At 40.4% G+C, this 144,179-nt stretch overlaps 1 long non-coding RNA gene across 1 annotated transcript; it reads right to left on the reverse strand.

Moving 5' to 3' along the window:
• Nucleotides 1-41,169: 41,169 nt before the first annotated feature.
• LOC119945280 lies at nt 41,170-106,349 on the reverse strand. Its single transcript, XR_005456164.1, has 3 exons — nt 106,247-106,349; nt 44,802-44,915; nt 41,170-41,313 (listed from the first exon to the last, which is right to left on the reverse strand). It is a non-coding gene; the product is annotated as an uncharacterized LOC119945280 (long non-coding RNA).
• Nucleotides 106,350-144,179: the final 37,830 nt, after the last annotated feature.

A 144,179-nucleotide genomic window follows, 5' to 3' on the forward strand; every position in this document is an offset into this window, starting at 1 on the left:
AGGCCCTTTAATCAGGGAAGCATTTTGTTTTAACTGTGATTGCACTGATGCCAACACAGGCATTTAGCTGAAAATGCTCCAAAACAGCAGGGGGCAGAGTACAGAGTGAATATATTCAATAATTGGATACTTTGTGATTGAAAAGCCAACTCTTTAAGCAGAATTGCTCTGGGAGACCTTAGAGTGCCTTTCGCCTCCTGTGTTTGCTTGTTAGGCTGTTTAAGTAAATTAACTGCATCTTTTTTTCTAGGTGAGTAGAGAGAGGCAATTGACTTGTCGAACAGTTAAATTCAAGAAAGTAATATACCTTACAGCAGATTCCAATCTACTCAGAATAGATCACAGCTCTGAAATTTGTAAACTGGAAAGCTTCAATAGGAAGCAAACCAAAAATAATACACAGCCCTGTAGTTATGTCCTCTAGGCAATTTTAATTGTTTGCTCTTTCCATTAAGCCACACTGCCTCATCATTTTGTGCAGGTAGTTCTTGAAAATATTAAGTACAATTGATCCTGTAATCAGTCCTTTGGCAATTACACTTCATCCTTCTCCATCCAAAAAGCAGCTCAACCCTCTCCTTGGCTGCTTTCAAAGCTCAAAAGCTGAGAGATCGTTTTCCGGCATAGTCTCATCTTCCAAATGTAAGAATTCTAATGATTTGTGGGGCTTAAAACAGTTGACATGCTAGATTCATTGGTATTAACAATCTTCTCTCTCCACAATTATCTCTTCCAATAATTATCCACATTAAAAAAATCATTATTGTACTGTGATTCTCATGTCAAAATCTCATTTGTAATATGTTTGGTAGGGTGGTCACGGCTTTGTCTGTGTTCTCTTCCATAGACTAGAGTAGGTAGGAATCCAAGAAGTGTCCTAATGTTGGCCCACATGTTCTCCAAATTAAAGCATATATTTGTTTGCAGTTTATTTTAAACTTCACCTAAGTGTTTCCATGATAGCAAAACTTGGAGATAGTGTTCTCTCCAAGCATTTGTCTCCCAAAGACCTTACATGGAACGAATTCAAGTGCCTCCCTTTAGGAGTCCTTTGTATCTAACTCGTAACCTATGTACAACACAGAGAAAACCAAGTTGAGGTGTCTTCTGGTATCTGGTTCCATCACATCAAAACTTAGGAATATGTGATCTTTTTCTAATATAGGAACAATTTTTAGCCGATGGGGCCAAAATACACTTGGAAGGAGCATCAGAAGAGGCAGTGCACAGATTTAATACATGAATATTCATTAGCATCAGGTCCAATCCAGATGGCCTAAAATATTTTATTTCTCATTTTAGCGAGCAAGGCTTTTCTTGTACTCTGTGTCCCTCTAAATGGTATTCTGCATGTGAGTGATATTCACTTTCAATTCAAATTTTCCTGAGTGACCAAGAAATAATCTAGTTAGTATTAAAAATGTAATCGATGGGTATTTGTTTAAAAATGTTGACAGGGAGCACTTTTTAAGTTAAGAAAGTAATGTGTCTTCTCCTGTGTCAAGTATAGTGAGAGTAGAATCTGGAAGCCATATAGTGGGAAGGTGTATTTAACACTTCAGTTACTAATGAAGTCAACTGATTTCATATGTAACAGAATTGCAGGCTTGATGAGTAAATTATTTTCCCCAAGTCTTTACATAAGTGATTGTATTATTGAGTTACTGTAAAACTTCAGTTCGCTCCAAAGGAAACTTCTGTTGCTGATATTTACAGCTACATGAGTATGTTTTCAACCATGAAAGGGTTGGCCTAAATCTGTCTCTGTAAAATAGATGTGGAAATGTCAATTCCCTAGTGTTAATAGTGTTTTCTGACAATGAAGTGAATTCACTGGGGCTGCCATGGAACCTATTGTTCTAAAATTCAGTCGGACACTTATATAAATTAGTGTTCTGGCAGGAATAGCACTCAGAAAAGTCTCTGTGGATCTGGTCCTATAGGTTTCATTACATTTGAGAACAGCTTGTTTCACTGCAGCAAGACAAATTGTATTTATGAAATGATACATTGTGTTCCTCACACCACTTGTCATCTTACTGTGAGGAGGCATTGCCAAAAGGCAAATCAAATTCTTTCAAACTGATTTGTTTCCACAGACTTCATGTCAGGTTAGTAAACCTGAATTTGTAAATTCTGCCAGAACTCTGGAGGATATCTGTGATCCACTTAGTCTTTGAACTTTTTGAACCATGCAGAGAACTAGAGGTTTTCTGAGTATTACTTTTCTCATTTCAATGCTCCCAAGACACCTGTCAGTTAACAATCACTTCAGCATTGGTATTAAGAACTAGTTCTCTTATTGCTTTTAACTACTCTTCTTCTTTTCTCAATGTATTGATAATTTTTTTTTGGATAATAGTCATGGTAACCATTCATGGTATTTGTTGAGCAACTACGACATGCAAAGCACTTCTGGTAGTAAAACAGAAGCAAAATGCTCAAACCCTACCCTCGTGGAACTAATATTTTAATAGGGAACACACTGATTATTTACAAATAGGTAAAGAATAAGGGTATTATTGGAAGTTTCAAGAGTATGTAAATCTAACTAAATATGTATGAATATAGCTTAGGGTTGGTGTACATAAATTGTAAGGGTGGTGAGTTGACATGACTTGGATGTTGGGGATGAATTGATCAATTATTTATTGAGTGCTTATTGAGTGTGGCGTACTTCACTAAGCATCTTGGAGAGTTCAATATAGTAGACATGATCCCTTCCCTCATGGAGCCTCCAATCTAGAGGGAGGCAGACACTAAAATAAATTACCAGTTGGGACAGCAACCAATCTTAAGGATAGTACACAAGTGCGGGTGAATGAGGGAGGTATGCACATAAATGTTTAAGGATTACGGACTCAGGTGGAAAAGAGGGTGGGGAGTTGAGATGTTAATCAGGAAAGGTTTCCTGAAGGAGATGTGATTTTCAGATTTAGAAAGAAATCAAAGAAGAATCTGAAGATAAGGCACTCAAGTTCTTGAACTGATAACTGAATGCAGTGTTTCTAGCTGTAAGCTTCTCCCCATGACTGGAAACTCTTGGATGGGAAATATACCTGGTTTTGTACACCTTTGTAATTTCTCTCAATTTCTTTTACAGTGAGGGATAAAGAACAGGCACTCAGTTGACGCTCTTGATCATGAGGAATTCTGGAGCAGTAAATGTTGGCTTTATTCTCAGGTCAACAAAGGTACCATTTAAAATCACATTCTAACCTGATCTGTGTTTGGCATAGCTGTTGACTTTAATCTGCTGATGATGTCTTCACTCAGTATTCCTCTGCTTTCTGCTACTGTGTTAATTTTGCTGTTTTAATCCTTAATGAAAAGAACTAAAGTTAATTTGATGTTTCTTGAAGGTGATGGAGATGATGATGATTAGCTTGGTCCTAACTGTTGAAGTGGTGGGGTGGGGAGTGGGTTGATTGATTCTATGGTGTGCTTAGTAGAATTAGGATGACCCTGTGATGCTAGACTAAACAAATGAATTGCCAGGATATATTATAGAATGACAATAAGAATCTTTCAAATATAAGTGGACTACTTATTAATTAATAAGATGGCACAGTATAAGAGGTATCAGCAGCTGTCTGGGATACAATTGAATGAATGAATGGGAGTCCCAGAGGATATGTGGATTGCATCTGTAGTGAGCTGAGACACCCAGATTAGGAAACCATGAGGAAATCAAGATTATCTGTGTTCCAATTCCATCCATCACCACTCACCTTCCTGTTTACCTTCCAGTCCCTTGCCCTCAAATTCCCCAGGAAAGAGGTTGGACAGAGTCAGAGTGAGAGGTTCTGGTTTGCCAGTTTTCAGCAGCCTCAGCAGCCTTCCAGCCAAAAATGCCTCATGACAAAACTGACTACCCAGTGCTCCATTGTGAGCAATTGGATACTGATTTATAGTGAAATGTCAATTCAGAAAAATGATCCCGTGCTTGAGCAAAGCTAGTATTTTATCAGGAAACAGGCCTTAGTTCTTTCCACTGTGAATCACCCCCACCAAAATTAGCATTGTGTCTGGAAAGCCTGCTTTTCCTCAATTGAAAGGATTCCTTGTCTAATTTCATTGCAAAATTTGAATTTATAGAATCGTAAAAAATCCATTTTATAAATCTGAATGGTTGTTTTCTTTGCCAAGATTCCCTCCATCTGTCACCACCTGGGAGTCCAGTCGGGAGTGAGTTTTCTTGGGATTTAAAGATTCCAAAGTCCAACTCACGGGAGGGCTTGTTCCATGATCTTGAATAGGTTCCACTGCGGCCTGGGGAAACTATTATTTAAAGTGTCTCTTAATAGCTTTTGGAATCAGTATTCATCATATCTTTTTCTATAGGAATTGAGTTTCTACCTTCCCTATCAAGGTATATTGTCTCCAGTTTTCAGGAAGGCCAAGGTTTGTGAAGATAAATGAGCCAGGATTGCTTGATTGCTATTATGTTCAAACTCAGAAAATGATGAAAAGCATTGTAATATACTGCTGAAATTGGTGTAGAAGAAGTCTCAGGTTATAATGCCTGAGTAATGAAAGGTAATAGGGAGTTATTTGCAACCATTGCTCCTAAATGGAAAGCAATGATAACTTATTGTGAGTCAATGAAGAAAGATGATTAGAGTTTGTTGCCTTTTAGAAAGGTTCCACATTTGAAGAGGTTGACAGTACCAGAGCTGGCTTCAGATGATATGTCCATGAAACAACCGTTTCAGGGTACAACCTTAGCTTATGATGGTGATGAAAGACTTGACTGAGAAGCGGCATTATGTAGTGGATGGAGCACGGGCCTGGAGTCTGAAGGTCATGGCTTTTGATCCCAGCTCCACCAATTGTCTGCTGTGTGACCTTGGTCAAGTCACTTTACTTCTCTGGGCCTCAGTTAGCTCATTTGTAAAATGAGGAGTGAGATTGTGAGCCCCAGCTGGGACTGGGAGTGTGTCCAGTTTGATTTGCTTGTATCTATCATAGTGCAGTGTCTGGCACATAGTAATTGCTTAACAAATGCCATCATTATTATTGTGTCCTGCCCTTCAAAAGTATCCTCCTCCTGGGAAGAAGGTGGACCTGGGAGTGGGGAGAATCCTGGCTCTACCACTTGCCTGAAGTTTACTTGTATTGATGTCTGTCTCCCCCCCGACTTTGAGCCTGTTGTGGGCAGGGATTGTCTCTCTCTATTGCTGTACTGTACTTTCCTAGTGCTTAGTACAGTGCTCTGCACACAATAAATAAATATGATTGATGAATGAATGGTGACCTTGGCCAAGTCACTTAGGGGTCAGGGTTTTACTCCTGCCTCTGCCACTTGCAGAGGCAGCGTGGCTCAGTGGAAAGAGCCTGGGCTTTGGAGTCAGAGGTCATGGGTTCAAATCCCCTCCACTACTTGTCGGCTGTGTGACTCTGGGCAAGTTACTTCACTTCTCTGGGCCTCAGTTCCCTCATCTGTAAAATGGGGATGAAGACTGTGAGCCCCACATGGGACAACCTGATCACCTTGTAACCTCCCCAGTGCTTAGAACAGTGTTTTGCACATAGTAAGCACTTAATAAATGCCATTATTATCTTTTAGACTGTGAGCCCACTGTTGGGTAGGGACTGTCTCTATATGTTGCCAACTTGTACTTCCCAAGCACTTAGTACAGTGCTCCGCACACAGTAAGCCCTCAATAAATACGATTGATTGCCTGAAGTGTGACTTTGAGAAAGTCATCTAAGTTCTCTGTACCTCAGTTTCCATAGTTACACAATGGGGATTCTATACCTGTACTCCCTCCTACTTAGTCTGTGAACCCCATGTGGGCAGAAGCTGTGTCTCACCAGCTTGTCTTCTGTGTGACCCAGTTCTTAAGCAGTCTAGCTTCATGGAAGCAACATGAGAAGCAGCATGGTGTAGTGTATAAAGCACAGGCCTGAGAGTCTCAAGGTCATGGTTTCCAATTTCAGCTTCATCACTTGTCGGCTCTGTGACTTTGGGCAAGTCACTTGACTTCTCTGTGCCCGTTACGTCATTTGTAAATTGGGGATTGAGACTGTTAGCCCCACATGGGACAGGCACTGTTTCCAACCTGATTTGCTCATGTCCATCCCAGGAAGGAGTACGTGCTTAACAAATGCCACAACAAATACCACAGTTAAGCACATAACAAAAGCCACAATTATCATGATTATTATTGTTGTTATTACTGTGGGAAATCAGCCCTGGGAGGTGATTTCAATGGCTCTAGACTAAGGGGTGGCATAGGGGAGAGTGTGAGGGGTACCATCAGTGAAATGTGCTAGGTTACAAAGTTTGCACTTGTAAAATTTCTGAATGACATATATTTTACAGTATTTGTTAAGCACTTACTGTGTGCCAGGTAATAATAATAATAATGGCATTTATTAAGCGCTTACTATGTGCAAAGTACTGTTCTAAGTGCTGGGGGGGGGGATTAGGTAATCAGGTTGTCCCACGGGGGGCTCACAGGCTTCATCCCCATTTTACAGATGAGGGAACTGAGGTCTGGAGAAGTGAAGTGACTTGCCCAAAGTCACACAGCTGACAATGGCAGAGCCTGGATTTGAACTCATGACCTCTGACTCCAAAGCCCGGGCTCTTTCCACTGAGCCACGCATTGCCAGGTGCTGTACTAACCTCTGGGGTAGATACAAGTTAATAATATTAATAATAATGATGATGATGATGATGATGGTATTTAAGCGCTTACTATGTGCCAAGCACTGTTCTAAGCACTGGGTGAGATAGAAAGGTAATCAGGTTGTCCCACTTGGAGCTCACAGTCTTAATCTCCATTTTACAGATGAGGTTACTGAGACACAGAGAAGTTAAGTGACTTGTCCAAAGACACACAGCTGATAAGTGGCAGAGCTGGGATTAAAACCCACAACCTCTGACTCCCAAGCCCATGCTCTTTCCACTAAGCCACACTGTCAAGCAGGGAATTATCCATTTCCCACATAGGGCTCACATTATCTATTCCCGTTTATCAGATGAGGGCCCTGAGGCACAGAGAAGTTCAGTGACTTGCCCAAGATCACACAGGTGCCAAGTAGTGGGGGGCCGAGTTAGAATCCATGTCCTCTGATCCCAGGCGTGTGCTCTATGCACCAGGCCAAACTTCTTCTCTATGTCACACTCATGTGGATGAAGTTTCATCCCATGCAGGAGCAGTTACTCTGGAGTTCCACCAAGGTTTATTGTAATTTTGAACTGAGATCTGTTTGTCAATCAATGACATCCATTGAGCATTCACTGTGTGCAGAGCACTGTACTAAGCACTTGAGACAGTACAATATGACAAAGTTGATTAGCTCCCTGTCCGGAGGAGGGTCCAGTTCTTCTGGGTAAGTCAATCGGGATCAATCAACAAGAAGCAGCATGGTCTAGTTGATAGATAGAGAAGCAGCGTGGCTCAGTGGAAAAGAGCCCGGGCTTTGGAGTCAGAGGTCATGGGTTCAAATCCCGGCTCCGCCACGTGTCAGCTGTGTAACTTTGGGCAAGTCACTTCACTTCTCTGTGCCTCAGTTCCCTCATCTGGAAAATGAGGATTAAGACTGTGAGCCCCATGTGGGACAATCTGATCACCTTGTATCGCCCCAGTGCTTAGAACAGTGCTTTGCACATAGTAAGCGCTTAACAAATACCAACATTATTATTATTATTATCATGGGCTTGGGAGTGAGAAGGACCTGGGTTCTAATACCGGCTCCACCACTTGTCTGCTAGTTGACCTTGGACAAGTCCCTTCACTTACCCATGTTCAGTTACCTCATCTTCAAAATGGGGATTATTACTGTGAGTCCCATGTGGGACGTGGCCTGTGTCCAACCTATCTTCCCAAGTGCTTAGTACATTGCCTTGCACATAGTAAGCATTTAACAATACCATTGAGGGGGAAAAAAAGGTGGTATGTATTGAGCAATTAGAATGTGAAGAGCACTGTAGTAAATACTTGGAAGAGTACAATACAGTACAGTTGGTAGACACACTCTCTGCCCACAGTGAGTTTAAGTCCTTCAAGATAGTCCAGTAAACTGGCACCATATCTTGCCACTTCACATTGTCTAACTAGTTTAAACACGAGAAGCAGTGTGGTGTAGTGGAAAGAACCGGGGCTTGGGAGTCAGCCCAAGCTGACTCTAATCTTGACTCTGACACTTGTCTGCTGTGTGACCTTGGGCAAGTCACTTCACTTCTCTGGGCCTCAGTTCCCTCATCTGTAAAATGGGGATGAAGACTGTGAGCCCAATATGGGCCAACCTGATTACCTTGGATCTACCGCAGTGCTTAGAACAGTGCTTGGCACATAGTAAGCACTTCACAAATACTAACATCATCATCAGTAATGTTAGTCGCTGGCCTAAAGACAAGGGGGCAGAGCTGGGGAAAAAGGAGGTGGGTCATTTGATAAGCCCCATTCCTATCCCTTTTAGAGCCACCTCTCTGCCCCCCTCCACTGATGTGATCCCTTTGGGGAGCCCCAGTTCACCCCCTCTTTGTCCTCTGTAGGGGTGGCAGTGAAATGGCACTTCCCTATTCTTCTCCCCCAAGACACACACACACACACACACACACACACACACACACACTCTCTCTCTCTCTCTCTCTCTCTCTCTCTCTCCTCTCTCTCCTTCTCCCTCTCCCCCTCTGTCTCCCCCTCCCTCTCCCCCTCCCCTCTTTTCTGGAGGAGTAGTGGCAGCTTGGCACTTCCTGAGTCCCCCTTCCACCTCTTCTCTGTACACTGGAGGGGTGGCGATGACCTAATACCTCCTGATATCTCCCCTCCCCTCCACCTCTTCTCTGTCCTCTGGCAGTGTGGTACGTAAATGACCGCCTCTGGTTCCTCCCTTCTTCTTTTTTCTGCTGTCTTGAGAGGCAGTGGTGACACTCCCTGATTCCTCCTTCAGCCTCTTCTCTCTCCTCTTGAGGAGAGGCGGCCACAGCGACATGATCCTCTCAGATCCCACCACCCCAGGGCCTCAATCTTCTCAGATCCCACCACCCCAGGGCCTCCCCTCGCTCCAGGATGAGATGAGTGTTCCCAGACAATGGTGCTGGGGGCGAGGGAGAAGGCTGATTCAGATATTTATTAAAAACCATTACCTCTATCTCTCTATTGATCTCCATGTCGCATTGTGATTTCGCTGCATCAGGAAGTTCGCCATTCCTCCAATCGATCAGAACCTGTCTATAGGAACATGTCAGAAGTCGTGGCTCATGATACTGTGGTAAATGAACCCTTTCAACTGGATGGAGGTTGATGAGATACAGACGGCAGGGGATGGTCATAATCCAGTCAAATACAGTAAAGCCAGTGTAGAGTGCAGTATTTTCTGACACTGTAGTTCTAGTCGTGTCACGTAGGTGCATTTATTACATTAAGTGTCTAAAGAATTTGAGAGCTGACCACCTCTCTTGGTTATGTTATATTCCCAGATTTAAAGGCCGGCCTCCTTTTAGAATTTCTTGTTTTCAGAGATCTCTTAATATTTGAACTTAAATGCTCATGAAGATATTAGGTATTTAGAAAAATGACATTCCCTACGATACCCACATGGTTGTGCTATTTGTCACTTCTGCAAGCACTGCTCTTGGGGAAAGAACATTAATGCGTCAAATAAAGCTGCTGTCCGGAACTGACATAATCCCTTGAATTATTGTTGCGGGAAAACCAAGGGGATGTAGATGGGGATATTTTCATGAGCTGCTAAATCTAAAAACTCTGATGTTGGGGTTCATAGTTCAATAGGGTCTCCGGTGGCTAATTTATTCCTGTTTTTCTCTCTGTTACATTAATTTTACTTGTACGTATCTATTCTATTTATTTTATTTTGTTAATATGTTTGGTTTTGTTCTCTGTCCCCCCCTTCTAGACTGTGAGCCCACTGTTGGGTAGGGACCATCTCTATATGTTGCCAACTTGTACTTCCCAAGCACTTAGTACAGTGCTGTGCACACAGTAAGCGCTCAATAAATATGATTGATTGATCCGGCATACCAAATCCATAAAAAAGTATAGAATATTAGAATTCTGTCTCTATATGTTGCCAACTTGTACTTCCCAAGCGCTTAGTACAGTGCTCTGCACACAGTAAGCTCTCAATAAATACGATTGATTGATCCAGCATACCAAATCCATAAAAAAAGTATAGAATATTAGAATTCCTTCCTTAATTTTCTTTAAAGATTTTGTGTGCATCTTAAATGAAAAAAGGAAATGAGGCAAATTTCCCAGTCTCCTATTAATCAGTTCATATTAGTTCCAAAGAAGAACAAATCAGATTCAGAGAAAACATGATTTTTAGAAATTCAGTACTGGTCTGTTGAAGAATTAATTGGTTATGAAGTGTTTGCTTAAGTATTATTATCCATTATTGGCATCAGAAATAGTAAAATATTCTAAAAATTTTCTAATAAAAGTCTAGTAAAATATTCAAACTGACACCAGAGGGCGTCCATTCCCTTCTGCGTAGTTCTCTGCAAATCGTTCCATAAATCCTTATTCATATTTAGCTGGGAACAATAAATAAGACTAAGCAGTATGCATTTCTAACAGATTTTGTGGCTGAAGTGTTGAAATTTGGAAGCATGAATGTTACGGAGCACCGTTGCAAAGGGTATTGCAGAAAGAATAAACCTTTAAAAAATGAAATAAACATATTTGGTTTCAACTAAATTTGTGATTTTTGTATGGCAGATATCTCACTTATCTTTCTAAAACTTGTAATTTGTACGTCTGTCTGTGGGGGAAGAAGGGAGTAAAACTAAATAATCTTATTCTGAAAATGTCTGCAAATGTAGTGATTAAGGTTTTTATAACTATAATCCAATTCTTTCTCACTTATATCTCACTTATCTTTCTAAAACTTGTAATTTGTACGTCATCTGTGGGGGAAGAAGGGAGTAAAACTGAACAATCCTATTTTGAAAATGTCTGCAAATGTAGTGATTAAGATTTTTTATAATTATAATCTAATTCTTTCCCTAAATTTCAGCAATATTTCCAAAATGAACACAAATATACTTAATCATGGATAAAAGGTAACATGCTTTAAAAGAATTATTTTGATTGCATACGGGTACATAGTGGCTGTAAACAGATGATCGAAAACAACCTTATTTTAAGAGGTGAAAATATTTTGAATAAGCAACCATCTAATTTCACAACTAAGTTACTACTATTTTAAGAATTTGATTTGGGTTTCATTTAAAAGTGTATCTCCAGTGAGCTAGCCTTATTTATTCTAGAATTCAAACCAAGCTTATCTCCCAGTATTGCAGAAGTTGGCCTGTTCTCCTTGAAATAAAAACCCCTTTAATTGCTAAGCTTATAAAATATTACTTTAATAAATATTTGATGAAAAAATGTTTTATCTATTCATTAGGCTTTAGAGTAATATATGCTCATTAGGTAAAGATGAATAACAGTGTTTAATATTCTTTGTTTACAACAGGCAGTCACGTGGAAAAAGATATGAATATGTAAGTTGACCTTCACATTTTGTCTGTTTTAACAACATAGATGTCTCCCTCATATATTCTGCAGTTTCATTTCAAGCTTTAATTAAAACAATTAAATCCTCCTTCTGTGGCAGCCATACATATACATGATTGACAAGCCTCAATGCCTTTTTCTGATTTTTTTTGTTGTTAATTTTCTCCTTATAAAACTGAAAAGAAGCTTACAAAATCATCTGTAATTATACATCACATAGTCAAAGGACAGCTTCCGGGTCAATATACTGGTATCCTGGAGTGCTCTGTTATAAATCCTTTATTTGGCGGAATTAAAGTTCACAAAAGAAAACTGAGCAAATAAGTTATTTGATGAAAAAGTCTTGAAGTGATATAATTTGCATGTAACTTTTTTCTGCGATTCAGTTTTATGAGTCTGATAAATTAAACCCTGTGTACTGACAACTAAATAGATAACTCAGGGGAATTCCAATTTAATGTATTTGCTGATATAGTATTCACACAGTTTGTTCAGCAAGTGCCTTCCACTGAAGGCATGTCAGTGCTACTGCCATAAGGATCTCCAATGTATTGATATACTGCTTGTTTGCTACAAGGAGATATTTTATTCTTTTTAAAACAGTCTTGGTGTTTTTATAAGGCAACATCTACAGTAAAAGCTATCTGGTAGGGACCTTTCATATAGGGAAGCATCCACAAGGAGCAGCGTGATTGGGAGTCAAAAGGTCCTGAGTTCTAATCCCACTCTGCCACGTCTTTTGTGTGACCTTGGACAAATCGCTTCACTACTTTGTGCTTCAGTTTCCTCCTCTGTACAATGGGGATTAAGACTGTGAGCCCCATGTCTAAAACAGAGCTCCTTATCTTCTCACCCAAACACTGTCCTCTCCCAGACTTTCCGGTCACTGTAGACAGTACCACCATCCTTCCTGTCTCTCAAGCCCATAACCTTGGTGTTATCCGTGACTCTGCTCTTTCATTCAACCCACATGTTCAATCCGTCACCAAATCCTGTTAATCAATCAATAGTATTTATTGAGCGCTTACTGTGTGCAGAGCACTGTACTAAGCACTTGGGAAGTACAAGTTGGCAACATATAGAGACAGTCCCTACTCAACAGTGGGCACACAGTCTAAAAGGGGGAGACAGAGAACAAAACCAAACATACTAACAAAATAAAATAAATAGAATAGATATGCACAAATAAAATAGAGTAATAAATATGTACAAACATATATACAGGTGCTGTGGGGAAGGGAAGGAGGTAAATGCTGTTAGTTCCACTTTCACAGCATTGGTAAAATCTGCTCTTTCCTCTCCATCCAACTGCTACCACATTAATACAGTCACTCATCCTATCCCTCCTAGATTACTGCATCAGCCTCCTTGCTGATCTCCCAACGTCCTGCTTCTCCCCACTCTAGTCCATAATTCACTCCACTGCCCGGATCATCTTTTTTCAGAAACGTTCAGGACATGTCACCTGCCTTCCTCAAAAATATCCAATGGTTGCCTATCCACCTCAACTCCTCACCATTGTCCATAAAGCACTCCATCATTTTGCCTTCTCCTACCTCACTTTGCTCTTTCCTTCTACAAACCAGCCCGCACACTTCGCTCCTCTGGTGCTAACCTTCTCACTGAACCTCAATCTTGCCGCGAACACCTGGCCCACATCCTACCTCTGGTGTGAAACTCCCTCCCTCCTCAAATCCGTCAATTACTCTCCCCCACTTCAAAATCTTAATGAAGGGACATCTCCTCCAAGAGGCCTTCCACTTTTCCTCATCTCCCACTCCACCTGGATCAGTCTGACTTGCTCCCTTTGCTTTTCTTTCCCTCTCCCAGCCTCACAACACTTATGTATATATCTGTAATTTTATTTATTCATATTGATGTCTCTTGTATTGATGTCTGACTCCCCCTCTCTAGAGTGTGAGCTCATTGTGGGCAGGGATTGTTGCTCTTTATTGTTGTACTGTACTTTCCCAAGTGCTTAGTACAGTGAACACTTAACAAATACAATTGAATGAATGAATGACAGGGATCGTGTCCACCTTATTAACTTTTATCTATTCCAGCACATAGTAAGCGCTTAACAAGCGCCATAATTCTTAATTATTATTAGAGAGAAATGCAATTGTTAGTAACATTATTGGAAACAGATGGGGGGTGTTGGGCATAATAAAGTTGCTTGCTGGTTGCAAAGTTTTTTGCGAATGTCTTTGTACAGAAATATGATGTTTAGTTGCCTGAGGGGTTTAGAAGACAATTTAAAATATGTTGGTTTTATCTTTATTGAATATTTGGAATGTTTTAAGCTGTAATCAGTTCAATAGTTGGCGTCAAAGGAAGTCAGGAAAATAGAATCATTTTAATCAGTGAACACTTAACAAATACAATTGAATGAATGACAGGGATCGTGTCCACCTTATTAACTTTTATCTATCCCAGCACATAGTAAGCGCTTAACAAGCGCCATAATTCTTAATTATTATTAGAGAGAAACGCAATTGTTAGTAACATTATTGGAGACAGATGGGGGGTGTTGGGCATAATAAAGTTGCTTGCTGGTTGTAAAGGTTTTTGCGAATGTCTTTGTTGTACAGAAATATGATGTTCAGTTGCCTAAGGGGTTTAGAAGACAATTTAAAATATGTTGGTTTTATCTTTAGTGAATATTTGGAATATTTTAAGCTGTAATCAGTTCAATAGTTGACGTCAAAGGAAGTCAGGAAAATAGAATCATTTTAATCAAGGGGGACAGCTTGCATCTTGTTGCATTTAAACTGATGTCTTCTTAGTAAGTAAAAACAGTGGTAATCTCATTCTCTCTCTCTCTCTCTCACACACACACACACACACACACACACACACACACACACACACTCTCAAACACTCAGTGGTATTTTTCGAGCACTGACTATGTGCAGAGCACTGCACTAAGCTCTTGGGAGATACAATGTGCACATACAAATAAAACGACTTGATTTTTTTTTCTTCCATTCTTTTCTAAGCAAAATCAGGTGTATTTTGAGTAAACATCAAGTTCTGATCAAACTAGAGGAGATTTGTCTCAAGTTTACAGGCTAACATAAGACAGCAGAACTTGGCATGAAAACAATCCAAATTTTTTTACCTTTTTTTCCACCCACAGAAGGGTTTCTGTTACTGTATGGTGCTACAAAAGCTAACACATATGCTAACTCTATGCTAAAGAGTTGCAAAAGCTTTTTGCACATTTTATCAGCCCTTAAAAACTGTCAGAATTTCAGTTTTTCTTGAACACTTATTTGTTTAAAGAATCATCTACTTCCTGACTCAGACTTTGAGGCTGCTAAGGCTACTGCCTACGAACTAAGTCCATTTTAGGCTAATCCCCAACACCAGCCAGTGTGTCAGATTCAGTGAAAATAGAAGAAATCCTGGGGAAATAAGTGGTTACTTATTCGAGTGCTGTAGGGCATTGAAAGCTTACCAACAAGGAGAAATATTGCAATCCTGGAGAATTGATATTGATCTCCGAGGCTGAAATTTAAAAGCAAAATCCAAGGAAACCCAAGTTTATCCCAACACTCTCTCAAGATTGCCAAGCAGCAACTCTACAACCCGATTCCAGAAGGTGTCAGTAGTTTTCTCTTTTTGAAGGAAGACTGGATGAAGTAGCTTTTAAACAAAGGTATTTGAATACATTGTTCCATCAAAGAAAGCCTTATTTTTTATGTTAGTGAGTCCTCACTGAGGTAGAGTTTTTTTTCTTAGTAAATTGCTTTTTCCTAGTTCATGATTTTAATCCAGATGAGCAAGATTGAATTCTTGTTTGGCTCTACATAACTACATATATTCTAGAGCAGAGGTCAGTGACCTTTCTGTGTGTGGCCTAGTGGGACGATCAATCAATCAATCGTATTTATTGAGTGCTTACTGTGTGCAGAGCACTGTACTAAGCACTTGGGAAGTACAAATTGGCAACATATAGAGACGGTCCCTACCCAACAGTGAGCTCACAGTCTAGAAGGGGGAGACAGAGAACAAAACAAAACACATTAACAAAATAAAATAAATAGAATAGATATGTACACGTAAAATAAATAAATAAATAGAGTAATAAATATGTACAAACATATGTACAGGTATATGATCGCTGGCCTGGGAGTCTGAAGACCTCGGTTCTCATCCCAGCTCTACCACTTGTCTGCTGGGTGACTTTGGGTATGTCACTTCATTTCATTTCACTTCATTTCATGAGAAGCAGCGTGGCTCAGTGAAAAGAGCACGGGCTTTGGAGTCAGAGGTCAAGGGTTCAAATCCCGGCTCTGCCAATTGTCAGCTGTGTGACTTTGGGCAAGTCACTTAACTTCTCTGTGCCTCAGTTCCCTCATCTGTAAAATGGTGATTAAGACTGTGAGCCCCAAGTGGGACAGCCTGATCACCTTGTATCCCCCCAGCACTTCGAACAGTGCTTTGCACACGGTAAGCGCTTAACAAATACCATCATTATTATTCCTCTGTGTCTCAGTTCCCTTATCTGCAAAATGGGGATTCTGTATCTGATTTCTCTCCTATTTACACTGTGAGCCCCATGTGGGACTTGACTCTCTTGTATCTATCTACCCCATCGCTTAGTACAATGCTTGAAACATAGTAAGTGCTTAGCAATTATTATTATTGTTATTATTATTGTGATCATCATCAATCATATTTATTGAGCGCTTACTGTGTGCAGAGCACTGTACTAAGTGTTTGTGATGCCAGGATACCTCTGTCATGTTGCCCAACTCCTCCCAATCCATCTAGACTACAAGCTCGTTGGGGGCAGGGAATGTATTTGTTGTATTATACTCTCCCAAGAACTTTGTACGGTGCTCTGCACACATTAAATGTTCAAAAAATGCCATTGATTGATTGTATACTCGCCAGGAGTGGTAAGTAAAGTGAGAGAAGGTATGGTGTGATGGGCTAGTATTAGTTTCTGTGCCCCCATCCTGAGCCTGTTTATCCCAGTCTCCCACTACTGGGGCTGAGGAGGGAGGTGCAGTTACCGGTAACATTAGATGTTATTTACAGTTGTAATACAAACTTCATTTCAGATTGCTGGTAGACACTATGCTAGCTGAGCCCTCTTGTCCCTCAGGGACAGTGGATGAAGAGTGAAAGAGGTCTCAACATAACAGATAATACGTTCATGCATGTTGTAGCAACCTAAATAACACTATACTTGGCTAAGCTTAAAAGTAATAATAATAATTGGTGTGTATCTGCTACACACCACATTTCATCTCTGGTGTATGGAGAGGGAAGATATTTCTCTACTGGATCAAAAGTTGGGACATTTATGAGTAATTAGAAGGAGACGGCAAAGAGATTACTGCATCAGCCTCCTCTCCGATCTCCCATCCTCATGTCTCTCCCCACTTCAATCCATACTTCATGCCGCTGCCCGGATTGTCTTTGTCCAGAAACGCTCTGGGCATGTTACTCCCCTCCTCAAAAATCTCCAGTGGCTACCAATCAATCTGCACATCAGGCAGAAACTCCTCACCCTGGGCTTCAAGGCTGTCCATCACCTCGCCCCCTCCTACCTCACCTCCCTTCTCTCCTTCTCCAGCCCAGCCCGCACCCTCCACTCCTCTGCCGCTAATCTCCTCACTGTGCTTCGTTCTTGCCTGTCCCGCCATCAACCCCCGGCCCACGTCTCCCCCTGGCCTGGAATGCCCTCCCTCTGCCCATCCGCCAAGCTAGCTCTCTTCTTCCCTTCAAGGCCCTACTGAGAGCTCACCTCCTCCAGGAGGCCTTCCCAGACTGAGCCCCCTCCTTCCTCTCCCACTCGTCCCCCTCCCCATCACCCCGCCTTACCTCCTTCCCCTCCCCACAGCACCTGTATATATGTATATAAGTTTGTACATATTTATTACTCTATTCATTTTACTTGGACATATTTATTCTATTTATTTTATTTGGTTTATATGTTTTGTTGTCTGTTTCCCCCTTCTAGACTGTGAGCCCGCTGTTGGGTAGGGACCATCTCTATATGTTGCAAACTTGTACTTCCCAAGCACTTAGTACAGGACTCTGCACACAGTAAGCACTCAAATATGATTGAATGAATGAATGAGAGACAATATGTAGTGATGTTTTCTTTTTGTTTTGTTTTTAAACAGAGGGACAAAGAATAGGGACTGTCTCTATATGTTGCCAATTTGTACTTCCCAAGCGCTTAGTACAGTGCTCTGCACATAGTAAGCGCTCAATAAATACGATTGATGATTAAGACCAAGTGCGTGGTTGATAAAGTCACTAGGGCAAAGTCTGAGTAAAGGACATCAGGCATAATTGATGAGTAATGTGATACATTTCCAGCAGCTGAATGAAGAGGTTTGATATCCTCCAACTACCTGTTTGTTGTTGGTAATCCATTGAGTACTTTTGATATTCCAAGCATGAGTTGGAAGGACAATTAATTTGAAACCAGGGTTAACAAATAGCTAAAAGCGAAGTCAATAAATTAATTAAATCATTCTTGTTTGGACTAAATCCAACCTTATATCAGAAACTATTTTGAATTGCATTTCTAATTTGAACTGTGCTTGAACCCTGAACCATTGCTTTGCTGTAAATTCTGTATTAACACTACCAGGAAACTAGAAAAAAAAGAATTGATTATCTTTTTAAAAACAGTTCCCACATACTTTGTGAATTTATTTCTGCAAAAGAGTAAAAGTAAGTTCATGAAATAGGCTGTCTGTTTTGGGTATTATATGCACTAATAACCATAAAAACAGTTTTATTGAAAGGGATCCCCAAAGTACTGAATTTCTACCACCTAAGAGAAGACCCTTATATATATATTTTGGGAACTGCTCATTTCTTTGTTCCAGAACCTACCTGTTGTGGTAGAAGAAAACTGGTAAGTAGAAGGAAGACAGCTATCAGAGTGTGTTGATGTGGATGATTTGAAGTTTTTGCTAGATGCAGAGAAATACTACTAGTAGTTATAGTATCTATGTGCTTTTGCAGAGCTCTGTACTAAATAAATGCTGACAGAAACTACATAAGTGGGAATTAAACAACATTCCTGTCCCTCATAGGGCTCACTATCTAATAAAGTGGGGAGAAGGCCCACTGCTCACTGTCACTCTTCAACTGCTCACTCTCCACTGGTTCCTTCCCCTCTGCCTTCAAACATGCCCACGTCTCCCCTATCCTAAAAAAACCCCTCTCTTGACCCCACTGCCCCTTCTAGTTATTGCCCTATTTCCCTCCTGCCCTTCCTTTCCAAACTCATGGAATGAGTTATCTACACTCGCTGCCTCTAATTCCTCAATTCCAGCTCTCTCCTAGACCCCTTCCAATCTGGCTTCTGTCCCCTACACTCCACTGAAACTGCCCTCTCCAAGGTCACCAATGACCTCCTTCTTGCCAAATCCAATGGCTCCTACTCTATCCTAATCCTCCTCGACCTCTCAGCTGCCTTCGACACTGGACCACCCCCTTCTCCTCAACACGCTGTCCAACCTTGGCTTCAAAGACTCTGTCCTCTCCTGGTTCTCCTCTTACCTCTCTGGCCATTCATTCTCAGTCTCCTTTGTGGGCTCCTCCTCCCCCTCCTAACCCCTTACTGTAGGGGTTCCTCAAGGGTCAGTTCTTGGTCCCCTTCTGTTCTGCATCTATACTCACTCCCTTGGTGAACTCATTCGCTTACATGGCCTCAACTATCCTCTCTATGCTGATGACACCCAAATCTGCATCTTCACCCCGTTCTCTCTCCCTCCCTCCCCTCAGGCTCGTATCTCCTCCTGCCTTCAGGTCATCTCTATCTGGATGTCTGCCTGCCATCTAAAACTCAACATGTCCAAGACTGAGCTCCTTATCTTCCCTCCCAAATCCTGTTCTCTCCCTGACTTTACCATCACTGTAGATGGCACTACCATCCTTCTTGTCTCACAAGCCAGCAACCTTGGTGTCATCCTTGACTCCGCTCTCTCATTCGCCCCACACATCCAATCCATCACCAAAACCTGCTGGTTTCACCTTCACATCATCGCCAAGATCTGCCCTTTCCTCTACCAGATTGCTGATTCAATCTCTCATCCTATCCAGACTGGATTACCGCTGATCTCCCATCCTCCTGTCTCTCCCCACTTCAGTCTATACTTCACTCTGCTGCTCGGATTATCCTTGTACAGAAACACTCTGGGCATGTCACTCCCCTCCTCAAAAATCTCCAGTGGTTCTTTGTCATCCTTCGAATCAAGCAAAAACCCCTCACTCTTGGCTTCAAAGCTCTCCATCACCTCAACCCCTCCTACCTCGCCCCCATCAGCCCCCCCCCCCGCCCTACCCCTTCCCCTCTCCACAGCACGTGTGTATATTTGTACATATGTATTACTCTGTTTTATTAATGATGTATATCTACATATCCATAATTCACTTATATCAATGTATAAATATATTGAATATTTTCCCATCCCCCTTTGACTGTGAGCTCCATGTTGGTCAGGAACTTTGTTTGGTCTGCTTATAGTGTATCAACCCTGGAGCTTAGTACAGTGGATGGCTCATAGTAAGCACTTAACAAATTCCACAAATTCATTCATTCATTCAATCTTATTGAATGCTTACTGTGGGCAGAGCACTGTACTAAGCGCTTGGGAAGTACAAGTCGGCAACATACAGAGACAGTCCCTACCCAACAACGTGCTCACAGTCTAGAAGGGGGAGACAGACAACAAAACATGTAGACAGGTGTCAAAACCATCAGAAAAAATAGAATTAAAGCTCTATGCACATCATTAACAAAATAAATAGAATAGTAAATATGTACAAGTAAAATAGAGTAATAAATCTGTACAAATATATATACAAGTGCTGTGGGGAGGGGAAGGAGGTAGGGCGGGCGGAATGGGGAGGAGGAGAGTAGAAAGGGGGTTCAGTCTGGGAAGGCCTCCTGGAGGAGGTGAGCTCTCAGTAGGGCTTTGAAGGAAGGAAGAGAGTGAGCTTGGCAGATGTGTGGAGGGAGGGCATTCCAGGCCAGGGGTCGATGGCGGGACAGGTGAGAATGAGGTACAGTGAGAAGGTTAGTGGCAGAGGAGCGGAGGGTGCGGGCTGGGTTGGAGAAGGAGAGAAGGGAGATGAGGTAGGAGGGGGCGAGGTGATGGAGAGCCTTGAACCCGAGAGTGTTACACACAAATGTTATTGATTATTACTGTTCAAAGTGTATTGAATTGCAGTTAAAATGTGTGCAGATTAGATGACAGCTAATTTAAAGTTTCTCAGTAGCCAACCTCTGAGAATTTTTTCTTTAATTTCTCTAAACAAGGTGAAATCAGTTTTGTGTTTTACCCTCTCAAGAGTCATGGTTTGGAAATTATATGAATCAATCTTATAAATTCCAATTTATCTTAACTTTCATTTGAACCTGATAACAGAATGAAAACCTGTTTGGAGATTCTCATTTAAATATGCCAGATCATTACATAGACATTTAAGCTATCAAGCATAATAAGCTTCTATCAGTTTATTAGAGAAGCAGCGTGGCTCAGTGGAAAGCGCACGGGCCTGGGAGTTAGAGGTCATGGGTTCAAATCCCGGCTCTGCTGCTTGACAGCTGTGTGACTTTGGGCAAGTCACTTAACTTCTCTGTGCCTCAGTTACCTCATCTGTAAAATGGGGATTAAGATTGTGAGTCCCACATGGGACAACCTGATCACCTTGTCTCCTCCCCAGCGATTAGAACAGTGCTTTGCACATAGTGCTGCACCTAGTAAGTGCTTAACAAATACCAAAATTATTATTATTATTGTATCTCCCCCCTTGTACTTAGCACCTAGTAAGCACTCTTATTATCATTATTGTTATTGTTCACCTCTTCAGAGTAAAACTCAGATTTTCTCTTGATACTGCAATTAGTGTTTCTACATGTTAATAAGTAATTTTGGAGAGGCAAAATGCTCTTCTGCTTTAAATTTAATCTTTCCATTCCGCAATGACTCCCCAAGCAAAATACAAGGATTTATCCCTAGAACAGGGCTACTCCCTTAGGGAACAATCAATAATTGTGTTCAGTCTGACAGAGAAAGTTAATGGTCCTACATGAATAGCAAAGAACCCCTATCTTAAACTTCTTACCACACTGAAATCTTAATGAAGACAACTAGAGGTCATCTCTTGCCAATTCATTATGCCAAACAGCACTTGATGATTGTCACAAAAACAGACAGGAAAAAAAAGCCATGACAATACGTTGCATCTCCCTGGTTTGAGGCCATTTACTTTCCTTAGAATCAATATAAGCCTGCATGGTATAGAAGTAGTCAATAACTACTTCCAAAGTCTGGCTGAGATGCTTGCTGTAAATCCTGCTTCTTGCTTTTTGCACTGTAACAAAATTTGCCATGCTTGACAACCCATGGCCTTGAGCTCAGTGGTGCAGAGACCACTCATGAGATTAGAAAATCTTCCTGAGTATCTTTCCCTGATGCATAGCATTTTATGAAGTCCAGGGAGGGCAAATAACTTTCCTTTATGGAATAAAGGCATCCACTGTAATGTTGATTTCCAAATGCTTGCACCGCATTAAATGAACCGTGAAATTTGAGTCGAGGATTCGAGCTGAATGCAGCTCCTTAAAGTTATGTGTTATATATTGATTACAATGCCATATTTCTAAAGAAATGCTTTTTAAAGGGTATTTTATCCTATTAAAAGCCCAACAGAATCAGTAAGTCTTTTGTTGGTGACATTGATGTGCTTTGGTCTTCTTATCAACATTTAAGCACTACCTTTCAAGTAGCAATTCTTCCTCTGGCTTGCCATAAACAAGAACAGTCTCAATCTCAATTGAGAGCACACTCTTAACATAAGTTCATTTGGGGAATAGATCTAGAGAGACTTTCAGCATCCATAAGTGGTACGTCGGGGGAGAGTACACAACATTTTAGGGGATGCTTATCCTAGTGTGTGGTGATACATAAGTGGAAGTAGAGATGGGAAAATTAAAACGTAAGTAGGAATGGTCCCTTGGAGGAGATAAAATTTCCAAAGCGTTTTGAAAATGGGGAGAATAATGGTATGCTGGGTGTGAAAGGGGAGGGAATTCCAGACAGCAGGGAAGGTGAGAACAAGAGGCTGAAGGCAAGAAAGAGGCGAGGTTGCTAGTTTGGTTTGAGAAGCATGAAACATGAAAGCTGGATTTTAGTAGCAGGAGAGTGAAGATACCTACTGGGAAGAGTAGGTGTTCAATACATTCTGTAGATGAAAAGGATTTTGCAGGGAAGCTTCAGTTCTCTACAGAAAACCTAGGCAGTTTAGCAAAGGATAAAAGAAGAGTTGTCCTTTCCTAGCCATCCTTTCCTTTCTCCTTGTCCCAGTGGACAGCAGCGTGTAGATCCTGGCTACCCTAAATGGAATTCCATGCATCACCAAGTCAATTTATTGCTTTCTCATTGTTTGCACCTTCCTCCCATTTCAACCTTACCTAGAAAGAAATGAGGGGTTTTACTGATATTTAAAGCAGCGACAACAACAAAAAAAAATCAATAGACTTTTTAATCCCTGTATTCCAAATTATTTTCTGACCTGTGGTTAATGTTGCCAGCATCTTTCCAGTTCTGTTTGTTTGACTGCATAATGACATGTCACATGATGAAAGGCAGTAGACAGTATCAGACATGACACCTGCACAATGTAATATGCATCCATTTGGTAAACATGAAAAAGCTTTGGGTTTTATATTTTTAATAATGTGTTTTATATTCCTTTCTTTACTTTAGTGTAATCTCTTTCCTTCTGTCTATCCCCCTTTAAAAGGATTTGAATAAACCAATTTTTTCTTTGAGGAAAATGCAAATTCCTTTCCCTTTGTCTCAGTGCTGGTGTTTTGCACTGAATGTTAACATTGCAGCCTTTTAATTTTTCATACAGTAGGTGGAATGAGTAGCCACTTACTGATTTCTGATGAATAAAGTGTCTTTGAGGCAAAATGCCACCCACATGCAATTGTCTTCTGCTTACAACTTGATCAGTTTCTGATTGATTTGTCATTCAGTGGCAGCTGAACTCTGAAGTTTTTTTTATAAAGATTTAATTCATGGAAGTCACATTTTTGATTGACACTAATATTTCATACTCACTTCTAGTAGGAACAGATGCATCTCTTTAAAATTAAAAAAAAACTTTAAATTTTAATATACCTTTTATTTTGGACCAATTTAGGTGGTTATTCACTAGGGCAGACATTTGGATTGGTCTGAATGGCACGTTTATTCTTGAAAGTGTATAATGGGAACTATTGCCCTCTAGAAGGAAAATGATTTCATTAATATTTCTTGGCTAAAGTGCATTTAGATGTGTGTTGATGTATACCTTGAAAACAATAGTACATGATTTAATACTAATTTCAGCAAATAGGAATTTTTCCTCAGGTTAAGAAAAGGTTTACAGTTTTCTGGTTTTTCTGAAGATTTAAATAAATCAAGACATATTTAGTGAATTCCTCCCCATGTCTTTCCCATCACTGTAGACAACAACACTATCATCCCTATTTTACGATCCCATGAATTTGAAGTCATCCTCAACTCATCTCTCATTCCACCCACATATTCAATCTGTCACCGGTCCTTTGGGTTCTAATTATACAACATTGCTAAAATCTGCTCCTTCCTCATCATCCCTCTGCCGCTAACCTCCTCACTGTGCCTCCTTCTCACCTGTCCTGCCGTCGAGCCCCGGCCCATGTCCTCCCCTGGGCCTGGAATGTATATATGTTTGTACAGATTTATTACTCTATTTTACTTGTACATATTTAATATTCTATTTATTTTACTTTGTTAATATGTTTTGTTTTGTTGTCGGTCTCCCCCTTCTAGACTGTGAGCCCGCTGTTAGGTAGGGACCGTCTCTATAAGTTGCCAGCTGGTACTTCCCAAGCACTTAGTACAGTGCTCTGCATGCAGTAAGCACTCAATAAATACAATTGAATGAAAGAATGAACTACAAAATGGAATTCAGAAATGAATAAAACAGCTGCCACATTCTGTTCAAAAGTTTGAAATATAACAAGGACAAAGGCCGGATAATGAAATTGTTTCATTTAAGTCTCTTTATCCTGATTGTTCAAGAAACTGAGCATTTACAGATTGTTATTTGTGTTATAGAAAAAAAGCATGGTAAATAAACACTAATAGTGATCTCTAAGAAAACAAAGATAATTTTTTTCCCATCAAAATAATAATTTTGCCAAAATTTCCTGCAATGAAAGATGCATTAATGAACTGAAACAAATTACTAATCAAAACAAATTTTACCATTCATTTATCCAACAGAATGCCAAAATTGAAGGAGTTCAATTAATATAGTATAGTAGAGGGAGTATAGTAGAGATAGAAGACATGATTCCTCCCCTCAAGCAGCTTGTAATCTCAAGTTCTTAGTGCCTACAGAGTGAGGAATTATTTGTTTTCCTTTACTAAACACCCCTTTTATTTTTCACCAAAAACTGCCCCTTGCGTTCAAAATGGCATTAGTTGTGAGATTGTAACTCTCTGTCAGTGTGAAGGGGAAAAAGAAAATGATGGAACCAATAATTCTTTAAACATGAATACATATGAAGACTGACTTTTGGTTCTGCTTATCTGGTTCATTCTGATTTTTGCTTTGCCTCTTTCTATCACAATCTTCCCAAAGCTTGTGTTTTCAAAGAAGAGTAGAACAGTGCTTTGCACATAGTAAGCTCTTAACAAATGCCATCATTTTTTTTTTTAATTTAATGACCCCACTAATATTTCAAGGACAATAAGTGTGTGTTGTGGGGCTGGGGTGAAAAGAGCAAGATGGCTAAATAACAGGAAGATTTGGAGGAATGAACTAGAGTAAGTTGGTTGATATGAGAGAGAAATGTATATATAAGTATATATGTATGCTCAGATTATTTTTTTTGTAGGTTTTTCATTTGTTCCTTGGGATTTGTTTGATTTAAAAAAATCTTAAATCAGTATTGATATGAAAAAAAGAAAAGAAAACAAATTATTTCTTACCACCCATAAACTTCAGGACCGTGATGAGTTATTTTTGTCTTAAATTCACTGATGAGGAAAATTAGTGGAAGGATATGAAAAGGAAGGAAAAAAACTCATTGTGAAGTAGCATGGAAAATAATTAATTGGTACAGTTTCATTCACTTATGTGCAAGCCAGTGCATTGCAAAGAAGAATTAAGATGAGCGAAATTGCCTAACTAGGGAGGTTATAAGTGCTGGTTTCACTAGAAAGCAAAGCTTTAGATTAAGTGATTTGGAATAATGCCATTATCCCTGAGCAGGAAAATCTGGATATGAAGTTTGATTCTTTGTCCTTTATCATGAAAAGGTGCTTGCAATTTTGTAACTTAAATCAATCCTTTTAAAGAGGATTTCTAAATGAAATGAACGATCAATAGATAATAATGTTGTTGTTGGGAAGGTGAAGAGCAGAGGTCCTTGATTAGACATGGTTATTGCTGCATCTTGTTCTTCTGATGTGGAAAAAAGACAGTGGAATGTATGAAGTAAAGAATACTGAAGTGGTAAAAGGGTCATTTTTGCCCTTGACTGAACTAAAAACCTGATTACGTGGAAGAATAATTGATTGGGGTTTGAAATTCTTGGATATCTCTTTTTCTAAGGATCTTTCAACAGATTCCTGAGATCTTGAAAACAGTGAAGAATGTGAAAGCCCAGATGGGGGAAAAATTGGATTGCAGACAGAAGGAAAGTTTTGCTTATAACAGTGATTTTGAGGGGTGAGGTATGTTTGTTTTCTCTAGTGGAAACCCTAAGTTCTGAGAACTTGTATTCAAACATCTGCTTTGAGAATAATGAATGCCGGACTTGTTCCTTCAGTCTAGAGAAGACTCTTCCAGATTCTCAAACCCACGAAAAAGAACAGGCATTAGCTGTATGGCCCAGTGGATAGAGCTCAGGCCTGGGCATCAGAAGGACCTGGGTTCTATCCTGATTCTGCCAGTTGTCTGCTGTGTGTGACCTTGGGCAAGTCTTTTAACATTTCTGTTCCTCAGTTCCCTCATCTGTGAAATAGGGATTAAAACTGTAAGGCCCAAGTGGATTGTGTCCAAATTTGTATAATTGTGACATATGTTAGGTGCTTCCTTTCTGCTAGACACTGTACTAAGTGCTAGGTGGGTATAAGCAAATCAGATCGGATACAGTCCCTCTCCCATTTGGGGCTCACAGTCTCCATCCCCACTTTACAGATGAGGTAACTGAGGCACAGATAAGTGAAGTGACTTGCCCAAGGTGACACAGAGATATGTGGCAGAAGTGGGATTAGAACCCACGACCTACCGACTCCCAGGCTGGTGCTCTATCCTCTACGCCATGCTGCTTGTTCCTACCCCAGTGCTTAGTACAGTACTTAGCCAATACCAAAAAAATAATAATAATAATCATAAAGGCACCATACTACCAGGGCTAACTTTTTGGAAGGCTGACCTGCTCTGTGTAGCCCTCATTACGTTAGGGGGGTTGTGATGTTTTTACTATATTAGAAGTTGCTTGTCAAGGTAAAGGTAGTTCAGGGAGAGATTATGCATCAAGGCAGGCTTAATAAAGATTGCCAATGTCAAGAGAAGTCCATTTTAGCTCATGATGGCCTCACTGAGATCTTGACCCTCATGTTCCACTGCTTGTATTGTTTTGACGAGAATCTATCAGTGTTGTCTCCTTTATAAGGAAACTTGCTTCTCTCCTACAGTGGTAATCATGTAGGTACGTTGGCATAGTTGCCAGGCCTAAGGGGACAGAATGATAATTCTTGTTTCTGCTTTTAATCCACATCCTTGTGCCCTCCCTTCCCAGCTCTTCGAGGATCCTGCCTTGTCTTGGCTCAGGGTGGCTGTCTAAAATTTACAGGGAGAGAGGAAAAACTAGCAGCTTTCTTTTTTTAAAATGAAATCAATCCCAAAACTGGCTTCAGGGAATAAGCTTTCACTAACTGCAACAACTGCTCACTGGCCTCCTGGATTATGGCACTATAGTAGAGCATATGTACTATGCTTCAGTCAGTTCAGCCATAAATGGGAACTACACAAAAAGAACTCATGAATGCACCTCACAGAGTTGCTGCAGCCTTGACCCACCTACACGCTTGTCGGACTTTCCCCGTTGGAAAATCCACTGGTAGGTCTGAGAGAATGCCAGTGGTGTTGTGGAAATCCCTATCCCTGAAATCGATTCTTTAGGGGAAGATTTCAGTCCTGAAATCTCTAGGTCAGGACTTTAAGCACCATTCTCAACAGGACACTCTGCAGTACTCTTTCACCCTATGAGCCTAGTTTTTCACTCCATTCAACAAGTTTTATTAATATCTTATTCCAATACTTAGCTTCTAATTCTCAGTAGTAATGTGATCTTCTATTTATGTGTTCTTTCTCCTCCATAAGATTGTAAGCACCACAAAAGTGGGGATCACATGCAAAAATTTTTTCTTAACCCCAACTCCATGTGCTAGGCTGCCAGGCACCCAATAAAAATGACACTGATACATTTTCACATAATTTGTAAATCAACTTAAGATTTCAGTGAAGAAAGAGGCCCTGTTAAATGTTAAAATTTAACCTGGCATAGAGGAAAGTAATGGGTGTGATAGAGGACCTGGGTTCAAAGCCCTCCTCTATCAATTTCCTGCTGTGTGACCTAAGGCAAGTCACTTAACTTCTCTGTCCCTCAGTTCGCTCATCAGGAAAACAGGGAGCCAATACTTGTTCTCAGTCTGTGAGCCCCCAGGTGGGACCTGATCATCATGTCTACCTGAGTGCTTAATACAGTCCTTGGCATGTTGTAAGTGCTTAACAAATACCATTATTATTATTATCATCATCATCATCATCATCATTATTAGTTCCCAGCCCCAGAAAATAATGTAGTCACATTATTTAAAAGGAGAAATGGGATTGCTAAATGATGTGTTTCTCTGTGAGGAACGCATACCGCGGAGCATACATGCAATGTGCTCCTTAACTGCACTTTCCGTGAAAAATTCCAAGATTCATTCACTCAATCGTATTTATTGAGCGCTTACTGTGTGCAGAGCTCGGTACCAAGCACTTGGAAAGTAAAATTCGGCAACAGATAGAGACAATCTCTACTCGACAACGGGCTCACAGTATAGACGGGGGAAGAGCTCCTGAGTTATTCATTTTTAATAAATTCTAAAGTTTTTGTTCACAGGATTTTCTAGAACAGTTAACTTAGCTCTTAGTAAGAAAGGATTTAGAAATATATTGGAAGACTCTTCAGTAATCAGAACTTTTACATAAACCCAACTTTTACATCTCCTTTTTTTTTCTGTTTATGGTGCGACTGTTGGGTAGGGACTGTCTCTATATGTTGCCAATTTGTACTTCCCAAGCACTTAGTACAGTGCTCTGCACATAGTAAGCACTCAATCAATACGATTGATGATGATGATGACTTGTGGAAAATTTTAAATTAGAGAATCTAAGGAAACAGAGGTATTGCAAACATTTAAAAATGCAAATAATCTTTCCTTTATTGTCAGTATGTTCATTACTTTTTCAAAATTTGTTTCTAATTAGAATTAGCATTTTTTAATTATTAGAGCGATTGGACAGTTTGCAAGTTGATGGATTATGTCAAAATAAAATGTGGTGTATTAAGTTTAGCATTTCATGACACTTCCCAGTACGCTTTTTGGGGAAAAAGCTTTCTGTGATCAGAGGCACAATTCTTAAACTCTCGCAGGCCATACTTAAACAGAGCTCAAAAGAAGAGGGAAGTGTGTAAATTCAGTTTTTGCATAAAGATTTTTCAATATTGAAAAAGAAAGGGAAAAAAGTGGTGTTCTGGAAGACTGTGAACCTAGTGGATAGACCATGGGACTGGGAGTCAGAAGGTCATGGGTTCTAATCTTGGCTGCTCCACTTAACTGCTCTGTGTCCTTGGCCAAGTCATTTAACTGTCTCAGTCCCCTCATCTGTAAAATGGAGAGTAAGACTGTGAGCCCTATGTGGGACAGGGACTGTGGCCAACCCAATTATCTTGTATCTACCCCTGCTCTTAGAACAGTGCCTGGCACATAGTAAGTGCTTAACAAATATCATAATTATTATTATTATTTTAAGGCCAAGCAGCCAGGAACCAGATATGTAAAGCAGAGGAAATGTTAATCCCTTTTGTCCGGAGGAATGCCATTCATTTAACACTGGCAAGCTATCATTACAGTGATATGAAACTACTAATTTACCTTTTGTAGGTAGGTAGCAGATTTATATTTATTTTTCAGGAACATTCACAAAAGTTTGTCCATTCAAGAACAAATTTTGCCCTTTCTTCCATCATATACAGCCTTTAACTCTGAACATGGAGAATGTCACTGTTTGTACAAAGTGTTCTCAAATCATATGTAAAGACAAAATTTCATCTTTGCTATCTTACCCTCTTCAACCTTGTTTTAAAGGGTTTTTTTTTTTCCTTAGGAGTGCAGTGTTTATCAGATCCTTTCTTATAACTGCATCATTTTGCTATCAATTGGAGTTTTTTTGAGCCAGAGAAAGGCGGAGCTAGGTGGACAAGTGCTCCAGGCCTTTGAGATTGGGGCCCTGGCTAGTGTAGGAAACTGAGGCAACAATGGGGCATCCTCCTATCCCTAAGAGTATCATTACTGTCAGTTCCAGGCCACTGCTTCTTCTAGGCACAGATCTGCAAGCCTTAAGGAGATGGGAATTTCCTCCTCATTCACATGCTACAGACCACCTCTCTCCCCATCTTCAAAGTCTTACTACAATAACATCTGGGTTGCTATGAGTATTGCTTAGTGTTGCCCAGGACTTCCGTATTATGCCAGTCAGTGATATCTATTGAGTGCTCATTGTGTACAGAACATCATGTATACTCTTAGGAGAGTAAAAAGCAGACACGTTCCCTGATCACAATGGGTTTGCAGTTTAGAGGGCAGTTTAATAATCTTCTATTTTTTTTGTTTTTAAATGGTATTTATTAAGTGCTTACTATGTGTCAGGCACTGTACTAGATGCTGGGGTAAATACAACTTCATCAATCCTTGTCCCACTTGGGGTCGGAGTCTTAACCCTCATTTTATAAATGAGATAACTGAGGCCCAGAGAAGTATGGAAGGTCACACAAAGGCAAGCTTCAGAGCTGGGATTAGAACCCAGGTCCTTCGGACTCCCAGGCTCTGCTATCTTGTCATTTGGTGTCGTTTTGTTCGTGGATTACGATAAACACACTTTGCCATCAAGCTTTGTCTACAAATAAAGCTTTGCCTTCCTGAATGTTTAGTGCAAAGGTTTTGTCTCTTCTCTCCCAAATGCTTAGTACATTCCATGCAGTAGTTGCTTAATCAGTACTATTGACTGATATGACTTACGTTTATCACAGGCTAATTTTTGATCCCTGGAAAGATTACACTTTGCGTCAAATGGCTAGACTAATGAAGAAATGCTTGTTGCAACCCTTTGTGAGAATCAGTGTCATTAGGATAATCAAATAGCTGTTTAGATGGACTCAAGTGGAGTAAGTTAGAAGGGTTACTGAAACAAATCAGAGATCCAGTGAAGGCACTGTTGCACTGTGGAGTCAGTGGAGAAAACTGTAATATGTGGCCATCAGGGACAGAGTTCCATGTCCAGAGCTATGTGGGAGTTTTCTTCTTTTTTTTTTTTTTAAAGCAAAAAACTGTAAATAGCTAAAATAACAAAACAGCGAAAGGCTATCTCTATGTACAGTGTGGAAGGGATTATTGGGGAATTATTTCATTTGCAAACAGCGATCTGGATGAAATCTCACTGTCAATTCTGTTTTCCTTGAACAAGTATGATAGTTATGCCAATAATACCTCAGCACAGCTAACCAATCTAACCAATGTAATTGACTGGAGGCTCAATAGGGGTCATTCTTGGAATAAAATAAGGTTATGTATTAGCAGGGATTAGTATTTTGCAGACCATGTAAACAATATTAAGTACTGATTAAATATATTTAAAAAGTCTCACTTTAGAATGTCTCTTTCCCCAGACAGCTACCCAGAAAAAAAAGTTTTTGTTTTTTTTAAATGGACACCATCTGCATTGTATTTATTCAGGTTTAATAGGACTTCCCTCCTCATTAGATTTCGCCCATGCTTTATTGCTTAGTTTTCAGGAATTTTGAAAGACTACTGTTTCCACATCTCGATCCATGACTTGAATGTGCTATCACAATGTTTTAGTAATTTTAGTATGACATACAAAACACCTTATAAATATTTTGAAACATCTGTTAAGCCAATTAAGAGGTTCATATTATTATTGTGGTATTAAGCTGTGACTGTGTCAAGCACTGTTGTAAAAGCTTTCGTGTGTGTGTGTGTGTGTGTGTGTGTGTGTGTGTGTGTGTGTGTGTTTTCCAAAGATTAGAATATGATCCCATCCCTGCATGGGAATGTGGCTGAAAAGACTTACTATTACAGTAACCACGTTATTTTGTTTGTAATTAAATACCAAAGTCACAGATGGTAATTATTTTAAGGTCAACACATTCAAATGCTAATCAATAGTATTGAAATTACGGCCATATGACAGCAGAGACCTAAATTAAAAGAGATTGAGATTCATTCATACTACCTTCATCCTGAAAAGGTTACAAGAATCATTTCAAACTCTGTTCGATAAGGAAGAAATCTGAAAAACAATTTAATTCCATGCAATGACCTAGAATAGAATTCTTATTTGTGTTTGATCCTCAGTAATGTGGATACACTGATAGAAAATGAAAACTATTTATTTTTGCATTGACTATATCACTATCTAAAGTGTATTCTATTCTGTTTTGACATTATGCATAAATAAATAAGAATAATTAGGATCACTTGTTCCAGTCCAGACAGCATCCTTCAGCAATTATGCAAATCTGAATCCATTTGTTTCTAAGACATTTATTTTTGAAATAAATGCTCATAGGGTTTTCCTTGCAATAGCCAAAATACGAGAGGAAAGTCTTAATTGCTGAGCGTGAAATATTAATTGAAAACTTTCTTTGTGAAATTTTAAGGCTTTTCACCGTTTGTCTTATCCTGGAGCTCGCAAGTTCCTCAGTGGAGAATCAAAATATAAGCCACAGTGTTTTTTCATATAGTGATTCCTTTCTACGCCCTTGGGGACAGAAAAGAAGGTAAAGGGAAGACAGTGATCAAAATTACTCTATTGATCGCTCAACAAATTGCATCATTTTTGATTAAAATCATTTCCCTTTCACCTTCTGGGTAGTAGTGTATTGGGAAACCAATTAAAGAATAAAACACATAACCTCATGCTTAAGGGAAGGAACTTTAGGGAAGCCCTTGTTTCCCTGGGGTTGAGTGAGCCAAGATTCTTACAAGTGTTACAGTTAGTATTGAACAGGGGAAGAAATTTTCAGATCACCTTGGTCTGTGCTTTTTTGCTGTTTTAACTCACTTTCAGGGTTGAAAATATTAAATTTCTTTTAGTTGGTAGGTTGTTACTGAATCATGTGTACAGATTCTGGATTTCTTTTAGATTCAATTCTGTGACTTTCCCTTTAAGATTGAGTCGCTCAAGTCATAACAACATGATGCACCACCATTTTGGACTGGGTGTACCATGAAAAAATTTAGAATCTGAAAAAATTCAGGATTTATCCTAATCCCCTAACTGAAAAACTGGTAAGGCTGAATGTCGAAAAATAAGAAGAAAAATTCCAAAATCTTATTGTCATTGTAAACCACCTTTGAAAATATTACTTCACCGAACTACTCCTCTAAAGCATTCACTCTGACTAGGAAAATCTTTAAAATTCCTTGGACTAGTTATAACCTGTCACATGTCCCTTCTCCACACCTATTTACTATTTCATTTAGTTGGCTAAAAGCTTGAGTATCAGGACATATTCAGACATAATTTTGATGGGAAAACTTGAGATGGGGAATAGAGGCTTGGGGTTTGGAAGTAATGATATATTTTCCCTCCAGTGTGCTTGTCCCTAAAATGAGCCAATTCAATTTCAGTGTCACACGTTTCAGATAAGCAAATACAAATCTAAGGCCCCATGAGAGTAGTTGAATTGAGAGTATACTGTGAAGGAAATTAAATGCGTTTTGATAATCCCAGTGATTTAATAGTGTTTTACATTCATAAACCGACAAATTAAATAGATGCACTTTGCTGGTTCTTCAGTAGCTTATGGTTTAAAAGCATTGTTAATGAACCTCACTAATTTCCAAGATAGTGCAGCAAATTGTTGCTATGATAGAAACATAACAGATGTAATAATAGCAATAATATCTTTAAAATAATTGATTTTAAAAGAAACCATTTCATTTGGCTAAGCTATTCAGCAGGATTTATGTACACTGGGTTATGGTTAATTAAATTGCACTCCTAAAATGAACCCTGGGGTATTACTATTCTAACACTTAAAAAAAAAAAGTAGTTAATCCTGCTGGACTCCAAATCATCTGGCCTGCATCCTGGGGAAAAGCATTTCTTGGTCTATCTCTGATGTTTTTAAGTACAAATTGCAGTAATTTGCTGTAACCACATCTATGCAGTATCACCAAGATAAATATTTTTAAAGCATGTGATATCCTACTGCACTGCATTTGGGTTAGGGATGACTTTTTTTCTAATGGCATTTCTTAAGCGCTTACTTTGTGCAAAGCACTGTTCTAAGTGCTGTGGTGGATACAGGTGATCAGGTTGTCCCATGTGGGGCTCATAGTCTTAATCCCCATTTTACAGATGAGGTAACTGAGGCACAGAGATGTTAAGTGACTTGCCCAAAGTCACACAGCTGACAACAACGAAGCCGGGATTAGAACCCATGACTTCTGACTCCCAAGCCCGTGATCTTTCCAGTGAGTCACGCTGCTTCTCATCTTATTTATCTTATCTTGATAAATTAAATTGATAAATTGATAAGATTGATTTATCTTGAGCAGAAATTTTAGAAAGACATTATAGCCAAGATAATCTTTCCATACACACAGGGTGTGCCACCCCTCCTTTGTCTTTTCATCCTCCGAACAAGTACGTAGAGAAATCATTCATTAAAAGAATAGTCTTGGAATGCATGGACAATTCCCCTTCAGACTTGGTCATTTGTCCTCCTTCTCCTTATCTGTGCCCAGGTATAGTATTTAGAAAGCAATCTCTTGAAATCTTACTTGATATCTGTTGCCTTATACTGACCAGGTCTATAAAAAATGATAGTTTGATTATTATTAATGATAATAATAATAACAGTATTAGGTTTGCTGATAAGTTACCATGACTGCGAACCTACAAGTTAATTTAAGCGTCCATCCATTCAAATACTATCTGCAATATCATAGTAATGTTCAATCACAAAATGGGGGCCAGATGTTAGCAGCGGGACATTATATTTTATTGAGTGCAAGCAGCAGGGTGGCAGCTAATGAGGACATCATCAAGTAAGCAGTTAAAGGTCAGTCTCAAAGGTTCCTTGCCCTCTCTTTCCTCCTTTCCTTATTTTCCAGCATAAAATAACTGGGGTCTGTCTTGGTTTTATCTACCACTTCCTCTACTCCAAAATCTGTCTTTTTATCATCAATCATATTGAGCACTTACTCTGTGCAGAGCACTGTACTAAGCGCTTTATATCATGATCTTCATCAGGGTATCCCATTATAGCTTATGTTCCTCAATACCCAAAGCTTCTAAATTATTCCCAGTGCTACAAGTCAGTCAGAATTGGCCTAAACAGGGCTCTAATAGCAGAAAAAACACAGCATATGGGTGGTGAGGACTGTGGAATTGGCAGTTGAGGGATGGGATGGCCTCGGCCCCCATGGTCTGCCCCAATCCCGGCTGTCTCTGGAAGTCAACCACCTCAACCGCACAATTTAATGCCACTTTGGCCTGGACAGCATTGCTAACATCTTCTTTAGTGGCCGACTGGCCACCTGACTTTCTCTCCCAGAACTCCCTGGGTGTTTAGAGACAGTGGGATTCAGCCTTATTGGTAGATTTTAAAATATAATTTCAACATTTGGTCATCCCTCATCATTTTTACCATTGAATATTACATTTCTTTCTGTGATTTGGACTACGAGCTATTCATGTTTTATGCAGGGACTCTGTACATAGATAATATTTTTGAGATTAAGTCCAGGAGAAGAATGTCATGGAAGTTCTTACAGATTCACTGGAAGCTAGTCATTGTATGCTGCAAAGCCTTTATACATTTATTCACATGTTATTTTGCCCTGTCTTCTAGGCTGAAATGGGTTAGTCATTATTTTGCTATCACTAGAACTACAGCCTAAGAAGTAATATGGTCCTGATTTTAATACTGATTATCCCATTGTAGAGAATTTACATGTGTCTCCCTTCTTGGAGCACAGATCTTATTTACTATGTATACATCAAAGGAGTGCTTTGAATAATAATGAACAGTCCATGATTTTCAAGCTTAGTAGGTATTCAAAATCTATCAGATGTGGAGGTAAGATACCCATGTAGTTATTATGGATTCATTTCTTTAATGCTGCAAAACCATGTATTTCCATTGAATTTAGAAAAGAAATGACTAACAATTTTATGTACCAAAGATTCATTTTATTTTAATTTTTGCTTTAGAATTTAGTAGCAATCTATTTTTTAATTTTCTAATAGTTTACTATGGCTTTTAAACACCACTGTAATTCCTAATCTAGTGGGATTCTCTAAAGTGCATGCTTAGAACAAACCTTTGTCTCCTTAATCAATTTATTGTTTAAGGAATCATAATAATGCTCATACCTGGGTTTTTTTCCTTTAAAACAACAAACCTAGTATTGCAGCATATCATTCAGGAATTAGTATATTTGTATCAACTAGGGCATTTTTTAGGGGTTTCATAGCTTCACAAATGTATAGATAATTAGAGAAATGCACATGTTAAAATTTGATAAACTTGATGTGTTATTAACTAGATAGTCATAATTTTTCATCCAGGCCCATGCTTTTTCTGCTAGGTAACACTGATTTTTCTTTGCCAAAAGAAAGGGAAATACTCAGAGATCCCTGAATAGCAGCATTAATGTTCCCTTGAGTTGTAGCAAATGTTTGATGAATCACAAGTATTTGGAAATTTTGTCTTTTTCCCATAAGAGATTTGGTTGTACAACTCTGAGCATCTTCAAGTGGTAAGTTATAAAGATGGATTTATAAGCACAATGTATTTGATTTTCATTTTGGATTTCAGGCAGCATTTCAAAGATGCTCATCTTTCTATTGTTTCCATGTAAACATCATTAATCAATAACTTTGGATGTGCACAGTATGGAAAAGATTGTGGATAAAAACCACTTTTATCGAGTATCCATTTTCTGCAGATCCTTGTATTTGTGCTTTGAAACATTCAGCAGAAGAAAAAAGAAATGACCATTGTCCTTGTAGAGCTCATAAAAGTGAGTGTGTCCTCTTAAAACTGAAGACATGATATAAAAAATGAAATTAATGGGAAACAGATGTCTATTGGGGGATTTGGAGAAACAGGATTGGTTACCTCAGCTTGGCCAAAATTCTCTTGATGATATTTTGCAGCCCCATTCAGCATATTTTCCAATTGAATTTGAAGCACAGCAGCACTTTTATGGTTCCCTCTAGTTATGAGAGAGTGGGAATAAGGATAGAGTTCACTCTCTACCGTGAAAAGTATAAGCATGTCAAAGACAGATTTTGGTGGGCACAGGGCACTGTTTCTTTAGTATCATTCTTTAAAACACTATATCCCGTTTTTGGAATCCAGACATTAGATTGACTACCTCTCTTCTCTCTATGACATCATTGCACTGTGACTTATGTGACAGTCCAGCCAACTAGCCTGTGAGCTGTTGTCAGAAGGGGCAGGCTTAGTTTAGGAACTTTTGAACTGTGACCTGAGTATTTTTTGAGTACTTTCTGTGTGCAGAGCACTGTACTAAGTAAGCACTTGGGGGAGTACAATAGAGATGCTAGGCACAATCCCTGCCCTGAAGGAGCCTATGTCCTAGTGGGAACCTGAACTGATATTCAGCTTCAATAGACCAGTAAGAAGGAGCACTCTTCCCTTTATTTTACTTGTACATATCTATTCTATTTGTTTTGTTAGTATGTTTGGTTTTGTTCTCTGTCTCCCCCTTTTAGACTGTGAGCCCACTGTTGGGTAGGGACTGTCTCTATATGTTGCCAATTTGTACTTCCCAAGCGCTTAGTACAGTGCTCTGCACATAGTAAGCGCTCAATAAATACGATTGATTGATTGACTATAGACATGCAACCTTAGAAGAAGACAGGATTAGTGTGAACAAGTGGGGAAGGACTGAAGAGGGCACCCAAAAGGCAATTAGTGCTTTCTCTCCTCTAGAATATTTTAGCAATGCATGTCACTCAACATTGCTCTCTTGGAGACAAGTTGACAGGCAATGCTTTCCTCCACTCTCAAGAGACGACTTTTTCCCAGATTTGAAGAGAGTCAGTCTGTCTTCTGAGGGAAAGCCCAACTAATGGCTGAGGTAAAAATTAAACAAATCATTTTAAAAGACAAATGATTTAGGGGCCAGAACTTCATTTTGCTTAAAAGCACCAACTATGTCTATATTGTCCTGTCTTGAAGGCCACGGGTCAAAAAGTCGTATTTATTGAGAGCTTAGTGTGGGCAGGGAGTACAGTATAACAGTATAACAGAGTTGGTAGCCAAATTCTCTGCCCACAAGGAGCTTATGACTCAGTGGAAAGAGCCCGGGCTTTGGAGTCAGAGGTCATGGGTTCGAATCCCGGCTCCACCACATGTCTGCTGTGTGACCTAGGGCAAGTCACTCAACTTCTCGGAGCCTCAGTTCCCTCATCTGTCAAATGGGGATGAAGACTGTGAGCCCCACGTGGGACAACCTGATCACCTTGTATCTCCCCCAGTGCTTAGAACAGTGCTTTGCACATAGTAAGCGCTTAACAAATGCCATTATTATTATTATTATTTTTATTATTATGTAAAGCACTGACATTCGAAAGGAGTTTCATCAATGTCACATCTCAATTCCTTTTTTTCTGGGGTAAGAGGGTATTTTGTCAAACACATTCTATGTGGATTTGGACGTGAATGAACTGTTGTGTTTTCAAGATTTTAATGAATATTTTAGGACCTTCTTAACACTTATCACAGCATTTAAAAGAATTCAGTATACCTCATTAATATTTTTTTCGTGGGATTTTTATAGCACTTGAAATAACATTTATTTTTGGTTTGTTTTGTTACCGGAGGTCACTAGTAAAGCAATAGAACTCAGAAGTAGGAGAGAGATAACTATCACAGTGAGTTTCTACTTGGATAAAGAAAGATAAGAATAATCAATGGGAGAGTGTCTTAGAGAAAATCTAAATAACAGGTCATTGTTCGATGAAGCGAATGGCAAGAGGAGACCTAACTGCACAGTAAGTTGAACTGCTTTCTGGCTATGTGTCCCACGCCACTTTTGCAAAGATAAGTCCTGATCCACATGGTTGACTTACTAAAGCATTTGATTTGTGCATTGTTACTAAACTGAAACTCTCTGGTGTTGCATTACAGTGGAATAAGATTAGAGTAGTTCTTCATTGTTTTTCAGTAAAAAACAAAAACAAAGGAGAAGCTATTGTGAAAGCTCCACCTGTGACAAGGGACAAAGTCTGATTTTTATAAACATTTGGATCTTGGAGTGATAGGACCCCTAAGATTTCTTTCTTCAAGGGAAGTGCAGTGTAGCGAACCACTGATCTTTTCTAGTTCTCTCTGTTTTATATTGCTTTGCAATTTTACCTTGGGCTATTTATTCTGGGTAGCTTATCGTTGCTTAGGAATATACTGTGGGGAAGAAATTGTCTTGTTTGTCTTTTCCTGTTCCCACCAAGTGATGGTCTCTGAGTTTCATGGCATTTGGTTACAAACAAAGGTTATTACAGCTGGAAATAGCTTTCTTCCATGTTTCTTATATTGCATCCGAAACCCTGTTGTTTTATTCATTAAGTCTGTTTCTGCCATCCACAGAGAAGGGAACAGGCTTGTAATCATCCCACTCAAGGGTGCATCCAAATCCGTAGGTAATAGGTAAATTCAGCCTTTATGTACAGGGTAGGGATTTTTGCCCCACCTCATAAGGACCACATTCAAGCCTTTGCTTTGTAGAGCAGTGAAAGCCCACAGGGCCCTAGACCAAAGTTTGTTACTTTCCACATCCCTGCAGTGCACCCAAGAGGCAGCGTAGTATCATGTAAAGATCCTGAAGCTGGGAGTCAGGAATTCCAGGATCTATTCCTAGCTCCGTTGTGTGACCTTGGACAAGTCACTTGACCTCTTTGGGCCTTGGTTTCCTTGCTTGGAATAGCAATGGGGATTCATTAATGAGGGATACTATTTGCTTTTCTCTGCCTCTTGGGGATGTTAGAAGGGTAAAAGGAAATGACCCCGTGTGAAAATGCTTCGGAAAAATAAATGCACTATACAAACAATGACTTGTGCAGTATTAAGTTGTCCTGACAACTCTCGTTTTACAAATGGCTAGAACTGAGTTGCAATGTGACCAAATGAAATTGTGATGACTGAGAGATATGTCCATTCGGGGGGCAGAAATTAGGGTGGGATAGTTGTGATGCAAGACGTGGGTTCTAATCCCAGCTCCACCACTTGTTTGCTTTGTGCCCTTGGGCAAGTCATTTGACTGCTCTGTGCCTCAGTTACCTCATCTGTAAAATGGGGATTAAGACAGTGAGTCCTATGTGTGAGAGGGACTGAGTCCAACCCGATATTACTGTATCTACCCTCAGAACTTAGAACAGTGCCTGGCACATAGTGAGCACTTAACAAATTATAATTGTTATTGTTATTACTGCTCAATATCCACATGTCCCCTACAAAAATTCCCAGAAGATACAGATTTAGAAGTTGTCACTGGCCTGTTTGAGGCTGGATTTGTCTCCTAAAAAAGATGGCCTCTGTATAGGCAGAAAATATAGAAGCGAGATAGGGTAAAAGGAATCTCCATTTCAGGACTCCTGATGATATTACCTTCCCATTTCAGGAACTAAACAAGGAGGAAGAGAGTTCGCTTTTCGATGACTGTTCATTTGGGCAGCAGATTGGAGCTTATGTTCTGGCCACACCAGCTTCAGGTTTCAGGTCAGCCCTGGCTCCCTTGGGGGCATCGTGGCTTGCCCCCCTGTCTGTTGTTTTTATTGCCAATCAAGGGTCACACACTCATTTGCTCCTTTGCTTCTCTCTCTCTCCCATTCTGTCAAATGGCAGGGTAGTGCAGAGAGTGGGGTCTGGGCCCAGGCGTAAGCACAAGTGCAGAACACGTCATTGCCATCCTTGGTGTGACATGGCCCCACAAAAACCTGACCTATAGTTAAGAGCAACATGTGAAATGAATTCCTTTAGATAAGAACCTCATTAAGAACTTAGTTTTGAAAATTCATCCACATAGGATCTTTTATTCTGTTCAGCTGAAGGACAGACAATGGAATGAAATAGATAATGAGCCATACGGACACAAGGATAGCCATTAAAATGTGCACTTACTCCCCTTAGGACCTGTTTCATCAGAGAAGGCATGTATCATCCTAGTTAGAAGAGGAAGATAAGAGGTTTCTAAAGATAAAATTGAAATATTCAAGGAACACTGCTGCCATGAAAGAGAATGCGCTGGATGGTTTATTTACAGAACAGGATATTATCATCAGGCAGGCAGACGAATAAGGCCATGGTGATGCAATTGATGGATGATGGGGGTTATCATAAGGAAATAATGATGCAGTTGATTGATGGGCGATATGACAGCTGTAACACTGGCTCCTAATTATAATACAAGAAAGAGATTGACCAGATAATTGAGATGGAAAAGAATAGTAGTGGGTTACAGAAAAGAAGTGAATTCCTTAAGCAATAACACCCCCACCAGGTATTCTTGCACATTTCAAGCAAGTTTCATAAATCCTTAACTAGTCTACTGGGTTAATATGAAATGTAAAGCACAAAATTATTCAGTAGGTACTAGTGTTTTCAGTCAGAAGCAGAGAGCATTCTAACTTTAGAACTACGTCGTCCAATATTGTTGTAATGTTATTGTATTTTGAAAGTCACTTTAGAGTCCTCCTGAAACTAGATCAGTTTGATTCAACTTCTATTGGTAGATTTTATGTCAATTCAATAGAAACTACTGCCTAGGTGCACTTTATACTGCCTGCTACAATGAAATAGTGTTTAAGAAAAAACCTAAAACTGATGAATTCAGTTCTAGACTGTGAGCCAGCTGTTGGGTAGGAACCATCTCTATATGTTGCCAACTTGTACTTCCCAAGCTCTTAGTATAGTGCTCTGCACACAGTAAGTGCTCAATAAATGTGATTGAATGAATGAATGAATTTCTCAAGGTCATACTGAGGGTGGGGTGTTATACTGACTGAGCAGCATATCCAGATCTCCCATTTCCCAATCTATGATACTGTCTTGTAAGCTACTCAGTCTCTTTTTATGCTATTCCATTATTCAAGCATAAATTCACCATTTCCTTTGGCAAGTTTCAAATTGTAAAACCCTATATTAATCATCCAAGGCAGTTAAAAGTGAAAGCCTGATCAATAAGTAAATTCAAAAGATTTCTGTCCAGTTCCTAGCCCAAATTCTATCTTCAGTTTAATCCACTACACCATTAACACTCCTTGTGATGACATAGGTTTTCTCGTTGATAAACCTTTTCTTCCTACTGCTGTGAAGAGTGGGCAGTGTCCATCAACAGACTGATAGATGGCAGAATGTTCCTGACCTGATAACTTCGAATTCCTCAGCGCCAACTCTCTCCTTGACTCCTTCCAATCTGGCTTCCGTCCCCTACATTCCACCAAAACTGCCTCCTCAAAGGTCACCAATGACCTCCTGCTTGCCTAATCCAACGGCTCCTACTCTATTCTAATCCTCCTCGACCTCTCAGCTGCCTTCAACACTGTGGACCACCCCCTTCTCCTCAACGCGCTATCCAACTTTGGCTTCACAGACTTTATCCTCTCCTGGTTCTCCTCTTATCTCTCCAGCCGTTCATTCTCAGTCTCTTTTGTGGGCTCTTCCTCCCCTTCCCATCCCCTTACTGTAGGGGTTCCTCAAGGGTCAGATGTTGGTCCCCTTCTGTTCTCTATCTACACTCACTCCCTTGGTGACCTCATTCGCTCCCACAGCTTCAACTATCATCTCTAAGCTGATGACACCCAAATCTACATCTCTGCCACTGCTCTCTCTCCCTCCCTCAGGCTTGTGTCTCCTCCTGCCTTCAATACATCTCCATCTGGATGTCTGCCCACCATCTAAAACTCAATATGTCCAAGACTGAACACCTTATCTTCCCTCCCAAACCCTCCCCTCTCCCTGACTTTCCCATCACTGTTGACAGCACTACTATCCTTCCCGTCTCACAAGCCCACAACCTTGGTGTCATCCTCAACTCCACTCTCTCATTCACCCCTCACATCCAATCTGTCACCCAAACCTGCCGGTCTCACCTCCACAACATTGCCAAGATCTGCCCTTTCCTCTCCATCCAAACCGCTACCTTGCTGGTTCAATCTCTCATCCCATCCCGACTGGATTACTGCATCAGCCTCCTCCCTGATCTCCCATCCTCATGTCTCTCCCCACTTCAATCTATACTTCACACTGCTGCCCGGATCATCTCTGTGCAGAAATGCTCTGGGTATGTTACTCCCCTCCTCGAAAATCTCCAGTGGCTACCAATCAACCTACGCATCAGGCAAAAACTCCTCACTCTCAGCTTCAAGGCTCTCCATCACCTCACCCCCTCCTACCTCACCTCCCTTCTCTCCTTCTACAGCCCAGCCCACACCCTCTGCTCTTCTGCCACTAACCTCTTCACTATGCCTCATTCTCGGCTGTCCCGCTGTCGACCCCCAGCCCATGTCCTCCCCCTGGCCTGGAATGTCCTCCCTCTGCACATCCGCCAAGCTAGCTCTCTTCCTCCCTTCAAAGCCCTACTGAGAGCTCACCTCCTCCAGGAGGCCTTCCCAGACTGAGTCCCCTCCTTCCTCTTCCCCTCCTTCCCCTTCCCACAGCACCTGTATATACGTTTGTACAGATTTATTACTCTATTTTACTTGTACATATTTACTATTCTATTTATTTTATTTTGTTAATATGTTTTGTTTTGTTGTCTGTTTCCCTCTTCTAGACTGTGAGCCTGCTATTGGGTAGGGCCTGTCTCTATATGTTGCCAACTTGTACTTCCCAAGCGCTTAGTACAGTGCTCTGCACACAGTGAGCACTCAATAAATATGATTGAATGAATGAATGAATAACTTCCACTGATGTGATAAGCCACTACATCCTCTAGTTTAGTTTTAAAATCTTTTCAAGAAATAGGTGATGGAGATAAATTAACAATCCGTAATCACTTAGATTGGACTCAAGTTAGGCATTAAAGCACAATTTTCCCCAGCTGGCCTTTTTTCACAGAATGCACTTATGGCCCTCTTAGGCTTGGGGGACTCCTGGTTGCGTCAGACTATTTCGTTAGAGTAACGATCTCTTAATTTACTTCACTACTGAAGGCAGTTTTTCTTCTGGCCTCTTGGATGTACATGACATATATGATGCTATTTACTAAACCTTACTATGCACCAGTTATGTTAAGATCTAGGTTAGATATACGATGAGCACATTGTACACAGATCTTTTCATTCATTCATTCATTCAATCGTGTTTATTGAGCACCTACTGTGTGCAGAGCACTGTACTAGCATTTGGGAAGTACAAATTGGCAACATATAGAGATGGTCCCTACCCAACGATGGGCTCACAGTCTAGAAGGGGGAGGCAGACAAGAAGACAAAACAAGTAGGCAAATGTCAATACTATCAGAAAAAATAGAATTGTAGCTATGTATACATCATTATAAAATAAAAAATAATACATTTATACAAATATACACAAGTGATGTGGGGAGGGGGAGGGGGTAGGGCAGAAGGAGGGAATGGGGGCAATGGGGAGGGGAAGAGGAGAGGAAAAGGGGGGGCTCAGTCTGGGAAGGCCTCCTGGAACAGGTAAGCTCTCAGTAGGGTTTTGAAGGAAGGAAAGAGAGCTAGTTTGGCGGATGTGTGAAGGGAGGGCATTCCAGGCCAGAGGTAGGACATGTGGCTCAATTTCAAAAGGATAGAAAAATAGGAATTCATCCTCATTTTGCAGAGGAGGAAATTGTGATACGGAGAGGTTATGTGACTTGCTCAAGGGATCTATGAGGCAGCTAAGACAGGAATTCACCCACCAGTCAACTCACCCACCTCTATTACTTTGCTCATACTGTTCCACTGGGCAGAACTCTCCCATATTTTCCAGTTTTCCAGAACTCAACTCGTTTCACATAGCCTTCATGAAATCCCAGCTCCTCCAGCAGTCTGAGAAAACATTCCAAACAAGTTAGAAAGATATATTTAGGAACGAATTCTAATTGGTTTGGTGCAGAACTTCTGGAGTGTTTTTCCATAGCATAAGAATCCAAATCCCAAAGTCAACTTTTGGAGACATTCCACATGGTAACCTGAGGGTTGTTTTCAATATACTCATATAAATTCTGAGGGTGAAAGAATAAGAAAATAAAAACTTAGTGAATGGTACCATATAAAACCTTGATATTGTACTCCTAAGGCCTGAAATAATTAGCTTGGTTTATAAAAGTATCTAATGTATTCTCTCATGTATGGAAATAATCTGACTGTCTCCATATTTTCTTATTCATTGGAAAGTTAGGAACAAACGGAAACACTTTTTTGAACATGTATGATGTCTGAGATGAAAAAATAATAACCACACAAGGGCATTAATTTATTGAGGTTGACTATCAAAACAAAGAAAAAGAAACAACTCCATGCAGTACACGCCATATTTTATATAAAATAATCCATTCATGTAAAGTATTTTATTCCAATTTAGTCCTTGAATGTGAGATGCATCTGAGTTGGGCACATCCAACTCAAGTGTAGGCTAGAGAAAATGATCATAAGGACCAACAGAAGGGAAGCGACATGGCCAAGTGGATAGCACATGGAGCTGGAGTCAGAAGGAAATGGTTTCTAGTCCCATCTCTTCCACTTGTCTGCTGTGTGGCCTTGAGCAAGTCAAGTAAATTATCTGTGCCTCAGTTACCTCACCTGTAAAATGGGGATTTAGGTTGTGAGCCCTGTGGATTGTGTCTACCCTGGTTACCTTGTTTCTGCCCCAGTGCTTAGAACAGTGCCTGGCACATATTTAGTGCTGAACAAATAATACTAAAAGAAATTTCAAGCAAAAAATGGAATCTCTCTTTCATCTCCAGGGCACTGTCCACATCCTACAATCTCTTCCTGTTTCCCCAAACAATTGTTGTACAGATTTGGGTAGTATTTTAATAACTTATTCTTATAGGTTAGAACTTTGTGTTTATAGTAATTCTTAGAATAATGTTGGATGCTGTTAATCATTATCGTAATCAATCTATCAATTAGACTTCCCTGACTAAGCCGTCCTCCCCTTTTCTCCCACTCCCTTGTGTGCCACTCTTATTTGCTCCTTTGTTCATCTTCCCTCTCATCCCCACAACATATATGTATATATCTGCATATATGAAATGTATTTATTTATGTATTTATATGTTAATGTCTGTCTCTTCCTGAAGACTGTGAGCTTGTTGTGGGCAGGAATGATTCAGTTTGTTGTTATACTGTATTCTACCAAACTCTTAGTACAGTGCTTTGCAGTGAGTGCTTAATAAATATGAATGAATGAACCATATTCATTGAGCACTTACTCTGTGTATAGTGCTGTACTAAACACTTGGAACAGTACAAATATAATATAGTTGGTAGTCATGTTCCCTGCCCACAATGAGTTTAAAGTAGGGCAATAGTTTAGGAACGGTTATATTTCCAAATTTTTAAAAAGGATAAAAGTAAGCACTAGCATACTAATTTGTTTAAATTTGCCTTTTTACCTTTTTACAATGAAAATTTAATTTTTTAAGAAATATCTGATTGCTGGGTAATGATTTGTCCTTCAGACTTCGACATGCTAATTTCAGAATCCACTTCTTGAAGACAATACTATGGTGATAGAAATGAATAAAGGGGACATGAAGACAAAGTGCAGGACTTCTTAGCCCCATTGATATTAAAATTGTTGGTGTAATTAACACTTATGCTTCCTCATGCATTGGAATTAATTCAGCACTTAGAACAGTGCTTTGCACATAGTAAGCACTTAATAAATACCATTAAAAATATATATAGTTCCTAGGTTTTTTAAAAGACGATAAAGAAAGAGTGAACTTCGGGAGAATGGACACATTCTAATATCTTTTACTTTCACTTAAATAATTGTGGTAAGTCTAAACTCCTAATCAGATCATAATGCCAAATACACCTTAAGCAAAATTAAGCCAGAGACTTCCAAACTATATAGTCATTGCTGCTGGAATTAATAATTTTAACCATTGACTATATCTAGCTGCATGTTGCTTTTTTATATCAAGATAAGTAACAGCACTTAAATGTGCTCTCTTTACTTGATCTAATAGAACTAGGTTAAGTGTTTTTTTTTCCCCCCAACATGTAATTCCCATCTTTTGGAAAGCCTAATTTGTAACGACTAGGTTTTCAAATCTAGTATTTCTCCCAGGAAGCAAGTTGCTTGGCTCTCTCATTTCTCTTGCCTTTGTTCACCTCTCAGAGCTGGATTTTTCCCTTAATTATCCCAAGTGTGAGGCTTCTTTTTTTTATTTTTGTTGCATGTTGACAATTGATCTAGCTGAACATCAAGGGTATTTCATTATAAATGGAAAAGAATAGTTAAAGAGGAATGCTATCCCTAAAATTCATACCAGTTGCTATTGATGAACTAATTAGTTCATTTCTCCCCATGGTAGTGCTGATATTCTTGAAGTTTCTGTCTAAGTTGGGGGAGTTGTCCCATTTCTAATTCCCTTATGCCACACTGGTCTGTCTTTTGCTAATATTCTGCAAACTCTCCAAATGAGTCATACGTGCCTGAGGGTAATGCTAACAGTTTGATCAGCTTTACCTAACCTTATCTGAGCTCAAAATGTAGGTGATGAAAGGATTCATCTGTAAATGGTTTACTGTCCTCTGCCTTTGGAGAAATTGCCCTGTCCCATCCTCCCCCAACTTTATGCGACTTGTTTTCTAGATCCCTGTGTATATATAGATAGATAGATAGAAAGTCTTTAGGATTTACATCTACTTCAAGATTATCATCCCATGAAAGTTTTGTCTTGCCTACCTGGGTTCTAAGCCACATGTTGAAGAACAACAGTATTTAGATCAATCTGAAGATCCTGAAATAAACGTCTATAGATCCTTGCCCATCCAAGATCAAACTGAGTAGTCCTTCCCAACAAAAACAAATTCCAGATTAAGCCAGGATTAAGGTACAGTAGTCGTTTCCAACTCACAAGTAGTTTCTTCAATTGAAAAAGAAAAATGGAATTTGAAGGAGGAAAGTTGGGTTGAATCGAACTTTCCTTATTGTGAGGATGGTTATAAAAGGAGGTCACTACCACGCTTTTCCTTCCAGGCACCCTAGTTGCCCCATTGGAGACAGGCCTCTGGACTGGGTGGGTCAAGGGCTTCTATGATTTTAAGAAAGATTTTGATATGCTAACAATCAAAAAAAAGGAGGGCTACTCTTCCATATTGTTTAATGAAAATGTTTTACCATATATAAAAGAGTGTTGTAATCACTGTCTAAATAGTATCTAAAATTTACAACTCCAGTTAAAATGTCAGGTCGTGGAGAAAAACCAGTAACTTTAGTGGGGAACTGTCACAGGTTTTTCTGAGCTCTTCCCCTAAAAAAAAATCCATTTTTCTCTGCTTCAGTCTGCTTTATGAGCATGTCAAGAAGACCCTAAAAATTACAGCCTTTTTATTAGTAGGAAGGAAAAAGAACCTTTGCTTTGTGCATTAATCATTTCATCATATGAAAACTTGTTCAGGACCCAAACACAACAGAGTCATGTTAAATTTGCTGTGAGCTCGACCTTCTCAGCCCCTGACAGTCCTCATTTTATCAACAAAGACAAATGAAGCAGCAGAAATTGTAGAATGGTACCCGCTATTTTATCATTGTCAGGCTTAAACAAAATCCTTCACTGAAGATAGAATTTTACTATTTATTTTTTTATATTTTTTAGCTTTCTCCCCCCCACAGACACCAAGCTATTCAAGTCCCTCATGATAAGATCGTTGACTAGAGACAGAAGAAATGATTTAAAGGAAGAAGAAAAGTAATTTTTAAAGAACTCAAAATAAGGTTTTCAAACAATATTCAGGCTGGATATTCTCTTCGCAGGACCTGTTCTGATTACCATATGTTTTTTGTTACAATCCTGTTTTTCTTTTTTTAAAGAGTACTGATTGTATTTTCTTTTTCACAGTTGAAGTAATCATAATGAATTGTAGCTGATCATTTTAAATACCTTGAAAACTGAAGAACTGAAGAGTAACAGACAATTGCTCTAAATGTCTGTAAGACACAGTGTAGAATAGAATTAACCATATAATACAGTAGATTGCTGTTTGTGTACTTATATTTGGACCTGTATCTGTATAGGAAAAAGAAAATGAAGTTAGGGAAGAAAATATTTTCCAGGTGTCAACATATTCAGTGAAACCAATTTCCATTTAGGTCTCAGTCCAGGTCTAGGTTAGTTTGCTCAGGGAATTTCAAATCAGCCTTTAGACTAAATTTGGGGGTAAGAAAAAATGACCTACCTGGGTAGAAGAAGATTAGTATCTCTTGGATGGAGGACGAAGATGACACAATTCCCCAAGAAAGATATTACTCTTGGCCAATTATGTCTTTAAAAATAAGAATTTCCTGCACAACCTCAGTCTGGTGATGAGTGGGAACTCTCTGGTGTGCAAATGTTATACTTAAAAATCGAATATTACATCAGCTGAGACCTTGGTGCAGTACAGGTAACCAGAAAACCATGAAATAAAAGGTCTAACTTTCAAGAGTGAATTCTATAACCTGTTCCTTTCTTCAGGAAAGTGCTGGTATCATGTGTATTTGGGGATATGAAGTATGGAACATTTGCAAGTTAAAATCCTCTCAGTTACTCTACTAACAAGGCCAGGTTTACCCCATATGTAGTAGGGGAATAGTTGGCAGATACCTGGAGAATTCAGTCAGCCAGTATGGAAGAACACAAAGTGAAACACAGGTTTAATTTGGGAATTATTTGTAGACCTGACTAAGAGTGCAGTACAGATTCTGATAAATCATAACTGCCAAGTGGAGATCTCCACGCCCTCATCCAGCCACATCACCACTACAGCAAGCAAAGAGAAGTGGCTTGGCTATCTGGGATTGCTCTCTGAGATTGTTCTGAATTGCAGTCCAAGGACAATGGGGAGCAATCTCCCCACTGTAAAGCTTGCTGACATCACAGCTCTTCTCATATAGTCCACTAACCCCAGATAACCTTTTTCAGGCCTGGCTTAACTAATCTGTACCTTTTTTTGTTCTTTGTAGTGTTTTCTGGATCATGTTCAAAATCTGTGCATGAACCTTGAGGATAAAGAGTACACAGTCGGCTAGATCAACCTTAAAAGCAGCTCTAAATTTTTAGGTGCTCTGATCTCCTATTAGACATTGCACTTTTCTACTGAAGAATATAGAAGTGGTTGATTAGGTCAAACTTGAATTGAGCCAGATTAAATTTGATCAGACATTTTGTGGATATCGCATTTTTTTTCAAAATACGATTAGATTGCCCACCAAATTGCTTTTGTCTTGTAGGAAATGACAACCGTTCAATCCAGAAAGGATGATTTATAAGATCAGTGAAGGTTAAAAGAGAAATATATATATATATGTGTATATATATATATATATATATATATATATATATATAGGAGAGAGAGAGGGAGAGAGACAGAGCATACGTTTCATCCGTAATAGTAAAGATTATTGTAATAAGAGAAAGGATAGTAAAATTGAAGCAAAAATCTGCTACATAAATTATGATTTCATAAAAGTGTGACAATACACTGACTCATCAATCAGAAAGGAAGATTTTGAGGTTCAATATTGTCTGTATCGAAATCAATCAATCGTATTGAGCGCTTACTGTGTGCAGAGCACTGCACTAAGTGCTTGGGAAGTACAAGTTGGCAATGTATTGAATTGCAAATGTTCAGAATAATTATCCTAAAGTTATTAAGCAAATCTATTTTTTTTTGAAAACCAGACTAAATTGTTTTAAAACAAATAATAGCAACACAGTAGTTGAGCCTTTATTTGGATTGGACTCTACAAATCTCATTCACAGCCACCTAACAAAACAGATGCTATGTCTGCTTATGAATGCAAATAAAAATAAATTATTATTAGATTCTGAAATAGACACAGAGGTAATGAAAATCATGAGGTTATTTTGACAGTAATAGCATTTTAGTGCTATTTTAGTTACTATTATTGTAACCTGTTGCTCAGATGTACGTAGGGTTTTGTGCTAGTTGAAATTCCCTGTAGAAATTCTTGATTTTATACCTGATTTCATCCCCTTGACAAGCCTGATGATTGGTGCTATACACCATATGGTCATTGGGCTATGACTCCTCCTGGGAGTCTTCCACCTCTTTCTCTGCCTCTAACCCAGCTCTAGAAAACCTCGGGAGCAAATAATTTAGCATGAAGGATTAGTAAATCTCTGGCAAATTCATTCATTCAATCGTATTTATTGAGCACTCACTGTGTGCAGAGCACTGTACTAAGTGCTTGGGAAGTACAAGTTGGCAACATATAGAGATGGTCCCTACCCAACAACGGGCTCACAGTCTAGAAGCAGCATGGCTCAGTGGAAAGAACCTGGGCTTTGGACTCAGAGGTCATGGGTTCAAATCCCAGCTCCACCAATTGTCAGCTGTGTGACTTTGGGCAAGTCACTGAACTTCTCTGGGCCTCAGTTACCTCATCTGTAAAATGGGGATTAAGACTGTGAGCTCCCCGTGGGACAACCTGATCACCTTGTAACTTCTCCAGTGCTTAGAACAGTGCTTTGCACATAGTAAGCGCTTAATAAATGCTATCATCATTATTATTAGAAGGGGGAGACAGACCACGAAACAAAACATGTAGACAGGTGTCAAAATCATCAGAACAAATAGAATTATTTGTGGCCATGGGTTATCAGTCTGGGTAATATGGAATTCTTTCCTTGCTTTTCATTTAGTTGGGCTGGTCATCACAACCCAAAAGCTACTAATTAATTTCACTTGTATGTGTAGGACAGACTTCAGTCTATATTTGTGTACAAAATGAAGTGGACTATTGAAGCAACTACCCAGAGAATCCAAGCTAAAGAAGATCTACTAAGAAACACAACTTCCTAAATGAATTCACCTGATCATTTTTCAAATCTCCATTTGAATGCAGATATAGCCAACATTGCAAACGCTTTTACTTGATTCCTATCAAGTAGAATTGTTTCCCATCAGTTTTCCAAAGGTGGCCTTTTGTCAAGTTGAAGCAGAGTAAGTGCCACTCTCTTCAAATCACTTTGGCTTTTTACCTAATGAGCCAATAAATTAGTGATTGTTTGATGGCTGTATACAGTGTTTCAAAATTCAGTAGGAATTTCCCTTCCTTTTATAATGGCAATATTTTCTCCTTCTGAATTTCTCAAAGGATCAGCAGTTACTAGAACATTTTCAGTCACAATTACGTTAAAGTGCTAGAGATTTGTTTCTCCCTAAAACGTTACTTAATTTTAAAAATTGAACATAAAGGAACATTTTAATACAGTAAGTGCATTACCTGGGTGAGCAAGACTTCACTAATTAAATCATCAGTGGCTTCCTGCAATTAGGTTTTCAAACAAAAATAATTGTACATATTCAAACAGGCATATGTGCATATATATGCATTACTTTGAGACAAATGGAAAAAGATTATTTGCACTCTTTTATGTAAAACAGTACAAATTATATTATCTTCTACTATCTAAATTGCAACCTTTGTGTTAAAAGTGATTTGTTGGAATGCTGAGAAGAGAAATAACCAAATCCTGTAATGTATTATTTATCATTTTTTCAGGTCTTAAATATGTCCCTCGCTGAAAAGTTACACAGCATTACTCAAAAGCAGTTAGTTTGCACTTTTCAAACCTCTCTCAAATTTAAAATTAACACAAACCAGCTTGCAATAAATTTACTGATTATCCTGTTTGGGCTACTTTTTGGTATCTTATCTAAGGTAAAATTGCTTCTATCATGCATAATATCACTTCTATGACAGACACATTATTACCTGTACCAAGGTAAGCTAAACAATGTATATACGGTCTTGGAAGAGCTCAGTTTTTCTTCTCCCTGTATTTAAATTTACTTTCAGCAATTTAGAAGTGGTACTTTAGTTTCTCGCATACAGTTGGAAATGACTCAGACAACCAATGACAACCTCAACATGCACACTGATTAAAGGGAACAGACATGTTTAATCTAATTAATTTCAATGTATAAAATGCATGAGATAAATTCCCAAAACTCTCAAGGTGTAAACTAAACAATTTTGCTAGGTTTATGCGGTGGTTTTCGAATTGCTTGACATTGAAATACTAAGAGACTACTGCTTATGCTATAGCCTTTGGCAGGAATCCATACTAAGCTCCAAGCTAATACCTGCACATATTCTGCTTGATAGGTACACTTCATTAAGGTTCATTTGCTCTATGTAGGTGAAAAAATAAGAATGGAATCGGCAGATTGTCAGAGAAGACATGGCAAGGGATTATTTCCAAACTAGAATGGTGCAAGGGTAGCCTTCAAAACAGGTAATTAATTGGCTTTGTTAGTTATTCCAGTAACACCTTTCATGTAGTGACCTTCAAGGTTATTTTTCTCATTATGGCTATGTCTTTCCTAAGGATTTTTTCTTTTAATTCAGGTTGAAAATAATTGTTACCTTTATCTGTCTGTAGGAGGATATGGATTTATAGAAAAATGCTTGGTTTTAAAGTTTAATATTTAACATTTTTAACCTTTCTGGTATCAAATGGGTGGGGGGATATCCCATTTTTATGTTTAGAACAAACTGGAAATCATTGTTTCCACCAGTGCAGAGGTGTCATGACAACAGGTTCTTACCATTCTCAAATTTAGATGTCAATTATTGATATTTGAGGTTGCCTCTAAAGTTAGGTAGTGAATATTTATGATAATCTTATATTTGCTGTATTTGTTCTTTAATGAAGAATTTGGGGGTAGTATTCCCTCTACCCTGAAATGGATTATGCAATCAGGGAAATTGAAAATTTAAATTGTTGTCTCTGAAAGCCCCGTGCTATTTAAGTATCATTAAGGAAATCTCACAGGGGCCAGGTGTGAACTCTTAAGAGTTCTAGAATACTTCAGCCCCTGCACTATGCACATTCTCACTGAACTAAATATGAGGGCAAACAGTCTTAGGAAGCAGTCTTAGCTATTGGCTAGAGTATGGGCCTAGGAGTCATAATAACAATAATAATAATAATAATAATGGCATTTATTAAGTGCTTACTATGTGCAAAGCACTGGTCTAAGCATTGGGGAGGTTAAAAGGAGATCGGGTTGTCCCACGGGGGGCTCACAGTTTTAATCCCTATTTTATAGATGAGGGAACTGAGGCACTGAGAAGTTAAGTGACTTGCCCAAAGTCACACAGCTGACAATTGGCAGAGCTGAGATTCGAACCCATGACCCCTGACTCCAAAGCTAGTGCTCTTTCCACTGAGCCATGATGGTTCTCTAGATCTGGGTTCTAATCTCAGTTGCAGAAGATCTGGGTTCTAATCCCACTTCCCCAGTTGCCTGCTGTTTGACCTGGGGGAAGTTACTTACCTTCTTAGTGCCTCAGTTTACTCATCTGTAAACTACATATACAACACCTGTTCTCTCTCTTACTTAGACTATTAGCTCCAAGGAGAACAGGGATTGTGTCTGACCTGATTATCTTGCTTCTATCATAATACTTAATACAGTGTCTGGTCTTTAGTAGCTTTTCAACAAATAGCACATTTTTATTGGTATATTTAGATGTAATCTTACCAAGTGGTTAATTTTTCCTAAAATTTTTAGCAATCAAAATCAGGAAGTCTGACTGAAATTATGAGGAAATAAATGTCAAAATAATCATACAGGTACTGCAACCTAAGTATCAACCAAGTTTCCAATTGAGGGACAGTTGAAGTTTTCAGACGAAATGATTGTATAGTGCAAGTATGGAACTCGGTATTATGTGTGCTCTGGAATGGAGAAGCAAAATGAGTTGTTTTTAACGAAAGAAAATCGATGTTTTGATATTGTCATCATTACCTTTGTTTCTATTATTATTAATTTATTGAGCTTGCCAGGTAGAAAGCACTGTACGAGGGGCTTTTTGTGCTCTTTAAAAACTGGCCCCAATTCCTGACCTCTGTAGAGTTCCCAAGCATTTCAATGAGCATTGTTTTGTTTATCTTTTAAGTATAATTATTAAAAGAAGCAGTGTGTCCTTATGGAAAGATCACTGGTCTGGGAATCTGAAGACCTGGATTTTACTCCCAGCTCTACCACTTGCCTGAACTGTGATCTTGGGTAGTTTACTTAAGCTCTCTATGACTCAGTTTCCTCACCTGAAAAGTGGTGATTGAATACTGGTGTCTGTTCCCCCTTGGACTGTGAGCTTCATGTGGAATTAGGGACTTTGTCCAAAGTGATTATCTTGTATCTCTCTATCTCAACATTCAGTACAATGCTTGTTCTATAGAAATGCTTAACACATATATCACAATGACTATTATTAATAATAAATCAAAAGTTAATTTTTTCTTGAAAGGTAAAAACCCAATATGCGGAGAAAGTCTATTTTGTACGAAAGCAGAATCAATTTTAAGTTGCTAATTTATTAGTTGTCATCATTGGAGGAACATTTAGACTTTGATAGTACAACATTATTTTTAATCAACTACATCTATGTAGCCTGTACTTCCTTAGTTTAACAGAATTTCTTCTAGCCCTCATGGTAAACCAAAGAAAAATTATAATGTGAATGTGAGGATATTGGATTCTTGGCCATCTAGGCTAATGCCCCTGTGAATAATGGACTGCTAGAGAAAAGAAATAAAATATTTACCATATAAAAATAACACCATTAGGTGCACCGAGTTCACTAGAAAAACCTATAATCTCACTATGTGAAAATGCACATTTCAATTAAATACTAAATAATTTACCTAGTGCATAGAAGTTGAAGAATGTTAAGTAGTCATGCAGTTCTTATGGCCTATTCCAATCCTATTGACCCTCAGCTACCCTTGAGCCTTAAAACAATAATAAAGTGTTGTATATGCCTGAGCTTGCTTTATTTTTCTCATAACTGTACGCTATTTTAGTTGAATGAATCCAATAGATATCAATATGCATGCAAGAAATGAATGTGAGTCCTAGAGGACTCTTCCAACTTGGTTGGACAATATCCCAGAAAATTAGAGAATGTGACTTTGCTGCTCAACTAAATCTGAACAAAACACATCACCTTGTTAATTGAAAATCATTGTTGTCAGCCCATGGAAAAATGAAAGAACTGCACTTTCTCAGTGGTAGAACCTGCTTTTTCATCAGGCTCCCCCAGATTTGTATGAGACATTTAATCATGTATTTGGACAGAAAAGAAGCTGTTTGGGTACTGACACAGTGTCTTGAATTAACTAAGTGTCTTTTTAAAAGACGATTGAATAAAGAGAAATACCAGGAGAATACCAGGTTTTAATCTGCATCCTTCATTTAAGCTGGAATTGCAGAGTGTTTTACTAAATGCCTGGGAGAGGGCAATATAATATAGCTGGCAGACATTTTTTTTTTTGCCTACAAGGAGCTCACACTCTAGAGGGGGGAAGCAGATGTTAAAATAAACCATGGATATGAAATTCTGTAGTGTTGAGGGTTGGTTAATGTCAAGTGCTTAAAGAGTGCAGATCTAAGTACAGAGGCTACGCAGAAGGGAAAGTGAGTGAAATAATTGAAGACTCACTCAGGGAAGGCCTCTTGGAGGAGATGTGATTTTAACATGCTTTGACATCAATGACCTCCTTATAGCCAAAGCTAATGAGCTCTATTTTACCGTAAACCTTCTTTACCTCTAAACTGACTTGGGACATTTGTGGTCCACTCCTTATTCTCTGAGGTGCTACTAGACCTTGGTTTTGCTGTCAGAATGTAAGCATGTTTTCTTCCCACTCTCTAATTGCTCTTAGTTTCATTCTCTGTCTACTCTTCTACCTCACAGTTTTTAACAGTTATGAGTTAAACTCTCCTCTCTCTCAACCCACTCTTTCGGGAAACTCACTGTGATCACAGGGATTCAGTTTCAGCCTCTATGCAGGTGACTCCCAAATCTTGCTCAGCACCCCTGATCTTCTATCTAATCCACAATTCCACCTCTTATCTCTTGGAATGATCCCACTTCATGTCCTTCCAGGAAACCTAAATTGATACAAAACTGAACTATTTGTCTTCTCTCCTGAACATTTTCTTCCAGTGACATGACCATCCTCTCAGTCCCAGAAGCTCACAACTTCACTGTTATCTTTTACCTGTAATTCTCAAGAAACTCTCACATTCAACTATTGTTAAACCCTTCCTATTCTTGCTATACAACATCACATATCAGCCCATACCTCTCTAACTAGATTACGACTACCTTAGTCCAAGATCTTGTTATATTGCATCTGAACTATTGTATCAGCCTCCTGTAATGGTCTTTGTGCCTCCAGTCTCTCTCCCATCCAGTGTGTACCACATTCTACTGCATGGCTCATATGCACACCACATCCGGCCATATCTCTTCACAGCTATACGCATTTCCTCATGCCTACAACCATCCTTATCGATCCATACTATTTCTTCCCTCGCAGTTGTATCATATAATGCACATACATCCATGCTTATGCATACATATCTACAAATGTGCAGATGTAGCTGGAAAGGTTCATAAATGTGCAACTCTTCTGTTTACCCTCACGAAATATCCATAAACGTCATTCCGTTTCTTTCCTTAAATACTTCCTTCAAGCACACACACACACACACACACACACACACACACACACACACACACACACACACAAGCATATCCACAAATGCACACACAGGTCCACTCTCTCACATGTACCTGCCCAAAACACATTCATGTGCATGTAGTGTCTCCTCACACCACAATCACATGCATATATCCATATATCCATATTTCCAAATATTTAAACATCTGCTTTTACACAGAGCAAGATGGCTCATATAAGATCATACACGATCGCATATTTCAATAAAAAGTCAGAGAGGGAATCAGAAAAGGACTGTCCCATAAAAGGAAAATAGTAGAGCATACCAGAGACTCCAGGCATACACTGGAGATAAGAAGGGATAAAGGATGAGAAGTGTCCATGCAATTGAGAAAATTAGCTATTTTTACTGGTAAGTCTTAAAATACATACTATTTCAAATAAATGTGTATTATGATCCTGATCCTTGCCCCCTTCAAATATTTTTGAATGATTTTTCAATGAAGTGATTACTTTGAGCTGAGGAAGCACATTTTATTGAGTCTCTTATGACATACACTGTAAATGATTGCATTATTAAACAAAGTATACTGAGATTTCGTTGTTTACAAACAAGGTCTACTGACATTCTTACATTTTTCTTTAACAACAAAATATTAAGAGAGTCAATAGTGAAAACACTCAAAATGACTCCGCATAAATAAACTGCCAAAAACATGGATTAAATTTTCCAAACAAGGTGACTTTTAGTGTTATTTTTCTTATCTTTTATACATGACATTCATTAATATGTTAGCTGAAGGACTTTTCCATTTGTCTCTTAGAGGCACAATGAACTTGGGTTCTGATCCCAGTTTCATCACTTGCCTGCTGTTTGTGACATTGGAAAAGATACTTTTCTCTGCTACTTAGACTGTGAATCCCATGTGGGACAAAGACTGTGTCTAATCTAATTGCATTGAATTGACCCAAGCTCTCTATTGTTATTAGTAATAATAATTTAAAAAATGACAGAAACAATTATTTTTGAAAATATGTCACTATCAATAGGTAGGTGTGGCCAGTTGTGACTAAATATGGCTTGTACAACCCTCTCCTTGGTGCCTAAATGCTAAGATAGTTCCTTGACATACTTTACCATTGGCTGCTTACAGCAACTGTTGTTTCCATAACTGCTTCTTGTTGTTCTGATCTGTCCCAAAACTCGGCTCAAGACCAGACCCTTTCCTGATTTCTGCATACCACTCTGGTCTATCTGCCATTGTAGTCACTACAGTCTATTGCTTATCCCAGTCCTTGCGACTGTTGGGTTCCCCCTACTTGGACTTACCTCTGTGTCACCAGACAGTCTTGTCTTGTGCTGTGGATTTGTATCTGACCCACAGAGACTCCATGGACACATCTCTCCCAGAATGTCTCACTGTCCATCTGCAGTCATTCTGGTAGTGTATCCATAGAGCTTTCTTGGTAAAAAATACGGAAGTGGTTTACCGTTTCCTTTTTCGACTCAGTAACATGATTCTCCACCCTCGACTCTCTCCCACATTGCTGCTATCCAGCACAGGTGACTTTTGACTTGTAACAGATTGCTTTCCACTCACTAGCAATTGCCCAAGCTAAGAATGGAAAGAAAGGGTATGCCTCTGCTTGAGTCTCCCTCCCAAAGCTGAAAGTGGTAGACTACTGGAAGATCTCCAGGTGTGATCCTGAGAGGGATGCCAGACAGTAGGTACTGGTAAATGCTTATATTGTCCAATCATCTGATATGCCTCAGCTAGTATAGCTTGATGCTGGTAGGTTGGTTTGTTTACAGGATCTCATAGATTTCCTGGTCAGTGATCTTGTCCTGCCATTTAATGTTGTTTGTGGTAGTAGTGAAATGGCTCCAGAAGCTGACTGTGTATTCTGTGGTAAGTCAACATCTCTTAGTCAAATAGAAAATAGGCACTATAACATCTTTTTATAAATTGAAACTTGTTGCACTTCTGTCACTAAATTTTGTATGTCAATCTCCCCAAAGCCATGCTGGCTTGATTCTGTTAGTACTTATTTATGTAGCAGTGAATCGCTAAGGATCCTACTACTGCAGTACCAGAATTTGGTGATAGCATTTAGTTCTGTGCTGCCTATAAAAATGATTTTTTATGGAAAGTAATAATTATGGTATTTGTTCAGCCAAGCACTGTTCTAAGCACTGAGGGAGATACAAGGTAATCAGATTGCCCCACATGGGGCTCACAGTCTCAATAAACATTTTACAGATGAGGTAACAGAAGCACAGAGAAGTTAACTGACTTGCCCAAGGCCATACAGCAGACAAGTGACAAAGCTGGGATTGGAACCCATGACCTCTGGCTCCCAAGCCCGTGCTCTTGCCACTAGGTCATGCTGATTCTCAATGGATAAGGCATTTGGGTGTAGATTGTTACATAACCATAGTTTTCTTCAGGCTTATTGTCTGTAAAGTAATTCACACTCAGCATTGCAGGTATGTGTTCTCAGTTATGCCTTGGAGAGAGCAATCATCATTCTGTGGGTGGTTCTGAGAGTCTGGTAAGATTTTCGATTTCTTTTTTTAGAAGCATATTCCAATTTCAGCATCAAAGTCTCTCATTACATCTTCAACTCTGGAGAATAAGATAGGTTAGAATATGTTTTCTGTGTGAATCTACCAGACAACTTCAGTGTTGATAGGGAAAAGGACAGGCAGGCACCTTCTCTAATGAGATTGGTATGTGACAAAAATGAAATAAATTCCATGAATATGATATTAAAAGACTTCTATACATTTTTTTAAATTGACTTCAAAAGCTCTTGGATTCTCTGGGGGATACTCAATTGAGAGTAAAATTTTTCAAACTTTGCAATTTAAATACTGTCTGAAAGAGGAACAGAGCTAAAAAGCCTGCTGGTGAATGAGCAGTTTTCCCAGGTAGAATACCAAAAAGTCTTGGAGAGACATGCTGCCAGGATTGTCCTTGACTGCCTTTTTATAGTTAAACATTATAATTATTTCAAAAATACTCTTAAAAACTCACCATGGCCTAGTAGAGAGAACACAGGTCTGGGCAGCAGAAGAACCTGAGTTATAATTCCTGCTCTGCCTCTTATCTGCTGTGTGACCTTGGGCAAGTTAAGTAACTTCTCTGGACTTCAGTTATCTCATCTGTAAAATGGGCATTAAGACTGTAAGCCTATGTGAGACAAGGACTGTGTCCAACCTGATGAGCATGTATCTCTTCCTCTGGTAGCAGTGGGCAGTATAGATTATATATGGAGGTAGGAAGACAAGTGAGTAGACAGATGTAATAGTTTACCCATGATGTGAAAAAAACCTTGGAAAGGGTGATAGTTTGGATAGAGAGGAAAGAAAGGGTAGGAAAGACCAGGAGGATTTAGCAGTAGATTGAATTTGAGGCGCAAAGGACAGAGAGGGATAGAGGATGACACCAAGATGTGGAGCTCTGGGAAAGGAAGAAGTTTGCTCTTAATGACTAAGAGGATAATAAGTACCTTTTTGTTAAGTATTTACTATGTGCCAAACTCTAAACAGCGTGGCTCAGTGGAAAGAGCACAGGCTTTGGAGTCAGAGGTCATGGGTTCAAATCCCTGCTCCCACAATTGTCAGCTGTGTGACTTTGTCACAACTTCTCTGTGCCTCAGTTACCTCATCTTTAAATTGGGGATTAAGATTGTGAGCCCCCCATGGGACAACCTGATCACCTTGTAACCTCCCCAGTGCTTAGAACAGTGCTTTGCACACAGTAAGCACTTAATAAATGCTATCATCATTATTATTATTATTACTAAGCACTCGAGAAGATTCAAGATACAAGATAATCAGTTTGAAAACAGTCCCTATCCCACATGGGGCTCACAGTTTAAGTAGGGAGGAGAAAAAAGATCTATTCTCTATTTTACAAGTAAGGAAACTGAGGTACAGAGAAGTTAAGTGATTTGCCCAAGGTCACGCAGCGGGAAACTGGCAGAGCTGTGATTAGAACCCAAGTTCTCTGACTCTCAGACCTGAGTTCTTTCCAATAGGGAAGTACAGTGTTAGGGGTCTGAAGTATTAGCTGCTGGCAAGGTACCCAATGCATAGAAAGTTTTGAGGTGAACTGCATTTTTATGCTGAAGACTGTGTTCAAAATCTGGGTTAATACTAGAAAGGGGGCACAACCAGATAAACTCTCAGAAGATCATATTCAATTTTCATATGTGTTCAGCAAATGTTTACTTCATACTTTGCTGCTGTTAGTATCATCTCCCTTCCTCTCTTTTTTTCCTTCCTCTTTCAATTGATCAGTGGTATTCATTGAGTACTTACTTTGTGCTGAGCACTGTACTAGGTGTCTGGGAGACAAGCTTCCCCTTGGTCTTTGTATATTAATGCTATTCTGTCTCATTTCTTCTCCCCTCGGGGGAAAAAAAGGAAACCATGAGCAAATGTTGCAAACTTTACCTTGGCAAAATGTATTTTTTATGAAGTGTTCATTTTGTAGTGTCTTCCTTGATTAGAATAAAAGCTCCATAGTAACAGGGAGGTTTTTTTTTTTTTTTTGCTCTTTGTATATTGCTTGATATGTTAATGGCATTTAAGCTAAAGACTCCAGCCAAAATTTCTATTCATAGATAACTGGCCTCAACTAATTCTAGTCATCCTTCACCAACCTTCAGTTTACTTATTCCATTTATCCATTCATCTGGGGCTTTTGTTGATGCCAATTGGATCTATACTTTGCCTCTTTTTTGCCATTATAATAATAACAATGATGGCATTTGTTTAGCGCTTACTATATGCTTACTATATATATTATATGCAGTACTATATTCTAAGCACTGGGGGGATACAAGGTGATCAGGTTGTCCCATGTGGGGCTCACAGTGTTAATCCCCACTTTACAGATGAGGTAACTGAGGTTCAGATACATTAAGTGACTTTCCCAAGGTCACACAGCTGACGAGTGGCGGAGCCTAGATTTGAACCTATGACCTCTGACTCCAAAGCCCGTGCTTTGTCCACTGAGTCACGTTGCTTCTCTATGGGTATACCTTAAGGGTATATTACCCATGTCTGTCTTCTGTTTAAGAATGTAAACTTGAATAGTGCTCTGCACACAGTAGAGGCTCAAAAAATACTGAAGATGATGATAATGTGCGTCGCACAAGCCTTACCTAGCAATTCACTTTCTTAGGAGTTACCTCTCCTAAACTGTGTGGTCTACTGTTTGCTAGCTGCTGAAACTGGGCTATTGTTTTTGTTGAGCTCAGAGTCCTTCAGAAAATGGGGCTCAGACTACTGCCTTCATTCTCGTGCCCAATGAAGCTACAAGGCACTTGATTAGACTGCAGATGGTAGGAGGCCAAAATTTTATGCTCTGTACCTAGTAAGTGCTCAATAAATATGACCTAATGAATGAATGAAGCTATCTGTTCAAAGGCAAGAATTTAGGAGCAGAACTCAATTGGGCCTGGAATCACCTAAAAATAAGTATAGAGTTTGGAGGGGGTTTTTAAATTTGTTTAGCAAAATCAAGTAGATGTGATTTGTTATTTTTTTCAAGTGTTTCTCAATACTTATTACCATATTTGACTTCCTAAAGTGAGAGGCTTTAAAGAGATGTTTTTGAGAGGGAGGTCATGTCACATAGAACAAACTGTTTATCCTCCTGCCCCCTGACAGAGACCATTATTTGGTTCCCCTTTCTAGAGGGAATCACTTCAGGCAAGAACGTTGAGAGTTCACATAATCACCCCTACCTCAGCATGAAGGAATACCTTAAAATCAACTGAAATGGATGGTTTGTGATTGTCATTGAAAATCAAACTCTAAGCTCTCTGAGAAACCATTTTATTACTGGTAACAGCACTCCCTTTCACTTGGAAAGACTTATTTTCTCTTTCTTCATGAGGAAAATAAGTGATTAGTTGAATCTGCCGAAGTCACAAACTAAGCCAGTGTTGAAATCTTGAATGACTCTCTGATCTCCAGACTTCCAGCTCTCATTATGTCAGGTTTCTTCATGGAAATAATACTCCAACTTGCAAGACAGCAACAGCCGAAAAAATAAGGCACTGTTTGTCTGCAAAATATTTAGCCTATGAGTAATAACTGCAGGTCAAATGATGGAAATACAGCTTTCAAGTGGGGCTTAGAATTTATATTCAAAATGTTGCTGTTGCTGCGAAAGAACACAATAACAAAACCACAGCATAGTTTCAAAGGTCTAATAAATTAGATTTCTCCTTAGTGCAGTCCAAAATACTACATTCAGCAATTTAAACAATGGCAGCCTCATCTAATTAAATTAAGTGCTTTAGGTATTCATGCCAAAAAACATTACATTGAGCGGTCGTACTAAAGTTTTGTGATATTACTAATCTGGCATATATCCCAAATAAATGATCACAAATGTTTTAGGGATCAATTCTTTATGAAATGGTTGAAAGTTAGCAAAGGAACAGTTTTCTTAGTAATAGAGAAGGTTATTAAGCCTGAAAATAATTTATAAGAATAAGAATAATGGCATTTGGTAAGTGCTTACTATGTGCAAAGCACTGTTCTAAGTGCTGGGGAGGATACAAGGTGATCAGATTGTCCCAAGGCTCACAGTCTTAATCCCCATTTTACAGATGAGGTAACTGAGGCACAGAGAAGTTGTGACTTGTCCAAAGTCACACAGCTGACAATTGGTGGAGCTGGGATTTTTCATGCATTTCTGAAACATGGTTGTGCATGCCCTTTATTTTGCCACTATCATTGCAACAGTATATCACTGGTTTTGCACTGCCATAATTTTCTTAACTTTGCTCACAGGAACTACCCAGTTTTGCTTCAAAATATAAATCTCATTCAGTAGTACCATCTAAAGAATTATGGATAATTTAGATTACTTCCTAGGTTAATGCTCACAAACAGCAAGTTAAAGATGCTAACCAAAGTACATTGCAATATTCTGCTGCTGGAGACATTGAACTGCTTCCCTACCATTTTCTTCTGGGCCTTTGAATGTCCCATTTCTAACATTTTGAAAGCTTGTCTTCATCAAGATATAGAGGTCCTGCAAAATATTAGTATTAACTACTGTCAGTGTTAACAGCAAATAACATTTACCTGCCACCTCATATGAGTCAGTAATTTTAAAAGCATAAATAGTTTTACTACTTAAAACACATATTGTGTGAGTCTAACCTGTTTTCTGTTTCTCAACAAGCCATCAGAATTATTCAAACGAAAGAAGGGAAATACAATTCCCCTTCTAGCATCTTCTGGTTAGGCAATCCAGGAAGAAGAAGTAGATTTATTGAAGCTGAGAATTTCTTGAGTCAAAGAGGTGAAAGAAGAGGTAATTATCACTGCAAAAATGCCATCCCCATGGCATATTACTCTGGCTTTTGGAACACATAAGAGACCTGCTGATGAAGAACAAAAGGGTCAAGGTGGAGTCTAGAGAGAATGTTCAGTCTGAGAAATGATTTGGCTGATAGATGTGACTGGCCCATGGAGAGCTTTAAATGTCAAACCTAAAGAGTAAAGCTTTAAACACAGTGCTAGGCTTGAGTGAAACCTCGACATGCTGGGGGAAAAAGTATGAAAGTGAGATTAGTATATAGTAACGGTCCCAGTGGAGAAAGAAAAAAAAAACTAGTGATTTAACATTGATGTATAATGAGTGATCAACAGAGAGCCAGATGAAAATGTCAGATTGCGATCAATACCCACAACTGGGACAGCTAGTGGGCAGCAATATTAAAAGTAGTTTAAAATTGAAGCTTGTAGAGGGCTCATGGAGGGATTTCTGAGCAATTGAGACAAGAGACTATTCAGTAAGGGAAAATGAAGTAGTTCAATTAACTATTAGAAATAAAAAACAATATATCCTATGAAAAGTTGCTATTCTAACTTACAGTATCAAGGGGCTGGATGAAGATATGTTGAGCATAGGGAAATCTTTACATTTAGCATGGCATCATTCCTTTCATCTTTCCCCTTCACCATTTAGCTCAGCAAAGCCAAAATGAGTTCCTTTTCTGACATGGCTAATTTCTGTAGAGAAGGGCTGGGTATTCATGGATCATGCCATTAATTTAAGCCACCCTTTCCTCTCCATACAAACTGCTAGCGTGTTAGTACCATCACTCATCCTATCCCGACTGGATTACCACATCAGACCCCTTTCTGACCTTCCAACCTTCTGTCTCTCCCCACTTCAGTCTGTACTTCACTGCCCCGATTATCTTTCTACAGAAACATTCAAGGAATGTCACCCCCCTCCTCAAAACTCTCTAATGGTTGCCAATCTAACAGAAACTCCTCACTATTGGCTTTAAAGCTCTCCATCAACTTGCCCCCTCCTACCTCACCTCCCTTCTCTCTTTCTACATCCCAGCCTGCGTAGTCCACACCTCTGGTGCTAACCTTTTCACTGGGCCTCAATCTCGCCTGTCTCGCCGCCGACCCCTGGCCCACGTCCTACCCCTGGCCTGGAATGCCCTCTCTCCTCAAATCTGCCAGACAATCACTCTTCCTCCTTCAAAGCCCTACTAAAGGCACACCTCTTCCAAGAGGCCTTCCCAGACTAGGTCCAAATTTTCCTCAGTTCCCCCTCCCTTCAAATCAACACGACTCACTCTCTTTGCTCTTCCCCCCTCTCTCTGTCCCACAGCATGTATGAATATGTGTATAATTCTATTTATACTCATTCCTGTTTACTTGTATTAAGTCTGTCTCTCCCCCTGACACACACACACCAACTGTAAGCCCATTTTGGGCATGGATGCTCTCATGCTCTCTCTTTATTACTGTATTATACTTTCCAAGTGCTTAGTATAGTGCCCCCCCACACAGTAAGCACTCAATAAATATTATTGAATGAATGAATGTTGGCCCTTTCAAATTGCTTCCCAGGATAATGAAAAGCCTTTACACTTCATGGCTTAGGTTCCCCATTCAATCTACTTCTCCATGTCCTAAGGGCACACAGTTGAGCTTATTTCTGGGTATTATCATTGCTTAACAAGTCAAAATAGTTCACCCTAGCTAGTATATTGATTTTACATATGGACAAGCTGAAGACAAGGAAAGGAAAAGATTGCCCACATCTTTGATCCAATTAATAATGGATCCACAAATGGACACCAGTTCTGTAAAAATATTTATGTAAATGTACTGCAGAAGGAAATGTTTCTGAAATTATTGTATAGTGTATAACGTGCTAATTTCCCAATTCTTCTGAAATTCAGTTGAACCAGTTTATAATGGAAGCAACATAGCATCCACCTTCTGGCTGGAGCTAATTTCAGATACAATTAAAATGATGGATAATTATCGTATTAAGGATAAAGTAGAACCAGGCAAAATAGGACTGATAAAGCCACATTTTGCACAAACACATAAGCTGTTAGCACTTATTTATGCTTTTATGGGCAAACTGGCTAAAGCTGATCAGGAAAAGCCATGGAGAAATCTTATCTCCCTCTTTGACATTGGTTTCAAATTGTTTGCTTCAACCTTAACAAGAATCACCATAGTAAAATGGACTCACATACTCTTTGCTACTTTAATCAGTTCACTCAATGATAAAATCGCTAGAGGTGTCTGGAAAGTCCTCAAGGGAGACATCGTGTGGATAAGGATCTTCTATTCACTGGATGTTGATTGGCTGTGGGTATTATTTCATAAAGGTTCCTTGCTCCATTGCCCCAACTCCTTAAAAAAAAAAAACCCCAAAACTAACTTTATTTTCTTTTCTCCCGGTTTTATGTCATTTTGAGCCAGATGAAAAAGGGAAGTTTGTGTAATCCAAATATTTTTTTACAAAGTCATTATAGTGCTGGACTCTACCAACAGATGTGTGCCATGCAAGAATTGGGAAGTTAACCACCTGATATATTTTATCTGGGTGAGACCCTTAGGAAAATTTTGTTAGTGCGTTGTTCAGCTTTGGTCATGAAATGGTCATGATGAAACGGGTGGGTGCAAAAGAAGAAACGTAATATGATTAAAAACTTGGAGAACTGGTTTTTCAAGGAAAGGTTGAGGGAATCAGGGTGGTTTCAAAGGAAAGAGTTTGTTTATTTTCTCCTTTCCCCCTCAAATTTTTCCTCTTTCCTCTAGCTGTTTTTGTAAATTGTGAGCCTCTATGCAACAGAAATTGTCTGAGATGATGTCATGTATTCTTCCTGGTATCTAGTATAATTCTTTGCACAACATGATCATTTAAGTTATATTGTTGATGATCATATTGGTGACTTTCTTCACGTAAAAGTATTTCCTATGATGCAGGAAAGAGCAAAACCCAGGTATTCAATGATTTAACTCAGAGGTGGAATCAGGAATAGCCAATTGTAATATTCCATTGTATTATGTTGTAAAAGTTGATGAATTCTGGGTTCAACTGGAATACAAGATCCCTAGTTCTTTCCCCAGTGGGCATTTTTGCACTCTGTTGATGGCTGTAGTGATTGCTGACTGGCACTTATGAATCTTTTTAATCCACTAGTTGTTGGCTTTCTCGTTTATTTATTTACTTTTCATCCCAAATTATTGTTTTCTCCTTGTATATCTTTATGCGCAATCTGACCATCAACTGGGAAGTGAGGTAGCAGGTTATTACAATGGAAAATTGCATGTTGCGCCTTACCTACCAGCATGTAATAGTAGTATGCATTATATAAGCGAAATCTATAATTTGAAATGAGATAATGTGAAAATAAAATACTCTTTGTGACTTTATCAGTAAAGCATAGCTCAAAAATCGCATTATATTGTGCATTTAAGCTAGAAAGACTCATGCTCTCATTTTCAGACTTTGAATATTTTGTCAGCTGACATGGAATTTCCCGGAGGTATCTTCATCATAGAAAATCGATTTAGCCTTAGGACTGATTTTTGTGGGCTTGTGTGTGAGTGTTTCTGAGTGGGGACTGGGGGGTGCATAGGAAGTACATTTGATGAGGAGAAATGATCAGAGCTGCAGAAAATATTCCACTTGTTATATCTACATTATTGTTTTAGGAATTAAAAAGAAAATATTCCTTTGGGCTATCTCTTCCTTTTAAAGTGTCGTGGGTGGTTAGTAATTACCTATGTGATTATTGCACTGATTTGAATACTAAATATTCATGAAGTCAGGGACTAAAAAAATTACTTCTTTTGTTTCAATTACTGACTTTTACATTTGTGTTGTGTGTTCTCTGTAAAACTGCTTTCAGAATTAGAAGGCAGTAACCAGGTAAGAGTTTTGTTTTGTTATTTCACTTGCTCAGGAAACAATGTATCGCTGGGAAGCATATGTTCTAAGTACAGCAACATAATATTTAAAAAAATAGCATAGGATATTGGTGTCTAAAAATATGCAATTTCAAAATAATTCATTGCATTTTAAATGGATAGTAATTATGGTACTCACTAATTTGTTCTTCGCTTTACCATTTGAATAATGTAGTTTTGTAAGAAAAAAATGTATGAAACAAGAATATTAAGAAAATATTAATGCAAGAAAGATTTTTATTTAAATTATTTCTTCTTCTCCTTAAATCATCATATACTTCGGGGGCTCCTCAGTGTTTTCAGTGTGAAAAATGATAAATATTATACTGGCTTTGCTCTTTTAAAAATATTCCCCACTGCATTAAAGTATCTTTTCTAACAGTCTTTATCCCTCAGCTACTTGATGGGCAGGTGAATAATTTCCTATCCACTACCAAAAAAAAAAAAATACTTTCCTTAAAGCAATTTTACTTTCTAGTCTACTATTTCTTTTAAAAATCACTCTTTTAAATTCTTAGTTAATAGCCAGCTTTTTCTTGGAACTCATCTTCGGTCTTTTACATCTGTTTTTTAGAAACACAAAGATATCACCATGAGCTTTCCATTTTACGAGGGAAATCTTATTCTATATTTTTATAACATCTAGATTTTCCCTTACAGGTCTCCCCTATTCCCAGTCATTTTATTGTTGCTCTGCCCCCCAAATTCAGCCCCTCCTTCCACTGTCCATCACTGGATGGACAGTATTCTAATTATAATACGTCCATTATTCTATTCCCATTCCCTGGTATTATTGTTATTGTGATATTTGCTTACCTTCCCCTTTGGAGTTGGACAAGAAGGAATAAAAATTATTCTAGCCATCAAGACCTTTTGGCAGACTTTGCCTGCGGTCACCCTATGGTCAGAGAGAAAATAACTGGCAAGGCAAGCATACTGTCCGGAATTTTGCCCTCTGTGAAGTTCCCATTTTACTGCATTTCTTGTTTGGAGAGTTTACTCGTAGGATGCAGAAATCCCCTTTAGAATAACATCCCTGGAGAGAACATGGAAATGAATGATGGATGGCTTGGTCTGGATTAGCTTTGGAGAGACCAACCTCAGTCTCCAACCTAAATCATCACTTTACCCAAGTTCCCGCAGCCCCAAATCAGCCAAAAATGGTGTAAGAAAGATATGTCTTTTCATTTTAAGCTCGTTTTTTTTTTAGTACACCAGGTGTCCCAGCAGCTCACTGCCTAATACCCTTTCTGTGGTCCTAAAATTACTGGGATGTTTTTCCTTTGCATACTGTCTAGTGTAATTTTGGCTATATTCCCATTTTTGAAAGAAACATCTATATTATTGAGCTCTATAGCCTTTCATGTAAAATCCCAGTGGGGCTGCAGCTATGCTTTGCTCTCCACCTGGCCTGAGTTACTGGAGACATAAAGCATTCTCCTCAGAATTCAGGATGTTGTCATGACTGAGGCAGCTACTATGCCTGAAGCTCTGACAACAGACACACATTTCGTACTCAAAGACTGAAGAAGGAAGGGCAGGAAAGGAGTAATGACAACAAGCTTTCTATTGAATGTGTTTCCATTACAGTGGGAAGATAGAAGCATAGCAGGACTCCACTGATGGAAAAAAATGAGTGGGTTGTTAAATACTCACCCATTGCCTCAGGTAGCAATGTGCTGATGAATGGTCTGGTAATGACATCTGAGAGAGAATCCTCATTAACGTTGTAAATTTCTTGTGCTAAATAAATTAGCAGCTCATCAATATCCTTGCATGACTGAGGGGATCGAAGCGCTTTGGTCAGGTCTTCAAATGCTTAAGTTCTCCTAAGATTGGTAATTGCTCCAACAAACCCATCACAACTGGGATAAGTTGTCCTTGATCTTTTCTTCAAAAGAATAAGGTTATAATATAGTGGTATGAATCATTCTGCCTTCCTTTGTTGTCGTTGCTCTAATCTCTTTAGGTTGACTAAGATTATAGCTCTTTTTAAAATTAATGTTTCCTTTTGTCTTGTCCTCATTCTTTCTAACTACTCATCTCATTAATGCATCAGCTCCTATAAGACTGTGGTGGAATTTATGGATTCCAAAATTATGTAGTGGAGATACAATCCCTTCATTTTGTTGAAAACATAGGAAGGTTTTATATAATTCAGCTAGACTACTGTTCCCAAGACAACCTTGCATTTAAAATACATCCCTTCAAATTGCAGTGTTTCAGATTAGTAAAATGAAATTAGTTAGCAAAATATATCACTGTTGTCAAAATGTGAATACTTAAATCATTCTTGCTAGCATTATTTTTTATTAATGCTATATATAATATGCATTTGATGTAAAATTTATAGTGGCCACTTCTCCCTGGCCACCGATTGACTCATATGGAGATGATCACAGCCATATGGCTCAGGTTAGCCACACAGAGGGACCAATTATTAGGTCATGGTGTCCCTTCTGCCACTCTGCAGGAATGGCAGTGCTACCCTCTCCAGGAGCTGGACTATCCACTAGTTATGAATAAAATGAAACAGCTTAATTTGACATAATCAATCAGGATATGGGTAATATTATTTCTCCTTAGCCACTTAATTTTACCACTTTTATTATAGTAATCATCCTTTCCCCTAGCACGTGCTCATATACAGTCAAACCTACCCCTGTCAGAGTAAAATTTGGCAAAAAAAAAACCTCTAAGCAAGTTGTCTTTCGAGTTTCCCATAAGTTATGAAGAACAGCATAGGAACTAGAAAAAGGCAATATCAATTTCTTCAGTGGCCAAAACAGGTCTAGTTCTGCTGCTATGGCAATCTCTGCAAGTTTTCTAGTGGGCAGGATCATGTGGAAAAACGGCATGTGGTATGTGATAAGCCTTAAAGAGCAGGTTTTTCCTCTGAGAAAGGTGAACAACTCTAATTTGCATTTATCTGCACATTGGATCTACTCCATTAGTGTAGATAAATGGGAACATATTATACATTCTTGGCTTGTCTCTGGCCATTCTTTGTTTTACGGAAAAACAAGGAGGGCGCAGGGAAGCACCTTTTATCCTGGTTTCAGTAGTTTCCTCTTTTTCTTAATCACTTTTCCCTGCTACATTTAATTTTACACTTGTAGGTAGCACTTTCATTTCACAGTCTTTATCAACTATTCATTACTTGTTTTTTATAGGTAATTATCATTTTTATGATATTAAGAACAATAATAATAATAATAATAATGTTGGTATTTAAGCACTTACTTTGTGCCAAGCACTGTTCTAAGCACTGGGGAGGTTACAAGATGATCACATTGTCCTACGGGGGGCTCACACTTTTAATCCCCATTTTACAGCTGAGGTAACTGAGGCCCAGAGAAGTTAAATGACTTGCCCAAAGTCACACAGCTGACTGTTGGCGGAGTCGGGATTTGAACTCATGACCTACGACTCCAAAGCCCATGCTCTTTTCACTGAGCCACGCTGCTTCTCTACCATACCGAGCACTCCACTATTTATCATTCGGTGGCATTTATTTAGCACTTATTCTGTGCTGAGCACTCTACTAAGTGCTTGAGAGAGTAGGATCCAACAACATTAATAGATACATTCCCTGCCCACAAGGAGCCTACAACACTAAGCACTCTGTTAGTATACAAGAAAATCATATTGGACTCAGTCCCTGTTTCATACTGGGCTCACGATCAAAGAAACAGGAAGAGTGGATTTAATAACCCCATTTTGCAGATAAGGAAACTGAGGTTCAGGGAGGTTAAATGATATAACTAAGGTCACAAAGCAGGGTCGTGATGGAGACCAGGGATTAGAACCCATGACTCTTGAGTCTGATGTCCTGACTCGTTTTCCAATGGGCAGACTACTTCTTCCAAAAAATTATAAAATGCTTCCTGTCACTCTGCTAAAAGCAAAATATAAGGGTAGTAGGTTGTGAATGAATTCCAGTTCAGAATAAAATGTTGGCCTGGGAAAGAAAATAGCCCTATAAACAGTGAAACAGTTTGGACAGTGAAAGTTTTGAAATCTCTAATCCTCCTTCCTCTTTTTGTAGCTTTGCCCTAACATTTCATACTTGAACTCTGATGATACCTCTTTGCCTTGATTCCTGGATGTCACAAACCTTTTTGTAATGGCATTTACATTTCACCATTTACAATTTCATCAGAGGAATCAAATATCCATGATTAAGAAAGGCCCATTTTTACCAGTAGTACGTATTATTAAACGGTGGTAACATCGTTAAATTACTAAGTGGTAAGTCCTCTATATTAAATGCTTGAAAAGAGCTTGGGAATTCCACTCATTTTTACACATAAATAAACTATGATTAAGAATGTATTATTTACAGTGTACTGCTGTATCTATCAATGACAATCCATTTGTCAATAGGCCCTCATGCAGTCAGTCAAACAACCATGCCACTGGCATTAAACTGATGTTAATAAAATATTAAATGATGACATGAATAATGATCACTATCCACTATGAAACATATTTATATTGGAGTATGTTAAACAGAGCATGGGAAAAACAGCAGTGGAGAGCTAGGGAAATGAATAGTGAATTGTTGTTAAAACTAAAATTTCATTAAAGAAGCAGATTGGAAAGTGAGGATGTGTGGATAAACTTTTTGTGTGAATAGATATTTTGAAAGAGAGGTCAGCGAATAACAATTCATGATTTTAAAAAGTTACCATGTGCTAATTGAACTCCTCATGTTCCTCTACATCACTTTGTGGGAAAACACGGGATTGGGAGTCAAGGGATCTGCGTTATTCATTCATTCATTCAATCGTATTTATTGAGTGCTTACTGTGTGCAGAACACTGTACTAAGCATTTGGGAAGTACAAGGTGGCAACATATAGAGACGGTCCCTACCCAACAATCGGCTCACAGTCTAGAAGGGCGAGACAGGCAATAAAACAAAACATGTGGGCGGGTGTCAAGTCATCACAATAAATAGAAATAAAGCTAGATATGATATATGATAATAAAGCTAGTTATGATCCCTGGTTCACCATTTATTTGCCTGCTGTGTGACCTTGGGGAAGTCACTTGTCTATGCCTCATCTCCTCAGCTGTAAAATGGAAATTCAATACAAGTTCCCCTCGTTTTCAGACTGTGAGTTCAATGAAAGAGCGTATATATAGAGAAGCAGCGTGGTTCAGTGGAAAGAGCATGGGCTTGGGAGTCAGAGGTCATGGGTTCTAATCCTGGCTCCGCCACTTGTCAGCTGTGTGACTTTGGGCAAGTCACTTGACTTCTCTGGCCCTCAGTTAACTCATCTATAAAATGGGGATTAAGACTGTGAGACCCACATGGGACAACCTGATTACGCTGTATCCCCCCCAGCGCTTAGAACAGTGCTTGGCACAAAGAAGCACTTAACAAATACCAAAATTATTATTATTATTATTATATATGATAGCTACTCAATCAGGGGTATTATTGTACACTTACTGTTTACAAAACCTTTGGGAGAGCATAGTACTATAGAATTAGTAGACACGTTCCCTGCCCAAAATAAGCTTGCAGTCTAGAGGTACTTAATTCAGTGCTTGGAACATAGTAAGCACTTAAATATCATTATTGGTATTATTAATTCTTATGAATAATATAATCAAATCTTCTCTTCCATTTAGCTTCCCATCTCAGTTGATGCTGCTATTTGTCCTGTTTCTCAGGGACATAACTCTGGCTTTTCCTAGATTTCCGTGTCTTTCAATCCATACATTGTCTGCCACCAAATACTGCTTGCTAGTTTTTCCCTTCACATTTCCAGGCTCCACCCTTCCGCTTTATCCAAGTGGCCACCAGCAGAGTTCCAGGCACGTGTTTAATCTCTTTTAACTATTGTAACAGTATCTTAACTACTCTTCCCGCCTAGAATCTCTCCTGTGGTAATAATAATAATGATCAAAAAATCAATTGTATTTATCGAGTGCTTACTGTGTGCAGAACACTGTATTAAGTGCTTGGGAGAGTACAGTATAACATTCCTTGCCCACAGTGAGCTTATAGCCTAGAGGAGAGAGACAGATATAAATATAAATAAATTATAGATATGACCATAAGTGGTATGAGGCTGGTGTAGGGGGCAATAAAGGGAGAAAATCAGGGTGACACAGAAGGGAATGAGAGAAAAGAAAATGAGGACTTAAGGAAGGTTTCTTGCAGGACAGATGCCTAGAGGCCATGAGTTCAAATCCTGGCTCCACCACTTGTCAGCTGTATGACTTTGGGCAAGTCACTTAACTTCTCTCACTCTCAGTTCCCTCATCTGTAAAATGGGGATGAAGACTGTCAGCCCCCCATGGGACAACCTGATCACCTTGTAACCTCCCCAGTGCTTAGAACAGTGCTTTGCACATAGTAAGCGCTTAATAAATGCTATCATTATTATTATTATTGTTATTTTGGGGTTAGATGGTTACTCTGCACCAAGCACTGTGCTAAGTGCTGATATATATACAAGATAATCAGGTCCCTTAAAGGGCTCACAGTCTAAGTAGAAGGGAGAACACATATTGAATCCCCATTTTCCAGATGAGGGAACTGAGGCAAAGAGAAATGGAGTGACTTGCCGAAGGTCACAAAAAAGACAAGTGGCAGATCCAGAATTAAAACTCAGGTCCTCTGATTCCGAGACCCATGCTCTTTCTCCCAGGTCATGCCACATAGCACATATTAAGATCTCACTAAGTAACTTTGTTTAATTGACTTGACATTTTAATTTAAAAAATATTGAAGTCAAGAGATGTTTGCAGAACTGCTCATCGTAGTTGCAGGATGTCAAATTTAAACTGGCTTAAGGTGAGAGGTATATTAAATCACATTGGAAAACCATTTCAAAACCGATAAAATTGACACCATTTGAAGCTAAATGGGATTTATACATCCATGAGATGTTGGCGGTGACGAACCATCCTCTTAAACTAGTACTTGGTTCTGTGATGGAACAGTTCTTTATTTAATGTGAAATGGTCTCCCCATTGAGCTTGATGCAGTGAGCTTGGCTAAATGAAATATAACCTTCTTGGATTTCATTTGCTATTTGTTTGCATTTATACTGAAAGACCCAGACTTTTTTGAATGATGACAAGAATACTTGCCTTTTTATCCTTGCACTGATATTTAGCACTTTACATCATAATTTGTGTGTGTGATACTGTTATAAGAATTTCAAAACTGGGTGGTTCTGTTATACTCATAGACGAGGGAATTCCTTTGTATTTTCATATACTTCAGTTTTCATATAAAGAAGTAAATACTAATGTCCATTGCTTGAGCAAATGTTGCTAATATTTCTGAGCCCGGATTTAATCCATGACTTCGTTTCGGCGAGCTTGAATTAAAGCATCTATTATTCCTAAAGATACAGTTCACTGTCACAGTCCAGAATTTATCAGACATCTTAGATGACAAAAGGACAATTACATTTTAAGAAATCCATTCATTTGTGAGAAATATTTTTTTAAAATGAACTACTGAAGTTCTCACCTGGAAAAATCACATAGCAGGGAGTGTGGGCACCTCTGCTTTGATTCAGTCATTTATTGAAGGCTTACTGTGTGCAGAACAATGTACTAAGCACTTATCACCAGAGCCCTATTAAGATCACCTCTTCTCCAGAAAACCTTTCTTTAGTCCCAGCCCTTTCTCCCCTCACCTATTTCCTACCTTATTGCATCACCTACAAACTTGAGTCCTTACCCCTAAAGCATTTAGGTAATCAATCCATCATTTCCTCCCGGAGCAGTTATATGCACATTGTTATATTCGGTGGCTTCCCCTACCTTCAATTTATCTTCATATCTATTTTCCCAGCTAAATTGTAAACTCTTTGAGCATAGGGATTGTGTCTACTAACTCTACTGTATTGTACTCTCTCGAGTGATGAGCACCATGGCTCAGGGAGCAGTGTGGCTCAATGGAGAGAGGATGGGCTTGGGAGCCAGAGGTCATGGGTTCTAATCAATCAATCAGTCGTATTTATTGAGTGCTTACTGTGTGCAGAGCACTGTACTAAGTGCTTGCGAAGTACAAGTTGGCAACATCATCATCATCATGTCATATTTATTGAGCGCTTACTGTGTACAGAGCACTGTACTAAGCACTTGGAAAGTACAAGTTGGCAATTTATAGAGACAGTCCCTATCCAACAGTGGGCTCACAGTCTAAAAGGTGGTCTCAAGGTTTCTGCTTCATAGGGATGGGACATGGACCTGGTAGTCACAAGCTTTGCTGCCATTTGTCTGCTGCATAGGGTTAGGGCACGGGCCTGGTAGTCATCATCATCAATCGTATTTATTGAGCGCTTACTGTGTGCAGAGCACTGTACTAAGCGCTTGAGAAGTACAAGTTGACAACATATAGGGACAGTCCCTATCCAACAGTGGGCTCACAGTCAAAAAGGTAGTCACAAGGTTTCTGCTGCACAGGGACGGGGCATGGGCCTGGTAGTCACAATCATCAATCGTATTTATTGAGCGCTTACTGTGTGCAGAGCACTGTACTAAGCGCTTGGGAAGTACAAGTTGGCAACATATGGAGACAGTCCCTACCCAACAGTGGGCTCACAGTCTAAAAGGTAGTCACAAGGTTTCTGCTGCATAGGGACCGGACATGGGCCTGGTAGTCACAAGGTTTGCTGCCATTTGTCTGCTGCACGGGGTTGGGGCACGGGCCTGGGAGTCATCATCATCAATCGTATTTATTGAGCGCTTACTGTGTGCAGAGCACTGTACTAAGCGCTTGGGAAGTACAAGTTGGCAACATATAGAGACAGTCCCTAGCCAACCGGGGGGTCACAGTCTAAAAGGTAGTCACAAGGTTTCTGCTGCTTAGGGATGGGGCATGGGCCTGGGAGTCAGAAGGTTTACTGCCATTTGTCTGCTGCATGGGGTTAGAGCACGGGCCTGGCAGTCATCATCATCAATCGTACTTATTGAGCGCTTACTGTGTGCAGAGCACTGTACTAAGCGCTTCAGAAGTACAAGTTGGCAACATATGGAGACAGTCCCTACCCAACAGTGGGCTCACAGTCTAAAAGGTAGTCACAAGGCTTCTGCTACATAGGGATGGGGCATGGACCTGGTAGTCACAAGCTTTGCTGCCATTTGTCTGCTGCATGGGGTTAGGGCACGGGCCTGGGAGTCATCATCATCAATCGTATTTATTGAGCGCTTACTGTGTGCAGAGCACTGTACTAAGCGCTTGGGAAGTACAAGTTGGCAACATATAGAGACAGTCCCTACCCAACAGTGGGCTCACAGTCTAGAAGATAATAATGTGTGTGCTATGTTCAAAGCACTGTTCTAAGCACTGGGGAGGTTACAAGGTGATCAGGTTGTCCCAAAGGGGGCTCACAGTCTTAATTCCCATTTTCCAGATGAGGGAACTGAGGCCCAGAGAAGTGAAGTGACTTCACACACAGCTGACAGTTGGCAGAGCTGGGATTTGAACCCATGACCTCTGACTCCAAAGCCCGGGCTCTTTCCACTGAACCACACTGCTCCTCTAATCCCAGCTCTGCCACTTATCTGCTGTGTGATTTTGCACAAGTCACTTAACTTCTCTGTGCCTCAGTGACTTCATCTGTAAAATGGGGATTAAGACTGTGAGCCCCACGTGGGACAACCTGGTCACCTTGTATTCCCCCCCCAGCACTTAGAACAGTGCTTTGCAAATAGTAAGCACTTAACAAATGCCATCATCATCATCAAGTGATGAGTATAATGATCAGCAAAGCGGTAGTGATCAATAAATGATACTAATTCATTGATCTGAAATATGCAAGGCGGGAAGTTATTGGAGGGTCTGCCCTCAAAGTGATTGCAAAACAAAGGATTCTGGTCCAAAATGATGGTGGTGTGATGCTAGTCATGTACTGTTTGTTTTTTTTTAAGCTATTGGGATGATTAGTAAACCAACACTCTAAAGAAGTGAAACACCCTAGAATAAAGGGGTAATGTGTGGATTATTCTTGTAATGGAATGCATGTTATCATAAAAGAGAGTTTTTCAAGCAACTTTGCACATGTCATTAAAAACTTTGCCTTTGAAAATTCTGGCCTTCGAAAGTGTGTAAGTTTCCTCCTGAGACAGGGTTGTAGACAGTCACTACTTAGGTCTCAGTAGTTTGGTTGATCGCACTAATTTATGTGGAAAAGATAATCCTAATGTTGGAAGTTGTGTTTTTTCAGTCTGTGATGATTTTTCCAATGAAAATGAGGCAGAGCCCTTAATAACTTCTGTTTCTACAAAACCAAAAGGTGGTGATTTAATCTTTGCTATTCTCAGAAATATAATGAAAAGAATAAGAGCTGGCATATAACAATTCAATTCAGCCTTCTATTTCTGTATAACCAGGACTCCAGCAGGCTATGGAGAGCTAAATGCTATGATGACAATGGCATTTATTCTCTCTCAGAATGGAAAAGGAGATAGTCTGTCTTCCACAGTAACTTCGCATCTTAATCTAAATTCTCCGTCTGCCAATTTAGTTCTTTTGAGATTGTTTTGTAATCAGTGGCAATGGAAAACACTCACCATAAATGTCACTTTGAGTTTTCTTCTTTTCTGTGTTTGATGAGGCCAATTCATGCCAGGTTTCTATTTCTCTTATTCCAGTCCTTTGATAATTGGCCTCTGAACCTCCTGTAATTTTTGCTCATTCTTTTAAGAATACAAAGCCCATAATTGTGAAGTACCTCAGCAATGACAGTTTCTCCCATTAGTATGCCCCAGCCGTGAAGAATCTTGTCCCTGAGGTCCGAGTAAAACTAGGGCAGGTTTAATGAACAGTGAGTAGCAAGTCAAGTGAAAATGACCCAACAGGCCTGAAATAAATATAATGCACTCTAGGAATTTGTATCTTGGGGGAAATTCCCAATGAGCTTGCTGCAGAGAAATGTTTAAGCTTTTTAACCTACTGTGATGGAGAGCAGAAGGAGCATGCCTGGATGAGTTGAAGCAAGTAGGATGGGATTGGTGAATTAATTCATTCAATCATATTTATTAAGCGCTTACTGTGTGCAGAGCACTGTACTAAGCGCTTGGGCAGTACAAGTCGGCAATATATAGAAACGTTCCCTACCCAACAACAGGCTCACGATCTAGAAAGGGGAGACAGACAACAAAACAGGACCCATGCCAGTGGTTCTGTTCTAAATGAGAAGCACTGAGTACAGTGCCCTGCCCACAATAAGCAAATGAATACATACCACTGATAGATTAATTAATAGACATTTTGCATGCCTGATCCATGAAGAAAACTCTTCACTATGTTCCCTATATCAACTATGAAGCTCAGTATTTCTGTGCCTTTGATCTCCAACATATCATTCATTGTTGAAAGGAGACATGTTTTCTAGACTGTGAGCCCATTGTTGGGTAGGGGCCGTCTCTATGTGTTGCCAACTTGTACTTCCCAAGTGCTTAGTACAGTGCTCTGCACACAGTAAATGCTCAATAAATATGATTGAATGAATGAATGTTATTTCCAACTAAAGGAACTGAGTAAAATCAATCAATCAACTGTATTTATAGAGTATTTACTGTGTATTGAGATTGTACCAAGTGCTTGGGAGAGTACAGTGTAACAATTTGAGACGCATTGCCTGCACACAATGAGCTTACAGTTAAGAGGGGGTGACGGACATCGATATAAATAAATACATTACAGATATGTACATAAGTCCTGTGAGGCTGGGGGAGAGGATGAATAAAGGAAGCGAATCAGAGCAATGCAGAGGGAAGTAGAAGGAAAAGCATAGAGCACTAGTCAGGGAAGGCCACCTGGAGAAGATGTGCCTTCAGTAAGGCTTTGAAGGTGAGGTAGAGTAATTGCCTGGGGAATATGAAGGAGGGTGTTTTAGGCCAGATGCAAGATGTGGGTGTGAGGCTGGAAGCGAGAGAGACAAAATCAATGAAGTGTATGGGCTAGCAAATCATAGGAGAGTGGCGAGATCAGGTAGAGGCTGGCAAGGTGATTGAGTGCTTTAAAGTTGATGGTGAGGCGTTTTTGTTTGAGGTGGTGGAAATTCTGGAGGAGTGGGGAGACGTGGCCTGAACGTTTTTGTAGAAAAGTGATCTGGGCAGCGGAGGAAAGTAAGGACTAAAGTTGGGAGAGACAGAAGACTGGAAGGTCATCAAGGAGGCTGTAATCAAGTAATCAAGGTAGGAGTTATAGGCTTCATTGGAACAAAGTATATTGTACCCATTTTCCTTTTCTGACCCTAAGGCACATAAAAAACCTTAGGCCTAAGGGGAACAGCTAGGTTCCAGGGTCGCAGCCTGACAGTGCCAAAGAAAATTATCCCTTTTAATAATAATAATAGTGACATTTATTAAGTGCTTACTATGTGCAAAGCACTGTTCTAAGCGCTGGGGAGGATACAAGTTGATCAGGTTGTCCCACGAGGGGCTCACAGTCTTAATCCCCATTTTACAGATGAGGCAACTGAGGCATAGAGAAGTTGTGACTTGCCCAGAGTCACACAGCTGACAAGCAGTGGAGCAGGGATTTGAACCCATGACCTCTGACTCCCAAGCACATGCACTTTCCACTGAGCCATGCAGCTTCTCTGAGCTCCTTGAGGGGCCCAGAAAATGGCAAAAAAAGATTCCCATTTAAAGGAGATGCAATATGAAAAGCTGATGGTTGTAATTTCTCCCCCATTTCGAGGCAAAATTCTATCTGTATTTAAAATTTTCAGGAGGAACTAAAAGGATCTGGATTTCTTTAAGCACTCCAATAAACACACAGTGAGTACCCTTTGTGCAACAAGAGGTGAGCCTCTATCATTCTTTGCAAAAGGATTATTGGTCTTGCAATGAAATAGTTGCAAAAATCATTTTTCACTATTTAATTCTTCCATGTTCACTAATTTGTAACATCATGTATATTGGTTAATAATAATAATTGTTGCATCGTGGCTTAGTGGAAAGAGCCCAGGCTTGGGAGTCAGAGGTTGTGGGTTCTAATTCTGGCTCCCCACTTGTCAGCTGTGTGACTTTGGGCAAGTCACTTAACTTCTCTGTGCCTCAGTTACCTCAACTGTAAAATGGGGATTAAGACTGTGAGACCCACGGGGACAACCTGATTATCTGTATCTAACCTGGCACTTAGAACTGTGCTTGGCACATAATAAGTGCTTAACAAATATCATTATTATTATTATTAAGCACTTCCTATGTGCCAAGTAGCATACTAAGCACTGGGGGAGATATAAGCAAATCAGGTTGGACATAGCCTCTGTCCCAATCTCCATTTTACAGATGAGGGAACTGAGGCCCAGAGAGGTAAAGTGATTTGCTCAAGATCACACAGCGGATAAGTGGTGGTGTTGGAATTAGAACCCATAACCTTCCAACTCCCAGTCCCGTGCTCTATCCACTATGCCATGCTGCTTCTCACACCATATCAACCATAGATATGACCCCATCTATCATCTCTGGCACATTAATTATACGTCTCCTTTTCTTCTGTATTTGTTCAATTTTACATTCAATCATCTATTTTAACTAATCCATTTAGAAATATTTTTAGGTCTGTCTCTCCTGTTAGTGTGAAAGGCCCTTGTGGGTATGGACCATTGACACTCCTTGGTTTTGTATGTTCCAAGTACTCATTTAAGTGTTTTCATTAAGTGGGTCCACAATAATAATAATAATTATTATATTTAAGTGCCTACTATGAGTCAAGCACTCTTCTAAGTTCTGAGGTAGATATAAGGTTATCAGGCTGGACATAGTCCCTGTCCCACATGGGGCTAACAGTCTTAATCCCCATTTTACAGATGAGGTACCAGAGGCAGAGAGAAGTTAAGTGACTTGCCCAAGGTCACCCAGCAGACAAGTGGGGAGTGGGATTAGAACCCAGGTCCTTCTGATTCTCAGGCCCATGCTCTATCCACTAGGCCATGCTGCTTTCCCTTCAGTCCTACCTTCTCTCGTTTGAGGATCACTGAATGATCATGGATGAATCATATTTTTTCATTAAATTAGCCCAAAGAATTGAGATAGGTTGAAAATGAAGTCCAAAAATTCCACAGTGGCACAGAATTTCACATTTAAAGAGTGGAATAGACAAGATTTTTTTTTTCCAGTGCAATTTTATGGGAGAATCACCACAAGGAAATGAAAAAAATTAGTTTCTTTATCTAAAAGCTGTAATAGCCATCCATGAAAGGATAATCTGCATTTATCATCAGTCATAATTAGCTGTCATCAAAATGCAAATTTTAAAATGTTGAAGTATAGAAATTAGAAAACATGAAAAAATGATAATAGTCACAGATGTTTTTTTAACAAGTATTTTGTTAACTTAAAAAGACAAACCATAGGAATTTTCAAGATTTTATGTCAAAAGGCACACAGCCCTGACCAATATAATTGATTAAAGAGGGCAAAGAAGGTGTTGTAGCTTCCATTAAGATAAACCATATTCATTCAAATGTATTTATTGAGTGCTTACTGTGTGCAGAGCACTGTACTAAGCACTTGGGAAGTACAAGTCGGCAACATATAGAGACGGTCCCTATCCAATAACGGGCTCACAGTCTAGAAGAACCATATGAATCTTAACCTCAGGTGTATTCTGTTGAAGTTGCACAGAGTTAAAATAAAGATAAGCATTGGCCCAGGTTGGTGGCCTGATCAATATCAATGTCTCCCTTCTGATGGTGGCAAGGAGGGCAAGGTTTTTCCTGCGACTTTAGTATCCACCTCCTATTACCCATCCTGGGGGCAGCTGATTTCAAGTGGGATTAGTTGTCTTGGATTGGCTTGTAATGATACAAAAGGTATTAGGGTATCAAGTACTTACTTTCCTGTGGACTCTTTGTTTTAAAGAGATTCTGAATCCTAAGTGAACGACTAAGCCTTCCCACCTCTTTACAATTGTTCCTGCATTATCATCATCATCATCACTGATATTTACTGAGCATTTACTGTATGAAGAGCTCTATACTAAGCTCTTCGGAGAGTTTAGTGCTATTAGACTTGTCTCCTGCCCTAAAGATGCTTAGAGACTAGAAAGCAAGACAGACACTAGTATATATAAGTAAATTATGCATGTAAGAGCAAATAAGTGCTGTGGGGCTGAGAGTGGGGTGAATCAAAAGTGCCCAAAGGACACAACAGAGCCAAGTGCATAGATGGCACAAAAGGTAAGTGGTGTGGGGAAAGAAATCTTAACCCCGAAAGGTTACCTGGAAGGGATAGGACCATAATGGGACTTTGAAGGCAGAAAGAATGATGACGTTACTCTGTCTAGCTTTTGTTTTCCCTTTTCTTCTGACTTGAGGATTTTAAGAAAGGTTACCTTTGAACATATCGGCTTATTGTATTTCTCTTAATCTTATTGACTGTTTCTGTGCCAAATTAAGAACCTGAGGAGTCCATGCCAGCTTGGCAGGCGTCATTCTCTCTGAAAATGACTGCCACTCTGTTCTCTACTTTGCTGGATTTTTCCAGAGCAGTAACCATGCCTCATTCCTACCCCCAGCAACCCCTGGTTCCGGTCCCTGGCTCTTCTTCTTCCTCTCCTTGTATCCCAAACTCATTCCCTGCATCCCATCCCCCAGCATTTCCCATTATATTCTCCATCTGTTCTTTTCATTTTCCATCTACACCAAAGCTGCTGGGTTTTGTTGAGAATATAGCCACTTCTGCTGTCATTCTAGCTGCTTCCACAGCTATCAGTCCCAACTTTCTGGGGCTGCAAACCAAGGGAATGAGGTAGGCTGGGAGGGAGAGAGAGCAGCCAAGGTGGGGTTATTGGGAACTTTACACTGCTTCTTCTTCTTTTCATTCTCTACTTCCTCTACTGCCACAACTTTCCCTACCCACTCTCCCCACTCTCATACCTGAGGTGGTGGGAACCTTCGGTCAAAGAAACACGTAGAATGGCAGAAGTAGCCCAGCAGCAAAGTACCTAATGGGTGTTTGGGGAGGGGGGGGTGGTTGGGGGAGGAGGGAGAGGAAAGCTGGGGTTACCAGAGAATGAAAGGAGGGAAAGGGGAAGGGCTGGGTTGATGTATCTTGGAGGGGATAGGGCTGACTTTGCATCCTTGTTCACACAGAAGTCATGTACATTTGGCGTTCTCAGTGCAATCAAATTTCTTCTTCTGCTAGATTCCTGTTGCTGAGAAGCAAGTACCCACTAAACTGGCATGTTCCTAAAGGTCATATAAGATACTGCTTCCAGAATGTATTTTTATTTCGATGTATAGAAAATGATCTCTAATAGTCATCTTTCACACCACATAACGTCTCAATTTTAAAAAAAAGTGTTCATGAAACTTAATGGCAAAATCTCCCTTGTCACAGTTAGGCATGATTCATCTGTCAAACATGAGATCTGATGCACCTGTCTCTTTGAAGTACTATGATTTTATTGGAGAATAATGGAGAAATACATTTTAATCAGGCACAGATTTCTGGGCAGACAGAAAGAAATTCCCAATATTAGCTAAACGTAGAGTGCCAGCGTTTCATTTTAAGTTTGGGAGTGGATTTGCAGGTATGATCTGAAGGGGGAACTGGGGCAGTGCTTTTATAGTGAGGGAAGGAAAACTGTGGGGAAGAGAGAGAGGGAGCAGGGAAGAGGAAGGGTGGAGAAAGTTGTTTAGGGGTGGAAGGGGAAGGAAAAAAACTCTGTCTTGTGCGGCCTCCTCCTCCCCCAGTGACCTGCTTTGCCTGTCATCACTGGCACTAGAGGTGGAAGAGAGTGATCCAGTCTGGACTGGATCTGAACTCCAGTCCAAAGCCCTTTGCTCACCTCATTCCCATATGATCTCCAGATTTCCTGGGCAGTGTGAGGTGTGGAAAGAACACCAAACTAGAGGGTGCTTAATTAATAATGAATTATTATCGATAATTGGCTTTCCAGCTTTCAATTCCCAGCCCAGACACTGACCCGCTGTGTAGTCTTAGGCAAGTTGTAGAATGTCTCTGCCCCTCAATTTTCTCATCTGCACGATGGGAATAATCATACCTCCCATTCCTACCTCACAGGAATTTTGTGAAGGCATGTATGAGGGAAGTAATGAGAAAGTGGTTTGGAGTAAATATGCCATATAAAACTAAAGCAATGTTATCCTCTTGACTGTAAGCCTCTTGTCGGCAGGGTGTTTACTATTCCTATTGTATGCTTCCAAGCACTTGCTATAATACTTCCCTCACATTATATGCTCTAAACATACTATTAATTGGGTGGATGCATAGCCTCCCACATTATATGCTCTAAACATATTACTGGTTAAAGTTGCTGTATAGCTTCTCATCATCATCAATCGTATTGAGCGCTTACTGTGTGCAGAGCACTGTACTAAGCGCTTGGGAAGTACGAGTTGGCAACATATAGAGACAGTCCCTACCTAACAGTGGGCTCACAGTCTGAAAGGTAGTCACAAGGCTTCTGATACATAGGGATGGGGCATGGACCGGGTAGTCACAAGCTTTGCTGTCATTTGTCTGCTGCATAGGGTTGGGGAACGGGCCTGGGAGTCATCATCATCAATCGTATTTCTTGATCACTTACTTGTGCAGAGCACTGCACTAAGCGCTTGGGAAGTACGAGTTGGAAACATATAGAGACAGTCCCTACCCAACAGTGGGCTCACAGTCTAAAATGTAGTCACAAGGTTTCTCCTGCATAGGGACGGGGCATGGGCCTGGTAGTCACAAGGTTTGCTGCCATTTGTCTGCTGCATAGGTTTGGGGCATGGGTCTGGTCGTCATTATCACCAATCGTATGTATTGAGAGCCTACTGTGTGCAGAGCACTGTACTAAGCGCTTGGGAAGTACAAGTTGGCAACATATAGAGACAGTCCCTACCCAACAGTGGGCTCACAGTCTAAAAGGTAGTCACAAGGTTTCTGCTGCATAGGGATGGGACAAGGGCATGGTAGACCCAAGGTTTGCTGCCATTTGTCTGCTACAAAGCGTTGGGGCACGGGCCTGGGAGTCATCACCATTAATCGTATTTAGTGAGCGCTTACTGTGTGCAGAGCACTGTACTAAGCACTTGGGAAGTACAAGTTGGCAACATATAGAGACAGTCCCTACCCAACAGTGGGCTCACAGTCTAAAAGGTAGTCATAAGGTTTCAGCTGCATAGGGATGGGGCATGAGCCTCGTAGTCACAAGGTTTGCTGTCATTTGTCTGCTGCATGGGGTTGGGGCACGGGCCTGGTAGGCATCAACATCAATCATATTTATTGAGCGCTTACTGTGTGCAGAGCACTGTACTAAGCGCTTGGGAAGTACAAGTTGGCAAAATATAGAGACAGTCCCTACCCAACAGTGGGCTCACAGTCTAAAAGGTAGTCACAAGGTTTCTGTTGCATAGGAATGGGACATGGGGCTGGTAGTCACAAGGTTTGCTGCCATTTGTCTGCTGCATGGGGTTAGGGCACGGACCTGGGAGTGGTCATCATCAATCGTATTTAGTGAGCGCTTACTGTGTGCAGAGCACTGTACTAAGCGCTTGGGAAGTACAAGTTGGCAACATATACAGACAGTCCCTACCGAACAGTGGGCTCACACTCTAAAATGTAGTCACAAGGTTTCTGCTGCGTAGGAATGGGGCATGGACCTGGTAGTCACAAGCTTTGCTGCCATTTGTCTGCTGCATAGGGTTGGGGCACAGGCCTGGGAATCATCATCATCAATCGTATTTATTGAGCGCTTACTGTGTGCAGAGCACTGTACTAAGCACTTGGGAAGCACAAGTTGGCAACATATAGAGACAGTCCCTACCCAACAGTGGGCTCACAGTCTAAAAGGTAGTCACAAGGTTTCTACTGCATAGGGACGGGACATGGGCCTGGGAGTCACAAGGTTTGCTGCCATGTGTCTGCTGCATAGCTTTGGGACATGGGCCTGGTAGTCATCATCATCAATCGTATTTAGTGAGCGCTTACTGTGTGCAGAGCACTGTACTAAGCACTTGGGAAGTACAAGTTGGCAACATATAGAGACAGTCGCTACCCAACAGTGGGCTCACAGTCTAAAAGGTAGTCACAAGGTTTCTGCTGCATAGGGAAGGGGCATGGACCTGGTAGTCACAAGCTTTGCTGCCATTTGTCTGCTGCATGGGGTTGGGGCACGGGCCTGGGAGTCATCATCATCAATCGTATTTATTGAGTGCTTACTGTGCGCAGAGCACTGTACTAAGCGCTTGGGAAGTAGAAGTTGGCAACATACAGAGACAGTCCCTATCCAACAATGGGCTCACAGTCTAAAAGGTAGTCACAAGGTTTCTGCTGCATTGGGATGGGGCATGGGCCTGGGAGTCGCAAGCTTGGCTGCCATTTGTCTGCTGCATGGGGTTAGGGCACAGGCCTGGTAGTCATCATCATCAATCATATTTATTGAGTGCTTACTGTGTGCAGAGCACTGTACTAAGCGCTTGGGAAGTACAAGTTGGCAACATATAGAGACAGTCCCTACCCAACAGTGGGCTCACAGTCTAAAAGGTAGTCACAAGGTTTCTGCTAAATAGGGATGGGGCATGGGCCTGGTAGTCTCAAGTTTTGCTGCCATTTGTCTGGTCCTTGGGGTTAGGGCACGGGCCTGGGAGTGATCATCATCAATCGTATTTATTGAGCGCTTACTGTGTGCAGAGCACTGTACTAAGCGCCTGGCAAGTACAAGTTGGCAACATATAGAGACAGTCCCTATCCAACAGTGGGCTCACAGTCTAAAAGGTAGTCACAAGGTTTCTGCTGCACAGGGACGGGACATGGGCCTGGTAGTCACAAGGTTTGCTGCCATTTGTCTGCTGCATAGCTTTGGGGCACGGGCCTGGTAGTCATCATCATCAATCGTATTTAGTGAGCGCTTACTGTGTGCAGAGCACTGTACTGAGGGCTTGGGAAGTACAAGTTGGCAACATATAGAAACAGTCCCTACCTAACAGTGGGCTCACAGTCTAAAATGTAGTCACAAGGTTTCTGCTGCATAGGGGTGGGTCATGGGCCTGGTAGTCACAAGGTTTGCTGCCATTTGTCTGCTGCATGGGGTTGGGGCACGGGCCTGGGAGTCACCATCATCATCAATCGTATCTATTGAGCGCTTACTGTGTGCAGAGCACTGTACTAAGCGCTTGGGAAGTACAAGTTGGCAGCATATAGAGACAGTCCCTACCCAAGAGTAGGATCACAGTCTTAAAGGTAGTCACAAGGTTTCTGCTGCATAGGGATGGGTCATGGGCCTGGTAGTCACAAGCTTTGCTGCCATTTGTCTGCTGCATGGGGTTAGGGCACAGGCCTGGTAGTGATCATCATCTATCATATTTATTGAGTGCTTACTGTGTGCAGAGCACTGTACTAAGCGCTTGGGAAGTACAAGTTGGCAACATATAGAGACAGTCCCTATCCAACGGTGGGCTAACAGTCTAAAAGGTAGTCACAAGGTTTCTGCTGCATAGGGATGGGGCATGGGCCTGGGAGTCACAAGCGTTGCTGCCATTTGTCTGCTGCATGGGGTTAGGGCACGTGCCTGGCAGTCATCATCATCAATCGTACTCATTCAGCGCTTACTGTGTGCAGAGCACTGTACTAAGCGCTTGGGAAGTACAAGTTGGCAATATGTAGAGACAGTCCCTACCCAACAGTGGGCTCACAGTCTAAAAGGTAGTCACAAGGCTTCTGCTTCATAGGGATGGGGCATGGACCTGGTAGTCACAAGTTTTGCTGCCATTTGTCTGCTGCATGGGGTTAGGGCACGGACCTGGTAGTCATCATCATCAATCGTATTTATTGAGCGCTTACTGTGTGCAGAGCACTGTACTAAGCGCTTGGGAAGTAGAAGTTGACAACATACAGAGACAGTCCCTACCCAACAGTGGGCTCACAGTCTAAAAGGTAGTCACAAGGTTTCTGCTGCATAGGGATGGGGCATGGACCTGGTAGTCACAAGCTTTGCTGCCATTTGTCTGCTGCATAGGGTTAGGGCACAGGCGTGGGAGTGATCATCATCAATCGTATTTATTGAGCGCTTACTGTGTGCAGAGCACTGTACTAAGCGCCTGGGAAGTACAAGTTGGCAACATATAGAGACAGTCCCTATCCAACAGTGGGCTCACAGTCTAAAAGGTAGTCACAAGGTTTCTGCTGCATAGGGACGGGACATGGGCCTGGTAGTCACAAGGTTTGCTGCCATTTGTCTGCTGCATAGCTTTGGGGCACGGGCCTGGTAGTCATCATCATCAGTTGTATTTATTGAGCGCTTACTGTGTGCAGAGCACTATACTAGGCACTTGGGAAGTACAAGTGGGCAACATATAGAGACAGTCCCTACCCAACAGTGGGCTCACAGTCTAAAAGGTAGTCACAAGGTTTCTGCTGCATAGGGAAGGGGCATGGACCTGGTAGTCACAAGCTTTGCTGCCATTTGTCTGCTGCATGGGGTTGGGGCACGGGCCTGGGAGTCATCATCATCAATCGTATTTATTGAGCGCTTAATGTGTGCAGAGCACTATACTAAGCGCTTGGGAAGTACAAGTTGGCAACATATAGAGACAGTCCCTAGCCAACCGGGGGGTCACAGTCTAAAAGGTAGTCACAAGGTTTCTGTTGCATAGGGATGGGACATGGGCCTGGTAGTCACAAGGTTTGCTGCCATTTGTCTGCTGCATAGCTTTGGGGCACGGGCCTGGTAGTCATCATCATCAATCGTATTTAGTGAGCGCTTACTGTGTGCAGAGCACTGTACTAAGGGCTTGGGAAGTACAAGTTGGCAACATATAGAAACAGTCCCTAACTAACAGTGGGTTCACAGTCTAAAATGTAGTCACAAGGTTTCTGCTGCGTAGGGATGGGGCATGGACCCTGTAGTCACAAGCGTTGCTGCCATTTGTCTGCTGCATAGGTTTGGGGCACGGGCCTGGGAGTCATCATCATCAATCGTATTTAGTGAGCGCTTACTGTGTGCAGAGCACTGTACTAAGCGCTTGGGAAGTAGAAGTTGACAACATACAGAGACAGTCCCTATCCAACAATGGGCTCACAGTCTAAAAGGTAGTCACAAGGTTTCTGCTGCATTGGGATGGGGCATGGGCCTGGTAGTCACAAGCTTTGCTGCCATTTGTCTGCTGCATGGGGTTAGGGCACGGACCTGGTAGTCATCATCATCAATCGTATTCATTGAGCGCTTACTGTGTGCAGAGCACTGTACTAAGCGCTTGGGAAGTACAAGTTGGCAACATATAGAGACAGTCCCTACCCAACAGTGGGCTCACAGTCTAATAGGTAGTCACAAGGTTTCTGCTGCATAGGGATGGGGCATGGGCCTGGGAGTCTCCAGGTTTACTGCCATTTCTCTGCTGCATGGGGTTAGGGCACGGGCCAGGGAGTCATCATCATCAATCGCATTTATTGAGCGCTTACTGTGTGCAGAGCACTGTAATAAGCGCTTGGGAAGTACATGTTGGCAACATATAGAGACAGTCCCTATCCAACAGTGGGCTCACAGTCTAAAAGGTAGTCACAAGGTTTCTGCTACATAGGGATGGGGCATGGGCCTGGGAGTCACAAGCTTTACTGCCATTTGTCTGCTGCATAGGGTTAGGGCACGGGCCTGGGAGTCATCATCATCAATCGTATTTATTGAGCGCTTACTGTGTGCAGAGCACTGTACTAAGCGCTTGGGAATTACAAGTTGGCAGCATATAGAGACAGTCCCTACCCAAGAGTGGGATCACAGTCTAAAATGTAGTCACAAGGTTTCTACTGCATAGGGACGGGACATGGGCCTGGTAGTCACAAGCTTTGCTGCCATGTGTCTGCTGCATAGGGTTGGGGCACGGGCCTGGGAGTCATCATCATCAATCGTATTTATTGAGCGCTTACTGTGTGCAGAGCACTGTACTAAGCGCTTGGGAAGTAGAAGTTGGCAACATACAGAGACAGTCCCTATCCAACAATGGGCTAACAGTCTAAAAGGTAGTCACAAGGTTTCTGCTACATTGGGATGGGGCATGGGCCTGGGAGTCGCAAGCTTTGCTGCCATTTGTCTGCTGCATGGGGTTAGGGCACAGGCCTGGTAGTCATCATCATCAATCATATTTATTGAGCGCTTACTGTGTGCAGAGCACTGTACTAAGCGCTTGGGAAGTACAAGTTGGCAACATATAGAGACAGTCCCTATCCAACAGTGGGCTCACAGTCTAAAAGGTAGTCACAAGGTTTCTGCTGCATAGGGACGGGGCATGGGCCTGGGAGTCACAAGGTTTGCTGCCATTTGTCTGCTGCATGGGGTTAGGGCACGGGCCTGGTAGTCATCATCATCAATCGTATTTAGTGAGCGCTTACTGTGTGCAGAGCACTGTATTAAGTGCTTGGGAAGTACAAGTTGGCAACATATAGAGACAGTCCCTACCCAACAGTGGGCTCACAGTCTAAAAGGTAGTCACAAGGTTTCTACTGCATAGGGACGGGACATGGGCCTGGTAGTCACAAGGTTTGCTGCCATGTGTCTGCTGCATAACTTTGGGGCACGGGCCTGGTAGTCATCATCATCAATCGTATTTAGTGAGCGCTTACTGTGTGCAGAGCACTGTACTAAGCACTTGGGAAGTACAAGTTGGCAACATATAGAGACAGTCCCTACCCAACAGTGGGCTCACAGTCTAAAATGTAGTCACAAGGTTTCTGCTGCATAGGGATGGGGCATGGGCCTGGTAGTCACAAGCTTTGCTGCCATTTGTCTACTGCATGGGGTTAGGGCACGGACCTGGTAGTCATCATCATGAATCGTATTCATTGAGCGCTTACTATGTGCAGAGCACTGTACTAAGCGCTTGGGAAATACAAGTTGGGAACATATAGAGACAGTCCCTACCCAACAGTGGGCTCACAGTCTAAAAGGTAGTCACAAGGTTTCTGCTGCGTAGGGATGGGGCATGGACCTGGTAGTCACAAGCTTTGCTGCCATTTGTCTGCTGCATAGGGTTGGGGCACGGGCCTGGGAGTCATCATCATCAATCGTATTTATTGAGCGCTTACTGTGTGCAGAGCACTGTATTAAGTGCTTGGGAAGTACAAGTTGGCAACATATAGAGACAGTCCCTACCCAACAGTGGGCTCACAGTCTAAAAGGTAGTCACAAGGTTTCTACTGCATAGGGACGGGACATGGGGCTGGTAGTCACAAGGTTTGCTGCCATGTGTCTGCTGCATAGCTTTGGGGCACGGGCCTGCTAGTCATCATCATCAATCGTATTTAGTGAGCGCTTACTGTGTGCAGAGCACTGTACTAAGCGCTTGGGAAGTACAAGTTGGCAACATATAGAGACAGTCCCTACCCAACAGTGGGCTCACAGTCTAATAGGTAGTCACAAGGTTTCTGCTGCATAGGGATGGGGCATGGACCTGGTAGTCACAAGCTTTGCTGCCATTTGTCTGCTGCATGGGGTTAAGGCACGGGCCGGGGAGTCATCATCATCAGTCGTATTTATTGAGCGCTTACTATGTGCAGAGCACTGTACTAAGCGCTTGGGAAGTACAAGTTGGCAACATATAGAGACAGTCCCTAGCCAACCGGGGGGTCACAGTCTAAAAGGTAGTCACAAGGTTTCTGCTGCATAGGGACGGGACATGGGCCTGGTAGTCACAAGGTTTGCTGCCATTTGTCTGCTGCATAGCTTTGGGGCACGGGCCTGGTAGTCATCATCATCAGTCGTATTTAGTGGGCGCTTACCATGTGCAGAGCACTGTACTAAGGGCTTGGGAAGTACAAGTTGGCAACATATAGAAACAGTCCCTACCCAACAGTGGGCTCACAGTCTAAAATGTAGTCACAAGGTTTCTGCTGCATAGGGATGGGTCATGGGCCTGGTAGTCACAAGGTTTGCTGCCATTTGTCTGCTGAATGGGGTTGGGGCACGGGCCTGGGAGTCATCATCATCAATCGTATCTATTGAGCGCTTACTGTGTGCAGAGCACTGTACTAAGCGCTTGGGAAGTACAAGTTGGCAGCATATAGAGACAGTCCCTACCCAAGAGTAGGATCACAGTCTTAAAGGTAGTCACAACGTTTCTGCTGCATAGTGATGGGGCATGGACCTTGTAGTCACAAGCTTTGCTGCCATTTGTCTGCTGCATAGGGTTGGGGCACGGGCCTGGGAGTCATCATCCTCAATCGTATTTATTGACCGCTTACTATGTGCAGAGCACTGTACTAAGCGCTTGGGAAGTAGAAGTTGGCAACATACAGAGACAGACCATATCCAACAATGGGCTCACAGTCTAAAAGGTAGTCACAAGGTTTCTGCTGCATTGGGATGGGGCATGGGCCTGGTAGTCACAAGCTTTCCTGCCATTTGTCTGCTGCATGGGGTTAGGGCACGGACCTGGTAGTCATCATCATCATTCGTATTTATTGAGCGCTTACTGTGTGCAGAGCACTGTACTAAGCGCTTGGGAAATAGAAGTTGGCAACATACAGAGACAGTCCCTATCCAACAGTGGGCTCACAGTCTAAAAGGTAGTCACAAGGTTTCTGCTGCATAGGGATGGGTTATGGACCTGGTAGTCTCAAGGTTTGCTGCCATTTGTCTGCTCCATGGGGTTAGGGCACGGGCGTGGGAGTGATCATCATCAATCGTATTTATTGAGCGCTTACTGTGTGCAGAGCACTGTACTAAGCGCCTGGGAAGTACAAGTTGGCAACATATAGAGACAGTCCCTATCCAACAGTGGGCTCACAGTCTAAAAGGTAATCACAAGGTTTCTGCTGCATAGGGACGGGACATGGGCCTGGTAGTCACATGGTTTGCTGCCGTTTGTCTGCTGCATAGCTTTGGGGCACGGGCCTGCTAGTCATCATCATCAATCGTATTTAGTGAGCGCTTACTGTGTGCAGAGCACTGTACTAAGGGCTTGGGAAGTACAAGTTGGCAACATATAGAAATAGTCCCTACCGAACAGTGGGCTCACAGTCTAAAATGTAGTCACAAGGTTTCTGCTGCATAGGAATGGGTCATGGGCCTGGTAGTCACAAGGTTTGCTGCCATTTGTCGGCTGCATAGCTTCGGGGCAGGGGCCTGGTAGTCATCATCATCAATCGTATTTATTGAGCGCTTACTGTGTGCAGAGCACTGTACTAAGCACTTGGGAAGTACAAGTGGGCAACATATAGAGACAGTCCCTACCCAACAGTGGGCTCACAGTCTAAAAGGTAGTCACAAGGTTTCTGCTGCATAGGGATGGGGCATGGGCCTGGGAGTCACCAGCTTTGCTGCCATTTGTCTGCCGCATGGGGTTAGGGCACGGGCCTGGCAGTCATCATCATCAATCGTATCTATTGAGCGCTTACTGTGTGCAGAGCACTGTACTAAGCGCTTGGGAAGTACAAGTTGGCAGCATATAGAGACAGTCCCTACGCAAGAGTGTGATCACAGTCTTAAATGTAGTCACAAGGTTTCTGCTGCGTAGGGATGGGGCATGGACCTTGTAGTCACAAGCTTTGCTGCCATTTGTCTGCTGCATAGGGTTAGGGCACGGGCCTGGGAGTCATCATCATCAATCGTATTTATTGAGCGCTTACTGTGTGCACAGCACTGTACTAAGCACTTGGGAAGTACAAGTTGGCAACATATAGAGACAGTCCCTACCCAACAATGGGCTCACAGTCTAAAAGGTAGTCACAAGGTTTCTGCTGCATAGGGATGGGGCATGGGCCTGGTAGTCACAAGCTTTGCTTCCATTTGTCTGCTGCATGGGGTTAGGGCACGGACCTGGTAGTCATCATCATCAATCGTATTCATTGAGCGCTTACTGTGTGCAGAGCACTGTATTAAGTGCTTGGGAAGTACAAGTTGGCAACATATAGAGACAGTCCCTACCCAACAGTGGGCTCACAGTCTAAAAGGTAGTCACAAGGTTTCTACTGCATAGGGACGGAACATGGGGCTGGTAGTCACAAGGTTTGCTGCCATGTGTCTGCTGCATAGCTTTGGGGCACGGGCCTGCTAGTCATCATCATCAATCATATTTAGTGAGCGCTTACTGTGTGCAGAGCACTGTACTAAGCACTTGGGAAGTACAAGTTGGCAACATATAGAGACAGTCCCTCCCCAACAGTGGGCTCACAGTCTAATAGGTAGTCACAAGGTTTCTGCTGCGTAGGGATGGGGCATGGACCTTGTAGTCACAAGCTTTTCTGCCATTTGTCTGCTGCATAGGGTTAGGGCACAGGCCTTGTAGTCATCATCATCAATCGTATTTATTGAGCGCTTAATGTGTGCAGAGCACTGTACTAAGCGCTTGGGAAGTACAAGTTGGCAACATATAGAGACAGTCCCTAGCCAACCGGGGGGTCACAGTCTAAAAGGTAGTCACAAGGTTTCTGCTGCATAGGGATGGGGCATGGACCTGGTAGTCACAAGCTTTGCTGCCATTTGTCTGCTGCATAGGGTTAAGGCACGGGCCTGGGAGTCATCATCATCAATCGTATTTATTGAGCGCTTAATGTGTTCAGAGCACTGTACTAAGCGCTTGGGAAGTACAAGTTGGCAACATATAGAGACAGTCCCTAGCCAACCGGGGGGTCACAGTCTAAAAGGTAGTCACAAGGTTTCTGCTGCATAGGGACGGGACATGGGCCTGGTAGTCACAAGGTTTGCTGCCATTTGTCTGCTGCATAGCTTTGTTGCACGGGCCTGGTAGTCATCATCATCAATCGTATTTAGTGAGTGCTTACCGTGTGCAGAGCACTGTACTAAGCGCTTGGGAAGTACAAGTTGGCAGCATATAGAAACAGTCCCTACCCAAGAGTAGGATCACAGTCTTAAAGGTAGTCACAAGGTTTCTGCTACATAGGGATGGGGCATGGACCTGGTAGTCACAAGCTGTGCTGCCATTTGTCTACTGCATGGGGTTAGGGCACAGACCTGGTAGTCATCATCATCAATCGTATTTATTGAGCGCTTACTGTGTGCAGAGCACTGTACTAAGCGCTTGGGAAGTACAAGTTGGCAACATATAGAGACAGTCCCTACCCAACAGTGGGCTCACAGTCTAAAAGGTAGTCACAAGGTTTCTGCTACATAGGGATGGGGCATGGACCTGGTAGTCTCAAGGTTTGCTGCCATTTGTCTGCTCCATGGGGTTAGGGCACAGGCGTGGGAGTGATCATCATCAATCGTATTTATTGAGCGCTTACTGTGTGCAGAGCACTGTACTAAGCGCCTGGGAAGTACAAGTTGGCAACATATAGAGACAGTCCCTATCCAACAGTGGGCTCACAGTCTAAAAGGTAGTCACAAGGTTTCTGCTGCATAGGGACGGGACATGGGCCTGGTAGTCACATGGTTTGCTGCCGTATGCCTGCTGCATAGCTTTGGGGCACAGGCCTGCTAGTCATCATCATCAATCGAATTTAGTGAGCGCTTACTGTGTGCAGAGCACTGTACTAAGGGCTTGGGAAGTACAAGTTGGCAACATATAGAAACAGTCCCTACCGAACAGTGGGCTCACAGTCTAAAAGGTAGTCACAAGGTTTCTGCTGCATAGGAATGGGTCATGGGCCTGGTAGTCACAAGGTTTGCTGCCATTTGTCTGCTGCATGGGGTTGGGGCACGGGCCTGGGAGTCATCATCATCAATCGTATTTATTGAGTGCTTACTGTGTGCAGAGCACTGTACTAAGCACTTGGGAAGTACAAGTGGGCAACATATAGAGACAGTCCCTACCCAACAGTGGGCTCACAGTCTAAAAGGTAGTCACAAGGTTTCTGCTGCATAGGGAAGGGGCATGGACCTGGTAGTCACAAGCTTTGCTGCCATTTGTCTGCTGCATGGGGTTGGGGCACGGGCCTGGGAGTCATCATCATCAATCGTATTTATTGAGCGCTTAATGTGTTCAGAGCACTGTACTAAGCGCTTGGGAAGTACAAGTTGGCAACATATAGAGACAGTCCCTAGCCAACCGGGGGGTCACAGTCTAAAAGGTAGTCACAAGGTTTCTGCTGCATAGGGACGGGACATGGGCCTGGTAGTCACAAGGTTTGCTGCCATTTGTCTGCTGCATAGCTTTGGGGCACGGGCCTGCTAGTCATCATCATCAATCGTATTTAGTGAGCCCTTACTGTGTGCAGAGCACTGTACTAAGGGCTTGGGAAGTACAAGTTGGCAACATATAGAAACAGTCCCTACCCAACAGTGGGCTCACAGTCTAAAAGGTAGTCACAAGGTTTCTGCTGCATAGGGATGGGTCATGGGCCTGGTAGTCACAAGGTTTGCTGCCATTTGTCTGCTGCATGGGGTTGGGGCACGGGCCTGGGAGTCATCATCAGCAATCGTATCTATTGAGTGCTTACTGTGTACAGAGCACTGTACTAAGCGCTTGGGAAGTACAAGTTGGCAGCATATAGAGACAGTCCCTACCGAAGAGTGGGATCACAGTCTTAAAGGTAGTCACAAGGTTTCTGCTGCATAGGGATGGGTCATGGGCCTGGTAGTCACAAGGTTTGCTGCCATTTGTCTGCTGCATGGGGTTGGGGCACGGGCCTGGGAGTCATCATCATCAATCGTATTTATTGAGCGCTTACTGTGTGCAGAGCACTGTACTAAGCGCTTGGGAAGTAGAAGTTGGCAACATACAGAGACAGTCCCTATCCAACAATGGGCTCACAGTCTAAAAGGTAGTCACAAGGTTTCTGCTGCATTGGGTTGGGGCATGGGCCTGGTAGTCACAAGCTTTGCTGCCATTTGTCTGCTGCATGGGGTTAGGGCACAGGCCTGGTAGTCATCATCATCAATCATATTTATTGAGTGCTTACTGTGTGCAGAGCACTGTACTAAGCGCTTGGGAAGTACAACGTGGCAACGTATAGAGACAGTCCCTACCCAACCGTGGGCTCACAGTCTAAAAGGTAGTCACAAGGTTTATGCTGCATAGGGATGGGGCATGGGCCTGGGAGTCACCAGCTTTGCTGCCATTTGTCTGCCGCATGGGGTTAGGGCACGGGCCTGGCAGTCATCATCATCAATCGCATTTATTGAGCGCTTACTGTGTGCAGAGCACTGTAATAAGCGCTTGGGAAGTACATGTTGGCAACATATAGAGACAGTCCCTATCCAACAGTGGGCTCACAGTCTAAAAGGTAGTCACAAGGTTTCTGCTGCATAGGGATGGGGCATGGGCCTGGGAGTCACCAGCTTTGCTGCCATTTGTCTGCCGCATGGGGTTAGGGCACGGGCCTGGCAGTCATCATCATCAATCGTATCTATTGAGCGCTTACTGTGTGCAGAGCACTGTACTAAGCGCTTGGGAAGTACAAGTTGGCAGCATATAGAGACAGTCCCTACCCAAGAGTGTGATCACAGTCTTAAATGTAGTCACAAGGTTTCTGCTGCCTAGGGATGGGGCATGGACCTTGTAGTCACAAGCTTTGCTGCCATTTCTCTGCTGCATAGGGTTAGGGCACGGACCTGGTAGTCATCATCATCAATCGTATTCATTGAGCGCTTACTGTGTGCAGAGCACTGTACTAAGCGCTTGGGAAGTACAAGTTGGCAACATATAGAGACAGTCCCTACCCAACAGTGGGCTCACACTCTGAAATGTAGTCACAAGGTTTCTGCTGTGTAGGGATGGGGCATGGACCTGGTAGTCACAAGCTTTGCTGCCATTTGTCTGCTTCATAGGGTTGGGGCACGTGCCTGGGAGTCATCATCATCAATCGTATTTATTGAGCGCTTACTGTGTGCAGAGCACTGTATTAAGTGCTTGGGAAGTACAAGTTGGCAACATATAGAGACAGTCCCTACCCAACAGTGGGCTCACAGTCTAAAAGGTAGTCACAAGGTTTCTACTGCATAGGGACGGGACATGGGCCTGGTAGTCACAAGGTTTGCTGCCATGTGTCTGCTGCATAGCTTTGGGGCACGGGCCTGCTAGTCATCATCATCAATCGTATTTAGTGAGCGCTTACTGTGTGCAGAGCACTGTACTAAGCACTTGGGAAGTACAAGTTGGCAACATATAGAGACAGTCCCTACCCAACAGTGGGCTCACAGTCTAAAAGGTAGTCACAAGGTTTCTGCTGCATAGGGAAGGGGCATGGACCTGGTAGTCTTCATCATCAATCGTATTTATTGAGCGCTTACTATGTGCAGAGCACTGTACTAAGCGCTTGGGAAGTACAAGTTGGCAACATATAGAGACAGTCCCTACCCAACAGTGGGCTCACAGTCTAATAGGTAGTCACAAGGTTTCTGCTGCGTAGGGATGGGGCATGGACCTTGTAGTCACAAGCTTTGCTGCTATTTGTCTGCTGCATAGGGTTAGGGCACGGGCCTGGTAGTCATCATCATCAATCGTATTTATTGAGCGCTTACTGTGTGCAGAGCACTGTACTAAGCGCTTGGGAAGTACAAGTTGGCAACATATAGAGACAGTCCCTAGCCAACCGGGTTGTCAACGTCTAAAAGGTAGTCACAAGGTTTCTGCTGCATAGGGATGGGGCATGGGCCTGGTAGTCACAAGCTTTGCTGCCATTTGTCTGCTGCATAGGGTTAGGGCACGGGCCTGGGAGTCATCATCATCAATCGTATTTATTGACCGCTTATTATGTGCAGAGCACTGTACTAAGCGCTTGGGAAGTACAAGTTGGCTACATATAGAGACAGTCCCTATCCAACAGTGGGCTCACAGTCTAAAAGGTAGTCACAAGGTTTCTGCTGCTTAGGGATGGGGCATGGGCCTGGGAGTCAGAAGCTTTACTGCCATTTGTCTGCTGCATGGGGTTAGGGCACGGGCCTGGCAGTCATCATCATCAATCGTACTTATTCAGCGCTTACTGTGTGCAGAGCACTGTACTAAGCGCTTGGGAAGTACAAGTTGGCAATATGTAGAGACAGTCCCTACCCAACCGTGGGTTCACAGTCTAAAAGGTAGTCACAAGGTTTCTGCTACATAGGGATGGGGCATGGACCTGGTAGTCACAAGCTTTGCTGCCATTTGTCTGCTGCATAGCTTTGGGGCTCGGGCCTGGTAGTCATCATCCTCAATCGTATTTATTGAGCACTTACTGTGTGCAGAGCACTGTACTAAGCGCTTGGGAAGTACAAGTTGGCAACATATAGAGGACTTCTCCTCATAGGACTTCAAGGGGTCAGAGGATGGCATTTCAGATCGGGAATCTATTTTATAAACTATTGTGGGATGTCAGCTGTGTGACTGGGCAAGTCACTTAACTTCTCTGGGCCTCAGTTCCCTCATCTGTAAAATGGGGATTAAGATTGTGAGCCCCACGTGGGACAAACTGATCACCTTGTATTCATTCATTCAATCGTATTTATTGAGTGCTTACTGTGTGCAGCGCACTGTACTAAGTTCTTGGGAAGTACAAATTGGTAACATAAAGAGATGTCCCCTACCCAGCAATGGGCTTAGAACAGCACTTAGAACAGTGCTTTGCACATAGTAAGCGCTTAACAAATACCATTGTTATTATTATTTATCGACTCGTCCCCAAAATGCTCTTCATTCATTTGTGGTTTTAATTCACAACTCTTTCTCACCATCTCTAAAACAGTAAATCTCAGCCTTAAACTGACAGCAGTTTAATTTGATCAGAGGGTATAAGAAAGTTTGTTTGCTGTAAATGCCACACCATATCTAATTTTACCATTAAAATTGTCTAAAGCTTGAAGTACCCATACCCTGCTTTTCGGAATAAAAGCCACACATAAAATGTGAAATGCCTCATAAAAGGTCACTGGAAAGAAACTAGGAAACACGGATGAAAAGATTTTGCAAGAAATGGAAAGTTTCATGAGGATTTCTGTATTTGTATATTTTGGAGCCAAAACAGCTTGAAGTGGAATCTTCATTAGGAAGACTTGGCCCTATTGAAAATGCCATCCTTATTTTTTGCTTTTTTAAGAAAGATGCCTTGTTAATGGTAAAATGAAAGGTACCATACCTTAGATTGCAACTACAAAACTGTGATAGCTCTGCTCCTTGTCCTGGATTGCTTTGCCTACAGTGCTATTAGAACTGGCAGCTGAGGTTGCCATCCACATTACCAAGTGAAAAGCTTGGTGAGACTTCAGTCTCTAAGAAATTGCCCACTGGAATGAGGACTGTGACCCTCAATTGAAGTCCGAGAGAAGCTGAGGATGTAGACACTTAGTCCCGGATGTTGGATGTCCTCAAAAGAGAGAGCAAATCCAAGGAATTATAGGAATGTAAACTTTGCTCCTGTGTTAGCTTAAGTTCAGTGACTGCATTTCGGAAGATCTATTTGCTTTCCTCATAGTTGACTATTTCCATATATTAGCAGTACTAGGCCCACCAGTTACAGCAGTCCTTTAGGGATGAACAAAGCTTGCTTTGAATCTCAAAATTGAACCTAATGAAAAACTCTCAGTTGACCAAAAGCTTAATTTAAAAACAGAAGGTGTTTAGAATCAATTATATATTTAAAAGTAAATGCACAGGAATTTAATCCTAATTAGACACCACAAACATGACTATTGCTTAATAATGTTTAATGACACAACAGCCAGGAAACCAAGACTGCATTGTAATTGGAGGGGTAATTTGCATAGGCAGAATGTAATTACCCACATTGGAATGTCTCCAAGCCACCAAGGTCAGCTGAAAGTACATTGCAGAAATGTATATTTAATAACCACAAGTGATCCTAAGATCATTTGCCCCCCCATAATCAGAAAAGGAGGACAGTCTATTTTGTATCATATGCTCATCATGTCATTCGAAAGCTCAGGTTCAATATTTAGCCATCAGTACTTGATACATTTTCATTGAAGATTTCTAATCCAAACACTAAAGGAGCAAAAATGCTTCTTTTCCTATTAAATGGGCTTTATAGATGGGATAGAATATGCATCAGTAAAGTTAAAAATGCTCCCTCTTTGGTCATTTAGATAACAGCATTCTATGGCAAAATGACTAGAATAACAATGAAGGACAAAAATTGGCAGGGTACTTAAAACGATGTTACTTGCTTCTTTTATTCCACCAACCTTTTCTCTTGCTACTGGAAGTCTAGGCAACAGTGAATGACTCTTACTAATAAACATTTTCAAAAATGTTAGAAACTTCATATTTAACAAAACCACATTGTGTGTAGTCAGCTTCAATAAGCATCAGTTCTTGGTCTATTTTCTTCCCTAATGGGTTAATGGATATTAGAGCACATAGGTCTTATGGAATTTTAGATGTGATACAGGACCTGTATGGTCTAGTGGACATCACATAATAACAATAATTACGATATTTATTAAGTGCTTACTATGTGCCAAGCACTGTTCTAAGCACTGTGGTAGAAACAAAGTAAGCAGGTTGTCCCACGTGGGGCTCACAGTCTTAATCCCCATTTTACAGATGAGGTAACTGAGGCACAGAGAAGTTGAATGACTTGCCCAAAGTCACACAGCAGAGAAATGGTGAAGTGGGGATTAGAACCCATGACCTCTGACTCCCAAGCCCGGGTTCTTTCCACTAAGCCATGCTAGGAGCTAGTGGGTCTGGATTCTAGTACCAGTTCTTCCACAAGTGTCATGCAAAATATTCATTCATTCATTCAGTTGTATTTATTGAGTGCTTACTGTGTGCAGAGCACTGTACTAAGCACTTGGGAAGTACAAGTTGGCAACATATAGAGATGGTCCCTACCCAACAGTGGGCTCACAGCCTAGAAAATCAAGTCCAAAATAACAAGTCACTTAAAGTCACATTGCCCTCAGTGTTTTGACACATGAAATGGGCATAAAACACCTAATCTCCTGCCTTTCCGACGTCAGTCATGGACTTGGGCTGGTTATGCTCAAATCAGTCAGACTTTGAAAAATACTGTGCACCTGTGCCTGTTATTATTGTTATAGTGTACTCTCTCAAGCGCATAGTTCAGTGTTCTGCATACAGTAAGCACTCAATAAATACCAATGACTGACTGACCAGAGTCCATTGGGTTAGCCTCCTCTCGCTTCTACTTATATTAATTTATATGTGCATCTAAATGTGGGTCTCTGGAGATGTTTCTGTATTGTTCTGTGATTCAGCATGTTTCCATGCATAACTGAAGCCTCAAACAGGGTGTCATTCCTGAATGAATGTGTATGTTAATGCTCAGTTTTTTAAAATTTTGTTTTACTTTTTCAAATGGTATTTAAGAGCTTGCTGTGTGTCAAACTCCCTTCTGAGTGCTGGGATAGATAAAAGTTTATCAGGTTGGACACAGTCCCTGTCCTACGTGGGGCTCACAGTCTAAGAAGCATTTAATTCTCATTTTATAACTGAGGCAACAGTCTCAGAGAGGCTGAGTGACTAGTTTTAGGTTACAGAGCAAGTAATTGACCAAACTGGGATTAGAACTCAAGTCCTCTGACTGCTAGGCCTGTGCTCTTTCCACTAGGCCATGCTACATTTATTTTCTCTGGGTGTGTCTTTGTGGGTATCTAGCGAAAGACATTATGAAAAATCTGTGAGGACAGGCATCTCTTTTTTGGTAATTCTTCACACCATCTACTGCAATGCTCTGTGCTGAATAGGTGCCCGAAAATTCATTCATTCATTCATACATTCATTCTTATTTATTGAGTGCTTACTGTGTGCAGAGCACTGTACTAAGCGCTTGGGAAGTACAAATTTGGCAACATATAGAGATGGTCCCTACCCAACAGAAAAGTCTAGAAGGGGGAGACAGACAACAAAACAAAACATATTAACAAAATAAAATAAATAGAATAAATATGTACAAGTAAAATCGGCAACATCTAGAGATGGTCCCTACCCAACAGCGGGATCACAGGCTAGAAGGGGGAGACAGACGACATAATAAAACATGTTAACAAAATAAAATGAATAGGATATGTACAAGTAAAATAAATAGAGTAATAAATCTGTACAAACATATATACAGGTGCTGTGGGGAGGGGAATTATCTGTGTCTGTCTCAGTAGGCAGTGAGTCGACAAGTATTGATTAAGCATCTGTAATATTTAAAACACTGTTTTAAGTGCTGGAAGAGTATCTGGATATTGATTTAAATGCAGAAACGTATAATAATAATTATGATGGCATTTGTTAAGCGCTCACTATGTGCCAAGCACTGTTCTAAGTGCTGGGGGGGATACAAGGTAATCAGTTTGTCCAACATAGGGCTCACAGTCTTAATCCCCACTTTACAGATGAGGTAACTGAGGCACAGAGAAGTTAAGTGACTTGCCCAAAGTCATACAGCTGACCCTCTGTAAGGTCTTTGTCTCTCTGGGCATCTCTCTCAACTGTATCTGTAACTTTGATGTGTTAGTCTGTCACCAGGGTGCTCCTTCTATATTAATGTGTGTGTATGTGCGACCGACTTCATTTTCTATAACATCAGTCCTTGCCTTTGCATTGTCAACTATGCAAAATTGACTTTTTTTTTTAAAGGAGAGGGAGGTCTCTGCCCAAGTTTTATCTCTTTAATTCAGGGTGAAAGTATTTTTTTCTGGCTTTTCCAACATACTGCACAGAGAACAGAGATATTTTCCAGGGTAACAAGCCAAACTTTCTAAAGAGAAATGAGCAAATGCTTCAAATTTTTTTAACAGAACACATTATCTCTGCTGATACAATGAGCAGGTTTTATTGACAGAAATCCATATTTTTTGAAGTGCAAAAAATAGGTTAGGAATTCCTTTTGCCTCAAAACAAGAGAATGAGAAAAAGACAACCGATTCTTGACTATGTAATACTGACCAATAAACTAGTAAAGATTTGTGTACTGAGGCAGCATTGAACATAATCCACCCTGTGTATGAGATGATGTCACATAATAGACAAATGAACTTCTACAACAGCATTATGTTGGAGGCTTTTCGAATGTGTTAGTATGAACTTTGTTTAACTTTAGAGTTCCATGAAGAATATAAGTGATCTCAGTTTTTGACTCTGTGAAAGATGGCTAAATTAAAATAAAGTAAATCAATATCCTACCATATGCAAAAGAACAGGAATGTGAAATGACCCTGTTAAGTGTCCCCAAGAGAGCAAGACAATAATAGGAAAATGAAATCTATACCAGATGATTCATTGGTTGTCATTATTAGAAAAAAATAAGCCCAGACCATGTGCCCCAGTACAAGCTTAGGTTTTGGATGAATCTCAAAGGATGGCAGAAAAATAATCTTATGAAATATATAGTTCTTATAAGCTCGGATATGTAGGAAGGAAAGGAATTTATTTCACTATTAACCACATGGCATAGAATTGGAAGCCCCTCCATCATGAATTTACGTGACCAACCTGCTCACTGCTCTCTGGCTCAAAAGCACCAGACTCTGAGGTTCTGTAAAATCAGAATTATTTATCAACATTCTGTAGCTATATTCATCCAATGTATCAATAGTAGTACCTTTCAGTGTCAGCTGCTGGAAGGTAGTTTTAGTCTTTAGCACAATAACACCAGCAAACCCCTGAAATCTGATCATACTTGGTCTTTCAATGTCTGCATCCTCCTCCTCTCTTCTCATGTTAATAAAGGCATCCCTTGAAGAGTGCTCCAGAATTCCCCGTGAGGTAGACATAGACTGCTCTGATGATTGGGGGTTGTCAATTGGCCTGAAAATGATGTCAAAATCAAGACAATGGGTATGGAACTTTTGACATTTACTGGGCAGACAGTGGGTTCAAATGGAAAGGGCATGAGTCTAGTCACAACGAGAGAACTGGATTATAGCCCAAGTTGAACCATGTCTAATTTATAACCTTGAGCATGTCTCCCCAAGTCAAAAGGTTGTTGTGAGGATAACATGAGGTAAATATTAGGAAAGTGCTTTGGGAATACATAAGCAAAGTCCTTGGCATATATTAAGTGCTTAAGAAATACCAGAGTCATCATCATTATTATTATCAGTAGTAGTAATGGTGTTTATTGGGCACATACTGAGCGCCCTATTGTATTGTACTTGCCCTAAGCATTTGGGAAGTACAATAGAAGTACATGACAGGCTTCCTACCCACCACCTACTAAGTAAATGGTCCTTTAAAAGTAAACTGAACAGATATAATCAAGTGGTCTTATTTGCTGAAAATGACCTTGGCCACTAAAAAGCAACATCCCCAAAAGACTTGAGAGGCTAGCGAGCATCTGACCGAAGCTGTGGCTCCTTTTTCAGCACAAAATCCACACAAAATAAGCCATATACTTCCACACACATCTTTATGTGTATAATATATGCATATATCTATTATATACATATGTGGTTTAGTCTCATTTATTAGAGGCATGAGAAATTGTTTCTGGATGTAGTCACAATATTCCTTTTTTTTAAAAAAAAAGTTACTTTAAAGTACTGACCAGAACATGGTGAAATAAATGGCTTTAAAACTTTAATGATTCCAACCTCATTTTTCCAGTGCACATTTATGCGTATGTCCATTTATAGTGGAAAAGTGATTAAAACCTATTGAGTGGAAGAAAACTATAGATTTGTAAATCTAAAACAATGAAAATTGTGCATTTTATCTGAATTAATCCAGATGCATGTTAGGGAAGATTAATGCAGATATGAAGTTTGGAATCATCCAAACCATATCAGTCATGGATTTGCTGTAATTGGGAGTGGGGTCTATTAGAAGTGGGAGAAAATTATTACTAAACATCTACCCTCCATAACAAATATGGCCTTATCTTTCTGAAATTGTGTTTTCTGTTACAATAACATTTTTTTCTGTTTAAGGCAGAAATATGAGTGCTTTTGGGGAGATGAAATATTCTTCACAAAGCAACATTTTCGCATTTGAAATTTAAGTGATTTTGTGAATTCATAGAGCATGTTTTCTTTAAATTGAACAATGAATTTTAAATTAAGGTAAACGTAGCCCAATATGTTTAGGGATTTTACACAGATGGAAATGTTTTAAACATTGTGTGAGAGGTTAGGGCTTCACAGGCTGCCAAGCAATCCTGTTCCTAATTCCTGCTTTCCTGCTTCTGTGCCTGGTTTCACAAACAATCACATAGTCCTTACACGTGTTTCAGAGAGGGGAATGTAGCTCTTAATTTTTCCAGTTCCAGCAAGCTCAACAGGGCTACAAACCACAATGTCATCAAAGGACATAAAGTCAATCAATCTCAGCAATATTTATTTCAGGGCCGTAGATAGAGAAGTTGACATCATCTTTATAACATTTTGAGCATACGTGGAAGAAAGAAACTGCTGCAAACTGGTAAGGTTGAGGAATAATGATTTCCAATTACTGTTTCAGAATATTTTCTAATCTTCCATATTTTATAGACTAAGATTTCTGAATCATTTTATGATCCTAAAAACAATGAAACATGGTCCCAGATGGTATTTTGTGAAGACAGTCCCATGTCAAAAACGTTGCATAGTAGAACTTAAAAAAAAAAAAAAACTCTCTATGAATAATTTGGTGCAGAGTATTCTATACCAGTGCATTGAGACACATTCTTAATAGCTAAGACCTATCTCTTTTCCCTAACTTACTTAAATCTTCTCAACATTATGCTCAGTAAATCTGTTTCACAAAATTTAATCATATTCATAAACCCCATTAATTTTACAACATGTATTGTGTGGACAAAATCTATGTGAGCTTAAATTGATATAAAGATGTTAAATTTTCTGCTCAGAACAACTTGAGTCTAAGACCCTAAAATACATTTTCTTCAAAATATGTTTGACTCTAGCCATTTGTTCCCATTGCTAAATATCTTTCATTTAATTCTCTAGAGTAAGTTTCAATAGGGGACATGCTCTGCAGTGCAGAAGAAAAAAACTTGCATACAGCTGAAACCAAATTTTTATCTGCTATGTGGAGTGAATGCCTATGGACATTAATAAATGGGATTTATAGAGCTTCTATTTTATGCAGAGTGATGTACCAAATGCTTGAAATGTAAGTTGAATACCTCTGTGGACAGAATGCAATCATTCATGTTTTAAAGGAAAATTATGAAACTAAACTATTTTAAAATGCAGATTCTTGATAAGCTTCCTTTGAAAAACTAAGCATCTAATTAGAATGCTAGATTATTAAATGGAGATTAGATGAGTTTCTCCTGGATGAATGAATATTCACTATTTATATCCCAAGACAGAATCCAAATTAATCAGCATTATAAGTACTGTTCCATTATATTGTTTTTATGGGTTCATAATGCTGAACTGTGAATTCATTTTATATTTTATTATGTTCCTGCCCTTTATAACTATTTTTATAGCCATAAGTTAGCTTCAATAATTGTTTTCTGATAAATGATATTAATTTCTCTATCAGTTCTTCTTTCACTTTGTCAGTTACAAAGAGGCATCATTTGAGTTTGTCAAACCACTGGGCTACCAGTCTGTGATCAGAATGCTACATTGTTGTTACTGAATTAAAGGCTTAATTTTTTTTAACTCAGGCAATTAGGGAAAGTAGCCACCATGGATTCAAGGCCTGAAGTCAAGGTTCACTGAAATTCTACCTATTCAGTATTACACTAGAATGTGCAAGTCACGTTGAATTGGGCAAGTCACTTCACTTCTCTGTGCCTCAGTTTCCTCATCTGTAAAATGGGGATTAAGACTGTGAGCCCCCCGTGGGACAACCTGATCATCTTGTATCCCCCCCAGCGCTTAGAACAGTGCTTTGCACATAGTAAGCACTTAACAAATGCCATCATTGTTATTGTGAGAAATCAATAGCCTCATAGACAGTCGTCATACGCAGTGAGCTACCCCACTGTGGCTATTTACTTCAATGACAGACTATTCTGAGCAAGTAACTGGAAGTTGGGGTGGGGGAAATCATTTGACTGAGAGGTGCAAAGGACTGAAGAACTGAAATTATTAAGGGGCTGGGGCCCTGTGTCTGTTGGAATTGTTCAAACATAAACTGAATGGTTTGGGGCACTGAAAATTAAGTCCTTATCGGATTACAGTTTTAGAATTATTGGGACCTCCAGCTCAAGCTGAAGCTTGTAGGCAGACATCTTTGAGTGATGTGACATTGTTGAATCTTCCTACTTAGCCAGCATTCAATTCTGGATCTCCAGGGAAAATCTTTGGTCGTATGTATAGCTACCTAGGCATAAACTGGTACGCAACCTCAATCTTCACCAAAGTTCACTGGCAGTCTAGGTCACTAGTGTTTCAAAATCATCTTCACATTTTCTTATGTGAATGGCTTTGTAGGTGTGCACATCAGTTTCCAGACAAGCAAGAGCATATGGGTGTTCTTGTATTAAGGGCCTTAAGTGCTTAGTACAGTGCTCTGCACACAGTAAAGCACTCAATAAATATGATTGAATGAATGACGATATTTAGAGCCAATTGGGTTGAAAGGCTTCAAGGTGGTCCATCACCTTGCCCCCTCCTACCTCCCTTCCCTTCTCCTACAGCCCAGCCTGCACCCTCTGCTCCTCTGCCGCTAATCTCCTCACTGTGCCTCGTTCTCGCCTGTTCCACTGTCATCCCCCAGCCCATGTCAGCCCCCTGGCCTGGAATGTCCTCCCTCCACACATCTGCCAAGCTAGCTCTCTTCCACCCTTCAAAGCCCTACGGAGACCTCACCTCCTCCAGAAGGCCTTCCCAGACTGAGCCCCCTCCTTCCTCTCCCCCTCCTCCCCCTCCTCATCCCCCCACCTTACCTCCTTCCCCTCCCCACAGCACCTGTATATATGTATATATGTTTGTATGTATTTATTACTCTATTTTATTTGCACATATTTATTCTATTTATTTTGTTAATATGTTTTGTTGTCTGTCTCCCCCTCCTAGACAGTGAGCCCGCTGTTGGGTAGGGACCATCTCTATATGTTGGCAACTTGTACTTCCCAAGTGCTTAGTACAGTGCTCCGCACACAGTAAGTGCTCAATAAATATGATTGAATGAATGAATGAAAGAGTTTCTCAAAGAACCAGCGCCAAGTGTTTAGTCCAGTGCTTGACGCAAAGGAAGTGCTCAGTAAATATGATTGTTAGTCCTCAAGTCCCACAATCTTTTTTCAAGCACACATTCCGAAAATAGAGAGAATGAGACTTTCTACCCAATCCTAATTTAGTCTGTTAATAATGGGAAAAGGCTCTGACAAGGTAACCTGAATGCTGACCCAGGAAGCTAAGTCATCACGGAGTAGCTTCAGGATTACGCCACCCCTATTTGGACAGGTTAGGTTCATGTTAAAATTCGTCTAGAATCAGAATTAAGATTGGGTTTCATGTTAGAGTTGTATTTTCAGAGAGACGGTTAGGGTTGATGAAAATGTTCTGTTAGTGCTAGTATTATAACTTGAAAGGGTACTATTTCAGTGTCAGTGACCTACACAATCTAGTGACAAGCAGATAACTAGCTGTCCAAAGGCGGCCCTGATGAAAGAATTAATTGAGGATGTCATCTTTAGACTTTTTAATGCCACCTCTGAATGAGTCAGTGGAGCAAAGGAGGAGTCGGCTCTTGAAATTTATATGTTTAGTTCTTAGACTTGGATGACAGGGTTAGGTTTTTTGCTAGCATGGTTTGGCTTTGCAATGCACCCTTTCTGAGAAACAGCATGCCCTAGTGGATACAGCAAGGGCTTGGGAGTCAGAAGGAGCTGGGTTCTAATCTTTGTTCTGCCACTTGTCTGCTTGTGTGACTTTGGGCAAGTCACTTAACTTCTTTGTGCCTCAGTTACCTCAACTGTAAAATGGGGATCAAGAACATGAGCCCCATGCAGGATAAGGATTCTGTCCAAACTGACAACCTTTACCTACCCCAACTCTAAGTACTAGAGTGCTTGGCACATAGTAAGCACTTGATATAGTAAGCGCCAGGGATGGCAAGGAACTGAAATGGCACATCAAAGACCTGTTTTAACATTTTAGAGAAGGGGCAAGGATTTTACCTAGATCTTACCTCTGCTGGACCTTGTCTCTTGGTCCCCATGGACTGACCTCCTCCATAGGTCATTGTCCTAATTCTTTTCCTGCACTTTCAATCAATCAACAATATTTACTGAGCCCCTTACTGGGCGTAGAGCACTGTATTAAGCTCTTGAGAGAGAATAATGCAATAGCATTGGTAAACATGATGCTGCACACAAGGAGTACCTCTCTCCTTTTTCTCCTTAGCTTATTTTATATTTCCTTTCTGTCTCATTAGATAACAAGAAGTCATTAAGATGGAGCTCATTAAATTCAGCATGGCTGTGGCTGTGATAGGGTGGTCCCACTCTTTTGCCCTCAGGATTTGAAGTCTTTAAAGGCTCCATCCATTTCATTTGCTTTAAAACTGAAGCAGCGTTTTGAACTTTATAGATCGAGGGTCATCAGCCATGAAACTCTTTCATAAGCAGCAATAGGTTGCTGCTTGTTTTTGGAACTGTCAGCAATTGGTCTTTAAGCTATTGGTATTAGGTCCTGGTTTTTGGATTTTCATACACAAATCACATGTGAGCAGGATAGAACAGGAGAAATCTGAGGGCTGAGTGGATTTTAAAAATTCCTGTCATCATTCCACAGAACTCTGGAATGGAGCAGTCATAATCTAAGATCATTGTCTCTGACCTTGGGCTTTCAATCAAAAACAGGCATTTGTCACTCAACAGACCCAAATGTGTGAGATAAAGGAAAGAGGCCAGAAACAGCAGGATATGCCGCTTTCTGCTTTCTTTGAGTTCAGTCATGAATTGAGATTTCAGAATGTATCAGAGAGCCTATGCACTCTATATGAGGTCATCCTAGTTAGGTGTAGAAGTATTACCATTTTCTTCAGTTTTATCAAGTAGTGTAGGTGTGTGATTAACATCTGAGATAGGAGAAAAGGTGAAACAAGGACAACTCGCTAAACCTAAAACTGACCTCAGACTACAGCTAAGCACAACTCATTTTTCATCAGTAAGCAATTATCGAGAGCTCACTTTGACAGCTTACAAGGAAGACAAGGATTTCAACATTCATGTCACTCTAAACTGAATGTTTGTTTTATAATTTATAAAGCATTATATCTCATTATTTTCTGACAAGATGTGGGCAGGGACCAAATTCCCTGAATCCATTCCCAGTTATTACAACAAAACGACAACAACAAAAAAAACTTCATGGATAAACTGACCCACTACTTTCTTGAACAATCTGGATGCATATTCACTTCCATTATCTTTATAAGGCTGTGCACAATATTTAAGTACCTTTATTCAAATAGAGTCCAGCATATGAAGTATGCTACATATCATAGTACAGTAAACTGAGAATCTGTCAGATTAAGGAAAACTTTAGTAAAGTATAAAAAGCAGGAACACAACCTTTATATTAGGTACTCATTTAGAAATAAATTAGGGGAACCCACATATGGTACTTTTAGCATATACTGAAACTAAATGCAATATTTAATATGTATTCAACTGTAAACTAGACTTTAAGTTCCTTCCTCTGAACTGTAAACTCCTTGACCACAACTCTGTGGGCACGTCTGTCTACCAACTCTGTTATATTGTGTCTCAAGTGCTTAGTGCAGTGTTCTACACTGAATAAGTGCTCAATAAATATGATTGCATTATCTAGACCTCAAGCGATGGCACTCTTGTAACTGTTCTCATTTACAATTTGATGCCTTTGTGATACAAACAGCCACAACCTGAGTTAAACTAATAGTCTGTCTTTCCCAAAAGTCTGTCTCCAATATTACATCTCCATTATCTCCTCCTTGATACCCAGCCTACTAATAATGATAGTCCTTCTCATGAATAGATACATGGCTTCCCCTCTTACTCAGTTTTATGAGTACTTCCTGCAGAGAATTCCCCAACTGTACAGCTTTTAGCATACAGCATGCTGAGGTTTGAGGTCAATTTTGGGTTTAATTTGACTGTTATATTCCTTTTTCTCCTTGGTTACTCACTGTACAGATGTTAATCATCCACTAAGGCAACTTGATACACCAGAGGAAAGGGATAACTGGAATGATCTTTATCAAATTTGGTAGCATTTAAGAATATGGAATTTGCCCTTTTCAGTGCATGTCTCACCACTCCTTAGGAACCTACAGTCATTGTCCACCACCTCTGCATCAAACATAAACTCCTTACCATTGGCGTTAAAAGGACTCAACCAGCTGTTTGGTGGAGAATCCAATCAATGCAATTGGTGCTTACTGACAAAGTGAATGGAATAAACAATGCACATTTATTATTGTTTTAAAATATTGGTTTATGTAAACTTTCCAACTTTAATATAGATTTTGAATCCTCCCTTTGTTATAGTCCAAAAAGGTTGTCTCTTGGTACCCTATTGCCTTGGCTTCATGTAGTGTCTAATGACTTTTTCATTTTTATTTCTTGGTATCAAATCAGGAGCCTCTGGATGTATCTGCTCTGTCACCCCATTTCTAATGACAAATATAGTACTTCTGTGACCCACCAGACTGATTAAAATTCATCCACTGCTACTTTTAGTATGTGATCTGTGATCTTCATTAGTGCACGTGACTCTTAGTTAAATTTGTAGGTGCTATTGTTTTCTTAGGTAGAAGTAGTTATCCGGTTAATGTTATTACTGTAATGTGAACTTAGAGATTCTGATTATAACTTGGTTCACACAAGAGCAATTATTTGACTAATTGCTCAAGCATGAATATGGATAATGAATTGGAATTCAAAAGAATTCCACACTCAGGAGGAATATGGTATGTGGTAATGCAGGGCCAATACTGAGCAATTAAAATGTTTCATGAATAAAAGGAAATGAAAAAGCACATACACATTTTCAGTGGTGTATCTAAATAAGTAGTAGTGCCTGTGCAGTTCTGGATGTACCAAAACATTCAGTTGCTGCATTTTTCATTATTGGAAGTGGTGAAATAATAACATGGACACCTAAAGCTCTGTTTAAATTATTTTACTGTGTGGTGCGATCTATTAGAATAATTATGTGTGAATTTCAATTTGAGAAGCATTCATATAGTAGAACCTGGTGAGGTATCAAGACTTGAGAGTATCTATGCCTTTTTCTCTGGATACTACATGACATCTATTGTCCTTCATACTTAAAGGGGTTGCCAGTAAAGGTGAGTAATTACTGTTAGTAGAACATTCCCTTGAATTGGTTTTCATTTGTGGTGATAGTTTGTGCTTGGCCATCCTTCTCTTTCACCTAATCTCCCTGTAGCCAAATACGCACTGCAAGATGGTTGGCTAGAGTATAGTTGCATTGTATTGCAACTGTCGGTACCTCTGAATGGCAGACCTTGCTGTGTCTTATTCCGATGATACATCCCTGTTGAGCGAGATACTCTCATTTCTGTACCAATCACTGACAGGGTATTCATTGGGAAGTCTTGTCAGAAACCATGGAATTCATTATCTTTGAGCATCCTCTCATTGGCAAATCCTGCTATATGTCCATATTCTAAAGTCAGTAAACAAAGTTTTCCATTCCTTTTCCTTTAAATAGACTTCAGCAGCATCCAGAAACTGAAATGATTTAGTCTGCAGGCCATCATTATTGGTTAACTATCGTAGCTCACCCACACTGTAATCAGAATATTATTGTTTGCTTGTCAAGCCACGTAGGCTCAAGTTAGCTACTAGTGCCTTTACTTCAAGAGCAAATATTCAAAGCAAAAGAATGTTGTTTTGTAAGATGTTAGAACATAAAAGAAGGTTATGAACACAGGGATGGTAATTCTGAGGGTGGAGTTTTCCCAGGGAGCAGAAAAATATGAAATGCATAAGTCTGGATGAGGCATTCCGGCGGGCCTCAATATAGGAATAAATTCATCCATTGTTGAGTGCTTACTATATGGTGAAGAGTGCTTGATGCAGCTGAATAAAGGCTTCAACAACGTCATGATACCAAGTAACAGTCTCCAAAACAGACAGAAGCCCTTAAAGGGGCAAATCAGTGCTTAGAACAGTGCTTGGCACATAGTAAGCACTTAACAAATACCATAATTCTAAATGCTTCAGTGCATCAAGACACTACTTTTATGTGCTCCACAAACAATGGAATCTTACTGGCACTTTGCCTTTTTAGTCACATAGATGAATAGTATCTCACCATTTGTGGGATCATTTTCAGATATGAAGGGTAACATATGTAAATCAGTTAATCAGGGGTATTTATTGGGTCCTTAGTGTGTACAGAAAACTGTGTTTAGATCATTGCAGGGTGAGATCTGGAGGTAATGGAATGGTATTTATAACATTTATTGAGAATTTAAAGTGAAAAACGATAGACCTGTGCAAACCATTTTCATCAGTGCTTCTACTAAAGGCAAGATAAAAAAAATACAGGTTTAAACTGTAGAGTGAGGGGAGGGAAAAACTTTGTGACAGAAGGCATTGTTAACTCTGAGTTCATCTACCAAGTCAGACAGAAAACCTCCTCCCATTAAGGTGGTTGAATTTAGGTGAAATCAATATCTTTCTTGAAAGATTTAGGTGTAGTCCTATTTGAACCATCACTTGGTGACCTTCTGTGATCATGTGAAGCTCTGAGTCCACACTTCTAAAGAAAGAGCCCATGAAAAATGTGCTAAGAGACGCTATTCTTGATCCAGGATGAAACCCCAGTGTCAAAAGACTTTTGGTGAGATAAAAAGCTCCAGGATTGAGCTTTAAATGTGAGTGGCTTCTGAAGGGTAGAATGAACAAATTATTGTGTATCACTTTTCCAAGTGTAAAGTGACAGAAAGTTTGCTTAGCCTTGGCACCATGATGGAATGATTGGCATCCTTTGGCAATTAGTTCACCAAAGAACTGAGCCCAGCCAGTTGAAGGAAATCAGACAAAATGAGATTCTAAAATTTTCTTTTGTGTGGTACAGCCAAAACAGAATGCACTCTGTAAATTAACATGACAGTCCCAAATGGTACCATGCATTTGAGGTTACACTGGAAGTTTCTTGTCCCTGTGATTTTCTCTATTAAAAGAAATGACATTATAAGAGGTTGGCACTAAGCACTAACATTGAAATCTGAGTCAAATGTATTGTGCAAAATTAAGCAGGATAACTGCTCTGGACCAGAAAGAAATGATACATACGCATTTTGAAAAAGAAATGCATTTTTAACCTGTGTCTGGGGAAATTGAAATTAATGTAGGTCTGGGCAATTTATTTAATCAATTCTGTATTCTCTACTGGTTATTATCTACAGACACGATTTTCATTCTTAAAGATAGGTCACCCAGTTATTTAAGCTTTTCCAGGAGTCATTCTGAATTTATTATTTTCAGCTCCTTTTAATGATGTTGATATGACAGAATCCAATCAGTCCATTCTATAGAGTAAATTTTGATGGATGGTTATAACATACCAAGAAATAACAAAATTTGTTATGCCAGTGAAGTATCCATTTAGTTATGTAATAGACAGGTCCTTGAAATTCATGTACATTTTTTATCGCAAAAACAATATTCATTTTCCAATATTTTTAACAACTTTCCCAGACACATACCATTTTGAACTCCCAAGCAGTGCCTTTATAACCTATAGCACACAAATTTGTTGTATCTCAGCATACGGTTCGGGATTTTCTCACTAATCAAGTGGCTCAACAATTCAAGTTGCATTATGTTGGCATTTTTATGAGTATATTTAGTCATTTAATCTAAATCTGGTATTCCCAAAGGACACTTGCATCCAGCGAGTGCTGCTACCATGACCTGGGAGTGATATGAAAAATGGCATATTTGAAAATAAAGGGCATAAAAGCTGATGACACTGTTGCTAAAAAAAAAAAAAAAACCAACCAGGTTAATGGGGCACTTGACTAAATCTCACTTCCCCTTGTTTCTTAGCAAGTATGTGAATGTCAGATTGGGGATAGTATAATGTTAAATTTCACCAGAATCCTGTGATGTCTTTTACTACAAGTTAGAATGCTATAGACCCTAAATTGAGCATGATGAAGTCAAAATTAAGAGAACCATAAAAATGTGTGACTTCCATGAAAGTAGTTTTTTCAGATTTATATATATATAAATATAAATAAATATAATATAAATATATATATATTTACATGTAATATACATATGATACATGTGTATGTGTGTGTATATATATATATATATATATACACATGCCAACTTGTACTTCCCAAGTGCTTAGTACAGTGCTCTGCACACAGTAAGTGCTCAATAAATACGATTGATTGATTGTATATATATTTATTTATATATATATATAAATATATATATATATATAAAATCTCATTATCAGTTGTCAGTAGATCATATCATGAAACTTCCAGTCAGAGAGATGGACTGGGACTAGTCTAGTCAGGAGAAGGACTGTGTGCTCTGCACACAGTAAGTGCTCATTAAATATGATTGAATGAATGAAAGAATGAAAAAATGTTGAGGGGTATGGGGATAGAGGAGGAGGAGTGGGGAAGAAGAAGACAGGTCTTCCCCTTCTAGATTGCAAGTTCCTTATGGGTAGGGAACATGTCTACCAGCAGAAAGGCAGTGTGGATTAGTGGATAGGGCATGGGCCTGGGGGTCAGAAGAACCTGGGTTCTAATCCTGGTCCCACCATTAGTCAGTTGTGTGACCTTGGACAAGTCACTTATCTTCTCTGTGCCTCAGTTCCCTCATCTGTAAAATGGGGATTAAGACTGTGAGCCCCATATGGGATAGGGACTGTGTCCAACCTGATTAACTTGTATCTACCCCAGCTATTAGAACAGTGGTTGGCATATAGTAAGCACTTTGCAAATACCATTATTATTACTATTATTATTACCAACTCTGTTATACTGTATTCTCCAAATGAGTTAATAAAGTGCTTTGCACTAAGTGCTCAATAAATATGTTCGATTGATTGAGAAGACTAAAGCTCATTGATTCAATTGTATTTATTGAGCACTTACTGTGTGTGCAGAGCACTTACTAAGTGCTTGGTAAGTACAATTCAGCAACAAATAGAGACACTCCCTACCCAACAACGGGCTCACAGTCTAGAAGGGGGGAGACAGACAACAAAACAAAACAAGTAGACAAGCATCAATAGCATCAATATAAATAAACAGAACTATAGATACATATACATCATTAATAAAAAATAGAATAATAAATATGTACATATATATACACAAGTGCTGTGGGGGGGTAGAGCAGAGGGAGAGAGTAGGGGTGATGGGGAGGGGAGGAGGAGCAGAGAAAAAGGGGGGACTCAGTCTGGGAAGGCTTCCTGGAGGAGGTGAGCTTTCAGTAGAGTTCTGATTGGGGGAAGTGTGCTAGTTTGGTGGATGTGAGGAGGGAGGGCATTCTACACCAGAGGTAGGATGTGGGCCGGGGTCGACGGCGGAACAGGCAAGAACAAGGCCTAGTGAGGAGGTTAGCGGCAGTGGAGTGGAGTGTGTGGGCTGGGCTGGAGAAGGAGAGAAGGGAGGTGAGGTAGTAGGGGGCGAGGTGATGGACAGCCTTGAAGCAGAGACTGAGGAGTGTTTGCTTGATACTAAGGTTGATAGGCAACCACTGGAGATTTTTGAGGAGGGAGGTGACAGGCCCAGAGCGTTTCTGTAGAAAGATAATCCGGGCAACAGAGTGAAGCATAGCCTGAATAGAGGAGAGACAGGAGGTTGGGAGATCAGAAAGGAGGCTGATGCAGTAATCCACTTGGGATAGGATGAGTGATTGTACTAACAAGGTAGTGGTTTGGTTGAAGAGGAAAGAGCAGATATGGGCAGTGTTGTGAAGGTGAGACCGGCAGGTTTTGGTGACGGATTGGATGTGTGGGGTGAATGAGCAGAGTCTAGGATGACACCAAGGTTGCCGGCTTGTGAGATGGGAAAGATGGTAGTGCCGTGCACAGTGATGGGAAACTCAGGGAGAGGACAGGGTTTGGGAGGGAAGATAAGGAGCTCAGTCTTGGACATGCTGAGTTTTAGGTGGCGGGAGGACATCCAGGTGGAGATTTCCTGAAGACAGGAGGAGATGCAAGCCTGGAAGGAGGGAGAGAGAACAGGGGAGGAGATATAGTTTGGGGTATCAAGATTTGGGTATAAAGTGGGGAAGGGAGAATTGCAAGAGGCAAAGGAAGAGGAAAAGAGAAAGAATACTTAACTTGTGCTCCCGCAACCATTTCTCTGTAGAAGATCAACCCAGGTGAACAGACCTGAAGGGGGGAAACTGCCCAATGTATGAACAACTTCTTCGTTTTGGTAGCAGAGGATGGTGGCTTGACCAATTGAGAGCTGAGGCGAGAGTCTGTGGCCAAGAGACAGACATGGCTCCTTCCCCTCTTTTCTCTTCCGTCCATTTGCACCTCATCATCAGCCTTCCCACGGGCTGAGATGTTATATTTTTAGATATCCAAAATGAGAGCCACTATTAGGCCTTAGGTTTTCAGGCATGTATTTTCCGCTGAAAAACCTGCAGTGAGCAGCAGCATGGAGACATAAATGTGAAAACATCAGGCTAACCTATTCATCAGCTATTCATTTTTATCATTCTTTCCAGCCTGTTCCTTCTCTAGTCTATCCTCTGCTCTGCTACCAGACTGATTTTTAAAAATATCATTCAGAATCCGTATCTGGTCCTCCTCTCCTCCGAGGATAGCCATTTACTTACACATCAAATTTAAGCTCTTATTAACTTCTAGGTTCTCTACCCATCACAAAATGCACTCTTGTGATTAAAGTTACATACAGGAATTTGATGAGTCAAGTTTAATGCCCTTGCTACCAAAATAATATATTTTGAGACTCCATCTTTGGGTGAATATTTAACTGTCATTAATCCAAGCTCTGCTTCAGGTCAATTCAGGGCCCCTTATCCCGTAATTTAGCTTGGAAAATCAAACATTCCCAAAATCCATTTATTGCTTTGTTTTCTTCAATGTCACGGTTATGATCCCTTAATTATATGATTAATATATCCAACTACTAATCAAATATTCATTTCACATTATAATTAAACTGCCTAATCCCTATGAAGTGGTGCATAATGATTTAAACTGTTTGGTCCTGGCTAGGGATTTGGAGGATTTGAAATTAAATTTGAGGGGTTATGTGCAAGATAAGTGTAAGCGTATTACTTCAAAAACAAACAGCATAATTTAAAAATTCTTCTTCATTGAGGTTTCAAAATTATGAATAAACTGAACAGTGTTGGATTTAGTGCAGGACTACTCAGTATATTTGTTTTGTGGTTATCTGCACATTATTTTCTAACAATCTATCATCAGACAAAATTTCCTCTGCAAGATCATTAGCCTAAATAAGGATTTGACATTTTCCATTTTCCTTTTTTAAAATGAATTCAAGGCATGTTCCTCTTTTTCTGAATTTACTAATTTCATTTTCTCTTTATGGTCTAATGCACATCTTGATTTTTGCATGGGCTTGCTAATTATTAAATTCGAAAGACAATGAATGAAAGACTAGAGACAGGATGCAGAAAGGGATGGGACGATGAAAAGAATAGAAGAGGGTTTTAGCTTAATTAAAAACAAACAAAACCTCTAGGGAAATGTCTGAGATGCAGTAACATTTTTCTCCTCCTAAATCAGTACAACTGAGGCAAACCTCTCATTTTGAATACCCAGCAAAACTCGTAGAAACAATATATAAAATTCACACATAGTAAAGAAAGGCTATTTCACATTGTTCGCATTCATACAAACTGAGCTATTTGCTGACATTTTTAGGTAGGTGGTTACTTGCACAAGTCTCTTGTTGGAGTGATTCAGTATAGAATGCTGCACATCTGCTGACAATAAATCAGTATCTTTTAATTACAAATGCCATTAAGAGTTCCCTAATTAGGGAAGTCTTTTTTATTCTGATTATTCCACTGTAGGAACTTACAAAATTATTTTTGTGTGTGTATATATATAAAAAGAACAATGCAATATAATCTCCAATGTAGGCAAGGTGTTCCAGCAGATCTGGGCTGTTGCTTATTAGTCAATCAATGTTATTTATTGAGTGCTTAGTATGCATACAGGGGCAGTATGGCCTAGTGGATAGGTCTGAGAGTTAGAAGGATCTGGGTTCTAATACCAGCTCCATCACGTGTCTGCTGTGTGACCTTGGTAGAATCACTTAACTTCTCAGTGTCTCAGTTATCTCATCTGTAAAATGGGGATTAATCCTATGAGTCCCATGTGGAACATAGACCGTGTCCAACCTGATTGGCTTCTACCTACCCCAGTGCTTAGTATAGTGCCTGGTACATAGTAAGCTCCCCCAAAAAATAATAAAAAATAGAGTGCTGTACTAAGTGCTTGGGAGAGTATAATACTCCCAAATACTGCTCTCTCACTGTGGGCAAGATTAAATTTCCCTTCTTCTTAACTTGCTGTGTTTACATCTTGAAATGTCTAGCCCTGATATATTGCATTTTATAATTTAACTCTGTTTAATTCAACTTTAGAATTTAACTTTGTTTTCAGAACTAAGAAAGACATCAGAAAGCTCACTGTGGGCAGGGAATGTGTCTCTTTTTGCAGTGTACTCTCCCAAGTGCTTAGTACAGTGCTCTGTGTGCAGTAGGTGCTCAATTAATACGATTGAATTAATTTATAATGGGAAGATTATTTGGTATTTTAGTGATGTTTTTGAAAGGTGTTTCCAGCTGAGGTAATAAGGTTTTTAGAAATCAGAGATACATGCCAGTGATTTTAGCGAGACAAGTTGCAACACAAGGCACAGACTAGATTTATGCTTTATGATCCCAAAACTGTCTGGGATTCCCAACTCTTATCTTTCTGTAATAACATTTATTTTGCCTCCAATGTACATTTTATATACTACACTATAATAGACAGGATATAAAGCTAAGGCTTATTCTTAGACATCCTTATTGCCACACACACATATTTTGTCAAATATAACATTTATTGACTGGATGAAAGAATTTTCCTGATACTTCATTACAAAAAAGAATCTGTTTTTTCCTCTTTCCGGTTGAAAAAGCATAGATGTTAAAGATGCAGCTCTTTCTAGATATTAAAAATGAAATACAAAGCCTCTGACCACCTGAATTCTATTTGCCAATTTCAGACATTTTTACCCTAATGTAGAATTTATTATGCAAAATTATTAGAGGTTAACTTACACTATTTGATGATAGCAAACAAAATGGCAAGAGATTTTCCTTTTCTCATACTCAATACTCCACTGCTGATTTCAGAATCCCAGGCCATACAGACTCACTGGAATTTTAAGGATCAGCAACTTCAGTTAACAACTTGTACATCGAACACATTATTTATTACAGTGTAGTTTGTTTTTCCAAGTGTGTTTATTTACCAGAGAAAAATTATTCACAAAATCAACTATCACATAATGTGATGACACAGCACTCTGAAGACAGGATCGTAAATTTGCTTCAGAAGCAAAAGACAATTTCATTTTACCACATGCAGCTCATGAAAATGCATGTGTGTATTATATTAAATCATGCATAATAATGGGTGTTTCTGATGGGCTATCTAATACATCTTTTGGTTATCCCTGTAATGCTTCCCAAGGTTAAAAGATGAATGTCTGATCCATGTAACAAACTCTATTTTAAAGAATAATGCTTCATGGCTGTTTTTCAATTGTGCATCCATTTTACAAATCAATGTCTAAAACAAGCCCTTTTTTTTTTTCAAAACATACCTTCACCATGTCTACATGTTTTGTATTGTTGTCTGTCTCCCCCTTCTAGACTGTGAGCCTGTTGTTGGGTAAGGACCGTCTCTACATGTTGCCGACTTGTAGTTCCCAAGCGCTTAGTACAGTGCTCTGCACCCAGTAAGTGCTCCATAAGTACAACTGAATGATTGAATGAATGGTACTTTATGGTAGGACAACTTCACATTTCATGTACTTTTTAATGAGAGAGACACTGGCAGACACCTAGCCTGGTTTCAGACATCTGACAATTTTAAGATCATCATCATCATCAATCGTATTTATTGAGCGCTTACTGTGTGCAGAGCACTGTACTAAGCGCTTGGGAAGTACAAGTTGGCAACATATAGAGACAGTCCCTACCCAATAGTGGGCTCACAGTCTAAAAGGGGGAGACAGAGAACAAAACCAAACATACTAACAAAATAAAATAAATAGATATGTACAAGTAAAATAAATAAATAAATAGAGTAATAAATATGTACAAACATATATACATATATACAGGTGCTGTGGGGAAGGGAAGGAGGTAAGATGGAGGGGATGGAGAGGGGGAGAGGAAGGAAGGGGCTCAGTCTGGGAAGGCCTCCTGGAGGAGGTGAGCTCTCAGTAGGGCCTTGAAGGGAGGAAAAAGGAAAAAGATAGGAAAAAGTTGGGCATTCTTTTGTCCTGTAGGATATCATTATGTTTAGCTGTGAACACATGCAATGTAATATGTTATATTTAATAATAGTATTAGTTGTGGTGTTTGTTAAATGTTTACTATGTGCCAAGCACTGTACTAAGCACTGCAGGAGATACAAGGAAATTGGGTTGGACACAGTCCCTGTCCCTCATGGGACTCACAGTCTCAATCCCCACTTTACAGATGAGGTAACTGAGGCACAGAGAAGTGAAATGACTTGCCCAGAGTCACATAGCTGACAAGTAGCAGAGTTGGGAGTAGAACCCATGACCTCCTACTCCCAAGCCCACGCTCTTTCCACTAAGCCACGCTGCTTCTCTATTCCCATTCCCACTCCTTCTGACTCCCAGGTTTTGCTGTGTCCACAAGGCCTCACCAACATACCCATCATCTTCAAGGCTGTGCCACTACTGCAGCCATTCATTCAGCCCAATTTTGCAAGCCTGAGATGGGGCCCTCTTTGCCCCGTGCCCTTTGGCCATAGCTTTCCTTGGTCACTGCCCAAAGCTGGCCCTGGCAGACACCTCTATGCTTGGATGGAAATCCGTGAAACCCTCTGCAGAATAATCAACTTGGATTTCTAATAATGTTGATTTACTTGAAAACATGCAAAATGATTGTATTCTGGTAAAAATGACCTTTTAGGCCTTGGTAATATCCAAATCTAATGTTGGGGAGTATTACATTATTGAGTATTACATTGTGAGTGTATGTATATATATAAAAATTTACTAATAAATCCCACATCTATCCAGTTCATGGGATTAAATTAGTGTGCCAGTGTGTTTAAAATGAGTTATTCACCCCTCACTAATGGCGATTATAATGGAAATGGTGAAAGACCATTAAGTGTAGTGGCCATTAAAAGCAAGTCCTAAAATGTAGTATTACATTTTTAATGTAGGCATATTATTTCCCTTCTAATAATTTGTGACTTGTTGAATCTTTCTTGAAAGGATCATCAAGTAGTAAAGTAGTATAACTAATAATTTATTTTCTGTGTTGTGCAAATTAATTGCTATGTTTAATACAAACCAAATAAAAGCAAGACCATTCCAGATTTCAAGTTCAAATAGATTTTACTAATGGAGAGAAACCTCAAATGGGTTTATCACCAGTGTAACAATTTTATCTGGGTGACCACCTTTGAGTTGATTTTTCATCAAGGAAGGATGCTTTAAGGGCCTACTTTATAAAACAAGGAAATATGTTTCTCCTCTCAGGCTCTTAAAAAGAAATAACATCAAGACCTCAACACTAATATCACCAGGAAACTTGAGCTTTCTGAGTCTTCCACAAAAATCATCCATTTCAGTGCCACTGCATTTAGTATTCCCAGACTTCGAAACTATTAATTCTGGGAACAGTATTCTAGGATCCAGCTCCATGAGGGCAGTGAGAACATTGCCTCTACCAATTTCTATTCAATTGACTCTCTCTCTATTTTTCATTTTTTGGGAGGTGTAAGGGGGTGATTCCCATTTTCACTAACCCAAGGGCTCAGATAAAACATGAAATTACAATTAAAGCTGAAAGACTCCAAATTGGCTTAGTCAACTGTTACCTCCATGTTATTTGTGTTTCAAATGATGTGATTTGAATATGCAAGAAGTAATGTGGCCAACTCTGTCTTTCCATGAGTTCAAAGAGGTACTTTGAGTTCCTAAAACTAAATGTAAAGAAAATCCATGGAGTGTGTATATATGTGTATGTGTTCTCTTTACATATACATATATGCAGATTGATTGATAGATAAATTATATACGTCTCAAAATTAACCATTCCCGCTCTCAAGACTGAAGTATAGTAGCACTTACTTTTAAATAGTAATTATTTGAGAATTTGGTTTCTCTAACCAGGGTAGGGGCAGTTGTTGTTTTTTAGCCAGCTTTGTCTTGTGATGCTTTCGTTATGCTGTCCGGAGCTTTCCCTGGGGAGTTGATAAACAGTGAAGGGGCTACAAAAGGGCTATGGTTGGACCATGCTGAAAGCTAGAGTCAGGAGTATAATGCTTTATTCAATTTATCACTGCAGTTGTGTACACAAAGGAGTAAAAAGCTTTACTATTTTTTGGTCTGCTCACTTGACTTAAAACAATAAATTCTAGAAGCCAACAAATCCATCATCCATTTGTAAAGCAACCCTGTGTTTGAACTGCTGAGTTACTAAGTCCCTGACTTCCCTGTAAATGGAGATGGAATTGAACTATTCAAAGAAAACTGGGCATCTTAGGCCTGTCTGCATCACTGGCTCCACTTGATAGTTAAGTGTAGCCAATTATATCATCCACCGAATTTCCAAAAAGAAGGAATTTTGCCACACACGGATGGACACATTTTAAAGACGGCATTTGTCATTGAATTATGCAGAAAATATGAAATTTGAGATCAGTGTGGTAGACTGCAAGGTTCCAAAATAGTCAAAATGATATCATTTTAGATTAATCCTGAAATCTCATATCATTTTAATGCTCATGTTTTTGATAAGTTTGCATTATTATGCCATTTGATTTTCAAGATGTGCTTCTTGCTAAATCTGCAGTTGATTGCTTCTAAGCTGAACCAAGTTCATTTTCAAAAGAAATCTGTCTTTACAATGGTTACTATTTCACCCCTTCTGAGAATTTTTGTAAATTCAACCCATCACCCTTTTAGTTATGCTGTTTATGCTTTCCCTGCCTTCTCTTCTATGCCTTAAAGCTTTTAATAATAGGCAAAGTGGAATACGTTCTGCCTGAGTGTAGGCAATCTAATGACTAGAATGATTAGACTGAGTCTTCAAGGGCAGAGAGAGTGACTTTTAACTTCTAATTTTGTCTCCCATCAGCACATTGTCTGCACACTGTTGGTACTCAGTAAATCCTGATGGATGTATTATGGGCTGAATATAGACTGAATCAATCAATCAATCATTTTTATTGAGTGCTTTGTGTAGAGAACTGTACTAAGCACTTGGGAGAGTACATTGTAACAGATACATTCCCTGCCCACAATGAGCTTACAGTCTAGAGAAGTGATTCTCAAACTCTTCCCTCAGTGCTATCATAAATCCTACCAACTGTTAGATCTCATGATCCCTCATTCATCTTGAGGAGAGAACATGGACTTGGCTTCAAGGTCTTAATTGGGCAACTTCCACTAGCGTAGAGAAGCAGCGTGGCTCAGTGGAAAGAGCCCGGGCTTTGGAGTCAGAGATCATAGGTTCAAATCCCGCTCTGCCACTTGTCAGCTATGTGACTTTGGGCAAGTCACTTAACTTCTCTGGGCCTCAGCGATAGCCTTGTAACCTCCCCAGCACTTAGAACAGTGCTTTGCACATAGTAAGTGCTTAATAAATGCCATTATTATTATTTTTATTATTATTATTATTTCAGCTACTCTAACTTCCATATTGCATACAAAATAAAAGAACAGAAAGTGAATAGCTACTGCTGTTGCTTACGACAGAGATCCTGTAGAGGTGGATTTGGTATAGTGGCTTGATTGTCCAGGGAGTCTAAAAGCAACCCATTGATTTTCCAGGTGTAAGTTAACTATCTCCCTCTTTCATATCCACTTGCTTCTCCTTCTACACCAAGTTCATCTTCGAGGTCTACTTTGCTCACGACTCTCCTCCCTGACCTATTTCTCATGGTTTTCCTCCTGCATGAAACTCATGCCTCTCTTCCCCTACCTTGCATCTGTCAACCAAGTTTCTCTCCCTTTCAAAGTCTTCCTAGAAAGTCACCACCGGTGAGCCATTACCTGACTAATCCCTCGCTTTCCTGTCAAGCCCCCTCACCAAACACCCAAGTACCTGTGCACATATGCTTATTTTATATGCATATATATGTAAATATTTATATATTTTTTATACTTTATATATATATTAGATTTCATGCTTTTATACTTTTAAGCCCTTTTATTTTATTATTATCATTTTTTAGAGAAGCAGCGTGGCTCAGTGGAAAGAGCACGGGCTTTGGAGTCAGAGGTCATGGGTTCAAATCCCGGCTCTGCTACTTGTCAGTTGTGTGACTTTGGCCGAGTCACTTCACTTTTCTGTGCCTCAGCTCATCTGGAAAATGGGGATGAAGACTGTGAGCCCCCTGTGGGACAACCTGATCACCTTGTATCTCCCCCCAGTGCTTATGAGTGCTTTGCACATAGTAAGTGCTTAATAAATGCTATTATTATTATTATTATTATATCTTATCTTACTCTTTTGCAATTAATGTTCACTTACACTTCTGGAGGCCAGAACTGACTTCGATTTGTATCGTACGTTCCCACATATCTCGTTCACAGTAGGTGATGATGAAATGCTTTTAAGACTGGTGGTTTTAACCCCACCTAACTAAATACCTAACTCTATCCTGTTGGTTATCTACCTTCTAATTTTTGTAACTATCAATATTAGGGGAATATGGCATCAAGACAATTATGTAAATGATGGTGTAAGCAAAATAAAAGTCTGGCAAAATGGATTGGATAATAGGAAACTCAATCAATCATGGGTATTTTTTGAGTGCTCCCTATGTAGAGAGCAGTCCACTAAGTGCTTGGGGAAGTACAGTTGAAGAGAGTTGGTAGATGCAATCCCTGCCCACAAGGAGCTTAGCGGTAGGAGTTTCCATTTCTTAGGAAGTCACTATGAAAATATTTCTTATGATACGTAATGCAAAAAATATTATTGCGGAATAATATTGGTTTAATGAAATTATAAAAATCAGTATTCAAATCAGAGGTCTCTACTTAGATGGTATATCCAGGTGCTTACAGTGAGTTAACAAACCCTACTAAATAAGTGTATCAATCACTCAATTGTTTTTAGTGAGTGCTTACTGTGTGCAGAGCTCTACTAAGCACTGGGAAGAGTACAAAATAACAGACACATTCCCTGCCCATGACGAGCTTACTTAAACAGGTAAAAAATAAACAATTCTAGACATGAAAAAGAAATGTTCTTAATATGATCTGATTTCCAATTCATTTGTTCTCAGGGAAAATATGTCCTCCAACATTCTATTCATTCTTCAAAAAAATTTAAATCAAGTGCCCTTAGAAAAATATTGTATTGTTTTTATAATCATACTGCATTTCTCCAATTAAGTTAATGTATTGTTTCAAAGTTGATTTAATTGATTTAAAGCCATAAACAGTCTATGAACTGTGTCCTTTGAAAATATAGTATTGTTTGAGCAGCCAGGACAGTTGTGAAAATCAGGATGTTTCTGACAACAAAGGTGAAAATATTTGTACTAAAAAAGAGAGGACACTGATATTGGCACCTGAACTTTTCTGCCAATTTACAGTTCCAAAAATAAATTCAGACAAAGTAGGCTGTAAAAGTTAAGTCTGAGGAGGACGGCACCATCTTTGGAAAATAATTAGCTTTCAGTTTAGTTTCTTTGTGAAATATTTCATGGAAAGGCCTGAACTACCCCGTAGGTTCGCATGATAGATCTGGTAAGGCTGGTGGTTCACAATATAGCACAATAATGAGATTATGTTTGAGTGAAGAGAAAGCAGAATGGCCTATTGATTTATCTATTGATCTGATTCCCTGATTGATTGGAATCATTTTAGACAGAAGCGCAGATGGTAGTTGCCCTGATAGGAAATGAAACTGGCAAGACTGGGGAAACGCTTATCACTTCAGGCATTGGAGAAAGTTAATGAGTGAAAATAAAAAGAATAAGTGAAAGTGTCACTTAATTCATTGACGAAGATACTCTCAGGAAAGAAACAGAGCATAGCAATGAGTTATAAAAGCCAGCAAAGGTCTCTATTGACTGGAACATCAGCTATGAAATGAAAGGCCCGTCAAGTTTAAGATTTAAGTTAGTGTCTACTACTTAGCAGTCATTAGTGTTTTGGTCTATTGCTCTCAGCTGCAGACACCATACTTCCAGGTCATCAAACAGCTTGACACATTTTTTAATTCTGTGCTTGTGCCCTTCTAGCGTTAAATCATGGTAGAATGTCCCAAATTTGAAATGCTTGAATGCTGAAACATGTCTGGCAAAGGCTGCATTAGTTGGAAAGTTTAGTTCAAATGCCAAATGGGAGCTTGCCAAAATCAGTGATCTGTGGGCAAGTAACGACTGTGCATTACTTACGAGGCTGACCAATGAAGTCAGATAAGCACACTCTGAAAGCTATTTTTCAAGTGGGCTCGATTGATCCAACAGTCTGGGAAGAGACACTACCTACCAGAATCGCTGGAAAGGCAACAGCAGAGCTGCTGTAGTGAAGTGGTACTGTAGGATCTTTGGATACTGGAAAATAATATAGCAAGGCGATGTTGAGAATCAGGAGGCCTCCTCGAAAATAATCTATCACATCTTCCATCAGAGATGTTGAGCATCAAGAGGCCCCTATTTATAATAATAATAATAATAATAATAATAATAAAGATGGCATTTATTTAGTGCTTACTATGTGCAAAGCACTGTTCTAAGTGCAGGGGAGGTTAAAAGGTGATCAGGTTGTCCCACGGGGGGCTTGCAGTCTTTATCCCCATTTTACAGATGAGGTCACTGAGGCACAGAGAAGTTAAATGACTTGCCCAAAGTCACACAGCGGACAACTGGAAGAGATGGGATTTGAACCCATAACCTCTGACTCCAAAGCCACACTATTAGCTACAAATCTGGTAGCTTATCCATTATTGGATGGATGGTCATTGAAGGAGTATCATGTGTCTTTTGAAACCACTCAGTAGCCACTTAGTACAGTGCTGTTTAGACAGTAAGGGTTTAATAAATACAGTTGTACTATTATGTTTTTTGAAATAGCATCTGCTCCTTTCCGTCCTCTTAGACTAATAGGCCTAGTGAAAATGGCATTTACCCTCCTATTACCAAGTCAATTCCAGAGCCTCCTAGACATTTACTCTATTAATTCAAAGTAAGTACCATTATCCACCATTTATTCACAGCTAGGATCGTCATTTTTGTGGATGAGAAAGAAGTGAAACAAATATTAAGATAGTAGTCAGAGTTTTGTTGTTCAAGGAAAAGAACAAAGTGAAGACAAGACAGACACAGAAAAGAGATAAGGCTGAAAATAGGGTGAGGAAGTGGAGTTGAATAAATACTTTTTGGGCCTATTTACTGACTTATTTGAAGCGCTCAATGTTTGAACAAGCATTATTGCTCTATTATCGATTTCATATAGGTTTAAGTATTATTATCAATGGATAAAATTTATGTGGTGAAGTACCAACAGCATGACCTGTTTTCATTTGAGATATACCCCATCGCTTTTGGATTGAAGTAGACTAGTTGCAATGATCTTCCTAAATCTCTAGGAAGAAAAAATAATCTAGGCTCTGATAGATTATTATTTATCATCTTTTTTTAGCCTGAATAGTTTTTTAGAAGCTGCTCTCTGCAGTGCAGGCCTCTTCTTCTCCCACTCCCCCAGACTCACTGGAAAAGGAGGAGGTGTCGGTTTCCTTCTCGCCCCCCAATGTCGCTTTCGCACTATCCCTCCTCCCCCTTCCCTTTCCTTCCCCTCCTTTGAAGCCCACATTATTCGCCTCTACCACCCCCTCCAGATTCTTGTAGCCGTCATCTACCGCCCTCCGGGCCCCACTTCCAACTTCTTTAACGACTTTGACCCCTTCCTCACATTCCTTCTCTCCTTCTCCATGCCCACTCTGATCCTCGGAGACTTCAATATCCACATGGATATCCCTAACGACTCCTCTGCCGCCCGCCTTCTATCTCTCCTTGACGCTGCCAACCTCTTCCTCCACCCCACCTCACCCACTCACCAACTTGGTCATACCCTCGACCTCATCATCTCCTACCGCTGCACTGTGTCCACCCTCACCAACTCTGTGATCCCTCTCTCTGATCATAATCTTCTCACCTGCCTCCTCACTCACACTCCTTTCCCCTGTAAATCCGTATTACTCCCTCACAGAGATCTCCGCTCTCTGGACCCCACCCATCTTTCGGAACGCCTCACACCCCACCTCGCCGCCCTCTCCTCTCTACCCAGTCTTGATGATCAGATTACTGCTCTCAACTCTACCCTTTCTACTCAGCTAGACTCGCTCGCTCCCCTTTCCCTTCGCCGCTCTCGTACCACTAACCCACAGCCCTGGATCACTGCCACTGTCCACCTCCTTCGCTCATGCTCGAGCTGCTGGCGAAAGCCTAAACACCATGCCAACCTCGTTCACTTCAAGTTTATCCTTTCCTGCCTTAACTCAGCCCTCTCTTCTGCCAGACAAAACTATTTCTCCTCCCTTATTGACACCCATGCCCATCACCCCCGCCAGCTCTTCCGTACATTCAACTCCCTTCTCAGGCCCCCGGTTCCTCCCCCTCCTCCTTCCCTCACCCCCAACGATCTGGCCTCCTACTTCATTAACAAAATTAAATCCATCAGGTCCGACCTCCCCAAAGTCTCTTCCCCCCTTTCTCCAACCCCCCAGCTCTCAACATTCTCTGCTACTCTCCCATCCTTCCCAGCGGTATCCTCAGAGGAACTCTCCTCCCTCCTCTCAAGTGCTACTCCGGCCACCTGTGCTTCTGACCCCATTCCCTCTCATCTTATGAAATCTCTCGCTCCATCCCTTCTCCCCTCCTTAACTTCCATCTTCAACCGCTCACTCTCCACTGGTTCCTTCCCCTCTGCCTTCAAACATGCCCATGTCTCTCCCATCCTAAAAAAACCCTCTCTTGACCCCACCTCACCTTCTAGTTATCGTCCCATATCCCTCCTACCATTCCTTTCCAAACTCCTTGAACGAGTTGTCTACACGCGCTGCCTAGAATTCCTCAACAACAACTCTCTCCTCGACCCCCTCCAGTCTGGCTTCCGTCCCCTTCATTCCACTGAAACTGCGCTCTCAAAGGTCACCAATGACCTCCTGCTTGCCAAATCCAACGGCTCATACTCTGTCCTAATCCTCCTCGACCTCTCAGCTGCCTTTGACACTGTGGACCACCCCCTTCTCCTCAACACGTTATCTGACCTTGGCTTCACAGACTCCGTCCTCTCCTGGTTCTCCTCTTACCTCTCTGGTCGTTCTTTCTCAGTCTCTTTTGCAGGCTCCTCCTCCCCCTCCCATCCTCTTACTGTGGGAGTTCCCCAAGGTTCAGTGCTTGGTCCCCTTCTGTTCTCAATCTACACTCACTCCCTCGGTGACCTCATTCGCTCCCACGGCTTCAACTATCACCTCTACGCTGATGACACCCAGATCTACATCTCTGCCCCTGCTCTCTCCCCCTCCCTCCAGGCTCGCATCTCCTCCTGCCTTCAGGACATCTCCATCTGGATGTCCGCCCGCCACCTAAAGCTCAACATGTCGAAGACTGAGCTCCTTGTCTTCCCTCCCAAACCTTGTCCTCTCCCTGACTTTCCCATCTCTGTTGACGGCACTACCATCCTTCCCGTCTCACAAGCCCGCAACCTTGGTGTCATCCTCGACTCCGCTCTCTCATTCACCCCTCACATCCAAGCCGTCACCAAAACCTGCCGGTCTCAGCTCCGCAACATTGCCAAGATCCGCCCTTTCCTCTCCATCCAAACCGCTACCCTGCTAATTCAAGCTCTCATCCTATCCCATCTGGACTACTGCACTAGCCTTCTCTCTGATCTCCCATCCTCGTGTCTCTCTCCACTTCAATCCATACTTCATGCTGCTGCCCGGATTATCTTTGTCCAGAAACGCTCTGGACATATCACTCCCCTCCTCAAAAACCTCCAATGGCTACCGATCAATCTGCGCATCAGGCAGAAACTCCTCACCCTGGGCTTCAAGGCTCTCCATCACCTCGCCCCCTCCTACCTCACCTCCCTTCTCTCCTTCTACTGCCCAGCCCACACCCTCCGCTCCTCCACCACTAATCTCCTCACTGTACCTCGCTCTCGCCTGTCCCGCCATCGACCCCCGGCCCACGTCATCCCCCGGGCCTGGAATGCCCTCCCTCTGCCCATCCGCCAAGCTAGCTCTCTTCCTCCCTTCAAGGCCCTGCTGAGAGCTCACCTCCTCCAGGAGGCCTTCCCAGACTGAGCCCCTTCTTTCCTCTCCCCCTCGTCCCCCTCTCCATCCCCGTCTTACCTCCTTCCCTTCCCCACAGCACCTGTATATATGTATATATGGTTGTACATATTTATTACTCTGTTTATTTATTTATTTATTTTACTTGTACATTTCTATCCTACTTATTTTATTTTGTTGGTATGTTTGGTTCTGTTCTCTGTCTCCCCCTTTTAGACTGTGAGCCCACTATCGGGTAGGGACTGTCTCTATGTGATGCCAATTTGTACTTCCCAAGCGCTTAGTACAGTGCTCTGCACATAGTAAGCGCTCAATAAATACGATTGATTGATTGATTGATTGATTTGAGACTCAAATAGCGCTCAATAAATGCTATTGAATGAATGAATGAATATGAACCATATGGAACCGTGCCACACAATCTTGAACTCTGAAGAATTGCAGATTCTATTGTGGCATGGATACCTTATGAGAATTTTTAGTGTTTTCTTCCTCCCTATCTTAGCACCTATACTTTTTGATATATTTGTACGTTTATACATTTACAATTTACTATCTCATTTTAGTTTTTGTGTTTGGTTGCAATTTTCTGAATAAAAGTTTTTAACAAGAGAAAACTAACAAGAGTGACAGTGTTTTTGTCTTTTCATAAGGCATTCTTAGGTTAAAGCAAACTTTTTATAACAGAAATAATTATTTTTAAAATGTTACAACCTTGAAGACATATGAATGACTCACCTGGAGGTTTTTCCATTTGGGTCAGAAGCAGCAGAGGGAGAAAATGCTGCTTTCATTCATCATTATGCTTTAAATAATAATAATAATAATGATGATGATATTAAGTGCTTACTATGTGCCAAGCCCTGGGGTGGATACAAGGCAATCATGTTGTCCCATGTTGGGCTCACAGTCTTAGTCCCCCATTGTGCAGATGAGATAACTCAGGCACAGAGAAGTGAAATGACTTGACCAAGGTCACACAGCAGACAAGTGGCAGAGCTGGGATTAGAATCCAGATCCTCTGACTCCCAAGCCCGTGCTCTTGCCACTAGGTAATGCTGCTTCATTTGTACTTCATGCATCTTTATTAACTAAAACACTTATTTATCATTACCAATACCTAGAAAAATGATAATGCTCCTTTTATTTCTAACATAAGAATGAGGCATTCCAGTGTTTCTTTTACTCTCTTGAATAGGAGCTTATGTTTATGCCTCTTTTTTATGCAGCTAACATACATTTGTTATCTTTGTGGCCATATATTCCAACTTCCCTACATTAACAAAATACCGTTATAAACGGTGAAGCAGAATAGCCTGTCAATCACCGTAAAAAATATTGAAAAGGTCACAATTTTCCATTAAGCCATTCAGCGACTGTGCTCTTTGTTCTTTACTTTCTTCAAAGCTACAATTAATTCAATTAAACCAACTTTAAAGCTAAGAGGAATTGTCATAGATCATAACCTTTAAAAGTGTCTTTGTGTTCTCCTCAGATTTACTTTAGCATATTTTAATAGTATCAGGCAAAGAAAATTGTATTAAATATTCTTGCCTTAAAAACTATCAACTGCACTGGGCAGATTTCAAAGCAGGAGATTAAAATATGAGCAGACATAAACACTCTGAATCTCACACAAAAGGATCAGAAGTGATAGAAATAAGTATACAAAGTGATATTGTAACCTTTAAACATTTATCATATTGTCTTCGCTCTGTACCTTTATCTTTTCCTGTGATGCAAAAGAAATAATAGTGGTTCGGAGGATTCATGAAGGTAGGCTCTATTTGATTATTACAAGGAGATGCAAGTCTTCAGATTTCTTTTTTGGATACTTGGGGCTTTTCCTAGAAAACTTTGAAAACCCAGTTGTCAGAAAACACCCCATTTCCATCATTCATTCTTCCATCAGGATTTTTCTTCTCCAGGGTCTGACATAATTCTTATACAACTCTCTGTATCCAATTACTTAAAGGAACTTGCTGAATCTTGCTGTACAAGTGTTGCTAACCATAGTCAGTTTCCCCAATTTATCTGGACTTGGAGGTGCCTACAGTGTGCATCTCTGAGGACTATATTCTCCTTATGGAAATGCCTCCCTAAAATCAGAAAAAAAAAAGTTTACTCAGGAAAGGACATTTGTTCTACCAGGTGAACAACATTTATAAGTGAATTTGTATTTAAGGTCAGCACCAACAAGTGTATTTTTTCCAGGGATGATAACCCATCAGGAAATGTGATTAGAGACCCAAGATTATGATTCTTAACCTAGAATACCAAACATCTGAAATAATAGAAATCATTCCCTATTTGCTTACCCAGAGGGCTCTAGGATTACATGAAAATATATGCTATATATGAAGTCTCAAATCATCTGAGAAGTATGAGTTATGAAATATATTGATATAATAGGAACATCCATGTCCTTGAGTCAGCTGGTAAGTTACAAGGTTATGTGTATAAAATTTGATGCTTTCCCATGTATTTTTATGGCATTAGATTTCAATATGTTTTCGTGGGTACCTCATTTCTAAAGAAACTGACAACCCATCAGGTCTTAGTTATCTTCCTGAGGAGAAATGGCACGTAAGACAAAATTTTGTTTCGAGGTATTGTTTTTTGTTTTTTTACAGCTTTGGAAAGACAAACAATGCAATTTAACCAGAAAACCACTGGATTTATAAATCAAGTTTATGTTGAAATATGCATAGCTTTTAAATTAATGCTGAAGAGTCTAGGAAAACAAAGTGTTCCAAATGCAGGTTTTCGAAAGTTTGAAAAAATTGGGTAAACTGTCAAAGCTATTTTTTTCACTCTCAAGCCTGAAAAGAATCCTTATGTTTCTTACCCAAACAGCACAATAAGAGCTTATGATTGTGAATGATTCCAAGTTTCATTGTCTTTCTAAATCTCTCCAGTTCTAAATCATTTGTCCTTTGTGTAGTCCCATTTCTATTGTTCAATTTACTCCAGAGGAAATGGAAGATGATGGGTTCCTTACTGCGGTATTATTTATGATTGTAAATGTTCTACCAGTATAAGGATATGGATATAGTGAAATGTAAATTCAGAGTGACATTCTTGTTCATAATTCCCTTTTCTTCATTAATATCAAAAACTATTCCTACTACCAAGATTCACTAGGAAGAGATTCTTTCCTTATTTAAGAGAACTGACATTATGGATTAAATATCCAAAAAGTCTGTGTGATTTTTTTTTTAATACCCAAAGGGATAATTTCCAAAGAGAAAGCTTTTTTTTCCTTTTCTCCTATTTGATTGATAAACCTTTCTTTAATGCTACACTTTAGGAATAATTCTCCAGTGGCCTTAGTGGAGAACTTCTTTATGGCCAAAAACACCTGTGAAGAAAAACCTCCAAGATGGATACTAATGTAGTTTTTTGTGTGCTTTACACCTCCTGGAACATGTGGAATTTGATGGTCCAACAGCAAATTTAGTTATTATAAGCAGTGTTTTTCACTGTGCATTTTTAGTGTGCCACAAAAGTATTTGTTCCCAGAGTAACAGCTATCACGATCTTAACTCTTATGAATTCATATCTCCCTGACTTGGGTTTCTTGTAACAAATGTTTTAATTCCCAATATTGGCTGATAGCATTTACATCTGGAAAATAAATATCAGATACCTTTATGGATAGAGTGTTTTATGATTGGCCTTGGTAAAGTATACTTTTTTATGGCATGTTTTATGCTACATAGAGGGTAATCTGTCAGGTAATAGCAAGTTGAAATGGGTCAGTTAATATTGTGACAGTGTTTGTGAATGCAATGTGTGTGTGAGAGTTTTGTCATGGATGTGTTTGATACTAATCTAAAAGGGTATGAACATGATTGGTGAGCTGGATGTATGGCCAGTGTTTGTGGAGTACTGAAGCATAACCTAACGTGCAAGTTATCGTAGCCTTTCTCTGTTACCCTTAATGACAGGGCTTCAGTAGTGTCTCTGGTGTAAGGCATTACAATGATGTGAGCCTGAATAGTTGTCTCTCCAAATTTCCAATAGATATCTCTGCAATTTTCTGCCAAGCAATTCTGTGGGAACCGAGCTTCCCTTTTATTAACCTCAACGGTCTCTATTTGTTTGCATCTCCCAAACTGTATCCCAACCTTCAGGCTTCAGCTAAATTGATGGAACATGACCCAGTACAGTATGTTTCTTAACAGAATCCCCTTAAAAGCTTTAGCACTTAAAGAAAATCAGTAGTGCTTGATGATGTTTTGCAGTGCTCAGTCTCTTGAACACTAAATTTAAGGTGATCCATTTCTATCAGCCAACTTCAAGCTCCAGTTGAAGGAAAAGAAAACACTGTGGTGGTGTCTTACACAGGAGAATTCCCTAGAATGCCAGAGCTCTTCAGCTGTTTTAAGCCATTCTTTTGTGTTTGCAAAGGAAGGGTGACTTCGTTCCTTGACATTGGTGATACCATGGCAGACTTTAAGTTGTTTCATTTTGGGTTGAAATGTATTTCTGAATGGGAAGCATATACTTTCTTATTTCTGTTTTTGTCCTTTAATTCTAGAGTATTCTGAGCAGTTCAGTTCACTGGGCTGGAATTATGACAATAGAAAACAGTGGCAATATCTCCCTAAATTTGTGCTCTTTAACTTTCCTACATGTGCCTACAGATAGCCAGCTGAGTGCATATTTAATATGTGAGAGGCAGATTGAAGAAAGAAATATACAATATCTAAGACATATAAAGTTATCTACTCCTAGAGTTAAGCATTTTTGAATTAGGAAAAAGAGTCACATACAAGATCTTGGCAATGTCACTTACTTGAACTTAATTAATGTGAATACAACTGTTAGAAATAGGAATTTTGGAAGTGGTAAATATGTAAATGATAAAAGCCAAATTCTTCATGTTTAGAAGCCAAATTTCCAGACTATCTGATAAAAGTGAGAAATGTTAATTCAAGTGAAGGGCAACATTAAAGGGAACGTGAAGGAATGTTTATGAAGAGTTAAATTTAGCTTGAGAGATAATTTTCTTCCATAGCTTGATGAAGACTGTATTGTAACATAATACATATTGCTCTGGAATTTTAATGGTTGAATGATTTCCTCAACTTTGAGTAAATTCAAATTTATCAAAATGTTTCAAATATTTTTTTCTCAGAAAGTATGTTAAACTCCTGCTGTTTAAAGCCATAATTATCATCTCTCAAATCTGTAACTTACTAATTCAATTTTGTGATTTTTCAACCATACTGAAATCTCAGTTGTCCAAATTCTTCAGGTTTTAACCTAATTCAGCAAACTGATAATACACATAGTGCAGAGATGAATTCAAATGAGTTATAGAATTCTATAGGGCAAAAAATATGTGTGATAGGCAAGAGAATCGTAACCAGCAGAACACTGCTCACTGTATCATCAAGGCTCCTCTGAAATCACATTTCCAGTAGGACTTTCTTAATTAATCTCTTATTTCCGTAACCTACATCCCCCAAATGGTGTCTTTGGTGCATCTCTGTTATTTATGTGCTCACCTTTCTCCTCCAATTGCATTTACCTAACTATATACTCAACTTCTCCATCCTACTTAGAGTAAGCACATTTAGATTATAAGCACCTTGAGTTCATATTAGCTAATTTGATTGTGCTCTCTCAGGTTCTTAGTGCAGTAGGAATTCAGTCAACATTATTAAACTGTGAACTTGTAGGAAGAGAAAGTGTCTATTATGTTGCTGTTACTCCCAAGCACTTAGTACTCTGCACGCAGTAAGTTCTCAATAAATACAATTGATTGATTAATTAATAATAATCACAATAATTGTGGTTTTTGTTAAGCACTTACTATGTGCCAGGCACTCTACTAATCATTGGATTGGGTACAGGCAAATCAGGTTGGGCACAGTCCTTGTCCCACATGGGGCTCACAGTCTTAATCCTCATTTTACAGATGAGGGAAGTGAAACACAGAGAAGTGAAGTGACTTGCCCAAGGTCACATAGCAGACAAGTAGCGGAGCTGGATTAGAACTCATGACCTCCTGACTCCCAGGGCCTGCTCTTTCCAATAAGCCATCCTGCTAATTATTGATTGATCAATGGATTTTAGGGAACTGATTATTTCTGGTAATCTTAGACACAGCCTGATCTCAATTATTATTATTATGATATTAAGTTCTTACTACGTACCAAGCACTGTTCTAAGCACTGGGGTAGATACAAGGTAATCAGATTGTCCCACGTGGGGCGCTCAGTCTTAATCCCTATTTTACAGATGAGATAGGCACAGAGAAGTTAAGTGTCTTGCCCAAAGTCACACAGCACACAAGTGGCAGAGTCAGGATTAGAACCCACATCTTCTGACTCCTCTTTCCACTAAGACACACTGCTGGGCATTTCCAACTACAATATTTAGTATGCATGCTGAACCAAAGTTGTTTAGGAAAAACGCAGTTCAGGGTGAGTGTCCATGTCATTGGGAAGCAGCGTGGCTCAGTGGAAAGAGCACAGGCTTTAGAGTCAGAGGTCATGGGTTCAAATCCCAGCTCTGCCAATTGTCAGCTGTGTGACTTTGGTCAAGTCACTTAACTTCTCTAAGCCTCAGTTACCTCATCTGTAAAATGGGGATTAAGACTGTGAGCCCCACGTGGGACAACCTGATCATCTTGTATACCCCCCAGCGCTTAAAACAGTGCTTTGCACATAGTAAGCACTTAACAAATGCTGCCATTATTATTATTATTATTATTATTATTATTATTATTATTATGTCACCGATAGGGCTATCTGGATTTTTATCAACCAACTGAATTTTATCAACCAACTGAAGGTCAGCAGTGAGATAGATGAGATGAAGGTATAGTGAGAAGGTATTAGACGACTGAGGTGAGTGGGCCTGGTTGTAGTGGGAGAGTAATGAGGTGAGGTTGGAAGAGGCAAGGTGATTGAGTGCTTTAAAGGTGATGGTGAGGAGTTCCTCCTTAATGTGGAGGTGGATGGACAACCACTGTATTTTCTTGAGGAGTGGGGAAACATGGACTGAACGTTTCTACAGTAAAATGATCTGGAAGGTAGAGTGAAATATGGACTGGAGAGGGGAGAGACAGGAGGCAGGGAGGTCAGCAAGGAGGCTAATCTAAGTGAAATGGGATAAACACTTGGATTAGCGTGAATGTAGTTTGGATGTGGAAGAAAGGATGGATTTTAGCAATGTTGTGAAGGATGAATTGACAGGATTAGGGTGATATATTGAATATGTGTGTTGAATGAGAGAGAGGAGTGAAGGACAACTCCAAGGTTACGGGCTTGTAAGACAGGAAGGAATGAGGTGCTGTCTACAGTGAGAAGTAGTGTGGCTCAGTGGAAAAAGCCTGGGCTTGGGAGTCAGAGGTCATGGATTTGTGTGACTTTGGGCAAGTCACTTAACTTCTCTGTCCCTCAGTTCCCTCATCTGGAAAATAGGGATGAGGACTGTGAGCCCCCTGTGGGACAACCTGATCACTTTGTATCCCCTCCAGCGCTTAGAACCATGCTTGGCACATAGTAAGCGCTTAACAAATACCAACATTATTGTTATTACTATTACAGTGATGGGAAACTCAGTGGGGTAGACAGGGTTTGGATGGGAAGATAAGGACTTCTGTTTTGGACATGTTAAGTTTTAGGTGATGCAGGATATCCAAGTAGAGATGGATTGAAGTCAGGATGAAGAGGAAATGCAAAACTGCAGAGAGAGAAAGAGATCAGGGTTGGAGATGTAGATTTGGGAATCATCTGCATAGAGATGGTATATCTCCTTTAAATAGAACTCTGTTAAATAATTGAAGCATCCAACAAAATACGTATATTATATAACTTGTATATGACAGAACAAAACATCTTGGATATTCATAATAATAATAATATGACTGGTATTTGTTAAACAGTTACTATATAATAACAATAATTATGGTACTTGTTAACCGCTTAGTATATGCCAAGCACTGTTGTAAGTGCTGGAGTAGCTACAAGTTAATCAGGTTGGACACACAGTCCCTGTCCCACATGGGGCTCACACTCTTAATCCCCATTTTACAGATGAGGGAACTGAGGCCCAGAGAAGTTAAGTGACTTGCCAAAGGTCACACAACAGGTATGTGGCAGAGCCAGGATTAGAACCCAAGTCCTTCTAACTCCCAGGCCCATGCCCTATCCACTAAGCCATGCTGCTTCTAGCTTCCTGGCACTGTATCAAACAATTATTCAATCACATTTAATCAATCAATCTAATATTTATTGAGCACTTACTTTAGGCAGAACACTTTACTTGGGAAAGTACAAAACAAAAGAGTTGGCAGACACATTCCCTATCCAGAACGAGCTTACAGTCTGGAGGGGGATACAGACGTTGATGTAAATTCATAATTTATAATCTGTAATTTAAAGATAAGCACATAATTGCTTTGGGGTTAAGGGTGAGGTTTCTAAAGGTCACAGATTTAAGTGCCTAGTTGGTGCACAAGGGAGAGGCAACTGGGGAAAGAGGGCCTAACTGGGGAAGGCCTCTCGGAGGAGATGCGTTCGGCACTTACTGTGAGCAGAACACTGTATTAAGCGTTTGGCAGAGTACAGTTTAACAGAGTTGGTTGACATGTTCCTTGACCACAAGGATTTTATATTCTCAAGGGGGAGACAAAAATATAAATGAAAAAATTTTAGTTATATACATCAGTGCTGTGAGGCTGAGGGTGGTATGAATAAAGAGGGCAAATCCAAGTGCAGGGGAAAAACAGAAGGAAATGGAGAAGAGGAAATGAGGGCTTAGTTTGCATAGGCCAGTTGGAGGAGGAATTGAATTAGCTTCCAAGGTGAAAAGAACCATTGTCAGACATCTATGAAGGGTTAAGGGAGGATGTGGGCCAGGGGTCAGTGGTGAGATAGGTGAATTTCATATTATTTGAGTAATAATAATAATGGTATTTGTTAAGCTGTATGTGCAAAGCACTGTTCTAAGCGCTGGGGAGGTTACAAGGTGATCAGGTTGTCCCACGGGGGGCTCACAGTTTTAATCCCCATTTTACAGATGAGGTAACTGAGGCACAGAGAAGTTAAGTGTCTTCCCCAAAGTCCCACAGCTGACAATTGGTGGAGCTGGGGTTTGAACTCATGACCTCTGACTCCAAAGCCCGTGTTCTTTCCACTGAGCCAAGCTGCTTCTCCAACCTGAGTAGGTTGGCATTAGAGGAGTAAAGTGTGCAGGATGGGTTTTTGTAGTAAATCAGAGAGGTAAAGTAAGATGAGGCATGGTCAACATGTGCTTTAAAGCCAATGATAAAGGAATAACAATTCAGTGCGGAGGTAGATGGGCAACCGCTGTAGATAGAAGATGATCAGATCATAGCCAGTCCCTGTCCCTCATCAGGCTCAAAGCCTAAGTAGAAGGGAAAAACAGAGAAGGAAACTGAGACACTGAGAAGTTAAATGACTTAGTCCATGGCCAAACAGCAGGCAAGTGGCAGACCTGGGATTAGAACTCAGGTCCTCTGACTCCAAGGCCCATGGTCTTTACACTAGGTCACTTTGAGTTAAAAAAAAATATTAGATGTAAATGAAAGGACCACTCAGAATTTTTTATTGTTGTTTTTGGGGGCACTTTAGCAGCAATTGGAAAACAAAATATTCTTTTTAACAACCTACACATCAATGCAGGCACTCTCTGCTTTTCATCCACACGACTTCACAATAAACTTTGTTCTAAACTTTGTACTACAGTGCTTGGCACATGGTGAATGCTCGACGAGTTAATGAATGAACAAATTCCACGATTATTATTAATATTTATCCATCTTATGCCATTCCAGTCTTCTGATTTTCCCCATAATCTCCCTCTACAGCGGAAATTCAAAAGGTTGCAGGTACCTCTTTTGTGAAGGTATCTCATTGTCAAATACTACCGAGTTATTTCACTTGAAAATTATGCTACCTGAAATGTCTTCCTCACTCATTCCTAGTCTTCTATTTAGAGATCCAAGTTTGCTTCCAAAGACTGTAATTAACAACCAAACTGTTATGATATTTCTTTGGAAAAG

This window comes from Tachyglossus aculeatus, chromosome 24 (assembly GCF_015852505.1).
Source record: "Tachyglossus aculeatus isolate mTacAcu1 chromosome 24, mTacAcu1.pri, whole genome shotgun sequence".
In the NCBI taxonomy this organism is placed as follows: Eukaryota; Metazoa; Chordata; class Mammalia; order Monotremata; family Tachyglossidae; genus Tachyglossus; species Tachyglossus aculeatus.